The sequence below is a fragment of the Xenopus laevis genome, chromosome 3S, assembly GCF_017654675.1.
Source record: "Xenopus laevis strain J_2021 chromosome 3S, Xenopus_laevis_v10.1, whole genome shotgun sequence".
Taxonomy (NCBI): Eukaryota; Metazoa; Chordata; class Amphibia; order Anura; family Pipidae; genus Xenopus; species Xenopus laevis.
Genome location: NC_054376.1, coordinates 128,787,522 through 128,892,749, shown reverse-complemented (window position 1 = coordinate 128,892,749; position 105,228 = coordinate 128,787,522). Strand labels below are relative to the sequence as shown.

Here is a 105,228-nt window from a genome sequence, read left to right as displayed (position 1 = left end):
AGTCTTTCCTCATAGCTAAGATTTTCCCTTTACCAGCTTAGTTGCCCTTCTCTGTCCCCTCTCTAATACAATAATGTCCTGTTTGAGTGATGGAGACCAAAACTCTACGGCATATTCTAGATGGGGCCTTACCAGTGCTCTATACAGTGGGACCCCCTCCTCCCGTGACTCTCTGCCCCATTTAATACAAGTCAAGACCTTATTTGCCCTTGATGCTGCTGACTGGCATTGCTTGCTACAGACAAGTTTATTATCTACAAGGACTCCAAGCTCCGTCTCCATTATGGATTTGCCTAGTGCAGTCCCATTAAGGGTATAAGTGGATATTGTTACATCCCAGGTGCATGACTTTACATTTATCAACATTGAATCTCATTTGCCACTTAGCTGCCCAGATTGCCAGTTAGTCAAGATCCTGTTGCAAGTGCCACATCCTGGATGGAATTAATTGGGCTGATAATTTTGTGTCATCTGCAAACACTGATACATTACTTACAATACCCTCCCCTAAGTCATTAATGAACAAGTTAAATAAAAGTGGCCCCAATACTGAGCCCTGGGGGAGCCCACTAAGAACCTTACTCCAAGTAGAGAATGTCCCATTAACAACCACCCTCTGTACCCGATCCTGTAGCCAGTTTCCTATCCATGTGCAAACGACTTCATTAAGCCCAACAGACCTTAGTTTAGAAAGCAGTCGTTTGTGGGGCACGGTATCAAACACTTTGGCAAAATCCACATAGATCATCTACTGCCCCCCCCCTGTCCAGCATCTTACTTACCTCATCATAAAAAGCAATCAAATTTGTCTGACATGACCTATCCTTCATAAAGCCATGCTGATTGCTGCTCATAATGACATTCACTAGGACAACATTTTGAATGTGATCCCTTAACAAGCCTTCAAGTAATTTGCCCACCACTGATGTCAGACTTACTGGCCTATAATTGCCAGGCTGAGATCGTAATACCTTTTTAAATATTGGAATGGCATCATCTTTTTTCCAATCCATAGGCACCATACCAGATGAAAGCGAATCTGAGAAAATCAAAAATTGGAGCTGGTCTAAAACTGAACTAAGCTCTCTTAGAACCTGGGGAGCCACTGATATATAAGATGCCCCAGTCATGTTATTTGTGCTCTGATAAACTTCTTTACTGCTATACTGCAAGTTGGAGTGATATCACTCTCCTCCTCCCCAGCAGTCCATCAGCAGAACAATGGGAAGGTAACCAGATAGCAGCTCCCTAACACAACATAACAGTTGCCTGGTAGAACTAAGAACAGAACTCAATAGTAAAATCCAGGTCCCACTGAGACACATTCAGTTACATTGAGTAGGAGAAAGAACAGCCTGCCAGAAAGCAGTTCCATCCTAAAGTGCTGGCTCTTTCTGAAATCACATGACCAGGCAAAATGACCTGAGATGCACTTACACACCAATATTACAACTAAAAAAATATACACTTGTTGGGTAAGAAATGAAATTTTCTATTGTAGAGTGAATTATTTGCCGTGTAAACAATATAATTTAGGAATTAAAACTACACCATAAAAATCATGATAGACTCCTTTAATGACCCAGATCTTCTGCTCTTGCCAGGCCATCCTTTGTGTGTTTAAAAATCAGTAAAAAACTGGCCTTTTGCTTCTGCCATTGACTCGACTGCGCAAGCCAGGACATAATGTAGAAGATCCAGAAGAAGAAGGCTTGCATTATTACCCCATCAGCGGAGGCAGCCTCTGCGTGCCATGGGGAGAAATCCGGCCCTGCTGATTATCCTTTTCTTCTCCTTTAAGTCACCCTTAAAGGAGCCCTATACCCCCTTGCTCAACATGAGTGCAAAGAATAGGATTTAAGCTGAACATACTTTTGCCCAATGTTTTAATCACAAAAATTCTATTGAATTTGTTCTTTTTCAAGCTTAACTGGGCAAAAACAGAAGCTACTTCATGTTTGTTCCTTGCAAGGTAGTTTAATATTTTTATGATTATTATTAAAGAGCCAACATATTTCATAGAGCTCTAAAATAAATGTGTTTATACAAATAACATACAGAATTACATACATAGCAACCAGTAATTTATATAAAAGTTGAAAAAGGCAAAAGAGCTTACAGTCTAAGGGTGAAGGGAATGAGACACAAGGTGTGAGAGTGGGCAAGATCAGAAATAAGCAGGTGAGAGGTGTAACATATGGTATTGCCTATGCTAGCTAAACAGAGTGAGGGTAAACTTCTCTAATTAAGTGTGTATAAGAGATCTTTTGAAAGCAGAAAGGTTGGTAGAAAGTGGGATGAACTATGGGAGAGAATTCCAGAGGAGGGGTGCAGCCCTTGCAAAGTCTTGAATGGGAGCGTTTGAGGAGGTAATGGGAGAGGAGTTGAGGAGCAGGTCAGTAGAGAAGCGTAGTAATCGGTTGGGCGAGTATATAGAGATGGGTTCAGAGATATAGGGAGGGGTAAGGTCAGGGTCATTAGTTTGAATTTTATTCTGAAAGGTAGAGGAAGCCAGTGCAGGGATTTGCAGAGTGACAGAGGAGGAGCGGTTGCTGAGGTGTATAAGCCTGGTGGCAGTGTTCATTATGGACTGGGGAAGGCCAATAAGTAGAGAGTTACAGTAGTCTAGATGTCATATGATGAGAGAGTAAATAGGAATTGGGTGATAAATGGTCATATTTTGTATATGTTCCTTAGGTGAAAGTGACTGGATATGAGGAGTGAAGGACAGGGTAGAATCTAGGATAATCCCAAGGCAACTGGCCTGGGCATACGAGGTGATAGTGGAATTATTAACTATGATAGATACTTCTGAGATTTTATGGGTGTTAACATTGTTTATAGGTATAGCAAAGTCACCTTATATAAAAAGATACTGGTACCTTCCCAGTACAAGAACAACCTCTTGGCATAATGGACTTCTGTCTGTAAAACAGTCACAACAAAGGGCAAAGGGAAGGGATTGTATACTGGGGGTAAGACCATATTTTTGAACTGAATGAAATCATATTTGTTGGGAAGATTTAAGATATCCTATATATCAAAATTGGGAATCCGCCTCTGATTTACATTTGGTGAAGCCTTAGGTACTTGCCCCAGTTCACAGGCGACACATATATCAAAATTCCTTGTATCCAAAAGATAGCTGTCCCAAAGGCTTGCTTTTCCGTAAAAAATTCCTTTATTTAAATTATCATTAAAAATATTTGGTTACATTCAGTCCCCCCAGGCCCACCTTACGCGTTTCGCACCTTCCGGCGCTTAGTCATAGGTGTATCTCAATTTAAGGAAGATTTAAGAGTCAGAATGAGGATGACTGTTATACGCACAGATACTTGTATATCCATATTTGTAGTCATGAATTAGATCTGGTGCTGTCCCCTTATAATACAAACAGCTCCTGGGAGCAGCATTTCTCATGTTCATCTATTACATTAAATATTGCTACTCAGCCAGCCCAATTTTGTTCCCCCCACCAAAGAAGTGTGGGAGCCCACAGCATGTGGCACTGGTTATCTATCCTTGGCTCAAGTAGGACATGAGAAGAGTCGGGCTGTGGGAGGTCATGGGCACAGACCAGATAGATCTGCAGCACTTGCTCTGCTGCCTCTTCTCGTTCTGATGTGGTGTGAGGAAGAAAGAGTTCATTTGTTATATAAATGATAAAAGTGTAGAATTCACAGAAAATGAACATTCTCAAAAAAAATGTATTGGTGGAATCCTCCTGTGAAAATGCTTCTCCTGTGCAAGAAAAGGTACAAAAGACTGTGTTCTGAGGCTGAAGAATGAGCCATAGGTGAGGCTAATTGAGCAATTAGGGGGCAGAGGAGGGTTTCCTTGCCAACTCAGCATCTGCCTCGTCTTTCCATGCCAGGATCTCTTGGCTGTGGTATCAACGGATAGAGGCTGAAAGCAAACTGAATTTGAATTAGCTCTGTCCCTCCCAGCCTTGCCATATATATTGTGTGTGTAGATAGAGAGATATGTGTGTAGATAGAGAGAAATATGTGTAAATACAAAGATATGTGTGTAGATACAGAGATACGTGTGTAGATACAGAGATATGTGTGTAGATACAGAGATACGTGTGTAGATACAGAGATATGTGTGTAGATACAGAGATACGTGTGTAGATACAGAGATACGTGTGTAGATAGAGAGATATGTGTGTAGATACAGAGATACGTGTGAAGATACAGAGATACGAGTGTAGCTAGAGAGATATGTGTGTGTAGATACAGAGATATGTGTGTGTAGATACAGAGATGTGTGTGTAGATACAGAGATATGTGTGAAGATACAGAGATATGTGTGTAGATACAGAGATACGTGTGTAGATACAGAGATACGTGTGTAGATACAGAGATATGTCTGTAGATACAGAGATATGTGTGAAGATACAGAGATACGAGTGTAGCTAGAGAGATATGTCTGTAGATACAGAGATATGTGTGAAGATACAGAGATATGTGTGTAGATACAGAGATACGTGTGTAGATACAGAGATATGTGTGTAGATACAGAGATATGTGTGTAGATACAGAGATACGTATGTGTGTAGATACAGAGATATGTGTGTAGATACAGAGATATGTGTGTAGATACAGAGATATGTGTGTAGATACAGAGATATGTGTGTAGATACAGAGACATGTGTGTAGATACAGAGAGATATGTGTGTAGATACAGAGATTGGTATATGCAGAATAGTTCCCATCTGGTGCATTTACCCCTGGTAGGTGTTCAGCAATGGCCCCACAGGGGTCTGTCCAGTAACAAGCTTTTTTGGTGATCAATATTTTATTTCAGCGCTGGTTGGCCTATTGCTATCCCTGAATTATATTTTGAATATACCTATGAGTTTCCCTCAGGCTGGGCTATGGGTGTAATGGAAATGCCCTTCCTGCCCAAACCAAAAACCAGCCCTGTTTATGTGGAATGGAAGGCAGAGCAAAGTTCCACCTATGAGTAATCAGAGAATCTATAGGCAACGTGAAGTAGAACGAGGTGGGTGCAAAACTTATCACTGGAAAGCTGAGCTGGTTCAATGTACTGGGAGCAGGATTACAGGGTGGGGTACTGTATTGGCATGCCCACTAGAGATTTGGGGTATGTAGTGTTGGTTGGTGGGATGCAGTTGGGGAGTAGTAAAATGTAAAGGGCCAGGGCAATAGGCAATAAGTAAGTCTAAAAGGTCATAAAGGGGCAGAAGTGACCCAAGTGTGTTGCTTTATAACCCAATCCCCCTAATTACACTGTCAGGAGATGAGTACTGCTGCCATTCATTTAGGGGTATCAGAGTCAATATATCTCCACCGAAATTAACTGCCTTTATTTTCTTCTTCTGAGCAAATAAGCAACACCCCCCCCCCCCCCCCGATCCTTCATCTCTGTAAATGTATTGTCTGGAATTTGTCAGTACAGAGCATTGCCATGGTTTGTCTAATTGCCTATAATTAACTAGATGCTAGTGCTAGAGCTCCATCTTCTGGGTGACAGGTACACTGCATAAAAATGATGGAAATTTCATCATTAACTTCACTGCTATGGACTTTGGGATTTAGTGCCCATCATAGTCCTAAACATAGTAATGTACATTTTGGGAATATCCTGAGCTTCACCCCTCTTTTCAATGAATGGACTGAGTGCTAATCATTGGGTCTTTATTTCTTTTTAATGATATGTTACGTTTGGTTTTTTTACCCAATAACACCTTTACACTTTAGTTGGGACCAATTAACTAAGGTGTAAGTGACAATACAGCAAAACATATGAAGGTGCTCCCTTATAGCTATATTTCTACCTCTCCGCGTTGGCTCCTCACACCATGTACAAGAGCATAGATTGGCCACTCTGGGTCCAATATTAACAAAAAGAGCAGAGGAAGAAGAGGAGCTCTCAAGATTACAAGAGCAGGAGCATTTGGAACTCTGGTTCATGGAGTCCATAGGACCATTGAGCATTGTAGTTCTGGGAATTTGTATCTGTAAGGCCAAAAGGCCTTAGAGGTAGTGAGGACCAAGGGAGGAGATAGCAAAAGTCCAAGTTCGCGGTACAGATTGGGATGAGACGAAAGAATGGTCAAACAGGCAACAATATCAGTCCAGGCAGAAGAGGTTCAATGTCGAAGAATCCAGGCAAGAGGTCGGTACACAATAAGCAAGAATATCACAAGAACACACCCAGGAATAGCAAGCTAAAACCTATAATTGGGCACTGATGACTTTCCAGAGTTCCTTCTTATAGGCCCAGATTTGGCACCAATTTTGGACGCATCGGCGTCATGACGTGTGCGCGGACGCGCTGACGTCAGCGACCGACGCACTGACGTATGCGACCGACGCCGGCGCCAATTATTGACGCCGACGCCCATTCCGTCGCCGGCGACCAATCCGAGTGCGGGAAGAGGTCGGCGTCATCCGGCTGCGTCCGTGAGGAACCAGGGAGCCACCATCTTGGACGCCATCTTGGTCACCATTTTGGGATCCCAGCTCAGACTCCATTACAGTACCCCCCTCCCTAGGGGGGGCCTCAGGACCACCTGGGTTAGAAGGAAACTGCCGATGAAATTTTTGGACCAGGAGAGGAGCATGTACATCTGCACTTCTTACCCAGGAGCACTCCTCAGGGCCGAAACCCTTCCACTCAATGAGGTATTGTAGGGTGCCCCTCGAAATTCGAGAGTCCAGGATTCTTTTCACCTCGAATTCTTGATGACCGTCCACCATGACAGGAGCTGAGGAGGAAGAAGAAGAAGAAGTACCTGCAGGTTTGAGCAAGGAGACATGGAAGGCGTTTGGAATCCGCATTTCCGAGGGAAGTTGTAAACGGACAGCCACCGGATTGATGATCTCAGAGATGGAGAAGGGACCAATAAACTTGGGACCAAGTTTAGGAGAGGGGACTTTGAGACGAATGTTCCAAGTAGTGCCCACCTGGCCTGACGAGGGTTAAGGCATTTGAGTGTCTGGATATACTCTAGATTTTTATGGTCCGTATAGATGGTCACAGGGACGGAAGAGCCTTCCAACAAATGTCTCCATTCCTCCAGGGCAAGTTTTACGGCCAGTAACTCACGATTTCCAACATCATAATTTTGTTCAGAAGAGGTGAATTTTTTCGAAAAGAAAGCGCAAGGATGTAGTTTTCCATCAGTAGACGCCCTTTGGGACAAAATTGCTCCAGCACCGACATCTGAAGCATCAACTTCAATGAAGAATGGCTGGAAAGGTTCAGGGTGTCTGAGAATGGGAGCAGAAGAAAAAGAAGTTTTAAGACTCTTGAATGCTTCCAAAGCTAAAGGTGGCCAATGCTGAGGCTTACCCCCTTTTCGGATAAGAGAAAGAATGGGAGCAATTTTGGATGAAAACCCCTTGATGAATTGTCTATAATAGTTAGCGAAGCCAATAAATCTTTTGATAGCTTTAACACTGGTGGGGAGAGGCCAGTCCTGGATAGCGGAGATCTTGGCAGGATCCATACTGAAACCCTGTTGAGAAATGATGTAACCAAGGAAGGAGATGGACGATACTTCAAAAGAACACTTCTCCAACTTGGCAAATAAGTTATTTCTCCGCAGACGGGAAAGGACTTCTTGAACTTGAAGACGGTGCTCAGCAAGGTTCCTGGAAAAAATAAGGATATCGTCCAAGTACACCACCACGTATTGGCCCAGTAAATCCCTGAAAATGTCATTTACAAATTCTTGGAAGACCGCAGGGGCGTTACAGAGGCCGAATGGCATTACTAGATACTCATAATGCCCGTCACGGGTGTTGAATGCGTTCTTCCATTCATCTCCCTCTCTGACCCGGATTAAATTATAAGCCCCACGAAGATCCAACTTGGTGAAAAGACAAGCCCCTTTGAGTTGGTCGAACAGTTCAGAGATGAGGGGAAGGGGATAACGGTTTTTAATTGTAATTTTGTTTAAACCTCTATAGTCAATGCAGGGCCGCAAACCTCCATCTTTTTTTCTACAAAGAAGAAGCCGGCTCCAGCCGGGGAAGAAGAAGGACGAATAAAGCCTCTTTGCAGATTCTCTTGAATGTACTCCTTCATGGCACAGGTTTCAGAAGGAGAAAGCGGATAGGTGCGACCCCTGGGAGGCATGGTTCCAGGAAGAAGTTCGATGGGGCAATCATAAGGACGATGGGGAGGCAGGACTTCGGCAGACTTTTTATTGAAGACATCAGAAAAGGCTTGATAAACAGAGGGCAAAGAAGAATTTGAAGACACAGATGAAACTTTAATGATGGATTTGGTGGGTAAACAATTTTGTTGGCAGAAAGAACTCCATCGGGAGATCTGAGACGAAGCCCAGTCTATTACTGGGTTATGAATATTCAACCAGGGCAAACCAAGCACAATGGGAGTAGAAGGACAATCAATTAAAAGGAAGGACAATCTTTCAAGATGCATGGTTCCCACAATAACAGAAAGTTCATCGGTGGAGTGGGAAATTGTAGCAGAAGACAATGGACGATCATCAATCGCCAATGCACGAAGGGGAACAGCCAGAGATCGCAGGGGAATGGAGTGGTTTTCAGCGAAGACTTTATCCATGAAATTCCCAGCTGCGCCGGAGTCAAGGAAAGCTTCAGAAGAAATCGTCTGGGTTCCAAAACGAATCTGCACAGGAAGGAGGAAGCGTTGAGCAGAAGAATGGGGAGAAGGACCAATTCCACCCAGGTAAGTCTCCCCAGTCTTACCTAGGTGTTGGCGTTTCCCGGCTTCACTGGGCACTCATAGGCGAAGTGGGATTTTCCACCACAGTAGAGGCAAAGTCCAGCAGCCCTTCTCCGAAGCTTTTCCTGTTCGGTCAGACGGGCCCGTCCGATCTGCATAGGTTCTTCCGAAGGCAGGGAAGAAGAAGCAGAAGCCGCAGGAGTTGGAGAAGGCAAGGTGGAAACCGGATTGGGAAGGAAGGGTCTTTGAAATCGAGGAGCCAGAGTAGGTTGGAACCTGTGGAATCTCTTGGTTGGGGAGCGCTCTCTGTCGAGCTCAGCTTGAAACTCCCTCTGCCGAGTATCTACCTTTATGGCCAAGGCGACTAGATTTTCCCAACGGGATGGAATTTCCCTGGACACCAGATCCTTCTTGATGCGCATCGCCAGGCCGTTGTAAAAGGCAGCGTGATACCCGTCATTGTTCCACGAAGTCTCAGCAACCAGGGTGCGAAACTCAATGGCATACTCCGAGACAGGGCGAGTTCCCCTGATGAAGTTGAAATAGGCGTGCAGAAGAAGCAGTGGCACGACCCGGAGCATCAAACACCGTACGGAGTTCGCGAATGAAGGACCTGGCATTGTCAATGATAGGATTTTCCTTCTCCCATAGAGGTGAAGCCCACTCCAATGCCTTCCCTTGCAGGCGGGAGAATATGAAGCCCACCTTGGCACGTTCAGAGACAAATTGGCTGGGTAAAAGTGCAAACTGGACCTCGCACTGGTTGACAAACCCGCGGCAAGCTTCGGGGTCACCACTGTAGAGTGGGGGAGCCGGAATGCGGGGCTCGGAAACCTGGAGTGGAGACACAGGTACCGGTACAGGAACAGGGTCAGCAGGTGTTAGGGCCGACAACTTTGCCAATATTGTTTCCAGGGCTTGACCAAAATGAGATTGCTGTACCTCATAGGACTGCATCCGAGAAGCCAGTCCCCGAAGCGCTCCACCGACATCAGGCGGCGCAGGGTTTTCCTCCGAAGGGTCCATGGCCCAATTATAATGTAAGGCCAAAAGGCCTTAGAGGTAGTGAGGACCAAGGGAGGAGATAGCAAAAGTCCAAGTTCGCGGTACAGATTGGGATGAGACGAAAGAATGGTCAAACAGGCAACAATATCAGTCCAGGCAGAAGAGGTTCAATGTCGAAGAATCCAGGCAAGAGGTCGGTACACAATAAGCAAGAATATCACAAGAACACACCCAGGAATAGCAAGCTAAAACCTATAATTGGGCACTGATGACTTTCCAGAGTTCCTTCTTATAGGCCCAGATTTGGCGCCAATTTTGGACGCATCGGCGTCATGACGTGTGCGCGGACGCGCTGACGTATGCGACCGACGCTGGTGCCAATTATTGACGCCGACGCCCATTCCGTCGCCGGCGACCAATCCGAGTGCGGGAAGAGGTCGGCGTCATCCGGCTGCGTCCGTGAGGAACCAGGGAGCCACCATCTTGGACGCCATCTTGGTCACCATTTTGGGATCCCAGCTCAGACTCCATTACAGTATCACAAAGATGTGTGAGCTTCTATTTTAGAGCCCTGTGAGAAGCAATCAACCATAGCCATAGGGCAGTGGTCCCCAACCTTTTTTACCTGCGAGCCACATTCAAATGTAAAAAGAGTTGGGGAGCAACACAAACATGAAAAAGTCCCTTGGGGTGCCAAATAAGTGCTGTGATTGGCTATTTGGTAGCCCCTATGTTGACAGGCAGCCAACAAGGGGCTCTACTTGGCACTATACTTAGTTTTTATGCAATTAAAACTTGCTTTCAAGCTTGAAATTCAAAAATAATCACCTGCTTTTAGGACCCTGAGAGCAACATCCAAGGGGTTGGAGAGCAACATGTTGCTCGCGAGCTACTGGTTGGGGACCACTGCCATAGGGTATGTATGTCTTTTTTATTATTTATTTTAAGGAGCTTCCTCAAAAGGAACGTGTGACTCCTTCTGATCAATGCTGCCTTCAAGGATGATTTATCTTGTCTAGCAATCAATGACCTTCTAGTGTCCCCTCTAGCTCGTTAATCTTCTGGGCTTTAGCAGAGATGGATGGATAGATAGATGATAGATATATAATAGATAGATAGATAGATAGATAGATAGATAGATAGATAGATAGATAGATAGATGATAGATATATAATAGATAGATAGATAAATAGATAGATAGATAGATAGATAGATGATAGATAGATAGATAGATAGATAGATAGATAGATAGATGATAGATAGATAGATAGATGATAGATAGATAGATAGATAGATAGATAGATAGATAGATAGATAGACAGGGACCACTGCGTTATTATATAATGGAGGAAAATATAAGTATTCTAAATATAACATGTTAAATGTGATATATTTTAACAGAAACCTGAAATATTCTGGTGTATAAGTTTGACTTTTCTTTGAAACTATCAGGTATTGCCACAGGTGTGTGGCTGGCAGGGAAGAGCCTATGTGCTGTATAACGGGGGTAATGCAGGAATGGAGCATGATAATAGGCAGATGATATGGTCATTTATTGAAGAAGCAGAAAACAGAGTAGCAATATAATGTAAGGCAACAAAATAACAAGTCCTTTTACCAGGCCAGTAGTCAGAGGCAGACGGCTAGTAAGCAAAGTCCGTTAACATACCGGAAGTCTGGAGAGGCAGCAAACAAGGGAAGTCAGGTAGACAGGCTGCGGTCAGGGGCAGGTTGCAGACAAAGGATATAACAGAGAACAAGCCAAAGTCAGTACCATCAGATCAATGGAAAACAGGCAGGGATCAGAAACAAGGGCACAGGAACAAGGCAAGGACTCAGAGATCAGGAACCAGGAATCAAAGGAAGGAACAAAACAGGAACCAGGCAGGGAACAAGCAAGAACAACAGAGTAATGGGCTGGATCAGAAACAGTAGCCGCTCCAGACTCACCCCTCACGAGTTTTTCTCGTCCACTCAGTTCCACTGAAATCCCAGGTGCTCAGCCACAAGTGCCCCAACTGTGCATATAGCAATACAAAACAGATAGGTGGCACTTCAGGTAAAGAGAGTATTTATTACAACAGTAGATGGATCCACATCGCCTTATGCGTTTCAGGGGAAAAAATAAGCCTATGATTAAAAATCGTACTAAAAATTGTATCGTACAATTTTTCCTGGCTTTTTTCCCGAATTTTGCTATTTTTTCATATTTTTGCCCAAAAAGCCAGACATGATCGGATTTTCAGGGCTAAACCTAGCGCAGACCGCAATAACTTCTAATTAGGATAGAGACCTCTCCCATTGACTTATAGTCAACCTCAGCAGGAAAGGTTGGCACCTGGCCGGTAAAAATGATGGTTGATCCCAATTTTTTTAATAGGGAATAAAGATAAATATATAGGAAGGTCAGTGATCCCAATGTTATTAATAGGGAATAAAGATAAATATATAGGAAGGTCAGTGATCCAATGTTATTAATAGGGAATAAAGATAAATATATAGGAAGGTCAGTGATCCCAATGTTATTAATAGGGAATAAAGAGAAATATATAGGAAGGCCAGTGATGTGATATGATCCCAATGTTATTAATAGGGAAAAAAGATAAATGTATAGGAAGCCCGGTATTTTTTTTCCAGAAAAGGTGGCAACCCTATCAGTAGGTCTGAGATCAGGTCTGGATTTTCGGATTTGGACTTTTTGCAGCTTCGGGGTATAATACATTTTGAAAAATGTAAGGGTTTTTTCCCCACTAAAAATTTTGATTTTTTATTAAAAAAAAACTAAATTTTTTTAAGTTTTTAACATTCGGGCTTCAATAAATAACCCTCTCAATGGTACATCTGTGGTTTCTGAAAGCATCTCCACTTTACAGTATATGTTTTGACTAATCCCTAATTGCGTGTTTGTGAGTGTAAAATGTCTCTAATCTGCAGGAAAGGAGCAGCGGTGGATCAATACCGGTGAGTAATTCAGAAGGTTCCGACTGTTTGTATCCTCCATGGCTGCCATCATTCTAAACATTAAACCTGCACATTAAGCTTTTAGTGAAGCCCAGCAGCTACTCGCTGAGATTAAGAAGCACTTTCAGAGAGTGCCTGCTGTCATACGGGAAGAGTTGGAAGCAGTGCAAAACCGCTCTATACACGTGCCCAAATCTCATTGCTTAATAACAAGGGGATCCATCATTTGATGACTGTGCAGAACCGTTAAAACCCATCAGTGCTTATATCAAATGTATCTGTTCAGCCCCTCAATGATTCCAAAGCCGGTGGCAAGAGTCCGCTCTCTCTAACAACAGTCTGTCTTTAGCAGAATAATTATCAATACTCTGTAAATGCTGAGTATCAGAAATAATCACATTTTCTCTCTACTGGGGGCTTCCTGCAGCTTTCATTGTTCATACAATTATTCTGCTCAAGGCATGCTCCTGTGAGTCCAAATTGACTTATATAACCTGGAACTGTTGTGGTTCCTACAGTCACTGTCCACACTGTAACACAAAGTAATTGACTCACAAATGCTAAAAGAATAATGTAATTTAGCAAAATACATAAAAATAAACCATGATGCCATCATTAAATTCTCTGAATTAAAAACAACTATAGTTTTAAAATTTAGTATTGCTTCCAGTTAGCCCATCTAGTCCCAAGGCCAAATACCCTTTTATTTTTACTGTATTCAAATATTTATAACGGGAGAGAGAATAAAATTTAAAAAAAAAAACAGAATTGGATTGATTCTGTCCTGAATCTAGCCTTGCTCACTAATACCCTGGCCTTGAGGGCAGAGCCATCTGTTTGGCTGTTAGAGCAGTTCTTTGTTTTTCTGTGCTATGGAGTGGAATCTCCCTATTAACAATTCTATAAAAACTCTGTGATTCCTTTTTTCAGGGTTCTTACTTCTTGTGAGTTCAGAATCCACACAGCTCGTGTCAAATTAAAGTTGTTTTTCAACTCAAGTGATCTCCGGTTCCTGAAATTTCATGACATAGATTAAAAGAAAAACAACATTTTGCATAATTTATTTTCAATCTTCGTTTTTATCCACATCCAAATATAAAATGTAGGACTATAAAGACAAAATAAGGACAATAAAGGTGGCAATGACCTTGCAATTATCTAACCTGGTCGAACCAGGGAATAGAATATGTTCTACCAAGAGGTTGGACAGTACAAGGTAGGAGCTCAACAGCACAATCATAGTCTCTGACATTAGGATAGTTACTAGCACTGAAGGCTGTTTTTCTTTTATAAAAGTCATCACATTGTTCCTTTTACATGGTGGAGCAGAAACTCTATAAAGAGAAGTAACAGAAGACAGAAGTAGAGGTAGAGTTAGGTAGGTAGCTGATCCAATATAACAGTAACCAGAAAATCAGTTGAAAGCCCCATGATGACTGGATTGGTCGAACTAAATATCACCAGATGGGTATTAGTCTCTTAATGCGCTGCACCTACAGAGGACCACCATCAACAGCCTGTCCTGTTCCAGTTCTAATTCTGCCTCTACGCCCACACTTTCCTGTCCTGCTCTGTCTAGTCCACTGCCCTGACTGTTTGCCCTCATCACCCTTTCCTACCTCTGCCTCCTCAGCACCCCCTACCCATCCCTAACAGAATGCTCAAGGCTGGTGGTGAGGAGGGCTGCTTTGTACAGGGCAAGGTCAGTCCTGATTGGCTGACCCCAACCCACCAACAAAGAAGCTGGGGTGAAACAACTAACCCTGAGACCCAGCATAAAAGCAAATAAGAACTTGCTGGCTGCTCTCCTGGCCCAGTGGTTAGGGCAAGCAGCCAATGATCAAGAGGTCCCAAGATCAAACCCCAGTCTGACAGAACATGAGTCTGACACAACATGAGTCTGACACAACATGAGATACCATGAATAACAACACATTTACAGAAAGATATTTCAAGGGTTAAAATCAAAGCCATGTCAATAAATCTGCCTAGTGCTGCAGAATAGGATAAAGCAGAGGTCTCTTTGATGGCATGGAATATATGACGATGAGTCATGACGAGAAGCTTGAGTCATGTTGGAGATGCTCATTGTCACTGGAGTTTCCCGCTGGTTCCCCTTAGAAAGAGAAGATTCAAAGTGAATGGCCAGCGACAGAACTGGTTTAAAGAGTCTCATGCCCTAAACAGAGAGGAGAATATACTGTTTTGCATATGTATATATGGCAATTAAACAGCTACCACTGGGATCTCTCTACTCGTGAGCCTCCATTAGCCAGTCTGTGGGTCTGTGTCTCTGTTCTTATATGCCCCACTGCTGCTAATATAACACTAATGGCAGAGACATTGTGGAGATTCAGGGAGATTTAGTCGCCCGGCGGCAAATCGCCTCTTCTTCTGGCGACTAATCTCTCCGAACTGCCTTCCCGCCGGCTAGAATCTAAATCGGGGGCGGGTTGGCACTTGGAGCGATTCGTTTTTGCCTCACGAGGAAAGTTTGGGCTACTTCAGAAAACGAGGGCCATCCTGCCGGTGATTTAGCTTCAGTCAGTCAGTTCAGGGAAATAAGTCGCCCAAAGAAGAGCTGATTTGTCGCCGGGCATCTAATCTCCCTGAATCTCCACGTGTGTCTCTGCCCTAAAGGAAACAAGAAAAACAGGATAAAAAGAACATAAACAACCAAGCAATAAATCCTATCAATACCCCAGTAAATTTCTCATGGATTTGGAAAATGGTTTCCTGCTGCTCAATTCCTGGTCATTGTGACTGTCTGTCCTCACTTGGCCCCTCTCTATACACATACACAACAATTCAAGCACTTCATTTGAAAGACACGGGAGGCTGTTTGTAGTCTCCTTTAATCAGAAGTTAATCTTTAATCAGAGACTTTGAAGTAGCTCTTAACCTATGAGATTGAATTCTAGTATTATATTCATTTAAATGCATTTGATAGCCTACCCAGAAAAAAAGAGGAAAATAAACTGATAGCATCGTTCTAGCATATTCCCATCTGCTCCTCTGCTGTGATTCACAGCAGGGATTAAAGGAGAAGTAAAAGCTAAAATTAAGAAAGCTTTATCAGAAAGGTCTATATAAAAACACCAGTAAACCCTCAAAGTAATGCTGCTCTGAGTCCTCTGTCAAAAGAAACATCACATTTCTTTCCTTCTATTGTGTACTCATGGGCTTCTGTATCAGACTTCCTGTTTTCAGCTTAAACCTCCAGGGCTAGGGCTTGAGCATGCTCAGTTTGCTCCTCTCTCCCCTCCCTCCAGGGGAATCGGATTGCAGTGGGTGCAAGAAGTGCATGGCGGGGTATAGGGGGGTTTACAATGGAGCGGGGGTCTAAACAGTTCAAAGTAGCAACTTCCTTTTAATATATAACTTGCCTTATGGAAACAGTAGTATTTCAGCAGTGACATAAAGTTTATTGGATTAACAGAAAATATACAATATGCATCATAACAAAATTAGACAGGTGCAAAAATTTGGGCACCCCAACAGAGATATTACATCAATACTTAGTTGAGCTCCTTTTGCAAATGTAACAGCCTCTAGACGCCTCCTATAGACTTTGATGAGTGTCTGGATTCTGGATGTGGCTATTTCTGACCATTCGTCCATACAAAATCTCTCCAGTTCAGTTAAATGTGATGGCTGCCGAGCATGGACAGTCTGCTTCAAATCATCCCATAGATTTTCCATGATATTCACGTCTGGGGGACTCCAGAATATTGTACTTGTCCCTCTGCATAAATGTCTTTGTAGATTTCCAAGTGTGTTAAGGGTCATTGTCTTGTTGGAATATCCAATCCCTGCAGCGGAACTTCAACTTTGTGACTGATGCTTGAACATTATCCTTAAGAATTTATTGATATTGGGTTAAATTCCCTGAACTGTAGTCCCTGAACTAGCCACACAGCCCCACAGCATGATGGGACCTCCACCAAATGTGACAGTCGGTAGCAGGTGTTTTTCTTGGAATGCCGTGTTCTTCTTCCGCCATGCAAAGTGCTTTTTGTTATGACCAAATAACTACATTTTTGTCTCATCAGTCCAAAGCACTTTGTTCCAAAATGACTGTCTTGTCTAAATGAGCTTTTCCATACAACAGGCGACTGTGTTTGTGTGAGTGCAGAAAGGGCTTCTTTCTCATCCCCCTGCCATCAGGGCAGCCATCAGGGGGTGACAGGGGGGAGAGTTGTAGGTGGGGCCGAGGGTAAGGGGGGCCAGGCCATGCCACACTTACTTGATTAGTCGGGCCCCTCTGCTTTCTGAGAGCTGAGGGCAGGAGCACAGGTGGAGGCATCTTCTGTCCATTACTTTTCCTTATTGGTCACAGAGTTTAAGTCCCGGTTGAGCTGCTCAGGGATTGGATAGCTGAGGTTTGAACTTCCCCTCCAGCTCATCCAATCACCATGCAGCTTTACCGGGACTTAAAATGCTGTGACCAATAAGGGAGCAAAATGCTGTCAATGGAAGAAGATGCAGCCACCAGTGCTCCCCTCCTCCCTTCTGTAGTTGGCAGCTCACTGACAGCAGGTGGGCCACACTAATGAAGTAAGTGTAACATGGCAGGGCCCCCCCTAAAGTTAACCCTTTGTGGTCCCTGTTGTGTGGTGGGGCCCTGGGCACCAATTTATTTTTTCAAACTTCTTACATTTTTTTACATGGATGTTTAAGGGGGGTTCTTGCCACCAATGTTCTTATAAAGTGGGGGGGGGGGCTGGCCACCAATTTTTTTTTTTTTTTTTACCATGTGGGGTCCTAGCCACCAATATTTTTAATGGGGGGCCCTGACCACAAATGTTTTTTTTATGGGGGGCCCTGACCACCAATATTTTTTTATCAAAATGTGGGAATCCTAGCCACCAATGTTTTTTTTTTTTTATTACTGTGTGGTAGGGGGTGGACCTGTGGGGTGGGGGCAGACCTCTAGGTGGGGGTTGCGATGGGCGCAGTCCAGGGGTCCCAGGAAATTTTGTCGTATGGGGCCCTGCAATGTAGAACGATGTACAGATACACCTGCATCTGCAGCAAGATGTTCTTGTAGGTCTTTGGAGATGATCTTTGGCTTGTCTGTAACATTCTCACAATCCTCCGCATATGTCGCTCCTGTATTTTTCTTGGCCTGCCAGACCTGGGTTTTACAGCAACTGTGCCTGTGGCTGCCATTTCCTCATTACATTCCTTACAGTTGAACTGACAGTTTAAACCTCTGAGATAGCTTTTTGTAGCCTTCCCCTAAACCATGACACTGAACAATCTTTGTTTTCAGATCTTTTGAGAGTTGCTTTGAGGAAGGATCCCATGCTGTCACTCTTCAGAGGAGAGTCAACTGTTAGTATGATGTAGAGAGGGATATTCTGAGACAATTTGCAATTGGTTTTCATTTTTTATTATTTTTGGTTTTTGACTTATTTAGCTTTTTATTCAGCAGCTCTTCAGTTTGTAATTTCAGCCATCTTTGCCAGGATCCAAATTCCCCTAGCAATCAGGTATTAATATGAAAAAGAGACTGGAATATGAATAGGAGAGGCCTGAATAGAAAGATGAGTAATAAAAAGCATACCTCCCAACTGTCCCTTTTTCGGAGGGACAGTCCCTCTTTTGACAGCTCAACCCGCAGTCCCTCATTTGTACTGGAAAGTCCCTCTTTTCTCTGCACTGAACAGCCAGAAAAAGAAACAAAGTTTCTCACTTAATTGGCTTTTAGCAGAGAGCCCAGAACAGCTAACAGGTGCAAATAAGATACTTTGTAACAATTTTAAAAAACAAAAACACAGTTTAGATAAGGAGAAATATTTTCAAACTTTCATAACCTGCCTAATTTTGTAAAACAAACATGGTAATTATGGGGTGTGGCCAAAAAATTACTGCACTACGTGCAGAAAATTTTTTTTTGTCCCTCTTTTTACTTTCAAAATGTTGGGAGGTATGTAAAAAGTAACAATAACAATACATTTGTAGCCTTACAGAGCATTTGTTTTTTAGATGGGGTCAGTGACCCCCATTTGCAGGGCTGATCCTATCAAATGTGGGGCCCAATTGGGACCATGTTGGCGGGGCCCCTAGACAAAGTGTTGCTGGCTACTGACACACCAAGTATTTAGGAAAATAAGGGCATACAGGCACAAAATAGAAAGGAAAGGGGCAGAGAAGGTAAGAGAGTGAGAGGGATGAAATAGGGGCACATAATAGGGGCACACAGGGTAAGAGAGAGAGGGAGGAAATAGGAGAGTGGACTGGGCCAATTAGTTTGGGGCTGGGCCGATTCAGCTTGGGAGCAGGCTTGGTTGGATTGGGGGCAGGCAGGGCCTATCAAGGTTGGAGGAAAGCTGGGCCTCAGGGCCAGAACTAGGGGTAGGCAGAGTAGGCACGTGCCTAGGGCGCAAAGCTTGGAGGGCGTACCTTTCTCCGCTTCCTACCCCTAGTCCGGCTGAGTGCGCTCCTCTCCTCTGCAGTCCTGCGTGCTGTTTGTGCGCGTGGTCATGCATGCGCGTACAGGAGAGCATACCGGAAGGGGGTGACGGGTCAGTCAGCGCGCATGCGTGCGTACTTCCTGCACGCGCGGTGGAAGGGGTGCCACGGCTGGCTGGGTTACTGGGGCGCCTGGCCGGCGTGGCCCTATGAGAGTTGGGGGATAGGCTGGCTTCAGAGTTGGGGGTGGGCTGGACCTATGGATTTGGGAATGGGCTGAACTCTCAAAGTTGGGGGCAGGCCAGGCAGCATCATGTGCTGAGGGAAATATTATCTGTGCTGCCCTGAGGCCTAAGGCCGGCCCTGCCCATTTGAAAGCTGGAAAGAGACAGACAAGAAATGCAAATCATTTAAAAACTATAAAAAATAAACAAAGAAGACCAATAGAAAAGTTGCTCAGGCTTGGACCTACTGAAAGTGAACTTTTATCTATAAATACAGTTGAAATGGGAGGTTGGGACATATATTTCTTTTTTGGAAGGAGATTTATGACACGAGAAGAAAGTTTCTGGGATTCAGTAATCGTATAAAGGAACAGAAAGCATTAGAGGCGGGTCACAACTCTATACAGATCATTTTTATTCGCAAAACACACTTTCCTCAAGAAACATTTTTGCCATCTTCCAATATGGCCGCTGTTCAACTCTCAAGAACATTGCCACGCCTTCTCTGTCTCTGTCACAGTCTCACGCTCTGGGAATCTCCACCCAACCTTCAGAAGACGCATAAACCACGCCCAGGTGTCTTTAGCCACCCCCCTTTTTTTTTAAACCACAGCTTTCCTTCTATGCCTCAGGTGCTGCCTCAGTATTCTCAATGCGGTTGACAGTCACGTGACTTCGTTTCCCACCAATCGCTGGGGTTGAGCTGTTGCGCGGGATCCTCCCAGGTGCAGCGCGCGGACCCTGGTGCGCGTGACACGTCCCAGGTGCGGCCTCGCGCGTTAATCGGATTATACGGGTAAAGGGAGAGAGGAGAAACGTGGGAGGAAGGCTCGTCATTAGTGGACGGACCCGTGGACGGAAGTGTATCCGTGAGGAGAAGAGGGATATCGCTACCTCACAGGGAGCAACCCCACCCCCAGGACAGGATTGAACTTGACCTGGATCTGTAGACTTTCACTGCTGAAGGGAGATACCAAATGTTTATACGGGGGGAGCATTGAGATTACCCAAAGCCGTTTTTTTTTTTTTTTTTACACTGCGCTTGGAACTCGGGCCTGCTCGCTCCCCCTCTACCTGTGACACCTGCTCTGGAGGGAACATTACAGGCTGCCAGTGGCTGTGTCTTTTTTGAGTGGGCGTGGCTGTGGGCACCTGAGGTGGGCGTGTCTGTGTGTGGGATTAGTGTAGGAGTGGGAGTTTGTGAGTGCTGCTAGTTCTTGTCAGTGGGGGAGTTGTGTGCTGCTCCTGGGAGTTGTGTACATACAAGTGCTTGGCCAGGCCTGTGGTGTTGTGTGTGTGTGACCCCTGTGTGCATGGGAGCTGACAGGTGGTGTGTGTGTGAGTGTGCAGGCCGTGAGTGTGTGGGTGTTGTGTAAGTGCTGCAGCTGGTGGGTAGGTACAGACAGAGGGCTGTGTGATTGTGTGCGGCCGCTGCAGCTCTATAGTGTGGGTGTGTTACTTTTGTGTGGCTGTGGGAGGTTGCATTTGCTTTGCTCTGCAGCATGTGACTCACTGCAGTTTGTGTGTGTTTCACTGTCGCCTCGGGGCGCCCGGTATGCCTTGTAGCGTGCGACACTGAGCATCTCGTCTGACTGGGGAGCTGCAGTGTGTGTGTGTCTCATGAGTCTGTCTTAGTGTTGCTGCAGTGGATGCACACGTAGATCATCCCTCTGATTGTGTATCTGTAGTGTGTGTGTGTGTATCACTGTTTCTGGACTAAAATGTGCCACTAGCACAAGCAATCGTGTGTGAATCTGTCTGTTGGCAACGACCCATGTGACCCCATTAACCCGTGTGCACTGTGACGTCACACACACAAGCTTGAGATCATGGCATCGGACCCCCCAGCTCGGAGTTTGGATGACATCGACTTGTCTGCGCTGCGGGTAAGGAGGGGGATTGACTCAGGGGGGCTTCATGTATGTTTGTTTATGGGAGAAAAGGCGTTGAATCGGTTACGTATACGCGATATCCGCTGATCTCATAGGCCTTCTTGTGAATTTACTTGGGCTGTAACTGGTGGAATGAGCAGGTTTTTCAGATCTTGCAAAACTACAGCTCCCTGCGTTAGGACGGCCGTGTCGTTGATTAAAGTGTTCTCAACATCTTTGCAATTGGTCTCGTGTTGTTTGAAGTGACCCCCCCCGGCAACAGAAGAAGCTGGTTTATACGTTTGTTTACTTCTGTTTCTTTGCAAGCGTTTCATTGAGATGTTCGACAGGTGTCTCAAACCGGATGGTGTTTTAAAGGGCAAGAAAAGGTGCCCTTAACATTTTATAATGGCATAGGGTTCATATGTTACTTCCCCAGGTCTGTAGATCTATTACGTCCACCATTCAATCCCTCTGTTGACCAGGTTCCTCTGTTTCTTTACAAGTTGGGCTTTAACACCCATATTGTATAGTTCTGGATATTTCCTGATTGTGTGCACTTGAGTAATGTTCATAAAGAAACAACTGAGAGTCACACCCAGCTCCAATTTGATAAAAGGCAATTCCCCAGGGTGAACTGGGATGGAGGGAGGGGACACAACCAGTCCTTACAACCGCACTAACCTTTGGCCAATGGATCATGTGGTGGTTACTATTCTTCATACTCACCTGCAGCTCTAATACTTCTGCCAAATGTGAACAAGAAATGCTTGAATGAGCTGGTACCACCAGATATTGTTCAGGTCATGGTGATTTGAACGTTTTGCACCAAAACCAAACAATCGGATGATCTTCATGGTGGGGATATTGGGGGTAAAATCCACTTGTTTGCTGACCTCGCCAAACAAGTGGATCTTTCAGTGTCTGGCCGCCTTTAGGTCAAGAAAAGGCACTTGGGTTCGCTTTTATGTCAATGTCGTTTGGGAAAGGGGTCTGGGAAGGTGGAAACACCACCATTCAAAACATGAGTCCAAGTGCCTGAAGCTGCCCCTATTAACTTGTGAAAGAAATGAGTGGTTCAGATATTTCTCAGTCTAAAGGTAGCCATACACAGAGAGATCCCAGATATGCCCACTTTGAGGTGGGCGATATCGGACTGATCCGATCGTGGGCCCCTAGGGCGTCGGATTGCGGGACTACATCAACGAAAGATACGGTCCACGATCCGACTGTATTTTTAACCCAATCGACATCTGCCCGACTTTTGGCCAGATATTGATTGGGGAAGCCCGTCGGGTGGCCCCATACATGTGCCAATAAGCTGCCGTCTCGGTCTGTTGGCAGCTTTTATTGGCCTGTATATGGCCACCTTAAAGGAGGCCACAGACGTACCAATAATATTGTACGTAAATAATTTTCCTATGATATTCTTTGTGTGTATCGAAGACTTGGATATCAGTCGGCTCATCGATCAGGCTGGCTGGAAAATTTTGATCTTTCCTGGAAACTTCTTTTGTAATTGTTACATATATGGCCACCTTGAACCCAGCCCAAAGCCCTCATCTACTTGATGACCTGTACCTGCATATATGGGTGGGATGAGCCATCATAAGAGAGGAGTCAGAACTGTAACATCACGAAAGAGGAGGGCCCCTGGTTGCACCTGGTGCTCACCTCCTTGGCTCAAATCCACCACAACTTTTGGGTTTTGGGTCAACCCACTCATAAGGGCTTGTACAGACTAGCATTAAACCTGCTCTCAGGTACAGGGGAGATAAGGAAGGAACAGTACGCATTTTATTTATGTAAAGGGACCCGTACTAACACAGATGCAAGAAGCAATGGACCCAACATGTTGCGTTCCACCTGCGTTTAGCATTACTAACATAAGTATATTTTGGATTGTGGGGGACTATCATAGAGCGGATTTAAATGGGTAGCTTGCATGGTATCCAGCAGGGTTCTCCATCATTCAGAGTCTGCCCTTGAGTATGGCTACCTTATTAGATCTATGTTAGAGCTCAGCATTTTACTACAATGACAAATGTCAAAATAAAGCCCTGATGGCACCTAATTGCTGCCCCAGCAAGGGATTCTCACTTCAACCCTTGCCTAAACTGCTTCTGGGTGGCACCAATAAGATCTTTTCTCTGGGTGCAGCACTGGGCACAGCAGATGATCCCATTAGGGACTTGGTGTTTTGACTTGTTGTGAGACACCCAGTGCTTTGTCACTCGCCTGTAACAGGGCACCTTTAACCGTAAAATTGGTTCCACGGATGAAGGTAGGGCCTAACAGAGCCCGCAATCCTACTGGAGGTTTGAACCAGACAATGCCGCTAGCAATCGATGCTGCATGGACCGAGGAGAAGCTTCTTTTGTGTGCAACCATGCTTATAGTCCAACATAGCTCTTGAGCTCTAAGCTTGACAATACCTTCCCCACTTTTATGGCTTTGTACTCTCTGGCTTGTCTACATGTTCCTTGAGCCTCAGGGCAATGGACTTTGTGGTCTTCATGAAATAGTGGGTGACAAAACATAGGAAAATGGGCTTCCATTGCAGTTCATTCATATTTCTACCATTGTGTCCGTAAAAGTATATAAAACCCGCTGCCGTTTTCCCTACCGACAAGGGTAGGCGATTTTTGGTTGTATGGTCAACAAAGCCCTCGTCATTATCTTAAGAGACAGTTGTTTCCTGGTTTGTAGACCTCCAGCTAGATGTCACGCTATTCATTTCAAGGCCCCCATAGACGCAAAGACTCTTCTTTGATGAACAACCGATTTTAGTGCCATCCAACCAATCCGTCAAATTATTGTGAGGTAAGTGGGAATTGAACGATCGTGCATCTAACGATTTTTCGTCCGACATCGGGCAGGAAATTTTCATCGAAAATCTATCTATTGTCCAATTGTTTTCAGGGCCAAGCAGGCAGCTGCCCTCAGTTTTCCTGGCTAGACTGGTTCGCTTGAAACGTTCTTTTTAGTTGATGGACAAATCGTACATACAAACGATCGTTTCAATATAAGCTTGGTCTAATGATAGCGAAAAGATCTTTTAAAAATCTTTATCTATGGCCAGCTTGACTAGTGGCTGTTGCTAAGCAACAGTGCCAGCCAGGTCCACAGGAGAGTGCATCAGTTGCTACCCAAATATTTGATGACTTTTAGTTTTATTTTTTAACCTCCGTTTTGCTGTTTTTTTTTTTTTTTTGTTTTTTTTTTAAGCTCTTGATTATGTTTGTATCCATATACAGTATGTATCGCCAGATCTAATCACGATTGCCATATGTAAGCTAATGCCCATGAAGTGGCCAAGCTGAGGCCTAGAGCGGGGGTACCCACAGACACAAGTGATACTTTCATAGCGGGGATAATGCTCGCTTTTACCGGAGTATTAAACCCGAGAGTGAAAAGATGAAATTGCCCAATTAAGCTTGTGAATGAGCCATGTTTGTGTTCTACTTGCAACAAGCACAATCTCCCCCGGCATCCATATGCCACATGAATAGCGCTGGTGGTTCTTTAGAAAAACTTCCGTTTCCATAGTGAGCCATTTATAGTCAATTTTCAGCCCATCTCGACTGCTGTTTTATCCTGCCTTTTTGTCTTTATTGTTTCTACCTTACCTCCGCCTTACAGATGGTGTTATTCTGGTGGCGGTGTAATATGAGACCACCTAAGGTGGAGGGCAGGGGCCGGAGGTTGGGGAAGTTTGGAGCAGAAGGCTGATATGGGAGCGCCTCCATTCACTAAATAGTGTACGTTATGTATGACCAAACAATTCGAGTTGTACTCGGTTTATGCTGGGTCGAACTTTCTCAGCATTCTCCACCTGTGCGGCAGTTTTTACTAGATTCCCAATTTCAGGTGCATTGCTGAGGCAATGGCAAAAGTTCCCAATACTGTTGCCTGTGCTGTTATCATGCCATGGAGTTGGACCTAAATGGCCGCCATGCTTTAAATGCTTTATTACAAGAGGGAAAGGTACTATTGGTGTGAGGGTCGATAAATTCTCGACCCGCACTTGACCTACTGTTCCCCTCTAGTTATAGACTAGCACCCGCTCTGCAGTGACTTCATAAAAGGGGCGCTGTGGGTGCAAGTCTATAAATGTGGGTTTCGACAGTGCTAGGGTCGCGGATGCGGAAGACCTGGAAGATTTTGTGCAGTAGCCAACTTGAACGTGCCAGACCCGCAAAAGGTTACCTAGAATAATTTGAGCAGCAGCCAATAGCAGCCAATATACAATATAAATTGGCACATATAGTGCATTGGCAGAGGATATTTTCCATCATGGTACAATTACGGGATCTGTTATCCGGAATTACAGGAAAGCCATCTCCCATAGACTTCAATTTAGCCAAATAATTAAAAATTTCAAGGATGCTCCTCATCCAGAATTCGGATTGTGATTTGGCCTTTTTCAGCAGGATTCGGACGACTTTTTGTGACTTTTTGTCACAAAACAAGAAAGTAAAAAATGTTTTCTGTTTCCCACCCCTAATTTGCATATGCAAATCAGCGGAATACCATTCCGAATCCTAATTCGCATAGGGTTTGGTATTCAGCCAAATCTTTCGCGAAGGATTTGGGGGCTTGGCCGAATCAAAAATAGTGGATTGGAGGCAAACCTGCCTATTGAAATTAATTAATGTTTACATTATTTTTTAGTAGACTTAAGGCATGAAGATCCAAAGTACACATAGATCTATTATCCAGAAAAGCCCAGGTCCTGAGTGTTTCTGCATAATGGGTCCCATACCTATATAAAGATGTTGCTGAAAATGGTTTAGTCTCAGTTGGGGTTGACAGGACTGTGGTCTTTTATCTAGAGTGTAAAGGGTTTACCTTATTATAGGGGCAAGTATTTTTCTGGCAGGATTCTTGCTTTAAAGGCCAAGTAAAGCCCTTAAATATTCCAGCCCAGTTACAATAGGACTGTAGTACAAAACCTATGAATAGTTAAAGATATTTCCTCTCATAAGTATAACTAGGTTGGTGCCGACATTGAGGATCTGCAGCCCCAGTTGCTTCCCTAGGCATGAGAAAGGAACAGGATGGGGGGCCTGCAGTAGTTCAGACATGGGACCCGTTATCCAGAAAGCTCTGGCAAGGGCCATCTCCCGTAGATTCCATTTGAATCAAACCATTCAAATTTTTAAAAATGATTTCCTTTTCCTCTGTAATAATAAAACCGTAGTAGTACTTCATCCAAATCCTAATTGGAGACAATCCAAATAATGGAAAGATCCCTTATACGGAAGACCCCAGGTGCCAAGCATTCTGGATAACGGCTACCTATTTTGTTGGACGGTATGTTAGCCAGTAGCACTGTGACGTCTCCGGGATCTTACTGCTCAGAGATCCAAAAAGGTGCTTGAAATAAGAGGGGCGCTATTGCCCCAAATCACTACTAGAGCAGTGAAGTCATCAAGCTTTTTGGGTTTGGCAACATTACCCAATATTTTGTTTCTGTTCTTTAATTTTGGTGTCTGTATAATTTCCCCATTTATGTTACTCGTAGGAACTGTATGAATAACTCTGCAGTGATACCGTCTAGATTTTCCAGACCAGAGTCAGCAGATTGTTGGGGTTTTTCTTACAGAATCTCTGTTTATTATACTGTTTTTTTTTTGGCCTGAGTTCTGCCTTCTTTTCAGAACAGGACTGATTGATTTTACCTGAATGGAACCAACTACATGAGCTTGATATATATATATATATATATACATATAGTGAATAAAGTACCCCCTCTTGTAAAATATAAGGATATTATAAGTTACTGAGGAGTTTCATGACCATATAAAAGTACGAGGCCAAGGTCATGGAACTCCGAGGTAACTTCTAATATCCTCATATTTTGCAACAGGGGGTACTTTATTTATTATAATACACACTTTTCAGTGAGTCGTGTAACAGAAATGACATCATTACTCACCATTTATATCTGATGACATCACTAGTCACCGTTTAAAAGTATCTAATTTACAAGTTATTTATGGCTTTTGTCTTATATCATAATACACAAAAATCATGACTATCCTGTAAATAATATCCTTATAAATGGTGACTAGTGATGTAATTAGTTAAAAACGGTGAGTAGTGATCGTCATTTCTGTCACATGACTCACTAAAACTTGTGTATTCTAATAAAGTACCCCTTGTTGGAAAATATAAGAATATTACAAGTAACCTCGGAGTTCCATGACCTGTATAAAAGCACTCGGCCTTCGGAACTCCTCTGTGACTATAATATCCTTATAATACACAAAAGCCATGAATATCTTGTAAATTATATCCTTATAAATAGTGAGTTCTGATGTCACCAGTTATAAATGGTGAGTTCTGATGTCATTTCTGTCACACTACTCACTGAAATTTGTGTATTATAATAAATAAAGTATCCCCAATTGTAAAATATGAGGATATTAGAAGTTACCTGGGAGTACCATGACCTGTATAGCTCGGCCTTCGGCCTCGTGTTTTTATATGGTCATGAAACTCCTCGGTAACTTATAATATCCTTATATTTTACAAGAGGGGGTACTTTATTCACTATATATTTTACAATAAGGGTTACTTTATTCACTATGCAAACAGTGCTTAGTGATGTCATCCGTTATTAACGGAGCTAAGTGATGTCATTTTTGTCACATGACTCCCTAAATTATTATAATAAATAAAGTGCCCCTTGTTGGAAATATGAGGATATTAGAAGTAACCTCGGTCATGGAACTCCTCTCTGACTTATAATATCCTTATATTTTACAATAGGGGGTACTTTATACTGTTCATGTGTGGGAAGAGATCCCTGCAAAACCTAAAAACTGTGTGCAGCAACATTGAATTTGCCTTTCCTTGTCCTTTATGGTGTATAACAATGCATTGTGGGCCTGCACTGAGCGTTGTATGGTTGCAGGGATTTGGGAAACTCTGTCAGACTGAAGATTAGAAGTAGTTGATGGGACAGGGAAGGAAAACTGCAGTTACAGGAGATTTCCTGGACTCTCATTGAGAGAGGGACTTAATGTGAAGGGCGTGCGAGAGGGCTTGTTCTTGCCCTGCTCAGGAAGGAAAGAGAAAATGACTGTTCTCTGCTCATGAGAGTAGTACACAATAAAAGGAGCAAAGGAAAGCATTTGGGTTCAACTTTGCTGTGCAGGTACCAGTGCAGTCTGCAACAATCAGCTAATTTAAAGGGAATCTGTCACGGGAAAACTTTTTTTTTTTTTCAAAACACATCAGTTAATAGTGTTGATCCAGCAGACTCTGCACTGAAATCTGTTTTTTCAAAAGAGCAAAGAGATTTTTTTTTTTTTTAATGTTTAATTTTGAAATCTGACATGTGGCTAGAAATATTGTCAGTTTCCCAGGTGCCCCCAGTCATTTGACTCGTGCTCTGATAAACTTCAGTCACTCTTTACTGCTGTACTGCAAGTTGGACTGATATCAACCCCCCCCCCCCAGCAGTCAAGTCAACCCTACTCTCCATGAGTTGGCCACTCGGAAAGGTTTTGTCTATGTAAAACAGGCACAACCTCACGTAGACTTCCTATTATAAAGTAGATTATAAATTAAATCAGAAAATGTCAAATATAGAATACTCAAGGTTTTGAATTAGCAGGAGCAATACAATAAAACTATATCAGCTTGATATTCCTCTGAAATAAGCACAATTCAGCAGGTACAGCCACTAAGTTTGCTCATAGTCTGTACAGAGAGACCCCATAAAACTATGGCAGCATAGGCATTCCATGTACTAAGCACAATTCAGCAGGAACAGTCCCCTAAGTTTGCTCATAGTCTGTACAGAGAGATCCCATAAAACTATGGCAGCATAGGTATTCCCTGTACTAAGCACAATTCAGCAGGAACAGTCCCCTAAGTTTGCTCATAGTCTGTACAGAGAGATCCCATAAAACTATGGCAGCATAGGTATTCCCTGTACTAAGCACAATTCAGCAGGAACAGTCCCCTAAATTTGCTCATAGTCTGTACAGAGAGATCCCATAAAACTATGGCAGCATAGGTATTCCATGTACTAAGCACAATTCAGCAGGAACAGTCCCCTAAGTTTGCTCATAGTCTGTACAGAGAGATCCCATAAAACTATGGCAGCATAGGTATTCCCTGTACTAAGCACAATTCAGCAGGAACAGTCCCCTAAATTTGCTCATAGTCTGTACAGAGAGATCCCATAAAACTATGGCAGCATAGGTATTCCCTGTACTAAGCACAATTCAGAAGGAACAGTCCCTTAAGTTTGCTCATAGTCTGTACAGAGAGATCCCATAAAACTATGGTACATAGGTATTCCCTGTACTAAGCACAATTCAGCAGGAACAGTCCCCTAAATTTGCTCATAGTCTGTACAGAGAGATCCCATAAAACTATGGCAGCATAGGTATTCCCTGTACTAAGCACAATTCAGCAGGAACAGTCCCTAAGTTTGCTCATAGTCTGTACAGAGAGATCCCATAAAACTATGGCAGCATAGGTATCCCCTGTACTAAGCACAATTCAGCCAGGCAGTGTAAGGTAATACTCCAAACATAGTATGGTAATGTCTGAAAGCATCATGTGGTACTTTTGAATATTGATACGTTTGGGATAAAAATGAATGTATTTTACTTATTAATTAGCAATTTTTAAGTTTTCTTGGGAAGGTATGTTCTTTGGTGCCTCTTTTCTCTCATCAAAAAAAATTATCCAGAAAATGAAAACAACCTTGCTGACTTTAATTTATGGCATTCATTCTAGACAACATCACAGGATTACATCACAACATGGCAGGATTAATATCCATTTATTGGAAAGGGTCATTTACATTTGTTACGTTGCTGCCTGAAGAGGCCTTTTGACCATTGAGCTAACTGTTAGTATGATGTAGAGTGTGATATTCAGTGATGGGTTCCAATTGGTTATTGAGTTATTTAGCTTCTTAAGCAGCAGCTCTCCAGTTTGCAGTTTCAGCCATCTGGTTGCCGTGGTCAAATTCCTCTAGCAACCGTGCATTGATTTGAATAAGAGACTGGAATAAGATGGGAGAAATAGAAGAGAAAGCTGTAATGAAGAGCAAGAGTGATAAAAAGTAGCAATAACAATAAATGTGTAGCCTAACAGAGCATTTGTTTTTTAATAGGGGTCAGTGACTCCCATTTGAAAGCTGTAAAGAGTTGGAAGAAAAAAGGCAAATAATTGTAAAAAAAAAAAACTATATAAATGAAATAATGAAGATCAATTGAAAAGTTGCTTAGAATTGGCCACTCTATAATACTAAAAGTTATCTTAAAGATGAACCACCCCTTTAAGTTGTTGCCCCACAAGTATTGATATTGGCACAGTGCAGAGTATCTTCCTCTGTACATGGAACATTGCAGGTGGTCCTGTGATTAAGTTCTTTGTGCAGAAACATAAACACAAGCTGAAGGCCTGTGGGAGGTAGTGAATACAGTGATACAGTGCGGTATACTTTGCCTTGCCATTCCTTCTGCTGCCAGTTAGCAAGGTGGCACGAAGAATAAAGGCTGATGTGGTCTTTAGTCCTGTTGCCATCACAGGGTTAATGAGGATTTTCTTAAAGGGGAACTATCGCGAAAATGAAAACTTGAAGGAAAACTATACCCCCCAAAATGAACACTTAAGCAACAGTTTATATCATATTAAGTGGTGTATTAAATAATCTTACCAAACTGGTATATATATTTAAGTAAATATTGCCCTTTTACATCTCTTGCCTTGGGCCACCATTTCGTGATGGTCTGTGTGCTGCCTCAGAGATCACCTGACCATAAATACTGCAGCTCTAACTGTAACAGGAAGAGATCACCTGACCAGAAATACTGCAGCTCTAACTGTAACAGGAAGAGATCACCTGACCAGAAAACTGCAGCTCTAACTGTAACAGGAAGAGATCACCTGACCAGAAAACTGCAGCTCTAACTGTAACAGGAAGAGATCACCTGACCAGAAATACTGCAGCTCTAACTGTAACAGGAAGAGATCACCTGACCAGAAATACTACAGCTCTAACTGTAACAGGAAGAGATCACCTGACCAGAAATACTGCAGCTCTAACTGTAACAGGAAGAGATCACCTGACCAGAAATACTGCAGCTCTAACTGTAACAGGAAGAGATCACCTGACCAGAAATACTGCAGCTCTAACTGTAACAGGAAGAGATCACCTGACCAGAAATACTGCAGCTCTAACTGTAACAGGAAGAGATCACTTGACCAGAAATACTGCAGCTCTAACTGTAACAGGAAGAGATCGCCTGACCAGAAATACTGCAGCTCTAACTGTAACAGGAAGAGATCGCCTGACCAGAAATACTGCAGCTCGAACTGGAACAGGAAGAGATCAACTGACCAGAAATACTGCAGTTCTAACTGACAGGAAGAGATCACCTAGTACTGCAGCTGTAAAAGGAAGAGATGCCGTGACCAGAAATACTGCAGGTCCAACTGTAACCAGAAGAAGTGTTGAAGCAAACGACAGAGCTCTGTCTGTTAATTGGCTCATGTGACCTAACAAGTATGTTTTGTTGGTATGTTTGTGTGCACAGCGAATCCTACGATCCCAGGGGGAGGTCCCTATTTTTTAAAATGGCAATTTTCTATTTATGATTACCCAGTGGCACAAACTACTAGAAAAGTATATTATTATGAAAATGGTTTCTTTCCATGAAGCAGGGTTTTACATATGAGCTGTTTTATGCAATATCTTTTTATAGAGACCTACATTGTTTGGGGCGTATAGTTTTCCTTTAATGTTAGTTTCAGAATACTAAAATAAGAAATTTTCTAAATGCAATCATATCTTATAGGAGGCTCCTTTTGCCTAAAAGATGTATAAGAGCTCACTCTATTAAATTCACCAGACATCATGTCTCTCTACTTGCAGAATTTGTGCAAAAGGCAGTTATTTTGTTAGATTTTGTTTGTACTGGAATCCGTTATTTGAGTGAGCTCTAATTCATCTGCTAGGAAAGGAGCCCCCCTATATATTGGATCTGAAGGTGGCCATACATGTACAGATAAAGTCGTGCAGTGACGAATGATCGGCGATCGATCGTTCGTTAAGTACGGGCGATCCATCATTAACACAGAGTACTATCTGAAAGGATATCTTCGTTTGGCAGAGAATGGTCGGTCGAAAGTAAATATTAACATAAAGACTATGGTCATAAGATTACGAAAACAAAATTCAGGAAGTGACATAACGTCTGTGGGCGGGTTGGCGTGCATTTAAACGAATGATTATAGTCTTTATTTATTAGAGGTCACTCTATTAAACTCACCAGACATCATGTCTCTCTACATGCAGGATTTGTGCAAAAGGCAGTTATTTTGTTTGTACTGGAATCAGTTATTTGAGTGAGTTCTAATTTATCTGCTAGGAAAGGAACCCCCATAAGATATTTTGGATCTAACTGTCAATGAATATCTGACACCCAACTGCTGCATGAAGAGAGTATGATGAGAAACAGATGCCGAGAGAGGGATAGTGATATGGGATTGGGATATTTCAGAAACAGTACAGAATATTTAATTGATTGTATTTAGAAAGTTTCTTATTTCAGCATGATGAAGCTTATATTATTTTTTTTTGCGATAGTTCCCCTTTAACTGAGACAAATGTCAGTCTGCTTGAGAAGGATTTCTTGCATCAACTGAAACCGAGCTATTTAATGGTCTCCATGATATCTCCAGGGAAGGAAAACTAGAGCAGCGATGGGCTTGTCTCAGCTGATCGCCTCCTGCAGATTCAAGCAGTGCTGCTATTTCCAGTGCAGAGTGATCTGTACAATATAAAGGTCATTTTGTTAAAGGAGAACTAAGCCTCAGTTAAGCAAAAGCCCCCTTCCCTGCTTTCTCCCTCCATAGTACCTTTCTTGAAGTGTCCCTGGCATTAGTGTTGGCATATTTGTGCAGAGTAGCCCATGGGCACTCTCTTTGTTATCTTTAGATCCTCTTGGAGATCTCCGGAGTACGAATATCAGCCTGCCCCGACTTACGCGAGGAATCCGAAGGTACTGACAATGGAGCCCATGAGGTTTGCTGCGTTGAATATGTCAACGTTGATGCAAGGGAAATTTACTATGGAGGGAAGGTGATGGGGTACTATCTTAAAGGAAAACGATACCCCCCCCCCAAACAATGTAGGTTTCTATAAAAATAAATTGCATAAAATATCCCGCTTCATGGAAATAAACCATTTTCATAATATACTTTATAAGTAGTATGTGCCATTGGGTAATCATGAATAAAAAATAAGGGCCGTCCCTTGGGATTGTAGAATTCATGGTGCACACAAACAAAGCATACATGTTAGGTCACATGATCCAATTAACAGACCGAGTTCCGTCTTTTGCTTCAACACTTCTTCCTGTTACAGTTAGAGCTGCAGCATTTCTGGTCAGGTGATCTCTTCCTGTTACAGTTAGAGCTGCAGTATTTCTGGTCAGGTGATCTCTTCCTGTTACAGTTAGAGCTGCAGTATTTCTGGTCAGGTGATCTCTTCCTGTTACAGTTAGAGCTGCAGTATTTCTGGTCAGGTGATCTCTTCCTATTACAGTTAGAGCTGCAGTATTTTTGGTCAGATGATCTCTTCCTGTTACAGTTAGAGCTGCAGTATTTCTGGTCAGGTGATCTCTTCCTGTTACAGTTAGAGCTGCAGTATTTCTGGTCAGGTGATCTCTTCCTGTTACAGTTAGAGCTGCAGTATTTCTGGTCAGGTGATCTCTTCCTGTTACAGTTAGAGCTGCAGTATTTCTGGTCAGGTGATCTCTTCCTGTTGGAGTTGCAGTATTTCTGGTCAGGTGATCTCTGAGGCAGCACACAGACCATCACAAAATGGCGGTTAAAGGCAAGAGATGTAAAAGGACAATATTTACTGATATATTTACCAGTTTGGTAAGATTCTTTAATATGCCACTTAGTTTATATCAAATGATCTGTTGCTTAAGTATTAATTTAGGGGGGTACAGTTTTCCTTCAAGGGGGTTTAGTTCTTCTTAAGTGATATACTGCCATGCCTTTTCAGAAATTGTTGCTCTGGGGGTCTTCATAAACCCCGGGCAGATTTGCATCTGAGCAGTAACCCATGGCAACCAATCAGTTGTATATTGTATGTTCGGGTTGTTGACCCAAACTGGTCCGGAAAAAGGGTGAATATAATGCAGTGATGCCTGGGATTCAGTTTGGGACTGATCCTGAAGCTCATTGTTTACGTAGCTGCCATATTTGTTAGAGAATGATAAAGCTTGGCATGAAGCAAGAGGTTTAATTAGGATATTTATTGGAAACTGGATAGATTTGGTAACACAAAACTGGCGTTTCATACAAGTGCATAGGAATTAAAGTAGCAATATATTTAAACTAGGGATGCACTGAATCCAGGATTCGGCCTTTTTCAGCAGGATTCGGATTTGGGGGGGTTGCCAGAGTTTGTGTGGGATAAGGCCAGTATATGAAGTTGTATGGCTTTGCCAGTATATGTGCCATGCTGTGAGTAATTAGTAGCTGAACATTACACACCGCACTCTATTAGACTGCACTCTAGCAAAGGCCGATCTTCTCAATGGTGCCATTGTCTAGCCCAGAGTAGCAGCTGACTGTCGGTCATGTATTCTGGCCTTGCTTTAGCTGTTCCTCCCCTCCCAGCCTATACAAAACAAATGCTGCGTGTGCACATGGAGTTTGGCCAGTTTTCCTACAAGGAGTGCCATCCTAACGGAACATACGAGGGAATTTGCCAGGCCCATCTCTGAGTTCAGCAATGAGATTCCAGCTGGTCCCTTGTGTGCTGGCCTTTTCTGCAGCAATCCCAGCCTTAATGAAGGGAAACCTGTCACTGTTTTGCTTGTTTAGTGCAGTAATGAGAACTGACATTTAGCCTGGCCTGTCGGCATCATTGTGTCAACTGTCACATACAGACACAGATTCACTTGCTGCTGCTGCTCCAGGAATCCTTAACCCATTTATACACAGTCATGAGATTGTTTGCTTGATTCACTCACTCATCTGTTCTACTGCTAACTATAATTGTAACTTAACTACATTAAATAGCTTTTTAATTAGTTTCCCTCAGACTATTATCCACTGTTACTATAGACACCATCTCTCCCTACTATACCTGCTATCCCACAGTCACACTCCCTTCCCAGAGACTATTATCCCACTGTTACTATAGACACATCTCTCCCTACTATACCTGCTATCCCACAGTCACACTCCCTTCCCAGAGACTATTATCCACTGTTACTATAGGCACCATCTCTCCCTACTATACCTGCTATCCCACAGTCACACTCCCTTCCCAGAGACTATTATCCACTGTTACTATAGACACCATCTCTCCCTACTATACCTGCTATCCCACAGTCACACTCCCTTCCCAGAGACTATTATCCACTGTTACTATAGGCACCATCTCTCCCTACTATACCTGCTATCCCTCAGCTATGTACTTAAATTTATCATATCCTATAATTTGAGGAAACATGAGGGAAGAGATTTAGGGCTGGTACAGACACGCAGTAGTGATCCTCCTAAATTCAGCCCCTTTGTCATTAAACAGATGGCAGTGCTAGGAAAAGAGGGATTAAGGATCCCTATGCACATACATGATACAAGCAGCTGCATGAAAGCAGATTGTTGGCATGCATCTCTTCACACCAACATGCCCTACATCTGAATATCAAGGCTATGAGCTAAGCCTTGAGGTGGACAATATTATGCTGATCCAATTGTTTGGCCAACAATCCAATAATAATTCCAGCTGTCGGACTGAGGACCGCATCAACACACATACAACGCTCTTGATGCAAAGTAAAAGTGAAAGCTCCACATATTGGGCTTCCAGGCCTGTCTTAAGCTTCTCTGGTTATACTCAAAAGTGTCACTGGCTGGTGATATGGCAGTTCTTGCTCATGTCCAGGTTGAAATACAGATTTAAGGTGGCTGTATACAGGCTGATTCTGTATAGTATATAACATATAGAGGGCCATACAAGGCGGGACCAACTTTCTGTTCCATTTGTTTGAATTGACATTGCCAATGATTGCAACAGGAGAAAGTGAAGAGCTGTTGAGGCTTTCACTTGACAAAACAACTAGATTCCATGGTTTATCCAACATTAGATATTTCAGTGCAGGAAATTAAAATTACCTACTGTATATGACTGATCCCTAAAGTTTACTTATGCCTTCTCACAATATGTTGCTGGAATTCCTGCCTTTCCTCCTGTCACAACTGGGGTAAACCCATTACGTTTGTGGGCCTCCTTGGTCTGATGAGCATTTTCAGTTCAGTGAACAAATTTTCAGTTCGATTCAGTCTGGCTTTTGTGATGGCCACTTTCGTACTTTCACTTTGTTGTTTTTCCTCATGATGCCATTTAATTTCTCAAGTGCACCAATATTTTTTTCAACAAAAAAGCAACCCTTGCATGCATCAGTTAGGATGGTGTTCTTTGACTTGACTTCCCTCTTCTTCAATACATAGCAATGATAATTGTGGCCAAACAGTCCTTTTTTCGGTTCCTCTGACTCTCTTCCAAAAGGTTAGCGCTTTGTCCTGGTAATCATATGCTGGATTCACTCAGGCTTTCTTTTTATTGGGCTAAAAGTTGGCGATAATGTCTTGTACTGTAGCCTTTCAGGCCATGATGATTATGGACTGGTGGATGTTTAGACTTTGGTACCTAATGCCTTCATCTTCATTGGTTCCTTTGTTGTTGTCCTATGGTTCAGTTGAACCTTTTGTTCATCTCTTAATTTGAGCCTCCTTCTGAACAATGGAGTGTCTGTGAGGTCCCAAGATTTCAGATGTTTGGAAATTGTTCCTAAAGTGGAAACCAAACTTGTGGAGGTGCACATGATGATGATGATGATGATGATGGACTGGTGGATGTTTAGACTTTGGTACCTAATGCCTTCATCTTCACTGGTTCCTTTGTTGTCCTATGGTTCAGTTGAACCTCCTTCTAAACAATGTTTGGAAATTGTTCATAAGGAGGAACCAAACTTGTGGAGGTGCACATGATGATGATGATGATGATGGGCTGGTGGATGTTTAGACTTTGGTACCTAATGCCTTCATCTTCACTGGTTCCTTTGTTGTTGTCCTATGGTTCAGTTGAACCTTTTGTTCATCTCTTAATTTGAGCCTCCTTCTAAACAATGTTTGGAAATTGTTCCTAAGGAGGAACCAAACTTGTGGAGGTGCACATGATGATGATGATGATGATGATGGGCTGGTGGATGTTTAGACTTTGGTATCTAATGCCTTCATCTTCACTGGTTCCTTTGTTGTTGTCCTGTGGTTCAGTTGAACCTTTTGTTCATCTCTTAATTTGAGTCTCCTTCTGAACAATGGAGTGTCTGTGAGGTCCCAAGATTTCAGATGTTTGGAAATTGTTCCTAAAGTGGAAACCAAACTTGTGGAGGTGCACATGATGATGATGATGATGGACTGGTGGATGTTTAGACTTTGGTACCTGACGCCTTCATCTTCTTCACTGGTTCCTGTGGTTCAGTTGAACCTTTTGTTCATCTGTTAATTTGAGCCTCCTCCTGAACAATGGAGTCTCTGTGAGGTCCCACGTTTGGTTCCTAAGGAGGAACCAAATGTGTAGAGTCCCACAGTTTTGTTTCTGAGGTCTTAAGCTGGCCATAGATGTTGAGATTTTTTAAAGATCAGATCCTGATCGTGAGACCACGATCTTCTCAGAACGATCGTACGAATTTACCATCAACTAAAAAGACCAATTTGGCAGGAAAACAAAGGGAGCTGCCTGCTTGGCCCTGCAAACATAGAAAGATTGCACTGGGACCGACAAAGATTTTTTGACCTGGCCGATCAATTTCCCGACAGATGTCGGCCGAAAAATCGTAAGATGTACGATCGTTCGAATACCACTAACCGCACGATAATTTCGAAGGATTGGTCGGACTTCCCTAAAATCGGTCATTCGGCAAGAAGAATCGTCGCGTCTATGGGGACCTTTAGGCTGAGTTTCATGCGCTTTAGCTTGGTATTAAGGACAAACTGTAACGTTGGACCATTTTTAGACTACTGAGACCAGGTTTTTGGCTTAAAAAAAGTGCTCTGGGTCTTCAAAGAAAGCCGTGCCTGTAGTATAAAACTGAAAATATATGAAATTACTTAAAATACAATGTACATGATATTTTTATGAGTGCTCCAAGGGTGCAACTAATACAGTTGGGCAGTTAAGAGCTTATACAATTCATTACATCACATTCTGGAATTTTGCTGACTTTTTTTTTTTATTTTTTTATTTGGATAGGAATTCAGATATCGGTAAATAGTCTTTGGGCTGTCTGAATTGACCTCCTATAGCAATAAAGTATACCCTCTATTTGCCTTAACACAGGCAATGGATGGTCACATGATAACGGTGAGCTTGTAAATAAAAGAATTTACAGCTACAGGATCCATTATCTGAAAACCCATTATCCAGAAAGCTCAGAACTATGGGAAGTCAGTCTCCCATAGATTGAATTAAAATTGCACGAAAGATCTTTAGTATGATACTGATGCATCTTGGCAACTTTAAGATATAATTAATCCTTCCTTGAAGCAAAATAATCCTGTTGGGTTTATTTACTTTTTAGAATAATTTTGAGAAGACTTAATGTATGGAGATCTAAATTACAGAAAGATCCCTTGTCTGGGAAAACCCCAGGTCCCAAGCATTCTGGATAATAGGTACTATTCTTGTATTATTTAAACACTATGGACTCCTGGTTTCTACATTGAGGAAATCTGTCATCCAGAAAGTGCCGAATTACAGAAAGGCCATGTCCCATGGACTCCATTTTATCCAAATAATCCAAATTTACACAGTCTCCTAAGGGTTAAAATAAAAAGGTGCATTTCCCTTTAAACGTCAAGTAAACTTCCCCAAGAGACCTGCTCATCTTAAATTTACAATTGTTTCTTTGCTTATTTTAAATTCTTAAAAATGTATCCAAATGCAGCTGCCACATATTCTGGGCTCTCTGCCAAAAGCCAATTAAGTCAGAGACGTATCTTTTTCTGGCTGTTCAGTGCAGGATATCAAAGAGAAACTCTGGACATTTCAGTAACAAATCCGGGACTGCGGGTTGAGCTCTCAAAATTGGGACTGTCCCGTTAAAATCAGGACAGTTAGGAAAGATGCTGTGTGCCTTACCATGGTGAAAATAGTTCTCCAGCTTCTTGTAAAGTTTTTCAATAAACCCCCTTTATGCATTATAAACACTGTCCCTAATGTTGGTTTATGTGATTGTAGGTGCTGCTGTGTGTGTGTGAATGAACCACTGAGACCAGTTCCATCCTCCTATTATAAATACCTTTCCCACGTCTTTTTCACTCCCCCCCCCCGTATATCTCTAATGCTTAGAGTTAGCCTGTGCCACTGACCTTAGAAAACCCCGACTACATAAGTAGAAGAAAAGGATAGATTGTGCCTGTAACTCTCACAACTTGGCATCATTTCTCCCTAAATGCTTTGCGTGGCCCTATAAAAACTCCGATTATCATGCTGATCTCCCTCAGGTGACATCCAGGCAGCCCAGCTCGGGAGCCGTCCTAGAACAGGCTGATTAATGTGAGCGTGGCATGATTTATTAACACAATTAACATCCTTGCAAATAAACAAAGGGAGCCTTACGGTGTGCTTGATGCTAAGGATACAGCTTCAGTTTGCCGTAGAACAATATTAATCTTCTTGCCCCCTGTCTTGCCATGTCTTGGTCTTGCGGAATGATCTTGTGCCCTTACACTATGCCACTGTTAATTGGGACGTGGCCTTGTGTCGTTGCTCTCATCCACTGTCCATTGGAGAATGATCAAGTGTCGTTACTCTGTTTCACTGTCCATTGGAGAATGACCAAGTGTCGTTACTCTGTGCCACTGTCCATTGGAGAATGACCAAGTGTCGTTACTCTGTGCCACTGTCCATTGGAGAATGACCAAGTTTCGTTACTCTGTGCCACTGTCCATTGGAGAATGACCAAGTGTCGTTACTCTGTGCCACTGTCCATTGGAGAATGACCAAGTGTCGTTACTCTGTGCCCCTGTCCATTGGAGAATGACCAAGTGTCGTTACTCTGTTCTACTGTCCATTGGAGAATGACCAAGTGTCGTTACTCTGTGCCACTGTCCATTGGAGAATGACCAAGTGTCGTTACTCTGTGCCCCTGTCCATTGGAGAATGACCAAGTGTCGTTACTCTGTTCTACTGTCCATTGGAGAATGACCAAGTGTCGTTACTCTGTTCCACTGTCCCTTGGAGAATGACCAAGGGTCGTTACTCTGTGCCACTGTCCCTTGGAGAATGACCAAGTGTCGTTACTCTGTGCCACTGTCCATTGGAGAATGACCAAGTGTCGTTACTCTGTTCCACTGTCCCTTGGAGAATGACCAAGTGTCGTTACTCTGTTCCACTGTCCATTGGAGAATGACCAAGTGTCGTTACTCTGTTCCGCTGTCCAATGGAGAATGACCAAGTGTCGTTACTCTGTGCCACTGTCCCTTGGAGAATGACCAAGTGTCGTTACTCTGTGCCACTGTCCATTGGAGAATGACCAAGTGTCGTTACTCTGTGCCACTGTCCATTGGAGAATGACCAAGTGTCGTTACTCTGTGCCACTGTCCATTGGAGAATGACCAAGTGTCGTTACTCTGTGCCACTGTCCCTTGGAGAATGACCAAGTGTCGTTACTCTGTTCCACTGTCCATTGGAGAATGACCAAGTGTCGTTACTCTGTGCCACTGTCCATTGGAGAATGACCAAGTGTCGTTACTCTGTGCCACTGTCCATTGGAGAATGACCAAGTGTCGTTACTCTGTGCCACTGTCCATTGGAGAATGACCAAGTGTCGTTACTCTGTTCTACTGTCCATTGGAGAATGACCAAGTGTCGTTACTCTGTTCCACTGTCCCTTGGAGAATGACCAAGGGTCGTTACTCTGTTCCACTGTCCCTTGGAGAATGACCAAGTGTCGTTACTCTGTGCCACTGTCCATTGGAGAATGACCAAGTGTCGTTACTCTGTGCTACTGTCCATTGGAGAATGACCAAGTGTCGTTACTCTGTTCTACTGTCCATTGGAGAATGACCAAGTGTCGTTACTCTGTTCTACTGTCCATTGGAGAATGACCAAGTGTCGTTACTCTGTTCCACTGTCCATTGGAGAATGACCAAGTGTCGTTCTTCTGACAGTGGCTGTACTCTTGGCAATCCATACTCTCCAACTGCACATTTCTCCTGGAGGAAAATCACCATAAAGCACCAATTGAAGGGGAAATACGGGACAGTGTAGGTCTTGCTTGAAAATGCCCTTGTGCCGTAAGCCTTGGGAAATCTTGGCAAAATGCAGGATTCTGGTAATACACCGTACAGTCATATACCGGACAACATTCAGTTGACTCTTCACCAATGACTCCAGTTTTTGATCAAGTTTCCATGATCGGTGTTGGGAAGCAATTGCCTTGGGGAGAAAACTGCAATGGCCGACAATTAACCAATCCCCGTTTCATCATATCGGCACCAATTGGATAACCAGACTGGGAATGATGTGTTTGTTTGGCAATGGGCTTCGCCATATTATTCTTTTCTGGCATGTCGGCATATATGGAATGTTTGTAGCTTTTCTTAACCTTCTTCCACTCCTCTAACAAACCTCTTAGCCCTTTGCTAAGAGAGGAGGCGGTTGCCCTGCAGATTACGATTATACTGCTATTCCAGAAAAGCTTTTCATTCCCTTGGAGAGGAGACATGTTTTGCATAAACTGTAGGGTGCTGAATGTGTTAACTTTTATTGTTTCTGCACATGAACAGTCTACATTAACCCCTACATGTCTTTCTTATGCCTCCTCCTGTCTCTCTTGGTTAGAACAAGTGTCTTTCTTGGCAGAAACTGCTTCTACGTTACCTCTAAGTCTTTGTTTCCTTTCCAGCTGCACCGCTGCATATCTAGACTTGTTCAATGTAACATGTTATTGTAGCAAAACTGCTGTCTTTGTATTTCTCTCTAATCTCTCTGTTTGCTGGCATAACAATGTGTTCCTGTTCCACCACCAAGAGAGCACATTCTGATACAGTTTCCAGACCTGAAGACTCAGAACCCCTCCGTGACTTCTAATATCCTTATCATTTACAGTAGGGGGTACATTATCCCTTATAATACATGAGTGATACTCAGAGTTCCCTGTATAACTCAGCCTGCAGCCTTGTGCCTTTATATGGTCACAGAACAACCCCTCAGTGACTTCTAATATCCTTATCATTTACAGTAGGGGGTACATTATCCCTTATAATACATGAGTGATACTCAGAGTTCCCTGTATAACTCAGCCTGCAGCCTTGTGTCTTTATATGGTCACAGAACAACCCCTCAGTGACTTCTAATATCCTTATCATTTACAGTAGGGGGTACATTATCCCTTATAATACATGAGTGATACTTAGAGTTCCCTGTATAACTCAGCCTGTAGCCTTGTGCCTTTATATGGTCACAGAACAACCCCTCAGTGACTTCTAATATCCTTATCATTTACAGTAGGGGGTACATTATCCCTTATAATACATGAGTGATACTCAGAGTTCCCTGTATAACTCAGCCTGCAGCCTTGTGTCTTTATATGGTCACAGAACAACCCCTCAGTGACTTCTAATATCCTTATCATTTACAGTAGGGGGTACATTATCCCTTATAATACATGAGTGATACTCAGTTGCCTGTATAACTCAGCCTGCAGCCTTGTGCCTTTATATGGTCACAGAACAACCCCTCAGTGACTTCTAATATCCTTATCATTTACAGTAGGGGGTACATTATCCCTTATAATACATGAGTGATACTCAGAGTTCCCTGTATAACTCAGCCTGCAGCCTTGTGTCTTTATATGGTCACAGAACAACCCCTCAGTGACTTCTAATATCCTTATCATTTACAGTAGGGGGTATATTATCCCTTATAATACATAAGTGATACTCAGAGTTCCCTGTATAACTGAGCCGTACTAAGCACAATTCAGCAGGAACAGTCCCCTAAGTTTGCTCATAGTCTGTACCGAGAGAAAACAATGGCAGTATAGTTATTCCCCTATATTCAGTAGATTGAATAGTAGTTTGATTTTTCTTTAGTGGGGCCCTATATTTTCAATGAGCTGATGAAAGCTGAAGCCATATTTACAGTTAGGATTTTCACCCCCAGTGCGACGCATTACAGGAAGTGAATGTGCTTACGTGAAAGCTTTCCCCACTTGTGTAGAGGAAAATATTGTGAGCTCCTAATGTGCATTTAGTTAGTTGGCACCATGACAACAAAGAATTAAAAATATCAGTCTGGCTATTAGCTAATCCCCTGGTGGGTGTATGTATCTGGTGCTGGGGCTTTGCTAACCTTTGCCCGTGAGCTTTATGGCTTTCTCCAGAATTGGCATGTTGGTTGTGAGATTGTTTACAAATGTGTCATGGGAAAATGTTTTTTTTTTCAAAACCCATCAGTTAATCGTGCTGCTCCAGCAGAATTCTGCACTGAAACCGGTCTTTCAAAAGAGCAAATGGATTTTTTATATTTAATTTTGAAATCTGACGTGGGGCTAGACATATTGTCTGTTTCCCAGCTGCCCCCAGTCATGTGACTTGTGCTCTGATAAACTTCAGTCACTCTTTACTGCTGTACTGCAATGGAAATGTAACCAGATAGCAGCTCCCTAACACAAGATAACAGCTGCCTGGTAGATCTAAGAACAACACTCAATAGTAAAATCCAGGTCCCACTGAAACACATTCAGTTACATTGAGTAGGAGAAACAACAGGCTGCCAGAAAGCATTTCTCTCCTAAAGTGCTGGCTCTTTCTGAAAGTACATGACCAGGCAAATTTACCTTAAATGGAGCCTGCACACGTTGGATTCGTTTTTTTTCCGAAAAAACTCGATTGGCAGGAAGGCTGCAAACAACTCCAAATTGATCCCTGGACCTCTCCCATTGACTTAAACAGCAATTTGGGAATGCGAATAGTCTAATTTGAGTTCTTAAAGGGCCAGTGTATGATAAATTTCAAAAATTGAATTAGAATTTTTTCTTTTTTTTAAAAAACTCGAATCGAATTTCTATAACTCCCTAGTCGGATTTGACGGTTTTGACCATAAAAAAATTTTAAAATTCAAATTTTGAATTCGACCCTTGATAACTCTGTCCCTTAAAGTTATGATAGTATTGTGATATTTAAATGAGATATATATATATATCCATTCATTCTATTGAAAATGTGAGGAAATTGATTAAATGTAACACTGTACAGTGATTACAAATGCATGAGACATTGTAATGAAGTGAATGAAAGTGTTTCCCCTATATCATAATGCAGATATGGAACCTGTTATACAGAATGCTCGGGACCTGGGGTTTTCAGCATAACAGATCTTTCCATAATTTAGATCTTCATACCTTGTCTACTAGAAAATCATGTAAATATTAAATAAACCGTATAGGTGCTGGTTTTGGTCCATTGGGGTAACAGTCACTCTGCTATAGTTCCAGGGGTACCCAGGGCACAAATAAGCACTCACCCCAAATCTCCCCCTAACTGACCTTCAGACTGGGCCCCCTTAGCTCATAACAAGGGTACAGATATATAGAAACATTGGGGTGTCACCCTGCTATAGTTCCAGGGGTACCCAGGGCACAAATAAACACTCACCCCAAATCTCCCCCTAACTGACCTTCAGACTGGGCCCCCTTAGCTCATAACAAGGTTACATATATATATAGAAACATTGGGGTAACAGTCACCCTGCTATAGTTCCAGTGGTACCCAGGGTACAAATAAGCACTCACCCCAAATCTCCCCCTAACTGGCCTTCAGACTGGGCCCCCTTAGCTCATAACAAGGTTACAGATATATAGAAACATTGGGGTGTCACCCTGCTATAGTTCCAGGGGTACCCAGGGTACAAATAAGCACTCACCCCAAATCTCCCCCTTACTGACCTTCAGGCTGGGCCCCCTTAGCTCATAACAAGGTTACAGATATATAGAAACATTGGGGTGTCACCCTGCTATAGTTCCAGGGGTACCCAGGGTACAAATAAGCACTCACCCCAAATCTCCCCCTAACTGACCTTCAGACTGGCCCCCTTAGCTCATAACAAGGTTACAGATATATAGAAACATTGGGGTAACAGTCACCCTGCTATAGTTCCAGGGGTACCCAGGACACAAATAAACACTCCCCCCAACTCTCCCCCTAACTGACCTTCAGACTGGGCCCCCTTAGCTCATAACAAGGTTACAGATATATAGAAACATTGGGGTGTCACCCTGCTATAGTTCCAGGGGTACCCAGGGTACAAATAAACACTCACCCCAAATCTCCCCCTAACTGACCTTCAGACTGGGCCCCCTTAGCTCATAACAAGGTTACAGATATATAGAAACATTGGGGTGTCACCCTGCTATAGTTCCAGGGGTACCCAGGGTGCAAATACACTCACCCCAAATCTCCCCATAACTGACTTTCAGACTGGGCCCCCTTAGCTCATAACAAGGTTACATATATATAGAAACATTGGGGTGTCACCCTGCTATAGTTCCAGGGGTACCCAGGGTGCAAATACACTCACCCCAAATCTCCCCCTAACTGACTTTCAGACTGGGCCCCCTTAGCTCATAACAAGGTTACAGATTTATAAAAACATTGGGGTGTCACCCTGCTATAGTTCCAGGGGTACCCAGGGCACAAATCTTCCCCTAACTGAGCAATTGTATTTATTACAAGCAGAAGAACATGGGACCGGCCAAAGCTGCAGTAATGAGCACCCTGTTAGTCTGACTAATATTGAGGGGCTGCCATTACTGCAATACAATCCTTGTCCATGTAATATAAAATGACACCCCCTCTTATAGAGGTTAAAGAAGTCTGAAGTTATTGAAGTGTGTGTGTGGAGTTGGTGGGTTGGATTTCTTCCAGTTGGCATAGGAAGGATCATTTCATTATTCTCTATGAGAAAGTCGTTTGGCGATGCTGTAGGTAAGTTCATATCCGGTTACATAGGGTTGAGCAATCGCTCCGGGATGCTTGTGTAAAGAAGCCTCTGTGCTGCAGGCATGCTGTGGGCCGCTCCCCTGTTAGCAGGTTAAATAGTGACCTGAGATATGAAAGGGGCCACACCTTGTCTTTATTTAGTAGCTCCTCTCTGGCCATACACTGAAAGATCTGCTCGTTTGATGGCTCTTTCCCCAATATGTCCACCTTGATGTGGCCAATATCCGGCTGATCCGTGAAGGTCAGGGTATCCATGTGCCCGAGCAGAAGAAGGCTCTTCTTAAAATAATGTTTTATCTTCAAGCAATTAAAATACCGTCTGAACTTGTTTGACACATAAATATCCAGTTAATGTGGTTCAGAAAACCTTTGTAGCCACCATAAGTGAATGAGATCTGGTGTAGCTCCTCAATACAGCTGGAAATAGAGACGCTCCATGATGTTATTCCTGGTCTGTTTGTGATCAAAGTGCTTTAATTAGCCATCCGGGAGATACCTCCATTATAACCACACTAATAACCTCCCTATATTACTAATAAATTAGTTATTTATTAGGGATGCACCGAATCCAGGATTTATCAAAGGTCAAAGTTATGTGAATTTTTTTTTAACTCTAATAAATTTGAATATAATCTCAACTCAAATGGGAGGTTATGGAAAAACTCAAACAAATAGGAACGACCTGAAATTTTGAATTCAATTCGAATAAAAATTATAACACGAATGTCAGGAAGGCAATTTAAATCTTCTAATGGTTCAACGGACCTCGGCTGCATATAGAAACACGGAGCGCCACAGGATAAAGAAGTAAATATTATAGTAAAAGTTCCAAATTTATTACCGTATATACTCGAGTATTAGCCGTCCCGAATATAAGCCGAGGTACCTAATTTTACCTCCAAATACTGGGAAAGCTTATTGACTCGAGTATAAGCCGAGGGTGAGAAATGCAGTAGCTTCTGTTAAGTTTCAATCAAAAAATTGAGGGTTTCTGCTACCATTGGAGGTGCCGGCGTCTCGTTTTTGGATGCCGGCGACCATTCTTGGACGCCGGCAAATATTCTTGGAGACTATTCTTGGACGCCGGCGACTATTCTTGGACGCCGGCGACTATTCTTGGACGCCGGCGACTATTCTTGGACGCCGGCGACTATTCTTGGACGCCGGCGACTATTCTTGGACGCCGGCGACTATTCTTGGACGCCGGCGACCGTTTTTGCGCTTGACCCGAGTATAAGCCGAGGTAGAGTTTTTCAGCATATTTTGGGGGCTGAAAAACTCGGCTTATACTCGAGTATATACGGTAATCCATTAAAATCGGCACAGAATTATTGAAACATTAGACAACCATAGGCGTGTTTCGTCCCACTTTCTATAGTAAAAAAACATCAAATTTTTCAAGTAACCCCCTAAATCATAGGCACACTTAATCATTGAAATACTCTATATCCGTGCAGTCCTAAGATTTCTTTCATTCTTACCCTGCCGTATTACCCCATAGATCTCAAATTTGTGAATCCATTCACTCCGTTTACTCACACACTCTCGCACACTCACTCACACACTCTCGCACACACTCTGACACACAAACTCACTCACAAATAATAAAACTGCAAAAAGTTTTGTTTTGTCTTACATTTATCAAGCCACAAACTGTATACAGGTATGGATCCCTTATACGTAAACCCACTATCCAGGAAGTTCCGAATGACAGGAAGGCCTTCACCCATAGATTCCATGTTATCCAAATGATTCATATTGGAAAAAAACAATTTTCTCAGTAATAATAAATCAGTAGCTTGTACTGGATTCATATAATTAGAGACAAAACCAGCCTATTTGGTTTGATTTTTAGTAGACTTAAAGGGATACTGTCATGGTAAAAAAATTTTTTTTCAAAATGAATCAGTTAATAGTGCTGCTCCAGCAGAATTCTGCACTGAAATCCGTTTCTCAAAAGAGCAAACAGATTTTTTTATATTCAATTTTGAAATCCGACATGGGGCTAGACATATTGTCAATTTCCCAGCTGTCCCAAGTCATGTGATTTGTGCTCTGATAAACTTCAGTCACTCTTTACTGCAAGTTGGAGTGATATCACCACCTCCCTTTTTTTCCCCCAGAAGCCAAACAAAAGAACAATGGGAAGGTAACCAGATAACGGCTCCCTAACACAAGATAACAGCTGCCTGGTAGATCTAAGAACAACACTAAACCCAGGTCCCACTGAGACACATTCAGTTACATTGAAAAGGAAAAACAGCAGCCTGCCAGAAAGCATTTCTCTCCTAAAGTGCAGGCACAAGTCACATGACTGGGGGCAGCTGGGAAATTGACAATTTATCTAGCCCCATGTCAGATTTCAAAATTGAATATAAAAAAATCTGTTTGCTCTTTTGAGAAATGGATTTCAGTGCAGAATTCTGCTGGAGCAGCACTATTAACTGATGTGTTTTGTAAAAAAAACATGTTTTCCGATGACAGGATCCCTTTAAGGTATGACGATCCATTATTCCCAGGTTCCAAGCATTCTGGATAACAGGTCCCATACCTGTATATGGATTTATGGGGATATTTTTTCCACCGTTTATTTAAAATTTTAGCTGGGAAATGTGTAGGGATGCAACGAATCCACTATTTTGGATTTGGCCGAATCTTTTGCGAAAGATTCGCCCGAATCCTGATTTGCATATTCAAAAAAGAAAAAACTGTTTTTAGTTCCTTGTTTTGTGACCAAAAGTCACGCAATTTCCCTCCCCGCCCCTAATTTACATATGCAAATTTGGATTCAGTTCGTTCGGTCAGAAGGATTAGGCTGAATCCGAATCCTGCTGAAAAAGGCCGAATCCTGGATTTGGTGCATCCCTAGAAATGTGTCCTCTAATGTGTCAGTATTGGGTTTTTCGCTGACATTCAGAGCTCGTATGGGTTGGAAGTAAGACATTTTTTTATAATCTAAAAATTGATAAAAAAACTCAAAATTGATGGCAAAATTTGAATCTCTAGACTGATAAAGGGGGTGTAGTTGACTTCTACTTGGCAGCACTTATCTGTAGCTTTGTATTGGTGCGGCACACCCCAGCCTTCAGTTTATTGCCCTCCAGAAATATGTAAACACGGATCTTACCCTTGGCTGCTGATTTGTTTTTTCTCCACTGGCTGAATAATAGAAACTGAAACATTTTTGATGTGTAGTTTTATTATCCATGTTACTGACTTTTTTTTTTTGTCATTTAAGGATCCTGCTGGAATATTTGAACTGGTTGAAGTTGTTGGAAATGGAACTTATGGACAAGTGTATAAGGTAAAGGAGAACCCACCACAGATGCAGTTGAATGTACAGTCCAACATACTGTATACTTACAGTATATATGTGTACTTATCCTGAACCTCCCATCATCATCCTCGTATCATTATCCCTGCAATAACCTTAAATACACCTCTAGTGCTGCTTTGTTCTTGTTGCACTACTCTCCAGTATCCTGATCCCAACCTTTTAGGGTAAGTAAACCTTTAATATAAGTGAATGTAAAATTGATGAGGGGGATATTTTAACCTTTTTTTCTATGTAGATTCATTATTTATTTTCTTTTGATTCCAAGATATTAAGGGATACATGTACTGTTAATATGAATGAATTTTGTTACAACAGCGCCACCTGCTGGTCAGTTTCCCACCAGTCTGACCAGCAAGTAGTCAAGGAAGTTGTCAGGAGAAAGAAAGAGGCTGATGTTCTTCTGCTTAGGAATAAAATTAGAAATCTTTCTCACATCTTTCCTAAGCAGAAGAACATCAGCCTCTTTCTTTCTCCTGACAACTTCCTTGACTACTTGGTGGTCAGACTGGTGGGAAACTGACCAGCAGGTGGCGCTGTTGTAACAAAATTCATTCATATTAACAGGACATGTATCCCTTAATATCTTGGAATCAAAATAAATAATGAATGTAAATGACAAAAGTGCTTAGAATAGCCCCCTCATCAATTTTACATTCACTTATTTTAAAGGTTTACTTATCCTTTATACACCTCCCATCCTGCTAGGTGCCTGCAGTACTCGCCAGTATCCCCACGCAGTTGCAAATCTGGGGGGGCATTTAAAGTAATTGCTTGTAGTTGGCTTGGACGTAGGATGTCGGCTGTAATGTTTTTTGGGGGGAAGAGGGTTCTTATTTTCTACCACCCCTTAGACTTGAATCCAGCCTCAGGATCGGCTATTTGTAGTAACATGTTAGAATGGACTGTCCCATGTTGCCCTGGCTTTAGAGGGGAGTTCAGTTCTTGGCAGATAAGCTCAGCAACCTCCCAGTGCCCCAGCTTGGTGTGTGAGTCTCCATGGCTCTACCCTGGGGCAAATAGGAACCTGCTGCTCTATATAAATATAAATACACTGGGCAAACCCCAGCACAAGATCGTAGTTTAGCCAGACTCTCTCTGTGCCTGATCCCGAGTGCAAGCAGTTAATTTGCTGCTGCGAGAGCTCCGAGCTGAGACTGCTTTGTCTCAGGAAACTGCCGGATAAGCAAACTGCACAGTCACAATGGAAAACAAAAAGTAGGGAGGAAGCGGAGGATTGGGGGTCGGATATTTCTGGAGAGGGGGATGGCGGGGGAGAAGGAGTGCGTATTTGCTTAGCAACAGAGAGTGCCTGCAAGTCTGTCCTTTATATCCTGCTCTATGATCCGAATATACTCTTGTCTCTGACACCCCAAACAGGGAAGAGACCACTTCAGCTGCTTCTGTCTGTCCCACCCACAAACACAAAATCATTCTTGCTAAACTCTCATTGCACCTTTAAGTGCCAACCTTCTAGCTGTGCCAACTTAAAGGGGTGCTTCACATTTAAGTAAACTTTTAGTATGTAATAGTAGGGCTGATTATAAGCAATTTTTCCATTATTTTTTTTTTTTATCGCTTTATAATTATTTGCGTTTTTCTTCTGACTCTTTCCAGCTTTCAAATGGGCGTCGCTGACCCCATGTAAAAGTAAATGCTCTGGAAGGCTACACATTGATTGTTATTGCTAGTTTTTATTTTTTATCTTTCTATTCGGGCCCTCGCCTATTTATATTCCAGTCTCTTATTTAAATCAATGCACGGTTGCTAGGCGGAATTTGGACCCTAGCAAAGATGGCTGACATTGCAAACGGGAGAGCTGCTGAATAAAAGCTAAATAAGTAAAAATCATTCAATAATAAAAAATGAAAACCAATTGCAAATAGTCTCGGAATATCTCTCTCTACATCATACTAACCGTTAACTCAAAGGTGAACAACCCCTTTAAGCCTACACATAGGTAACATATACTTTATGGCAGTCAGACACCTGGTTATAGGTACTCCAGCCTCGGAGCCCCCAAAAGACACAACAATTCTATTTACAGGAGGCAGTGGGGATGTTGACAAGGTTTCAGTAGATCATGGGTAGTCTTTGGCATCATTGGGCTTGGCCAACCAATGTTTTTTTCCATTGGGCCCCCATTTTCCTTTTTACTAGGGCCCATCACTCAGGTGACTGAAGAGCTAATATTGTGGCACCTGGGAGAAAGGGCCCTGCTTAATGGATGTTGTATGGGGCCCCAATGATACAGTCCTGGCTATGAGTGCTATAAGGAGAAATAAACCCTAAAAAATAATGGGGCTTAAAGGAGAACTAAACCCTAAAACTCAATATATGGCTAAAAATGGCCTATTTGATATAGTGAACTTATTGCACGAGGCTAAAGTTTGAGCTTGTCAATAGCAGCAATGATCCAGGACTTCAAACTTGTCACAGGGGGTCACCATCTTGGAAAGTGTCTGTGACACTCACATGCTCAGTGGGCTCTGATTGGCTGTTGAGAAGCTAAGCTTAGGGCTCGTCACTAATTATCCAGCAGCAGAAAATGAGCTTCCCTGGCTGTAATATAAGCTGATGCTACAGGTTTGCTGATGATTCAATTCTGATGCTAATTGCACTGGTTTCTGTGCTGCCATGTAGTAATTATGTGTATTAATTACTAATCAGCCTTATATTGTGACATTTCTATTCTATGTGTACTGTATATTGTGAGTGGCTCCCTAAGCTCAGTAAGTGACAACAGCACAGAGCATGTGAATCAGTGAATCAGCAGAAAAGAAGATGGGGAGCTACTGGGGCATCTTTGGAGACACAGATCTTACTGCTAAAGGGCTGTGGTTGCCTTGGGCTGGTACAGAAGCACAATTTTAGTAAGACTTTAGTTCTCCTTTAATAATCTTGCAGTCAGGGGGTTCAGTCCAGACATTTACTGGCCATGATTCCCCCTCCTTTAGTTACATATGGACACGGGTCCCCCGGGAGACCATTTTGACTTTGTCAGGCCTTTATAAAAGTAATGTTATTTTTCTGTTGTCCTTCTTCAGGGCCGCCATGTGAAGACTGGCCAGCTGGCTGCTATTAAAGTCATGGATGTGACAGAGGTAAGAAAGCCCTTTGCTTTAGGCCCCTTGCTGGTCGGTGGGCTACTAATTTGTCATCTTTTCCATGGTTTTTACCATAAAGCAACATGCTCACTCGTCTGAGCACAAGAAGTAAAACATAGCCCACTAAGTTTGCCCAGGAGCAGTAACCCATAGCAACCAATAAGATGGTAAGTAAATTCTACCTGCTGATTGGTTGCTATTGGTTACTGCTCCTGGTCAAACTTAGTGAACTAAGCTATATAATATATATGTATGTATGTATGTATGTATGTATGTACCTGCCTCTGTTCCCTAGTGTGAGAATGCATCATGGGGAGTCTCTGTATATTACATAATGCTATTCGTATGTGTGTTCCCCAAATGGATTGGACTAGGGATGCACTGAATACATTATTTGGGATTCGGCCAAATCCCTTTCAAAAGATTCGGCCGAATACCGAATCCTAATTTGGATATGCAAATTAGGAGACGGAAAGGAAAACATTGTTCAGTGATGAAAAGTCACGTGATTTCCTTCCTGCCCCTAATTTACATATACAAATTCCGATTCAGCCAGGCACAAGGATTCGGCTGAACCCGAAAAAGGCCCAATCCTGGATTCAGTGCATCCCGAAATGGGACTGAGTGTGCTGCTAAGGAGGAATAAGGAACTGATGTACTACTTAGCTATTCACCTAGTCGCTGCCTGGCATCCTCTTTTTAAAGGATAAGTAAACCTTTAAAATCAGTGAATGTAAAGTTGATGAAGGGGCTATTCTAAGCAATTTTGTATTTTACATTCATTATTTATTTTCTTTTGATATTAAGGGATACATGTGCTGTTAATATGAATGAATTTTGTTACAACTCTCTTGGAATCAAGAGAAAATAACTAATGAATGTAAATGACAAGAGTGCTTAGGGAGCTGCCATGTTACTGCCATACAAAGCCTCACTACATGGACTCTGAGCGAATACACTTGCCCAAACACTGCCTCTGGCTAATGCTCTGATGTTTCTGGCAGGACGAGGAAGAGGAGATAAAGCAGGAAATTAATATGCTGAAGAAGTATTCTCATCATCGCAACATTGCAACCTACTATGGAGCCTTCATCAAGAAGAGCCCACCGGGCAATGATGACCAGCTGTGGGTGAGTGATTGTAAGCTCTGTGCACAAGACTGCTAGACTTGGATATGAGCAGGCAGGATGCTGATATGTTTGTTTGTGTGCCCCCCTTGCAGCTGGTCATGGAGTTCTGCGGAGCCGGTTCAGTGACTGATCTGGTCAAAAACACCAAAGGAAATGCCCTGAAGGAAGACTGCATTGCCTATATCTGCCGGGAGATTCTGCGGGTGAGTGGGTGCAGACCTGCCCTCCTTGTGCTCACAGCCTTAATAATCTTGTTTAGTCCTTATTGACACTAGGGATGCATCGCTTCCAGGATTCAGTTCCAGATTCTGCCTTTTTCAGCAGGATTCAGATTCAGCCCAATCCTTCTGCCTGGCCAAACCAAATCCTAATTTTCATATGCAAATTAGGGAAAGGGAGGGAAATTGCGTGACTTTTTGTCACAAAACAAGGTAGTAAAAAATGTTTTCCCCTTCCCACCGTAATTTGCATATGCAAATTAGCATTCGGTTCGTTATTCACCCGAAACTTTCATAAAGTATTCGGGGGTTCGGCCGAATCCAAAATAGTGGATTTGGTGCATCCCTTGACACACAGTCACTTATTAAAGGGGTGGTTCACCATTTAGTTAACTTTTAGTATGTTATAAAATAGCTAATTCTAAGCAACTTCTCAATTGGTCTTCGTTATATATTTTTTTAAAGTTTTTGAATGATTTGCTTCTGATGCTTTCCAGCTTTCAAATGGGGGGTCACTGACCCCATCTGAAAAACAAATGCTCTGTAAGGCTACAAATGTATTGTTATTGCTTCTTTTTATTACTCATCTTTCTATTCAGGCCTTTTCCTATTCATATTCCAGTCTCTTATTTGCATCAGTGTATGGTTGCTAGGGGAATTTGGACCCTAGCAACAGATTGCTGAAATGGCAGAAGAGCTGCCAAAAAAAACCCACCAAATAACTCAAACTACAAACCATGAAAAACAATGGCAAATGGTTTCTTTTTAAAAATATTTTCCTGTGTAATAATAAAACCGTACCCTGCGCGTGACTGGATGTCTAACATAATACACAACACGTTTCTTGGATAAGGAGCACTCGCGGCACTAAAATCTACGATTTCGTGAAAATTCTTTAAAAACATGGAGCGCGCAAAACGGTACACGCTTGACGCGTTTCGTGTGTTTCAAAGCCACTTCCTTCTGTCCACATGAGCATTTAAATGGCTAGAAGACACACCTCTTAAAAACATTAACCCTTGCAATACTGAACACATATATTCCACTAAAAGGCACATAAATGCATAAGGAATAGAAGGCTTATGGCACTAACTTATCTATATAGTAATATATAAGTATAAATAAAAAACTTGATGGGATATATATATATATATATATATATATATATATATATATATATATATATATATATATATATATATATATATATATATATATATATATATATATATATATATATATATATATATATATATATATACACATACACATACAGTGGTGTGAAAAACTATTTGCCCCCTTCCTGATTTCTTATTCTTTTGCATGTTTGTCACACTTAAATGTTTCTGCTCATCAAAAACCGTTAACTATTAGTCAAAGATAACATAATTGAACACAAAATGCAGTTTTTAAATGAAGGTTTATGTTATTAAGGGATAAAAAAAACTCCAAATCTACATGGGCCTGTGTGAAAAAGTGATTGCCCCCCTTGTTAAAAAATAACTTAACTGTGGTTTATCACACCTGAGTTCAATTTCAAAGGTTATAAAGAAATTTCTACACATATATATATATATATATAACACTCATCGTTTAGTTCAATATTGACCAAAGATCTTAATTAATATAACAATACATGAAATAAGATAGTGGAGGAGACTAGAAAAAAATAAAATAAATATATATATATATATATATATATATATATATATATATATATATATATATATATATATATATATATATATATATATATATATATATACACTAAATATTAATTCCTACTAGGGATGCACCGAATTCGGGATTTGGCCTTTTTCAGCAGGATTCCGAATCCTAGTTTACATATGCAAATTAGGGGCTGGGAGGGAAATAGTGTGACTTTTTGTGACAAAACAAGGAAGTAAGAAATGTTTTCCACTTCCCACCCCTAATTTGAATATGCAAATTAGGGTTCGGTATTCGGCCCAATCTTTCCCTAAGTATTCGGGGGTTCGGCCGAATCCAAAATAGTCTATTCGGTTCATCCCTAATTCCTACAATAAATAAGAAAGTTAATAAATCAATGCTTTAGGAAAATGAATTATGTGAGGAATGAAATGAACAAAGAATCAGTTACATAGAGAAAATTGCATAGAAAAGATTACATAGGAAAAATCATCCAAGCAAATCCAACACTTTCATGAGCCAGAACACTACTTCCTGCTTTTCAGCTTCCTTGGTTTCCACTGATTGGTTAGCAGGCAATAACCAATCAGTGACTTGAGGGGATTCTGTGCATCTCTAATCTATAATATAGTTAGTTAGGCAAAAATGTAATGTATAAAGGCTGGAGTGAGTGGATGTGTAACATAATAGCCAGAACACTACTTCCTGCTTTTCAGCTATCTTGGTTTCCATTGATTGGTTACCAGGCAGTAACCAATCAGTGACTTGAGGGGGCCTCATGGAACATATCTGTTGCTTTTGAATCTGAGCTGAATGCTGAGGATCAATTACAAACTCACTGAACAGTTATGTCCCATGTGGCCCCCCTTATAGTCACTGACTAACTCAGAGTTAGAGAGCTGAAAAGCAGAAAGTAGTAGAACGGAATACGCATCCTAATTTGCATATGCAAATTAGGGGCGGAGAGGGAAATCTCGTGACTTTTTGTCACAAAACAAGGAAGTAAAAAATGTTTCCCCTTCCTACCCCTTATTTGCATATGCAAATTAGGATTCAGTTCGGTATTCGGCCGAATCCTTTGTGAAGGATTTGGGGGTTTGGCTGAATCCAAAATAGTGGATTCCCTACTGAAAACAATTGAACTGAAAAAAGCGTTTGGTAGGTGAATTGAGGAGTGGCAGGAGATTTAGTGTGTGGGGCTGCAGTGTAATATGAAGTATACAGCACCCACAACTAGTGTCGGCAGCACCCACAACTAGTGTCGGCAGCACCCAAACCAGTGAAGCAGGATTCAGTTGTTGTTAAATGCAAGCAGTAAGTGCCATCAAGCAACGCTGTCCTGGTGTAATGCATATTACAGAGCACTCTAACTGTCTTGCTTTCTGTACAGGGGCTGTCTCACCTCCACGCTCACAAAGTGATACACCGAGACATCAAAGGGCAGAATGTGCTCCTCACAGAGAATGCCGAGGTGAAACTGGGTGAGTCACAGCTGGGCTACCATGTGACCTTTCAGCTAGCCTTACACAGCAACCTCGTTGCCCAGTTTGCTCAACTAAATTGGGCTGATCTAGTTCCTTGGCCCTAGAGCTTGTGATCAGATATCAGTGGGTTCCTATGGGGATAGTCATTAGGCTACTGATAGACCTCGGACCCTCTACGTGTGTATATGTCATTAGTATTAGACCCCCCTGATTCATCTTTCTCTGCCTTGAATTGTTCCCTCCTCTTCATGGCGCCTCTCAGTGGACTTTGGGGTGAGTGCTCAGCTTGACCGCACAGTGGGGAGAAGAAATACCTTTATAGGGACCCCATACTGGATGGCCCCCGAAGTGATTGCCTGTGATGAGAACCCAGATGCCACCTATGATTACAGGGTAAGTTGCCCCTCCTCATTGCTTCTTGCCCCTATTAACTCACTCACTCCTGTCTCACTGACTCCCCTTCTCTGCAGAGTGACATCTGGTCCCTGGGAATCACTGCTATAGAAATGGCCGAGGGAGCTCCACGTAAGTTTCTTATGTTTGGTCTGTCACTGCACTCGCTGTCACTTAAAGGATAAGTAAACATTACAAATAAGTGAATGTAAAACTGATGAGGGAGCTATAATAAGCACTTTTGTCATTTACATTAATAATTTATTTTCTTTTGATTCCAAGATATTAAGGGATACATGTACTGTTAATATGAATGAATTGTGTTACAACAGCGCCACCTGCTGGTCAGTTTCCCACCAGTCTGACCAGCAAGTAGTCAAGGAAGTTGTCAGGAGAAAGAAAGGGGCTGCTCTGATGTTCTTCTGCTTAGGAATAAAATTAGAAACCTTTCTAACATCTTTCCTAAGCAGAAGAACATCAGCCTCTTTCTTTCTCCTGACAACTTCCTTGACTACTTGCTGGTCAGACTGGTGGGAAACTGACCAGCAGGTGGCGCTGTTGTAACAAAATTCATTCATATTAACAGTACATGTATCCCTTAATATCTTGGAATTAAATGAAAATAAACAATGAATGTAAATTACAAAAGTGTTTACATTCACTTATTTTTAAGGTTTACTTATCCTTTAAGTATGATTGGCTACTTATACTACTGGAGTAACATAGTAAGTTAGGTTGAAAAAAGCCACACGTCCATCAAGTTCAACCCTTTAACTTTTTTTAACCTGCCCAACTGCCAGCTCGTGGGTGATGTTGCCACGGGAGAAGGGCAACCGAACTGAAGAGCTTGCTCGGCTGAATATGAACTTTTGTTATGATGTATAGACCATTATATTCTGGGGCAATTGGTCTTTGGAATAATTAAGCTTATTGTTTAGCAGCTGTCTGGTTGCTAGAGTCCAGTTTACCCTAGCAACCAGGTAGTGAGGAACTAAAAGATGAACAGGAAAGGGACTGATCTAAATAATAATATAATAAATAATAGGGATGCAATCCAGGATTCGATTCAGGATTCGGCCTTTTTCAGCAGGATTTGGATTCGGCCGAATCCTTCTGCCCGGCCGAACCAAATCCTAATTTCCCCCTTCCCACCTCTAATTTGCATATGCAAATTAGGATTTGGTTCGGTATTCTGCCGAATCTTTCGCAAAGGATTAGGGGATTCGGCCGAATCCAAAATAGTCCCTAATAATTAACAATGAAGGGGTTATTTATTAAAGCTCGAATGCCAAACACTAGAAAAATTCGAGTAAATGCAGATTTTTAGGGAAATTTTTTTTCGTGATTTATTATACCCTGAGGATGGAAAGTCTGAATCTGAAAATCCGGCATCTGAAACCTGGCAAGGTTGTATATGAGCCAATTGGAGAAGTCCCACAGATATCCTGATTTGCGCCGGGTTTCGTGGAAAAATCTGCAGATTTTCAAAAAAATCCGAAAAAATTTGATTTTTCTGGCTGAAAATCCAAAAAATTTGTACGTTTCAAATTTTCTGACAATTTTTTTTTTAGCGTTTTTTCCCGAACTGGAATTTTTCAGGAGAATGTACTGATAAATAAGGGGAAATAAATTCGGATTTTGATAAATAACCCCCTAAATGTGTAGTCTCACCGCTCAATCTTTTTTGGCTGCCGGGGTCGGTGACCTCCATTTGAAATCTGGAAAGTTGACAGAAGAGGAAGGCAGATAATGGAAAAAAAAAACAACAAAAAAAAAGACTAATTAAAAAGTAGGCCATGCAAAAAATAATGCATTCAGCTGAGGGAACGATGCATATCCTACATCAACTACTCGGGTTTTTGATTTGCAGCAGGTGCCCAGTAAATCCTAATTTCTGATTGGTTGTTAAGGGGTTGTCTTAAAGGGAAAGTATACCCCTCTTTTGATATATCAAGAAAAGGTGAATAAATGCAGCCCGAACCTCTAAGTATAAATATCAATGTATTTTATTGTACACAGACATACCTGATGCCACAGAGTGAAAGAAGTAGTCCCTGTGCTTGCTGGGAACAGTTTTCCACCCCCTTTGGCTCACAGTGTCGTTCAGCCCCTCCCTCACCTCGTTCCATTGTGAAGTGATGGATTACTTCCCGTAGTAGGTGGAGCAAGGACTCTCTGGAAAGCAGTGGGAGTTGAACTCCCAGAATCCTTCACTTGACAGTGGAACAAGGCGAGGGAGGGGCTACATTACACTGTGAGGCTAAGGGATGTTGGGAAATGGTTTGACTTATCACTATGGAGTTTTCTCATCTGTGGCATTGGTTATGTCTGTGAAAATAAATATATCCGGCAGGTCAAGAAGGGGAGTATATTTTCCAAGTGAGATAACCCTTAGCATTTACTGGTCACCCACTGCAAAGCAGACATTTTGTTTAGCTAGATTACTACAGCTGGGTGTAATGTAATAGGCACAGTGCTTGCCTAGGTCTTGTATCCCATAGCAACTGAGTATGACCAGGAATTGCAACATGCTGCTACGGGCTCAGCCATGTTTTCTTTACCCTCTTAAAGGGATGGGTCATCTTTAAGTTAACTTTTAATATGTTGTAGAATCGCTCATTGTAAGCAACTTTTCAATTGGTCTTCATTGTTTATTTTTTTTAATAGTTTTTGAATAATTTGCCTTCTTATGACTCTTACCAGCTTTCAAATGGGGTCGCTGACTCCTTCTAAAAACCAAATGCTCTGTAAGGCTACACATTTAATTTTATAGCTCTTTCTATTCAGGCTGGTTTCTCTAACAATAATTAAATATATACAAAGCATGTTAAAGGGGTGGTTCACCTTTAAGGTAACCTTTGCTATGTTATAGAACGGCCAATTCGAAGCAATTTTTCAATTGGTTTTCATTGTTTATTTTTTATAGTTTTATAGTTATTTGCCTTTTTCCTCTGACTCTTTGCAGCTTTCAAATGGGGTCGCTGACCCCTTCTAAAAAGCAAATGCTCTGTAAGGCTACACATTAATTGTTATTGCTACTTTTTATTACTCATCTTTCTATTCTGGCCTCTCCTATTCATATTCCAGTCTATTATTCAAATCAGTGCATGGTTGCTAGGGGAATTTGGACCCTACCCACAAGATGGCTGACATTGCAAACTGGAGAACTGCTAAATAAAAAGCTAAGTAAAAAACCACAAATAATAAAAAATGAAAACCAATTACAAATTGTCTCAGAATATCCCTCTCTACATCATACTAACAGTTAACTCAAAGGTGACCAACCCCTTTAAGGTGCGGAAACATAATCTGACCTGCTGATATTAAATATTAATTTATGTTTTTACACAGACATACCTGACTCTAGAGAGAGTGTTCTGTCTGTGTTCCTGGGGCCAATTCCCCTCCTTTGCCTTAGGCTCACAGTGTCATTCAGCCCCTATCATGGTTTTCATGCTGAAGTTATGGATTCTAGGACTTGAAATCTCTCTGCTTTCTGTAGTGAGTGGTGCAATGAGTCCGTGGAAAAAAGAGGGACTTAAAGTCCCAGAATCCATCACTTCAACATGAAGCAAGGTAAGATTGGGGTTGAATGATGCTGTGAGCCTTAGGACAGACGGTCATGGAGTCTGTGGAATTGTCAAGGTACTAAAAAGCGATGTGAATACTCAGTTTTGAGTGGACTAAGACTCTGCTGATTCCCTCCAACCCAGCCATTAAAGGAGAAGGAAAGCGACAGAGGCATTTTATTCCCAATAGATTAGCTGCAATAGTGCAAGTTAGAATGTTATATTTATTCTGCAGAATGCTTTACCATACCTGAGTATAAAGCTCTAGACGCTCTTTGTTTGTTTAGGCTATCAGCTGCCATATTAGCTTGGTGTGACATCACTTCCTGCCTGAGTTTCTCCCTGCTCACTCATAGCTCTGGGCTCAGATTACAAAAGGGAGGGGGGAGGGAACCAAACTGAGCATGCTCAAGCCCTAGCCCTGGAGGTTTAAGCTGAAAACAGTTAGTCTGATACAGAAGCCCATGAGTACACAATAGAAGGAAAGAAATGTGCTGTTTCATTTGACAGAGGACTCAGAGCAGCATTACTTTGAGGGTTTGCTGGTGTATTTATATAGACCTTTCTGATAAAGCTTGCTTCATTTTAGCCTTTCCTTTCCCTTTAAACACCTTTTCAGCTTTACATGTTGCTTTTACATCTGTGACCCTGCTCTCTAGTCTCCAGCTTGGAATGTACAAATGCTTTTTGTCAGGCAGGGTGAGTGATAGAGGGGACATGAAGGACTCTACTTATTATCCTATTAATCTTCCACTTGTCCTCCGGGTCCCATGTGAGCAGCAGACTAGTGGGTAGCAATTTGGGCAGAGCTCGTATACAGAAACACAAATAAAAAGCACTTTGCTGGCTTCATGTAACGGGGCTCAGTCTCTCAAGTGAAAAAGCAAAAGGCACAAACAGATTGAAGTGCAGCACTTTCCCTTTCAGCCATAAAATCCCATAAAAACAAGTATTGTCTCCTGTATTTAATGCAGCCGCTGCACAGCAACGAGGAGTGGGCTATTAAAGGAGACATGTAGGATACATGAAAAAAAGCCTCATTTTATAGGCAATTATAAGTAATATATGGTGTTGTTTTTACATGGTGCTAAAAATTCATATCTATAAAAATAGCCGCTCCCTATAGATGTTCTCTGGTCCCTGTTTCGAATAAGGGGTGGGCGTCTCCTAACAGTCCCTGCCAGAAGCACAGTAGGAGGAGGACAGCCAATCACAGCCCTGCAGTCACACAAGCACAGACAGGCTTCAGTTCCCTATCAGGTCCTGCTAGCTGCTGATTGGTTCCTGTTCTACAGTGCAGTGAGACTGTAGGCACAGCCTGGGAATTCAGGGAGCAGGAAGTGGGTTTTTGCAGAAATATTCAATAAATCAGCCTGAAACATTACTTTTTTAAGCACAATTCTTCTATATCTAAATGAGTATAATGCGCTGGTACGTTCTTATTTTTTACACAATATGTCTCCTTTAATATCTACTCGTGCTGATAGAGTTTAGCGCAACTCATAGGAATCAATATTGAGTGTCTCATACCTACTGCTTCACATCACACAATTCACCATACAGCACCATACTGGCTTCCTATTGGTTATTGCTGACGGTAACCGATTTTCTGGTGATTCTGCAGGCTTCACTAGTCACCGTGGGCCTCACATTTTGGTTTTCTTGGGTTGACGTGGGTTAAAAGTGCCGTTCATCAGGACAAGATATTTGTTTTTAATGTAAATAATGTCTCATCTTTCCTACTGGCAGCACTCTGTGACATGCACCCCATGAGGGCTCTGTTCCTTATCCCCAGGAATCCACCCCCGAAACTTAAATCCAAAAAGTGGTAAGTGTCTCCATCCCTCCCCTCCTCTGTGGTCTCCATGCGGAGTCTCCATGATTCTCAATGTCTACAATTTAACTTAAGGTGGCCATAGACGTAGATCGTGGATCTCTCCCCAGTATGCGCACATTGAGGTGGGTGATATCAAGCTGATCCGATTGTGGGGAAAACAGATCAGAGTCAGCTCGAATTACCCAACTTTACGTTTAAATAGGAGCACGTACCATCAATGGTCCATCCTCCACCGAGATCAGCAAAATAGAAATTCTTAGTACACCACCACTTTGTTTAAAAAATGCCTTTATTCAAACTTCCATGGCAGAACCCGGTCAGCAACGTTTCAGGCCTCAATATGGCCTTTTACTTGACACTGGCCATTTTGGCCTTTTTATAGACCGCATTTGGCCACCTACTGGCTACAAATTGACATAGAGAAACATCTTGTCCATACCAATCATTACTAATGTCAATAATACAATATTGTTACAATGTCATTAAGGGCAGTAGGAACTTTTTAACTCTGTATAGGTTACAGGCCCAATCATTTGTTTAAAAACATCTGAAAGACATAATGTTAAAAACCAATTAAAAACTTAGACCTTGTGGGGCAAGTGTCTCCAATTTCCTTATCCATTTGCCTCTTTCCTCAGCCGTGCTTTCACTCGATCTCCCCCTCGTCTAGGACTATGCACATGATCCACCACCTGGTATTTAAGTTGATGTACGCCGTGGCTCGCTTCCAAAAAACGGGAAGCAACTGCTTGTTCCTTTTTGCCAGTCCTAATTGCCGATTTTATGTTCTCTCATCCGTTCTTTAACGGGACGTGACGTCTGTCCCACATACAATAAGCCACAAGGACATTTTATAATGTATATGACAAAACTGGAACACGTCACCCTTCTGGCAATTGGAACAGCAGTTGCATCCCAAACACGGGAACGTCCCATTCCTAGCTGGCCGCAACACACTTTGTGTCTCCTTCTGACATCCTATGTCTGATCTCACCGGCATAGAAGCCACCGTTCTATCCTTTAAACTAGTCCCATTAGGGTGGCCATAGACGTACAGATCTGCTCATTTGGCGATGTCGCAAAACGAGCAGATCTCTCCCTAATATGCCCACATTCAGGTGGCCCTAGGGGCAATTTAAGGTGGCCACATGCGTAGAGATCCGCTTGAACGGTGATGTCGCCCAACGAGCGTATCTCTCCCCGATATGCCCACGTTCAGGTGACCCTAGGGGCAACTTAAGGTGGACATAGGAGTAGAGATCCGCTCGTTTGTCAATGTCACCAAAAGAGCGGATCTCGCCCCGATATGCCCACATCGAGGAGGACGGTATCGGGCTGATCCAATGGTGGGCCATAATGCATCCAATATGGGCAATCGGATTGCGTGACCGCATTGACGCACAGATGTGGCCGCAATCCGCCGGGATTTTTTTACCTGCTCGATCGAGATGTGGCCGACTTTTCGGCAGATATTGATCGGGGAAGCCCGTCGGATGGCCCCGCACACGGGCCAATAAGCTGCCGGCTCAGTCTGGGGGCCTTAAGGGTAACAGTCTGATAAATGCTGCTTTGTGTTCACCCAAGCTGCGGGACATACTGGGTCGATCCAATCATTTAGCCGGATAAAGTACATTTCCCTGGTGCCTGATGAACCTCTGTCCAACCCCAATAAGACATTATTAGTCTGGGAGGCTACATTTATACACTACTAACCAGTATTTATTACCAAGTTAGACACATGAGGATTTCCCAGAACCCTAATGGTGGTATTGGCCAACGTATCTCTTATCTGTTTGTAGATGAGATTCCATAAAGTGGGAATGTGTTGGCTCCAGGATAGATGTTCCTGACATCCTACTACTTTTATGTGGGAATCGCACAATTCTCTCTCTTACTGGGGTCTCTAATCTCTAATACTTGTCCTTGTGTCTCATCACTCCCCACTCTCAGGTCCAAAAAGTTCATTGATTTCATCGACACGTGTCTGATCAAGAACTACATGAGCAGGCCGCCCACCGAGCAGCTGCTGAAGCACCCCTTTATCAGGGACCAGCCGACAGAGAGGCAGGTCAGGATCCAGCTGAAGGATCACATAGACAGATCCAGGAAAAAGCGAGGTGAGAAAGGTAGGAATTCCGTGGGATTTTCAGTGGTTGACCTTTACGTCAACTTTTAGCATGTATTTATAGAACAGCCAACTTTCCAGTTGGTCTTCATTATTTATTTGTTTTTTTTAAATATTTGCCTGACTCCTTCCAGCTTTCAAATGGGGGTCACCGACCCCATCTAAGAAACAAATGCTTTTTAAGGCTACAAATGTATTGTCATTGCTACTTTTTATTACTGATCCTTCTATTCAGGCCTCTCCTATTCATATTCCAGTCTCTTATTAAAAGCAATGCCTGGTTGCTAGGGGAATTCGGGCCCTAGCAACCAGACTGCTGAAATTACAAACTGGAGAGCTGCTGAATAAAAAAATGGAAACTAATTGCATATTGTCTCAGAATATCACTTTCTACAGCATACTAACAGTTCATTTAAAGGAATTGTTCAGTATAAAAATAAAATCTGGATAAATAAATAAGCTGTGCAAAATAAATAATGTATCTATAATAAAGATGCACTAAATACAGGATTCGGCCTTTTCCAGCAGGATTCAGCCTAATCCTTCTGCGGGCTGATCCAAATCCTAATTTGCATATGCAAATTAGGGGCAGGGAGGGAAATTGTGACTTTTTGGCACAAAACAAGGAAGTAAAAAATGTTGTCCCCCTCTCATCCCTAATCTGCATATGCAAATGATGATTCGGTTCAGTATTCAGCCGAATCTTTCGCAAAGTATTCGGGGGTTTGGCCGCATCCAAAATTATAATGTATAAAGGCTGGAGTGAGTGGATGTGTAACATAATAGCCAGAACACTACTTCCTGCTTTTCAGCTCTCTTGCTTTCCACTGATTGGTTACCAGGCAGTAACCAATGAGTGACTTGGGGGGGCACATGGGACATATCTGTTGCTTTTGAATCTGAGCTGAATGCTGAGGATCAATTACAAACTCACTGAACAGTTATGTCCCATGTGGCCCCCCTTATAGTCACTGACTAACTCAGAGTTAGAGATCTGAAAAGCAGGAAGTAGTGTTCTGGCTATTATGTTACACATCCACTCACTCCAGCCTTTATACATTACATTTTTGCCTAACTAACTATATTCGATACATTTTTTATTTTGCACAACCTATTTATTTACCCAGTTTTTATGTTTACACTGAACTGTTCCTTTAATGGATTTTTTAACCTGCCCGATCGAGATGTGGCCAACTTTCAGCTAGATATCGATGGGGGAAGCCTGTCGGATGGCCCCACACACGGGCCAATAAACTGCTGACTCAGCTTTTATCAGCCCATGTATGGGGCCTTAATTCCTAGAAGGGGATCATATATATTGGCACTAAAGCCGTCCTGGTCCTGGTTGTCTACTCCCATGTCCTGTTCCAGTATCGCCACCATAGACAGAGAAGATGTGAGCCAACCCTGTGGTACAGCTCTGTATTTGGTGCTCAGATAGAGTGGAATGTAGTTGGACTGATGCAGTCGGGGAGATAACAGTGGTTAAAAAACCCACAAGAGTTTCTACCCTTTAAGTTTTATTCCATGTGCCAAAATGTGTATATTTTTATTACATACTGTAGTATAGGCCAGCTGAAGAGGTGAGCTCTGCTCCTGTATACTGCACCTATACAACATAACAATGGCAGTTTGTGCGGAATGAGCCTGTTCCTAACACACTTCCACTGAGTCAGTGCTGCTGTTCCCCTAATCCCCTTCACACACAGGAGTCGTCCCTAATTGCAGGAGCTCTGTCTGCTATAGTTCTCACAGAATTTGGGGCACTTGAGTTACTTCTATTCCTACTTCACACAGATGAGACCGAATATGAATACAGTGGCAGCGAGGATGAGGAGGAGAACCATGGAGAGGAGGGAGAACCAAGGTAAGGCACTCGACTCTTGTAACGGAACCCTAAAGCTTGGGTAATACAATCAATGAAATAGCCCCACCCCTGCAGTGGCACACACAGTTGCATAGTGACCCTGCCCCGCCCCTGCAGAGCACAAATTATTTCACACACTAAATATGACCATGTTGAATATTTTTAAGAGTTTCTTGTGCCCCTTTCAGTTCAATAATGAACGTGCCGGGGGAATCCACTTTGAGACGGGAGTTCCTGAGGCTTCAGCAGGAGAACAAAAGTAACTCTGAGGCCCTGAAGCAGCAGCAGGTAGGAGCTCAGCACCGGGACTCTGAGGCGCACATCAAGCAGCTGCTCCATGAGAGGCAGAGACGCATAGAGGAGCAAAAGGAAGAGCGCCGCCGAGTGGAAGAGGTAAGAACTGTTTGCAGGGAGCTGCTGTGCTGATCATGGACATTTGGCACTTCATTTCCTTCATACTTTATAACCACACTGTCTCTATGACAGACCTATAGTAAATATTAGGGATGCACCAAATCCACTATTTTGGTTTCGGCGAACCTTCATGAGAGATTCGGCCAAATACCGAACCGAATCTGAATCTAATCTAATTTGCATATGCATAAACTATTTTACTTCCTTGTTTTGTGACAACATGTCACGCGATTTCCCTCCCCGCCCCTAATTTGCATATGTAAATTTGGATTCCGTTCGGCCAGGCAGAAGGATTCGCCCAAATCCTGCTGAAAAAGGCCGAATCCTGGACGAATCCCGAACCTAATCCTGGATTAGGATGTGTAAATATATACAGTATATATATTTTTTTGTTAGAGGTATTCTGTCATGATATTTATTTCTAAATTACACTGTTTACACTACAAATAATTCACTCTACAATATAAAATTTAATTCCTGAACCAGCTAGTGTATTTTTTTTAGTTGTAATATTGGTGTGTAGGTGCATCTCAGGTCATTTTGCCTGGTCATGTGATTTCAGAAAGAGCCAGCACTTTAGGATGGAACTGCTTTCTGGCAGCCTGTTGTTTCTCCTACTCAATGTAACTGAATGTGTCTCAGTGGGACCTGGATTTTTACTACCGAGTGCTGTTCTTAGATCTACCAGGCAGCTGTTATCTGTTACCTTTCCATTGTTCTGTTGTTAGGCTGCTGGGAGAAAGGGAGGGGGAGATATCATTCCAACTTGCAGTACAGCAGTAAAGAGTGACCGAAGTTTATCAGAGCACAAGTCATGTGACTGGGGGCAGCTGGGAAACTGACAATATGTCTAGCCCCATGTCATATTTCAAAATTAAATATAAAAAAAGTCAGTTTGCTCTTTTGAGAAATGGATTTCACTGCAGACTTCTGTTGGAGCAGCACTATTAACTGATGTGTTTTGTTTGTTTTTTTTAAACATTTTTTCCCATGACAGTATCCCTTTAAGGTAGAGGGAGTGCAAGTAATAGGTTGCCTATCCCTGCTGTAATACAAAAGGATTCTCTGGTTTGCCAGCACTTGCTGATGAATACTAGGAGTGCTGAATCTTCAAGGAAACCCTTGCACATCTTTTGCACAATCCACACACCTCATATTGTCCCACTGTAAGGTTAGCCGACCCACATTTATGCAGCAGTAGCTATTTAGTATTCCACGCAGTTGGGTGTCAGATAGTCACTGACAGTTAGATCCCATATATCTTAAAGGGGGGCTCCTTTCCTAGCAGATGTATTAGAGCTCACTCAAATAACTGATTCCAGTACAAACACAATCTAACAAAATAACTGCCTTTTGCACAAATTCTGCATGTAGAGAGACGTCCAGTGATCTGAATTGAGTGAGCTCTAATATATCTTCATATATAAGAGATATTGGATCTAACTGTCAGTGAATATGTGACACCCAACTGCTGCATGAAGACAGAATGAAGAGAAACAGATACTGAGAGAGGAATAGTGAACACAAACTTGATTGTATTTAGAAAGTTTCTTATTTCAGTACGAGGAAGCTTATATAAAATTTTCATTTTCGTGACGGCTCCCCTTTAAGAATGACCGGTTTAATACAAAAAAAAATACTGCATCTCAGGTGATAGACATGCTAATGCATTGACCTGCAGCTTGTGAAATGGTCCCTATCACTCACATCTGCAGGGATGTCTGTGTGCCCCATTGCTCTTCTATGTCATTATCTGCTGGTTCTGTCTTACCACTCACTTCTGTATCACACAAAGACATGTACAGGTATTACATTGTTCAGTATAAAAATAAAAACTGGGTAAATAGGCGGTGCAAAATAAAACATGTCTAATATAGTTAGTTAGCTATAAATGTAATGTATAAAGGCTGGAGTGAGTGGATGTGTAACATAATAGCCAGAACACTACTTCCTGCTTTTCAGCTCTCTTGGTTTCCACTGATTGGTTACCAGGCACAAACCAATCCATGACTGGAGGGGGGGCACATGGGACATAACTGTTGCTTTTGAATCTGAGCTGAAAGGGGAACTATCGCAAAAATGAAAATTATATATAAGCTTCCTCGTACTGAAATAAGAAACTTTCTAAATACAATCAAGTTTATGTTCACTATCCCTCTCTCAGCATCTGTTTCTCTTCATTCTCTCTTCATGCAGCAGTTGGGTGTCAGATATTCACTGACAGTTAGATCCAATATCTCTTATATATGAAGATATATTAGAGCTCTCTCTATTCAGATCACCAGACATCATGTCTCATTGACAGTTAGATCAAATATATCTTATAGGGGGGCTCCTTTTGCCTAGACCAGTGATCCCCAACCAGTAGCTCGTGAGCAACATGTTACTCTCCAACCGCTTGGATGTTGCTCTCAGTGGCCTCAATCAGGGGCTTATTTTTGAATTCCTGGCTTGGAGGCAAGTTTTGGTTGCATAAATACCAGGTGTACTGTCAAACAGAGCCTCAATGTAGGAGGACAATCCACATGGGGCTACCAAATGGGCAATTACAGACCTTATTTGCCACCCCAAGAACATTTTTCATGCTAGTGTTGCTCCCCAACTCCTTTTACTTCTGAATGTTGCTCACGGGTTCAAAAGGTTGGGGATCCCTGGCCTAGAAGATGTATTAGAGCTCACTTTATTAAAATCACCAGACATCATGTCTCTCTACATGCAGGATTTCTGCAAAAGGCAGTTATTTTATTACATTTTGTAGTGGAACCATTATTTGAGTGAGCTCGAATACATCTTCTAGGCAAAAGGAGCCCCCCTATAAGATATATTGGATCTAACTGTCAATGAATATCTGACACCCAACTGCTGCATGAAGACAGAATGAAGAGAAACAGATGCTGAGAGAGGAATAGTGAAGATCAACTTGATTATTTCAGAAACAATGCAGAACTTTTAATTGTATTAAGAAAGTTTCTTATTTCAGTATGATGCTTATGTTAATTTTCCTTTTTGCCATAGTTCCCCTTTAAATGGAAAGAAATAATACAGATGTACAGGGGTATAGCAAAAAAGGCTGAAGTTGACTGGGTTGATGGGAGTGTCCCAGCTGTGTGGAATACTAAATAGTTACTGCTGGATAAACGTGGGTCGGCTTACCTTATAGTGGGACAATATGAGGTGTGTGGATAGTTTCCCTTGAATGCTGAGAATCAATTACAAACTCACTGAACAGATATGTCCCATGTGGCTCCCCTTATAGTCACTGACTAACGCAGAGTTAGAGAGCTAAAAAGCAGGAAGTAGTGTTCTGGCTATTATGTTACACATCCACTCACTCCAGCCTTTATACATTACATTTTTGCCTAACTTACTATATTCGAAACATTGTTTATTTTGCACAGCCTATCTCTATTTACCCGGTTTTTATTTTTAAGCTGAAATTTTCCTTTAAACGCTATGGTTACAGCTTTACCCCTAAATGGGATGGACCTAATAACCAGTTCATTGTCATTAGTCTGCATATTTTTAACCCATTAAACACATGACTTAGATACAGCTTTTGGGAGTCGAGCCCCAGGCATAGAAACCAGTCTGAACCTTGACTCCTCTTGATATTTATTCTTACAGCAACAGCGGCGGGAGAGAGAGCAAAGGAAACAGCAGGAGAAGGAGCAGCAACGGAGACGTGATGATATACGCCGGGAGGAAGAGAGGAGGATGGCCGAGAGAGAGCAGGTAAATGGCAATCCCAACACAAGCCCATAATTGAGGATGTGCGCCCCCCCCCCTCAAGTCACGGATTGGTTACTGCCTGGTAACCAATCAGAGGAAAGCAAGCTGAAAAGCAGGAAGAAAGTGCTGAAAAGCAGGAAGTAGTGTTCTGGCTATTATGTTACACATCCAGTCACTCCAGCCTTTATACATTACATTTTTGGCTAATTAAGAAATTAAGACCTAACTTACCGAAACCCCCGCTTGTGCTCCTCTTCAGAACAAGTGATGCGGCGCACGATTTCTCCTACCTGCCCTGCTTATAGGAGATAGCCAGGGAGGAGAAATCGAATGCCGCATGATTCATCGCCTTTTCTGAAGAGGAGCGCAAGTGGAGTTTCGGTAAGTTATTTCTTAACAAAGACTTAGTGATTTAATTTGTCTTTGTGGGGTTTTTTTTTCGTTCTGTACTAACAAATTTTTTTTTTTTTTTTTTAAAAATTGATGTTAGTGGTCCTTTAATAAGACAAACCACCTATTCTGCAATACTGTACACAATTAATAGGTAAATGGATATACAGACTTCCTCCATTGTGCGCTTTTAGAGACTCTCCTTGCCCCTATGAATTGGAGCAGTAGATGTATCTTTCCTTTTTATTGAGCTATACACGATGGCGGCATCTGTACAGGACCCCGATTCAACTCCTAGCATAGATTGGTCAGACTAGAGTCCTGCAGCGGGTTGGGTACCCGCAAAAAAAGCGGGAACCCTGCGGAATGAGGGCAGGATTTTCAGCTGCGGGTCTCATCTAAATTTCCTATCTTATGTAATATTGTCTATATTTTACTCCTTTTAAAGTTTTACAAAACTTGTTTCTGTCCTTGTCCACTTTTGATGAAGTCACTTCCGGTTTGCAACACCATCACTTCCTGTCTGATGGTGGTTGGCGGGTTGTGGGTCGGGTTGCAGATAAGCCAGTTGCAGGTCCGGTAGCAGATCAAAGTGGGTAAATATGCGGGTCTGGGTTTTAGAAATTGGCTCTGCGCAGGACTCAAGGTCAGACCTCTATACTAATTGCTAAGAATCGTAGCTATGTATGCTTTCCCCTTATGGTCAGCTGGAAGCTCCCGAAATATGAGAGAGATTTCATTGAATGCCTTACACATTATGACTATGAAGATTTCCATTCATCCAGGTCATGGTATATCTAGTAGAAGTAAATCTAAAAACAACTGGACTTGCTGAGTAATCAATGAAGACGTTTCACTACTCATCCGAGCAGCTTCTTCAGTACAACTGACTGGTGTGGGAAATCCTCACCATATAAACTCTTCCACTAATCCAATCACAACGGCACATTGTAACTCTTCAAAGAGGTGACACCTGAAACTCACAGAGGTGTGATCACTGTGTAGTTATTGTGATTGGATTAGTGGAAGAGTTTATATGCCGAGGACTTCCCACACCAGTCAGTTGTACTGAAGAAGCTGCTCGGATGAGTAGTGAAACGTCTTCATTGATTACTCAGCAAGTCCAGTTGCTCTAGAATTCTACTAGTTAATGATCTGTGGAGTAAATCACTTGTCCATTGTTAGAAGTGACGTATAATTATCTTGTGATTGTTTCCCTGGCACAGTAGGGAACATGTCCTTCACTCTACTGAATAGGGACCAGGGTGGGACTCCTTCCATGTCACTCTTCTGGGAGTAGATTGTTGGCTTCCCTTTATCTGTCCCGAAGAATTACAGACCTTATAGCCCTCTCTCTTTATCACTCTTTTTGTTTCTGGAATTCCCTTCTGTCTTCATCTCCCACTGGGTTGGGGTCTGGCAACTACACTCTGTCTGTTACCCTGTTATTTGGGTATAACCCCTTAGATCATTGTGTCTGTTACCTTACAGGAGATGGTTCCTTGTGGGACAGACTCACAACTCTGCTCCCTAATGAACACTCCTATTAGTATTGTCTCTGACCCTTATACCCATGTCCTGCTCATAAGTAACAGTATAACACACTAAAGGTCCCCATAGACGCGACGATTCTTCTTGCCGAACGACCGATTTTAGGGAAGTCCGACCAATCCTTCGAAATTATCGTGCGGTTAGTGGTATTCGAACGATCGTACATCTTACGATTTTTCGGCCGACATCTGTCGGGAAATTGATCGGCCAGGTCAAAAAATCTTTGTCGGTCCCAGTGCAATCTCTCTATGTTTGCAGGGCCAAGCAGGCAGCTCCCCTTTGTTTTCCTGCCAAATTGGTCTTTTTAGTTGATGGTCAATTCGTACGATCGTACGATCGTTCTGAGAAGATATTGGTCTCACGATCAGGATCTGATCTTTTAAAAATCTCAACATCTATGGCCAGCTTAAGCATGGACTTAAAGGGATGGTTCACCTTTAAGTTAACTTTAAGTATGTTATAAAATTCTAAGCAACTTTTCAATTGGTCTTCATGATTTATTTATTTTATAGTTTTTTAATTTATTTTCAGATTTCAAATGGGGGTCATTGACCCCATTTAAAATCAAATGCTCTGTAAGGCTACAAATGTATTGTTATTGCTACTTTTTATTCCCCATCTTTCTATGCAGACCCTCTCCTATTCATATTCCAGTCTCATATACAAATCAGTGCATGGTTGCTAGGGGAATTTGGATCCTGGCAAAGATGGCTGACTGGAGAGCTGCTGAATAAATAACTCCAAAAAACACAAATAATAAAAAATTAAAACCAAATGCAAATTCTCTCAGAATATCCCTCTCTACGTCATACTAAAAGTTAATTTAAAGGTGAACAACCCCTTTAAGTGACTTGGTAGGGACATGGCAGGCAGATTGTCTCAGTTGAGATGCAAGGACAGACCTATATACCCAGTTAGTAGGTTCCTCATCATTACACAAATCTGCCCTTTCCATCGGTAAGATTTCTGTGATTCTCCCTGTTTTTACTGCTGCACTCCTCTTTGCTTTCTCTGTATCTCTCCTTCCTTCTCTAGGAATATATCAGGCACAAGTTAGAGGAAGAACAGAGACAGTTAGAAATCCTTCAGCAGCAGCTTCTACAGGAGCAGGCACTATTACTGGTAATCCTCTTGTACCTCCATAATGTGCCACTGCATTTGCTTCCCTCCAGCTGCCTCATTGCCTCCATGTGCAATTTATTTCTGTACTACACCATGGCATGTTACACAGCTTGATCTCCCACCATTCATTGCACATAATACAGTCAACTAAGGGCCACACAGTAACACAACCTCTCACCATCCCTATAAGAGGGAACTGTCCAACGATAGTAATAGTAACAATAGTTATTCACAGACCCTGTGACATTATATGGGGTTCAACTGGGCCTTTGATTGGATGAGAGCAGCACGCAAACGTACAGGAGTCTCCTCCTCCTCCTCTGAGACCCTCTTGTCTTTTCCCTCGTTTTATAATAACTGTTATTTAGGATTTCTCACATCTGTCTTGTTTCCAAGTCTACACCCTTGTCATGTGTTACCTTTATGTCCTGAGCACCTTCATTATCACACTTCACAATGACTGATCCCTGCAACCGAAATATTGAGGCACACAAAGGGCATAGAAATTATCATAAAGATACTGCTGTCTGTCTGTATAGAAGCCACATAGGAGCCTTAGTAGGATATCAGTGCCCTGCTTAGCAGAGACATAGGACAGATCCTTGTGAAATACAGTAGGGGGTACATTATCCCTTATAATACATGAGTGATACTCACAGTTCCCTGTATAACTCAGCCTGCAGCCTTGTGCCTTTATATGGTCACAGAACAACCCCTCAGTGACTTCTAATATCCTTATCATTTACAGTAGGGGGTACATTATCCCTTATAATACATGAGTGATACTCAAGAGTTCCCTGTATAACTCAGCCTGCAGCCTTGTGTCTTTATATGGTCACAGAACAATCCCTCAGTGACTTCTAATATCCTTATCATTTACAGTAGGGGCTACATTATCCCTTATAATACATGAGTGATACTCACAGTTCCCTGTATAACTCAGCCTGCAGCCTTGTGCCTTTATATGGTCACAGAACAACCCCTCAGTGACTTCTAATATCCTTATCATTTACAGTAGGGGGTACATTATCCCTTATAATACATGAGTGATACTCAGAGTTCCCTGTATAACTCAGCCTGCAGCCTTGTGCCTTTATATGGTCACAGAACAACCCCTCAGTGACTTCTAATATCCTTATCATTTACAGTAGGGGGTACATTATCCCTTATAATACACGAGTGATACTCAGAGTTCCCTGTATAACTCAGCCTGCAGCCTTGTGTCTTTATATGGTCACAGAACAACCCCTCAGTGACTTCTAATATCCTTATCATTTACAGTAGGGGGTACATTATCCCTTATAATACACGAGTGATACTGGGTTACCTTGTCCTGGTAGTTATTACATGGCAGGCAGGTTGGATATCTATATAAAACAAGTCTTGCTTATGCAGGAGTACAAGCGGAAGCAGCTGGAGGAGCAGAGACAGTCGGAGCGCCTGCAGAGACAGCTTCAGCAAGAACATGCTTATCTCAAGTCCCTTCAGCAGCAGCAGCAGCAGGAAAAGAAGCCTCTTTACCATTACAACCGGGGGGTTATGAACCCCAGCGAGAAACCGGCCTGGGCTAGAGAGGTGAGCACAGATATATGACTTTAATGATTTTTATTCATCCAGGTCATGGTATATCTAATATATCGGTAAGTCACTGTAAAACAACTGGACTTGCTGAGTGATCAATGAAGACGTTTCACTACTCATCCGAGCAGCTTCTTCAGTACAACTGACTGGTGTGGGAAATCCTCTGCATATAAACTCTTCTACTAATCCAATCACAATGGCACATTGTAAAGGTGGCCATACATGGGCCAATTAAAGCTGCCGAAAAGACCGATCGGCAGCTTATTGGCCCGTGTATGGGGGCCCCCGACAGGCTTCCCCGAAAGTCGGCCAGATCTCGATCGGATGGGATTAAAAATCCCGTCGGATCGCAGCCGCATCTGTTCGTTGATACGGTCCCGCGATCCGACCGCCCTTTTGCGTTCGCTAGGATCCGATCGTTGGGCCCTAGGGCCCACGATCGGATCGGCCCGATATTGCCCACCTCAAGGTGGGCATATCGGAGGGAGATCCGCTCGTTTCGCGACATCGCCAAACGAGCTGATCTCTTCATGTATGGCCACCTTAACTCTTCAGAGAGGAGACACCTGAAACTCACAGAGGTGTGAATATGTGTAGTTATTGTGATAGAATCACACCTCTGTGAGTTTCCTGTCCGGAGGTTAAGGAAACTGCAAATCCCTCTTGCCTGTGATTATCTTTCCCCACTGCCCAAAACCGAATCCAAGGGAGCCAGACTAGATCAGTGCAAAGGACAGCTATATCATTCACTGCAGCCACATAGAGCTTTTTGGGGTGCCCCTTGCTGACCAAACAAAGCTGTTTGAATTGCATATGCGTCAATAAATGCTGCTTGGCTTATAGAAGCTGATGTACCTTTAGGGCTTGTTTTTGGTACTGAAATTCCAAATCATCAGATGATAATAGTGAGCAGTTTCTCTTTGCATAATGATTGTGCAGCTATAGAAGCCTTGATTTCAAGCTTTCCACCACAACCGTACTTGCTATTCTGTTTTCAGCCTGAACTCCATCATTCTGGTGCAGAATAGCAAGCTCTAGCTCTATATGTTATTGAATGAACTGATAACCAGTGTATTGATTTCAGATGAATCCTCACAACACACATTCATGGCAGCCTCTCTTTGCTTTTTTTCCAGGTAGAGGAGCGTTCGAGGCTCAACAAGCAGAGTTCCCCACTATCTAAACTAAGCTCGGTGGAGTCTGCTGGGAACCCATCACAAACACCACCCTCACAGCGGCCTCCAGAGATACAGGAGCACAAGGTAATATTTGTATAGCTGCATTTCTAAGCAAAGATCCAAAGAGAGGGCAAGTAGCTGTCCTGTCATGCTTTATGGCAGTTGAGATACAGAGCATTCTGTCCCAGTGGCTGCACAGATCCTATCTGATCCCCATTGTAAGCAGCAGTCCTGCCCTGCTTTATGGCAGCTGAGATTCTAGCTATCTGTATAACAGAGCATTTTGTCCCAGTGGCTGCACAGATCCTATCTGATCCCCATTGTAAGCAGCAGTCCTGTCCTGCTTTATGGCAGCTGAGATTCTAGCTATCTGTATAACAGAACATTCTGTCCCAGTGGCTGCACAGATCCTATCTGATCCCCATTGTAAGCAGCAGTCCTGTCCTGCTTTATGGCAGCTGAGATTCTATCTGTATAACAGAACATTCTGTCCCAGTGGCTGCACAGATCCTATGTGATCCCCATTGTAAGCAGCAGTCCTGTCCTGCTTTATGGCAGCTGAGATTCTAGCTATCTGTATAACAGAACATTCTGTCCCAGTGGCTGCACAGATCCTATCTGATCCCCATTGTAAGCAACAGTCCTGCCCTGCTTTATGGCAGCTGAGATTCTAGCTATCTGTATAACAGAACATTCTGTCCCAGTGGCTGCACAGATCCTATCTGATCCCCATTGTAAGCAGCAGTCCTGTCCTGCTTTATGGCAGCTGAGATTCTAGCTATCTGTATAACAGAACATTCTGTCCCAGTGGCTGCACAGATCCTATCTGATCCCCATTGTAAGCAGCAGTCCTGTCCTGCTTTATGGCAGCTGAGATTCTAGCTATCTGTATAACAGAACATTCTGTCCCAGTGGCTGCACAGATCCTATATGATCCCCATTGTAAGCAGCAGTCCTGTCCTGCTTTATGGCAGCTGAGATTCTAGCTATCTGTATAACAGAACATTCTGTCCCAGTGGCTGCACAGATCCTATCTGATCCCCATTGTAAGCAGCAGTCCTGTCCTGCTTTATGGCAGCTGAGATTCTAGCTATCTGTATAACAGAACATTCTGTCCCAGTGGCTGCACAGATCCTATCTGATCCCCATTGTAAGCAACAGTCCTGCCCTGCTTTATGGCAGCTGAGATTCTAGCTATCTGTATAACAGAACATTCTGTCCCAGTGGCTGCACAGATCCTATCTGATCCCCATTGTAAGCAGCAGTCCTGTCCTGCTTTATGGCAGCTGAGATTCTATCTGTATAACAGAACATTCTGTCCCAGTGGCTGCACAGATCCTATGTGATCCCCATTGTAAGCAGCAGTCCTGTCCTGCTTTATGGCAGCTGAGATTCTAGCTATCTGTATAACAGAACATTCTGTCCCAGTGGCTGCACAGATCCTATCTGATCCCCATTGTAAGCAGCAGTCCTGTCCTGCTTTATGGCAGCTGAGATTCTAGCTATCTGTATAACAGAACATTCTGTCCCAGTGGCTGCACAGATCCTATCTGATCCCCATTGTAAGCAACAGTCCTGCCCTGCTTTATGGCAGCTGAGATTCTAGCTATCTGTATAACAGAACATTCTGTCCCAGTGGCTGCACAGATCCTATCTGATCCCCATTGTAAGCAGCAGTCCTGTCCTGCTTTATGGCAGCTGAGATTCTAGCTATCTGTATAACAGAACATTCTGTCCCAGTGGCTGCACAGATCCTATCTGATCCCCATTGTAAGCAACAGTCCTGCCCTGCTTTATGGCAGCTGAGATTCTAGCTATCTGTATAACAGAACATTCTGTCCCAGTGGCTGCACAGATCCTATCTGATCCCCATTGTAAGCAACAGTCCTGCCCTGCTTTATGGCAGCTGAGATTCTAGCTATCTGTATAACAGAACATTCTGTCCCAGTGACTGCACAGATCCTATCTGATCCCCATTGTAAGCAGCAGTCCTGTCCTGCTTTATGGCAGCTGAGATTCTAGCTATCTGTATAACAGGACCTTTACAGATAAAACTTCAGTGTTAGAAAATGTTCAGTCTCGTTTACAAGGAAAGACCCCTGAGGTGCAGGAAAGGTCAGGATCACAACATGTAACATTATTAATGAGTTCCAGTGAATGAAGAGAGTGTGTATAATGACAGAATATAACCATGGGAAGACAATGATAATGACACAGGACTGCAGCCTCCTTAATCTCATCTCCCCAATCTGCTCTGACCTTTCTCATCCCTCCAGTGTCTCCATTTCATCTCTTGATTCTTGTCCCCCTGTAAGTTTCAGTGACTGGGCAGTATAGGGGCAGATTTATCTCAATGTAAGATTAGAACTCCCCACAATAAAACTCACTCACTTTCTATTCATTCCTACGGGATTTTTAGAATCCTATTTATCAATGGAGTGAGTGAGTTTGATTGTGGTGAGTTCTAATCTCACATTGTGTCAAATCTGCCCTAATGTCATTTGGGGAAGACAATTTTTTTCGTTCCTAACCTCCTTGCTATTGTTACGAGACAAAGAAATGATATTTTGGGGTGGGAAATTTCCAAGCAAGAGCTGATGTTGGTTTGAGTGATTGGTATCCAGGTACATCAAGGTGTAATGGCAAGAATGTACTGGTAGAAATTGGGGCAGTTACTCATCATTCCATCCCTTCATCCCTTTGCATCCTCCATCAGCCACTTCGCATTACTCCTCAGAACCGTGCAGCACTCAGGCCAACTCCCCGACCCAACTCCTTGCAGGACCCGCTGGCACCCCCTGTCCGTCATGCTCCTGTTCCCCTTCCTGCCAACCGGAATCACCATTCCCGCCAGAGCTCTGACCCATCCCCTGATGAAGGGGTGCCACCCTCTTCTCGTCTAGAGAGGGGACCCTGGGTGAAACTGGAGCCCGAGGTGCACCCTCCCAAGGTAACCAGGGTGTGGCGCTAGATCTTCTGCCTGAGCAAACTCTTTCTTCTCCTTCTCTTGACTCTCAATAACTTCTCTTGGTGACTGCAGTTGCTTCCTTCAGATTCCTTCTCTGGATTGGGCTGGTCTCTGCTCATCATTGTACTGCTACTACTTCTTGTTGTCCTGAGAGCTTTCTACACCCTTACTAACACACACACACACACATATATTGGGGAATTTCCTTCACCCTAAACGCGAGGGGGAGGATGGAGGTGTTTCACCATATCAGTTTGTGAGCACCTGCACACCTGAACTATCCATGGAAATAACGATCTTGGGATCATATCATTTGGGGGATGTTGTTGTCTGTGCCTGTATGAAGACCGTGTGGCCTTCAAGCTGGTGTTCAACTGCAACCCCCCACTGCGGGGCAAGTTGGCTTCGTCTTGTAATTCTTTGTGCAAATGGCAAGTCAATAATATTCATGAACACCGTGAGGACTGACCTTTATAGAATACCAGAGTTTACAATACCCATCATTCCTTCTTTGTCTTCTTCTCTGTTGCTGAATTCTCCGTTGCTTTCCCTTCTGTGTATAGAAGAAGGACATCGGCACACGAGGCAATCAGCGTTGTAGGGAACTACCTGCTCGTTTATTATGCGGTGATGCAACGTTCCTGGGACACTCCCTTTTGTCAAGCAAAGCGGAGTGTCCCCGAAACGTTGCATCACCGCATAATAAACGAGCAGGTTGTTCCCTGCAACGCTAATTGCCTCGTGTGCCGATATCCTTCTTCTGTCTCCAATTGTGAGGTTGCTGATCCTCTGATATTGTGCACCGGGCTGATTTCTTTGAGGGTGTGCGATTTTCTAAATTGCTTGTGTGAGACTTTCCCTTCTGTGTAACCATCCATTACTCATGACTTAGACATTCAGTCTCTGTCTTGTCACATCAATCACTTTGTCTTCTGCTCACTGACCTCCATATCCTTTCCCATCAACTCATTCTTCTGTCTTACACTTGTTTACTCCATACTTCCTATTGCCTGCCTTAAACACTTAGACACTACTCCCTGATCCCTCTCCTTCCACTCCCAACTTCTTCCTACCTTATGTCCCCTTCTCTCTCTGCCTTTTCTCCTTACCATTCTTTCTTTCTTTTGAGCCCTACTAAGTCAGTCTCTTTGCCTTTTTCCCACCTATTCAGGTTCCCCAGAGAACAACGTCAATAGCCACAGCACTGAATACAAGTGGTTCAGGAGGGAGCCGGCCAGTGCAGGCCGTGAGAGCCAGGTAACCATAATTGCAAGTTTTTCCAGACAATTCGATCGTTGGGCACATAGGAGGGAATCCCTTGCTACATGAGCCTAATAATGAGATGCATTAGGGGCTTTAGATGCATTTCAGTGAGTTGCATATACACTCTCAATATTTCATTACAAGTGATTTCAGGGTTTTGTTGCTTGCTGTATTGGCCTCCATGCTCATGTGTGGGACTTGTATCAGAAGATTGCTCCAATGGTCTTCTGTATTGGCCCCATGCTCATGTGTGGGACTTGTATCAGAAGATTGCTCCAATGGTCTTCTGTATTGGCCCCATGCTCATGTGTGGGACTTTTATCAGAAGATTGCTCCAATGGTTTTCTTTATTGGCCCCATGCTCGTGTGAGGGACTTTTATCAGAAGATTGCTCCAATGGTCTTCTATATTGGCCCCATGCTCATGTGTGGGACTTGTATCAGAAGATTGCTCCAATTGTCTTCTGTATTGGCCCCATGCTCATGTGTGGGACTTGTATCAGAAGATTGCTCCAATGGTCTTCTGTATTGGCCCCATGCTCGTATGTGGGACTTTTATCAGAAGATTGCTCCAATGGTCTTCTGTATTGGCCCCATGCTCATGTGTGGGACTTGTATCAGAAGATTGCTCCAACGGTCTTCTGTATTTGCCCCATCCTCATGTGTGGGACTTGTATCAGAAGATTGCTCCAATGGTTTTCTGTATTGGTCCCATGCTCATGTGTGGGACTTGTATCAGAAGATTGCTCCAATGGTTTTCTGTATTGGCCCCATGCTCATGTGTGGGACTTGTATCAGAAGATTGCTCCAATGGTATTTTGTATTGGCCCCATTCTCATGTGTGGGACTTGTATCAGAAGATTGCTCCAATGGTCTACTGATCGTTGTCTGGTTTTTTTTTTTTCTCTCCAGTAACCCAGATTTGCGAAGAGCAGAGAGTGGCTGGGAGAGAGGAGACTCTTTGCTACAGTCCCCGCACCCTAACTTGCCACAGGCTGGCTCTCTGGAGAGGAATCGCATAGGTATGTCACTAGCCAACATGCATACAAATACTTGCCTATTGTTAATTGAACCCTTTTTCCCAATGTATGCTGTTGTAAGAGGCTGGACACTCTCTACATGTGCCACTTACATACCCCCAAAACAAAATTGTTGAACATAAAAGCTTATAAAGTTATTTTTTCAAGCCACATGTTTTTCTTTACAGCCCCCCACAAGCTGGAGGAATCCTCGATTAGTCCTCCAGGGAGCAAAACCCCAGGAGAAGAGCATCGATCGCGGCCTGGGCGCCCAGCAGTGAGTTTATGATTAGATGATTTCCTACTTTATAATATCTCCTACATTTACCACATATAAACACGTTTTCTATTGGATTGGGGGGCCTTCACGTCAATCTTGTTGGTGTGGAACCAAGATGTTGCTCAGTTACTGGTGTGTTTGGCTCGTTGTCTTGTTGAACCCTATTTCAAGGACATTTGCTCTTGGGCATAAGGCAACATGACAAGTGTTTGGATTGAAACTGATCCATGGTCCCTGGTATAAAGTGATAAATAGGCCCAACACCAGAGTATGAGAAACACCCCTATATCATGATGCTTGTGAGTCTTTGCCATTTTGGATTTTCTTCTATCCATTCCAATGGTCTTTTTTTTCCCTCCAGAGCTTTCAGGTTTTGGTGCCATTTTAAAGGGGAAGTAAAGTCTAAGACAGAATAAGGCGACAAATGCTTTATTTTGTATACTAAACATAAACATGAACTTCCAATAATAGATTTACACACATTAGCCGTACTTTTTAGTAGTCCGTTGTAGTGGTTCCCTGGAGGCTCTGTCCCTGGCCTCCTCCTTGTATTAACAATATATATCCAGAGTTTGGGAATCACACACTGTAGGCAGAATAACTGCAAGTTACATTTTTATTGTTCGTCCACACGACATGTTTCGGGCACCAAGGCCCTTTTTCAAGTGTGTAAAATGAGTGTATAACAAACAATTTTATAACACCACAACGAAAACGCCATCCACCAAATTCCTGGTGAAGCCAATTAACTCTTTAGTCCTTGTTAAGGGCTTAAAAATCTTTTTTTTTAAAGTCTGTTAAGATATAATTCATCTGTGATGAGTAATGTTCATAGTCCAATTGTGAAGTGCAAATTAATGACCATCGTGAGAGTTATCACTAGGTAAAAAAAGTATACAAAAGGTTACAAACGTTAAAAGCAACATTACATCTCTATTTTAATAACAAACAGGACTGACTCTATTAGTTTTCAGTGTGGTGTTATAAAATTGTCTATTATACACTCGTTTTACACACTTGAAAAAGGGCCTTGGTGCCCGAAACATGTCGTGTGGACGAACAATAAAAATGCCTACAGTGTGTGGATTCCCAAACTCTGGATATATATTATAAACATGAACTTACTGCACCACAAGCCTAATCAAACAAATGATTTATGCTTTCAAAGTTGGCCACAGGGGTCACCATCTTGTAACTTTGTTATACGTCTTTGCAAGACCAAGACTGTGCACATGCTCAGTGTGATCTGGGCTGCTTAGGGATCGTCATAAATGATCAAAACAGCACAAGTCAAATAATATCTGCCAGAAGCCGATACAACAAGACTGATTAATAATCAGAATATACAGACTGCACTGGGTCCTGTGTTGTCATGTAATCTAATGTGGATTTTATAGTTTTTGTATTGTTTAATACAAACTTTCTCCAACTCTGCAGAACCAGTGGCTGCAGCAAAATAATCCTCCAAATAGAATCCCAGTTTATCTGTTTAAATCTGGCTCCATGATCTTTGTCCCTGCAGCTGGAGTTGGAAACAGTAAAGGGGATGTAAAGGCAAAAATAAAATCCAATACAAATCTGTACACAGTCGCCGACTGCTCTACAGGGAAACAAACAAAGCTGCTTGAGTTCTGCATGGCTGGGAAGTAAGGTGGGGGCTCCCCCTGCTGTACATAAGTATGATTGTTTCCCTGCAGAGCAGTTAGGGACCGTCTGACAATTCCTATCCACAGCAGTAAATGAAGGGAGAATTTCACTGCATACAGTCAGGTTTCTTATAAAAACGGTACACATTTTTGAATTAAAGTATATTTTTTTGCCTTTACATGCCCTATAAAGCATTTGAGATCATTTTAGCTGAGCAGCCTCTCATTTTCTGCACTTTTTTCTGTTTCCCCTCTCCAATCAACGTTTGAATCAAAGTCGGCTGTTCTTCTGAACAATGAGTGGAAGGAGCCAATTGAGTGAGGTTTCAGAGAGAGATGCAGTATAACCAGCAGCACAACATTTGCTCATTCCTTAAATAAAGGCCCCAATTGACTCCTGTTAATTCCCAGAACGAATGAGCTCACTTATTGAACCCCACACTGCTATTATTTGGCTTCTATGACTCTACTAGTAAATTAGAAATAAATAATATCATTTAATGAACATAATTTCACACCAAGAAGGTTGTTGGCCACTTTTGTGTTAAATGTTTTGGGCAGAAGCCATATTGTGCGGGTATGAAGTCGAAGTAGGTAAGATACGAGGGTTTATTTACAAGCGCAGTCATTGGAGTAGTTCAGTAATTTAGTCTCATGAAGAGATGGGATGTTCTTCCTCACATATAGGGGCATCTTCTCCTCTCTCTTAAGTTGCCCTGAATTAGGAAAGTCCTATCACTCATGTGACTTGGGAAGCACTGGCACTTGACTTGTTTCCGCCAGTTTGCTGAGGCTTTGATCTCATGTACTGTATCCATGTTTCTTTTCATTATCCTGACGCTGTTCTCCTGTCCTCCAACCTGATTTCTTTTCCTTGTGCTCAATCCACTTACCTTTCCTTTTCTCTCCTTCTATCTGCTGCTGTCAGAGCTATAAGAGAGCCATAGGAGAGGTTAGTTCCCGCTCGAACACTTGCATGTCAATGACAACTCTCTGCTCCGTCTCCGTGTTATACTCTTCATGCACTTGGAACGGACTTGGGGGAACATATTGGGTGGGCACGATGCTGCTGCAACACAATGTGGCAGAGAGTAACTGTAGGGTGCACGGAGACTTAAGGGGTACCTGGTGTTGCTGTAGGCTCAATGTATGTATGACATTGGTGTATCCGTCAACATAGTTTTTATTTTCTATCCTTTCTTGATTTTGTTCTTTTTTTTTATTGTGTTTTTTCTGTCTGCTCCTTTTTATTACTTCTCTTCCTTTTGTTTTTCCTCTGCTTCTGCTTTGCATTTAGCTTTCCTCTGCCCCTTTTCCAACACCTCAATTTGCCTTTTTTCTCCCTTTTTTTTCTTTAATAGGATCACCTACTGGTGAAGGACCGGCCTGAAGATGTGCCGAAACCTCCCAAGAAAGCCTTGGACTACTCTTCCTCCAGCGATGAACTGGACAGTAGTGATGAAGAGGAAGAAGAGGGCGATGCTGAGAGGCAGGAGCCCAACAGGGACAGTTCAGGAGCCAGGTATAATGATATCTGATATAATATGTTAGTCAGGGTGATGACTCTCTTACCTGTATTGCTTGGGGGGGGAGAGGGTATAATGTTCATGTCACTGATCAGTGTTTCTCTTACAGCAGGAGTGGTCGAGATGCGGATACAGACAGCGTCAGTACTATGGTGGTACATGATGTGGAGGAGATGATGGGGAGCACATCTGACAGTTCCTATGGAGACGGCACCATGGTTGTTCAGAGAGTGAGATGTTATTTGTTGTGCCTGTGTATGAGACTTGTACGCCTGAAATCCCCCTCTGGGTCACACGGATTCCCCCCTTCCCTTTGTGTTCCCTGTAGGAAGAGACACGGATTTAATCCATTTCACAATTAGGAGGTGGGACAGGTTAAAGGGATGGTTCACCTTTAAAATAACTTTTAGTATGTTATAGAATGGCCATTTCGAAGCAACTTTTCAATTGGTCTTTATTATTCATTTCTTATAGTCAATTATTTGCCTCCGTCTTCTGATTATTTCCAGCTTTCAAATGGGGGGTCACTGACCCCATCTAAAAAACAAATGCTCTGTAAGGCTACAATTGTATTGTTTTTGCTACTTTCTATTCAGGCCTCTCTTATTCATATTCCAGTCTCTTATTCATATCAGTGCATGGTTGATAGGATAATTTGGATCCTAGCAACCAGATTACTGAAATTGCAAACGGGAGAGCTGCTGAATAAAAAGCTAAATAAGTCAAAAACCACAAATAATAAAAAATGAAAACCAATTGCAAATTGTCTCAGAATATCACTCTCTACGTCATACTTTAATTTAAAGGTGAACAACCCCTTTAATTGCCGCTGATTCATTTCGTGCAATGACCATTGTGTGTGTGTTAAGGGGTTTGTTAATTAATGGCCTGCTAAGATAATGGTAGCTCCTTTCCTTTGTAGACGCCGGAGGAGGAGCGTAATCTGCTTCATGCTGACAGTAATGGATATACCAACCTGCCTGATGTGGTGCAACCGAGCCATTCACCCACCGAGCCCAAGGGCACGTCTCCCAGCAAGGAGGGCAACGGCTCAGATGTAAGGGGGGAACACTAATACAATGGGATCAACTTTACACCATAAGCATCAAGAAGTGGCCAGTAGTTACAGTAGGGATGGATCAAATCCACTTTTTGGGATTCGGCCGAATCCCTAATGAAAGATTTGGCCGAATACCAAACCGAATCCTAATTTGCATATGCAAATTAGCAGCTGGAACAGAAAAGGTTTGAAAAATGGTTTTTACTTCCTTGTTTTGTGACCAAAAAGTCACGTGATTTCCCTTCCCACACCTAATTTACATATGCAAATTAGGATTCGGATTTGGTTCGGCCATGCACAAGGATTCGGCCCAATCCTGTTGAAAAAGGCTGAATCCTGAATTCGGTGCATCTCTAGTTAACAGGATTTGTATATACTGAAACATTCAATGTTGAGCATGGTAAGAGTAGGGGTTAACTCACCAAATATGATGGGGGGGGGGGGTCTAGGTTCTCAAGCCCCAGACCTTCAGCTCAGGGAGGCAAACCACATGTTAATCCGTAGTGATAGGCTGGCACAAAATAGGAGCACACTGCAGTAGTGAATCCAGTTAAAAAGTATTTATTTAAGCGAAACAAATCTAAAAAGAGCCTTACACGTTTTGTGCCTTGTTGGCAGTTAGTCATAGGTTTGTATATACCAGGCTGATTGATTGGCAGCACTGATATACTCTTATAAAACACAGTCAAACCGGTGACTTACAGAAGCAAGAGGGTCGCTGTCTGAGTAACAAGTTCTCTTCTCTTCCTTTTACCCAGTACCAGTCTCGTGGTTTGGTGAAAGCACCTCCCAAAACCTCATTTACAATGTTTGTAGACCTGGGACTGTATCAGTCATCGGGGGGAGGAGGAGACACGATTCCCGTAGCAGGTAATCAGTTGTTTCTAATTTTATTCCTAAGCAGAAGAACATCAGCCTCTTTCTTTCTCCTGACAACTTCCTTGACTACTTGCTGGTCAGACTGGTGGGAAACTGACCAGCAGGTGGCGCTGTTGTAACACAATTCATTCCTATTAACAGTACATGTATCCCTTAAAGGACCAGTAACATCAAAATTTTTTTTTACAAAATTCGTTAGTATACATCGAAAAAAAACACCAACACCAACACAAATTAAACTTTAAAATAGCAAAGCCTTTATTAAGAAATAACTTACCGAAACTCCACTTCCGGTCCTCTTCAGAAAAGGTGACACGGCGACCATCCATCCTACGGCGCTTGATTTCTTCTCCTGGCTATTGCAGTGACAGCATGTGAAGGAGTCTGATTTACAGCTTTGCTGGTCGAACTGGTGCTTTTGAATGGTCCTTTATTTGGCAACTTTCGGTGACTCAATGGACGCGCTGCCCTCCTCTCCTTTGCTACACATCATGCGGACTCGGGCAGGCGAATCGCTTCTCCCCGGTGTGGGTTTGCAGGATCCTCTGCAGCTCGTCCCAGTGTGTGAATCTGTTGCCCGCAGAAAAGCCAGTTGCAGACAAGGGTCGCTTCCCGGTGTAGCAGCGCAGGTGCACTTTAAGATGCGACTGAAGTGTCCCAGTCCTGCTGCACTATAGTCCGTATCCCAAGGCTGCTGGGACACCCAAAAAACGCTGAGAATGGCTGGCTATAGGGAGCAGCCGCTGAGCGGATGGGGGGCGCCGGGGATGGTGTGTCCCAGCATGAGGAGCGAGACAGCGGACTTTTAGGGCTTGGCCCCACTCTTGCCCCCACCACTCCCCTGTGGAACTGGCCCGTTCAGGGTTCTATTACCTGGGGCCCAGGGACAAAGTTCAGTGTTTCTTCTGTGGGGGGATCCGGAGGAGCTGGTAGCCGGGGGACAGTCCGGACACCGCAAGTTCTTTCCTCCAACAGCAATGGGGCACCAGGCCACAGGTATGGACAGGTATTGGGGCAGCTTTCTAGGGAAGAACCGGACTGCACCAGCGAGCCAGTGTACCCCGAGATGTCTGTGCAACAGGTCCGTCTGGGCTCCTTCCACACCTGGCCACGGGAGCCCTGAGGAACTGACTGGAGCCGGCTTCTTCTACACCGGTGCTCTGCAGGGCTTCCTCCACTCCCAACTGGCACGGACTACAGTGCAGCAGGACTGGGACACTTCAGTCGCATCTAAAAGTGCACCTGCGCTGCTACACCGGGAAGCGACCCTTGTCTGCAACTGGCTTTTCTGCGGGCAACAGATTCACACACTGGGACGAGTTGCAGAGGATCCTGCAAACCCACACCGGGGAGAAGCGATTCGCCTGCCCGAGTCCGCATGATGTGTAGCAAAGGAGAGGAGGGCAGCGCATCCATTGAGTCAAAAAGCACCAATTCGGCCGGCAAAGTTGTAAATCGGACTCCTTCACATGCTGTCACTACAATAGCCAGGAGAAGAAATCAAGCGCCGCAGGATGGATGGTTGCCGTGTCGCCTTTTCTGAAGAGGACCGGAAGTGGAGTTTCAGTAAGTTTATTTCTTAATAAAGGCTTTGCTATTTTAAAGTTTAATTTGTGTTGGTGTTTTTTTTCGATGTATACTAACGAATTTTGTAAAAAAAAAAATTGATGTTACTGGTCCTTTAATATCTTGGAATCAAAAGAAAATAAATAATGAATCTACATTGAAAAAATGCTTAAAATATCCCCCTCATCAATGTTACATTCACTTATTTTAAAGGTTTACTTATCCTTTACAGCTTCAGGCATCCGTACCGCTTTCATCAAGATACAATTATAGATCAGCACCACAGGCTATGGGAAAAAAAAACAAATAACAGAACCTAGTGCGATATTGTTATTATTCAGTACAAAAGTGTTACAACACTAATCTGTGTGTGTCTTGAACCATAGAAAGTCTATGCACGGATTTTTCTTGTGTGTTCTAAAGTGCAATAGCGAATACCCTGGAGTTGATATCGATATGCTGTTTTGAAATCGGGAATCGGGAATCTTGTGGAAAAGCCACATGCTGAGTTTTATTGATTGAAGAAAACACCATTGCACCTTATTTTAATTCATTTCACCTTTTGAAGTTTGGCTCCGTTATCATTTTATTTTTGGGATGTAGCACTTTAGAACACACAAGAAAAATCTGTGCATGGACTTTCTATGGTTCAAGACACACACAGATTAGTGCTGTAACAATTTGGTGGCGGCACTGAATATTAACAATATTGCACTGGGCCCTGTTTTTTCCGTAGCCTGTTGCGCTGATCTATAATTGTATCTTTATTTGATGATCCAGTGGAGGAACTGTGATAAAGAAAAAATTCTGAGGGTTCACTTTTGTTTTTGCAGTTTTAACTCTGTTATATGGTTAATAACGCTCTCATGCCTGTTCTTTTGCAGCGTCCTATGTGAGTGGAGACCCAGCCCGACTGGAGCAGCTGAAATACGAAGCCCGGAAGGGATCTGTGGTGAATGTGAATCCGACCAACACGAGGCCACACAGCGATACGCCAGAGATCAGAAAGTACAAGAAGAGATTCAACTCAGAAATCCTTTGTGCCGCTCTTTGGGGTGAGACGGGTGGAAAGAGTCAGACTTCTTGGCAGTGCTTTTAGTTTTGTTTTTTTCCTCTTATTTGTTCCTTACTTTCCCGCAGGGGTGAACCTGTTGGTCGGCACAGAAAATGGACTGATGCTATTGGACCGCAGTGGTCAGGGCAAAGTATACACCCTGATTACCCGCCGACGCTTCCAACAGATGGACGTCCTGGAGGGACTCAACTTGCTCATTACTATAAGTGGTAAGTGTGTCTATGAAGGTCTTCATTCGTCCAGGTCATGGTATCTAGTAGAAGTAAATCTTAAACAACTGCACTTGCTGAGTAATCATTGAAGATGTTTCACTACTCATCCGAGCAGCTTCTTCAGTACAACTGACTGGTGTGGGAAATCCTCTGCATATAGACTCTTCCACTAATCCAATCACAGTTCATTGGCAGAACCAAAGAACTACTGGCTAGAAATAGGTCTATGAAGGTTTTCATTCATCCAGGTCATGGTATTTCTAGTAGAAGCAAATCTAGAGCAACTGGACTTGCTGAGTAATCATTGAAGACGTTTCACTATTCATCCGAGCAGCTTCTTCAGTACAACTGACTGGTGTGGGAAATCCTCGGCATATAAACTCTTCCACTAATTGAATACACAGTAATCACACCTCTGTGAGTTTCACTTGTCACCTCTCTGAAGAGTTACAGTTGCAATTGTGATTGGATTATTAGAAGAGTTTAAATGCCAAGGAATTCCCACACCAGTCAGTTGAACTGAAGAAGCTGCTCGGATGAGTAGTAAAACGTCTTCAATGATTACTCCGCAAGTCCAGTTGCTCTAGATTTACTTCTTCTAGATATAAGTGCTAAATCAACCTGTAGCCAAGCAGAAGATTACAGTGTTCACAGGTCACTCACATCTAAGGATGCACCGAATCCAGGATTCGATTTGGGATTCGGCCTTTTTCAGGTGGATTCGTATTCGGCCGAATCCTTCTGCCCAGCTGAACCAAATCCAAAGCTTATTTTGCATGTGCAAATTAGGGGCAGGAGGGAAATCGCGGGATTATATGTCAGAAAACAAGGAAGTAAACAATGTTTTCCCCTTCCTATCCCTAATTTGCATATGCAAATTCGGGTTCGGTATTCGACAGAATCTTTTGCAAAGGATTTGGGGGTTCGGCCGCATCCAAAATAGTGCATTCAGTGCATCCCTACTCACATCTCTGTCAATTTACTGGAGTTAAAAGCATCTCTGTATGAAATGAGGTGCATCTAGTTTGCTAATGAGCTCCCTCTTTGAAACGCAGGTAAGAGGAACAAGCTGCGGGTGTATTATCTCTCTTGGCTGCGCAACAAGATCCTCCATAATGATCCTGAGGTGGAGAAGAAGCAAGGCTGGAGCACAGTGGGAGACATGGACGGCTGTGTGCATTACAAAGTTGGTAAGGGCCACCTTTCTCATAACTATGAAGAATAAAACAGAGCAGGGCCAGAATTAATTGCCCCTTGTTTTACTCCTCTCAGTAAAATACGAGCGCATCAAGTTCCTTGTGATTGCACTGAAAAACTCTGTAGAGGTTTACGCCTGGGCCCCTAAACCCTACCACAAGTTTATGGCTTTTAAGGTAAGGGACAGTAAATTGTGCAAGCCCATGTCACTGTTACTGTATCTCTATCATGGGGTCTTACTAATGTCCTCTCTCAACCAATCTAGTCGTTTACAGATATCCCCCACCGGCCCCAGCTGGTTGACCTAACAGTGGAGGAAGGCCAAAGGCTTAAGGTCATCTACGGTTCTTCATCAGGATTCCACGCTGTAGATGTTGACTCTGGCAACAACTACGATATTTACATCCCTGTCCATGTAAGTGACTTGAGCTCCAGGCTGTGGTAGGCCCTTGCCCTTTTTACTCATCATTTAGAATCATTCTAGAGAGGAGAGCAAGGCCATTGGGCACAGGTCAAGCCGAGAACTTGTTCAATGTTTCATTCTTTTATTTGCCCAGTGGACCATATATCCTATATGATACACAAAAAAAGCCTTGAATATCTTGTAAATGATATCCTTATAAATGGTGAGTACTGATGTCATCAGTTATAAACAGTGAGTAGTGATGTAATTTCTGTCACGTGACTCACTGAAACTTGTGTATTATAATAAAGTACTTTAGAAAATATAAGAAGTTACCTCGGAGTTCCATGACCTGTATAAAAGCACTCCGCCGTCTGCCTTGTGCTTTTATACGGTCATGAAACTCATAATATCCTTATATTTTACAAGAGGGGGTACTTTATTCACTATATAATACACAAAAGACATTAATATCCTGTAAATTATATCCTTATTACCTGCTCTTGGTGATGTCATCATTTATAAACAGTGAGTAGTGATGTAATTTTTGTCATATGACTCACTAAACCTTGTGTATTATAATAAATAAAGTTCCCCTTGTTGTAAAATACGAGGCTATTAGAAGTAACCTCGGAGTTCCATGACCTGTGTAAATGAATCTCCTCTGTGACTTACAGTATTCTTATATTTTACAAGAGGGGGTACTTTAGTCACTATATATTCAATCCCCTCTTCTTAATCAGCTGCTGTCCTTTTGTTTTTTAGATCCAGAGTCAGATTAATCCCCATGCCATCATCTTTCTGCCAAACACCGACGGCATGGAGATGTTACTGTGCTACGAGGATGAGGGAGTCTATGTGAACACCTACGGCCGTATCATTAAGGACGTGGTGCTGCAGTGGGGAGAGATGCCCACCTCTGTTGGTAAGTGATGGACACTTCTGAGATAAAACTAAAAGGACATGTAAAGCCTACATTTTCTACCATGTATATAAATTGGCACATCTCCCCCCCCCCCCCACCCAAATTGCATTATTTGTACTACATACATCCCCTCCGTTTGCCAGCGTCCTTACATTTCCCTAAAACAAATGGCTTTAACCCGGCGGCCATTTTCCCTCTAACACATCATCAGCGCATTTATATTAGCAAACAGCACAAATATGCGATGTAAAGTTCATACAATTAAAGAATGCAGGCTAACGAGTTTACTATAATGAATAAAGTCCTGCTTGGATTGAGCACTGTAATGGTTACTCTGAGCTCAGGAGAGGGGGATAGGATTTAAAAATAGGATCAGACAGCTAGAGCAGAGTTTCGATGGGAACCAGTAGCTGAGAAGGACTGAGCATGCTCATGAGCCAACAGCCAAAGGAAATTCCTGAGGGGAGTGGGTTAGAGGAGCAGAAAGAATCCTAAGTGATTAAAAGGATGCTGCAGCCTTGCTGTTATCTGTTTAACAGGTGGCAGGTATTTAAAGATTTCAAAGAGGCTCTTCAGTGATTACATTTTTGTGTGAGGGGTTTACATGTCCTTTAAGTGTAAGTGTATAAACTGCCGGCCTACTCTCTCTCTCCCTCCCGTGTAGCGTATATTTGCTCCAACCAGATCATGGGCTGGGGAGAAAAGGCCATTGAAATCCGCTCAGTGGAGACGGGACACCTGGATGGAGTCTTCATGCACAAGAGAGCTCAGCGGCTGAAGTTCCTGTGTGAGCGAAATGACAAGGTGATTGGAATAGAGCAAATGTCTTATTTTGGGTGTTTTCAGATACAACACCCATAAAGCGCTACTACCTACCTGTCCTATAAATAATGGTGATCAGGAAACCTCATAAGAGAAAACATAAGGGCACGTTCTTTCCTGCCCCCTATGACCATTCATTATGGGAATGTCTTCAATATCCGTGACCACAATGCACCTGTGTTTATGAATCTGAATATGTTTCCAATCAAACGGGATAGAACCCTACAAGTATGGGATCCGTTCTCTAGAAAACTGTACAAGTATGGGATCCGCTGTCTAGAAAACTCTACAAGTATGGGATCCACTGTCTAGGAAACCCTACAAGTATGGGATCTGCTCTCATGAAAACCCTACAAGTATGGGATCCACTGTCTAGAAAACCCTACAAGTAAGGGATCCACGGTCTAGAAAACCCTACAAGTAAGGGATCCACGGTCTAGAAAACCCTACAAGTAAGGGATCCACGGTCTAGAAAACCCTACAAGTAAGGGATCCACGGTCTAGAAAACCCTACAAGTAAGGGATCCACGGTCTAGAAAACCCTACAAGTAAGGGATCCACGGTCTAGAAAACCCTACAAGTAAGGACACGCAGAACCCTACAAGTATGGGATCCACTGTCTAGAAAACCCTACAAGTAAGGGATCCACTGTCTAGAAAACCCTACAAGTATGGGATCCACGGTCTAGAAAACCCTACAAGTATGGGATCCACGGTCTAGAAAACCCTACAAGTATGGGATCCATGGTCTAGAAAACCCTACAAGTATGGGATCCACGGTCTAGAAAACCCTACAAGTAAGGGATCCACGGTCTAGAAAACCCTACAAGTAAGGGATCCATGGTCTAGAAAACCCTACAAGTATGGGATCCACTGTCTAGAAAGCCCTACAAGTAAGGGATCCACAGTCTAGAAAACCCTACAGCAGTCATCCCCAACCATTGGCTCACGAGCAACATGATGCTGGCCAACCCCTTGTATGTTTCTCCCAGTGGCCTCAAATCTGGTGATTATTTTTTAACTTCTGGTTTGGATGAAAGTTTAGTTGCATAAAAAACCAGGTGTCCTGTCAAACAGAGCCTCCTGTAGGCTGTCAATCTACCAAATAGCCAATCACAGCCCTTATTTGGCACCTCCAGCATTTTTTTCATGCTTGTGTTGCTCCCCAACAATTTTTTAATGTGGCTCACGGTAAAAAAAAAAAAAAGGTTGGCCCTACAGTTATAGGATCCGTTGTCTGGAAACCTGTACAGGTATGGGATCCTTTATTTGGAAACCTGTTATCCAGAAAGCTCCAAACGTCTCACATAGATCTACATTTTATCCAAATAATCCACATTTTTAAAAGTATTTCCTTTTTCTGTGTAATAATAAAACAGTAGTTTTGTACTTGATCCCAACTAAGATATAATTAATCCTTATTGGAAGCAAAACCAGCCTATTGGGTTTAGTTCATGTTTATATGATTTTCTAGTAGACTTAAGGTATGAAGATCCAAACAGAAAGATCGTTATCTGGAAAACCCTGGGTCCCAAGCATTCTGGATAACAGGTCCCATATCTAGTACAATAATGTAGTCTTTTGTTTGGGTATCTTATATTTAAAGGGATTATGTTTGCTCTTTGATGGGGTGCAAATAAATGGGGGGTGTTGATCCTGGAGTCTCCATCTGCTATTGGTAAGAAATGACCGTGTATCTGTAATGCGCTTTCCCTCTAGACCAGCGTTGAGCTCCTTGTGGTTCTATTCCCCCTTCTAACCATTGGCATGAAGTCTCGCAGGAACGTAGTGCACCTGTAACACCTTTATTTACGTTTTCCTACTTTTCAGGTGTTTTTTGCCTCGGTGCGTTCCGGCGGGAGCAGCCAGGTGTATTTCATGACCCTGAATCGCAGCTGTATCATGAACTGGTGAGAGAGAAGAGCCTGTGAGGCTGGAAGCAAGAGAGTGCTCTCCCCATACCCTACACACTGGAGTCCCCTCGTCTTTTTTTTTCTTTTTTCAACTGCCCCTGTTCCGATGCTTCTTAACTCCAGACTACAGTGCCTCTTGTTTGCTTTTAGTTTGGCTGCAGTCTAATTTATTGAGGTGTTCTCTAACACTAGAAGCCCAGCACACCTCCAGTTTTCAATGGATAAAGGGGATAAAGAGATGGACAGTGATTTGCCCTGGGCTCAGGGAATGTGCCAACGAGCATTCTGGTTGGTCAATGAGGTCCTTCCCTGAGCTCTTTAGATAAACCCCACCAAGCTGCTAGGCACTTAGGTCTCACACAATGAGCCGCAGAGTGAAGGTTCATGGGACCTCCGATGGGAGATGACAGATTTGCACGCTCACGGATTCCTATGAACGAATAGGGTCACGGCGCTTATAAAATGCAGTTGACACTTTGATATAAAAAAAAAAAGAAGATTCCCATAATCGAGTTTAATATAAAGGCACTTTATCAGCTGTATAATTACTAGCAGTCACAATCAGGGGGCCCTGGTGTAAATGAAGAACCGAGTCGTTTTACACCGGCGCCCTCTGTCCTCCTTCAGCTTTAAGTGGCGTGTTTCTTACCTTTAGTTTGTTTGTCTAATCTGCCGGCCAGGCTCCGGGGCGTTCTCCTACCTTACTCTTTCAGCCTCACCTTCTAGGTCCGCTTGTAATTGGGGGAAAAAAGTGTGTGGGGTGTTGCCTTGTGGCGCTTTGTCGCTGTGTGTGTTTGTCGGGGTGCGGTTGCACAGCCAGACTTCCGTTAATGTGGGACGAGCAGTGAACAAGCTTTTATGGAAACGACTGGACTTTAACATGCTCAGAAGAGACGTTCCCCGCCTCAAATATTTAGCAGGGCCAAGCGCCTCTCTTCTAAGGGGACATGGAAAGCTTCTAGAGTAACGCGTCAACTTTCCTACTTCAACCCGCTCTGTGAGAGCAAAACTAGTGGCGCCTCCCTGCGGGCAAAGCCAAATTTCACAATGCCGAGACTGAACCAAAAAAAAAAAACAAACAAAAACTTTAAAAAGTGGCTTTTATTTACAAATAATCTTTTATTCCCTGGTGATTTCAACTTGGCCGGACAGAGGGTGACAATCGCGGTGTTCGATGACGTGGGACGGAATCGTTATTTTTGTAAACCGACAAGACAGATTTAGGAGGTAATACAAAAAAATACAAAAATATTTTATGTAGCAAATTGTATAAAGGTTGGATATGAAAACGGAGGAATGACGAAGAGGGTGATGTTATTGCTCTTCAAATAAAATTATGTCTGCTACTAATAGATCTGTTGTCTAATGTCATTTTAGCTGCTCCTCCCCAGTTCAGCTCCAGCAGGTAGAACAATCTGAATTCCTTGCACGTTTATCTACTTGATGCACCAGAGAAGATCCAAGGACAAAATCACACTTCTTCCTCAAGGCAAAATTGTGCGGCCAGTGTTAACCAAGTAACCGAGATTCTCTTCAGTAGAATTCATGTGACGTAAATCCGCTTCGTTTATTTCTATAGATAAATGCATTACTGGTATGAAACTCATTTAACAAAGGAGAAATGGAATCAGAGGGCCCTGCTCACAAGAGCTTACAATCAGTTGACAATAGTAATAGCTGTAATGGTGGCATAAAGGCCAATTCATGCAACATCCGTGGCAGAGCCCTCAACTGAGTATCTTAAAGGCAGTGGGGATAACGTGTTTAGACTTGCTACTCCCGGCAGATGGCAGACTTGTGCCAAAATTCAACGTAGCCTGTAAAAAAAGATCCAAAAATCCACAGTTTAAAGGAGAAAGAAAGTCGTCTTGTACTTCCCCAAGTGATTGTATTGACTTGCCTGAAACCCCACAGAGCGATCCTCTTCCGGCTTCTTCTTTCTTCAAATTACCTGGGGCAAACGCAAGCGCAGTTGAACGAAAAAGCCGACTTTTTAGTTAACGTTCGGCTTTTCCCAGCCCTGGGTTTCAGGTAAGTCAATACAATCACTTGGGGGAGCCTAACATTTAGCACCCCCAAGTGCAAGACAACTTTCCTTCTCCTTTAAATCCAATTTCCAACTCCTTCAGCTTTTTGATACACGTTCTAATTAGTATTCTGGTAGAAATAATATTTTGTAGAGAGCTTTCCCCCAATAGGGTTATGGGTACTTCATGATCTCCCAAGGTTCATGTCAAATCTGTATTTTCCTTCTTTTTTTAATTCAGCTCCCCCACTTCAGCTTTAGAGAAAGTAATGGTTGGCACTCCCCGCTTAAAGGAGAACTGAAGGTTATAGGAACAGTAACACCAAAAAATGAAAGTGTTTTTAATGTAATGAAAATAGAATATAAACTGGTGTGTTTGCTTCAGAAAGTCTACTATCGTTTTCTCGTACAGCTACTTGGGGGACACAGGAACTAGCTTCTACCACTAGGATCAAAAGTCTCCTCCCACATAGGCTATAACCTAAGGCGGAGACTCAGTTTTTCTAGTGTCCTCATGAGGTATGGACATGGCCTTAGCAGACCTACACACACACAAGATGATTGACTTCAGTCCCAGACAAGTCGGGACACCAGGGGATGTTTCTGATGCTACCCCTGTAGCCCAATCTAGACTCCCCCTTTGTTGGATCCCTTCCAGGGCTGGAGGCGCATCCAGCGCAAGTCACCTAGCGTTCCCTGCTCCTTCCTAAGCAGCAGACGGCTAGCTGGAAGGAGGGTATGCGTCACCACGGGTTACACTACCTATCATGGTAAGTGAGGCGCGGCACCATTTCCTTCCACAGCACCCTGACGCACACCTGTTGGCCTCCACACATTTGCACACCGGGGGGGGCATCCCTACCCAGGTCCCTCTGCGGTAATCACAGAACCACAGCCGCAAAGTTTGGCTTCCCTCTTCCGGTCTCTGCCTGTACCTCAGGGTGCGCTGAGCATGAACCCCTCTTCGTGCCGTTTCCCTCATTGGCTGCAGCACAGGGGGTTCCTCCCATTGCACAGGCTCGGCACAATATCTCAGCCATCCGCCCCTTCTGGTTCTCTTCTCCACAAGACTGCAGGTAGGACACAGAACCAACTGGCTCAGAACCCACAGCGGGTTCCCAAGCTCCCCCCAAACTGGATGGTCCCATTGTCTGATGGCATCCCAAGATCTTGCAGATTCCCTTAACAAACTGATAGAAAAATTAGAGGCTTCCAAACAAAAATCCCACAAGTGTCATGCACCCCCCTCATCTGAGGAGGAGAGCAACCGTCCCTCCCTACCAGGCTCTGTTGCACCGGACCACTCCATAAGTGAGGGAGAGTTATCTGAGCAATAGGAACAGTAAAGCTGCCATAGATGCAAAGATCCGATCATTCAAATCCTCCTTCTCCATCTCCCGACCTGCCACTAACCTTTCAGATTAAATAAAGTAGTAAAAGAACAGATGAGCCGATGTTCTGCCCCTGACAGTAATCGTACGATAGTTATATCAGCCTAAATTATTCTGTGAGTGTAACCATGCAGCCTATAATAAGTTGGGAGTGTGACCAATCAGGAGAGGCAACGGATACTTTCATCTCTGTGAGATCATCTGACCGTTTAGTTATGAAGGGAAATTGCAGAGGGGCTCCTGTTAGACCAATCAGAATAATGTACCCTGTTCTTGTTGGAGCGACCAGATGGGGGGAGCAGAAAGGTTTTTCTGTATATTGATGTTTAACTCCTACAGGGTCAAGCAAACGTCAATATACCAGGAAAACTGATTATGAATAGTTCAGTGAGCGAGGCAAGTGACAGAGACGCTACTGATAAATACTCAACTGTTTCCAATTGTCTCCTTTAATTCCCAATTCAGAGACACATTGCTTATAACAACACACCCACGGGTCTCCTCTAAATTTCTTATGTAATTTTGTCTATATTTAACTCCTTTTAAAGTTTTACAAAAGTTGTTTCTGCCCCACCCACTTCTGATGATGTCACTTCCGGTTTGCAGCAACATCACTTCCTGCTCGATGGAGGTCGGCGGGTTGCGACCCAGAACTAGGAGAAAGAGGCTCATACTTAGAAAGTCTGGCTCCACAACCTCACAGATAAATACACAGTAATGTGGCATAAAGGGGGAAAAAGGGTTATTACCTCTAACCAGTCCTTAATACACCTTAATCCCCAACGTCCTATTGGGGATACCAATAATGTATAATTAATTTCAAAAGGTTTAATTAAAAACCAGTTAATATTTTAGTGTAGAAATGTTATTTACCCTTAAAAGGTTCTCAATCAATCAATACAATTTCTGGGGGGAAAGGGTATAACGGGGCGTCCCCCACCCTCTTCTGATCACACGTCTCCCCAAAAAAAAGGTAATTCTACCTTTTTTGCCCCAGAATTTTTCCTATGTATTCTGGAGAACAATGATCTAGTTCACGCTATGTTGTGACTAAGTGTCTTTTTGGAGATTGGGCGTACAACCTAGTAGTAAATTGTCCCAAAGGAAGATTCATAAGGGAACTTATTTTAATATGGTGAATTGTAAATCAATAATGACCTTTTTTATGAATTTCGTACTGAATGAATTTTGGGTCCTGCCCCGGCCAGGTTTTTATTTGTATTGATTGATTGAGAACCTTTTACGGGTAAATAAAATGTCTGTACTAAAATATTAACTGGTTTTTAATAGGGATGCACCGAATCTACTAGTTTTGATTTGACCGAATCCTTCGGGAAAGATTTGGTCTAGTAACGAATCATAATTTGCATATGCAAATTAGGGGTGGGAAGGGGAAAACATATTTTACTTTTATTGTTTTGTGTCAAAAAGTCACACGATTTCCCTCCCCGCCCCTAATTTGCATATGCGGATTCGGTTCAGCCGGGCAGAAGGATTCTGCCGAATCCTGGATTCGGTGCATCCCTAGTTTTTAATTACACCTTATAAAAATTATTTACAACATAGCAGATGCCTCATTCTGTAATTATATGCCCCAAGTGAGTACAACTGAGAGAGGGAGAGAGTCGTTGTGAGACTTACAGTTCAATATCAAAGTATATCCTCTGGTTTGTGGCCACATTGCGTTTCATGAAGAGCAGGACATTGCCGGGGTAACGGATGTCCCAAACCATCTGTAAAACAGAAATGATTGGATATGGACCGCTATTCAGCTCTTTATCTTGGAATGTATCCGCTGTCTGGTTGCTAGGGTACCTCTTACCATAGTGACCAGACGGGAAGATTACAAAGGTGGAAATAAAAAGTCTGCCCATGCCAAGTCTGGGAGTTTTAAGGTCTCCCACCTTTCTTCCACCTGAGAAAATACAGTTGCCATCAGGAGAGAAAACCAGGTGGGTGATGCCTCCCTGATGCCCCTGAAGAATTGCCTTCCTGCCGGGAGTACAATCCCAAAGATTTAGAATAAGAGCCGCAGGCGTAAATATCCTGAGTGGGACGGAACACGATGCAGGAGATGATCCTGGCCTGACTCGCCTTCTTATCTAGAGAGAGAGGCAAAGGGGAAGATAAGCAGAAAATGAGTTCTCCTAAGGGCAGAGACACGTGGAGATTCTGGGAGATTTAGTTGCCCGGCGACAAATCGCTTCTTCTTCGGGCGACTAATCTCCCCAAACTGCCTTCCTGCTGGCTACAATCTAAATTGCCCGGCCGGGTGGCACTCGGAGCGAAGCCCTAAAGGAAACATTATGTACCATCTACATGCACAGCACTGCCTGGACACCCATGTACGTACGGAACGTAGGGCGACACCCGCAGTCCCTCAAACACCCGAATCATCTTCTCAAAGCCAGAGAAGAGCTGAGTGCGCCACTGTCGGTTCATCCTCTGACAGAGAGAGATGTAAGAACATGTCCGCCTCAGGGTGCATGGACATTACCAAGTGGTTGTAGGGCCGGTACGATACTTTCAGATGACCGTGGAATGCGTCCCACACGTGGATTGGCCACGCTGAAAACACAAATGGACAAAAAAAACCTCACAATTTACCAAACTCCCAGAGCCGCTGACACTGTGCCAATAATCACATTATAATGGGGTCAATGGAGATTATGAGATCCTCGTCTGATAGGATTTATGATGGGCTTTATATTAGGCCAAATATCACTACAGGGGCCAATATTCAGCCCTTTATTGCAAATTCAGAGAACTCTGAGCAGGATAGAGGTCTGTGTTACTTACAAGCAGATTGTGGGGTCAGATGAATTCGTATTGGGGTACCAACAATAGTCCTATATGGTGTCCCCTTCGGCCATACACAGAACAGGGCGCTGTGTGTGTGAGAGACAGAGGCTCATTATCCTGGAGTGAGGCAGAATGGAATAACATTATAAAGAGCACATCTCCCTCTGCTTTACAGTTCCATTTCCTCCAGTATATCCCAGTTGTCTGTATACAGCTCAGGTGGAAGGTTATATTTGCGCAGGATCTTGTCATCACTGTTGGTCAGCAGACAGGTACCATCCTGGGCTCTGGAAAGGGGAAATGTTAATGAGCACCCAGGTGCCTCTTGAGGAGAACTGATGACCTGGAAGTGGATCAGCAGACAGTATTGAGCAGGTCAGTACTGCAGCCGATCACACAACCAGGAAGTACAGCGGTAGGTGGGGCTTGAGAGGAAGTGATTACTGCTGCTGTCTCAGCACACAACCAGGAAGTGCAGCGGTAGGTGGGGCTTAAGGGGAAGTGATTACTGCACCTTACCATTTGCAGCCTTTCAGGAAGCACTGCTGAATATTCATGCCAAGCTCCTGCGAGTGCCCAGGGCTGACAGGAAAAGTCATAACTGGCAGAGCTAAGGAAGGTGAACAGAAAGACATATTTAATAAGGAGGCATCTCAGATACTTTTCAGTCATCAAGTGGTTTGGAGTTTTTTGAGAGGGTGGTGCGCTTCTACTGTTATCTATGGGAAGGATTTGCAGTGGTGAGAAGTGGTACTGCAAGTTACATCTCTGAGGTGCACTTACTTTTGCACGCAGCTTATTGGAACTGACAGCAGCTGTAGCTTTAATACAAGTGGATCAATGGGCTGCATGTGCTCACAAGACACAATAGGCCACGTTTAGTGAAGAGAGAAGTAGGGGAAAATGAAGATCCCACAACTGATATTCACTGGGATTTCCACACATTTATCAATGGCAGACTGGGTTGTTATTTTGTTTTTTGGGGAAGTGTGACTGGATTTAAGTACATTACATTCATTATTGTGCCATAAAGGAACATTATGTGAAGCAGTTACAATAAGGGTTTTCGTTAGGTACCTTTTGTGTCTGTCACAAGCTTTGTACTAATGTACTAAAGGTGTCCTCCTCCTTCTACAGAAACCTCCTATTTGCACAATAGCCTGAGCCAGAAAGTTCAGCCATTGAGCCACCATGTGCGCTCACTACTGACTCGTTCATTGAGAACATCGCAGAACTAAAAACCAACAATTACAAACTGTCACTTTTGGCTCAGCACAGAACCAGGAAGCAGAGCAGTGGGCGGGGATAGAAAGCAGGCGGGATTGCAGTTGGCTCAGCAGAGAACCAAGAAACAGAGCAGTGGGCGGGGATAGAAAGCAGGCGGGATTGCAGTTGGCTCAGCAGAGTAGTGGGTGGGGATAGAAAGCAGGTGAGAATTGCAGTTGGCTCATCAGAGAACCAGGAAGCAGAGCAGTGGGCGGGAATAAAAAGCAGGTGAGAATTGCAGTTGGCTCATCACAGAACCAGGAAGCAGAGCAGTGGGCGGGAATAAAAAGCAGGCGGGATTGCAGTTGGCTCATCACAGAACCAGGAAGCAGAGCAGTGGGCGGGGACAGAAAGCAGGCGGGATTGCATTCGGCTCAGAACAGTCGCTTGTACTTGATCCCAACTAAGATATAATTAATCCTTATTGGAGGCAAAACCAGCCTGTTGGGTTTATTTAATATTTACATGATTTTCTAGTAGACTTAGGGTATGAAGAGAAATTAATTTACAAATAATTGGACAAATCCAGAAGCGGGTAACTATCGGGGCAAGTCCAACTTGTAGGGGCCATTCATTGCCTGGTCTTGTGGCTGTTTGATGGTGACCTTTGGAGAATAACTTCCCAGTTTATAATATGTTTGACGGGAGGGATGCACTGAATCCTGAATTTGGTTGGCAATTCGGATGTACATTTCCGACTGTCTGCATGGAACGGATCTGAACCGTTTAAATCATGTGACTGTAGGAGATCCAGTGACTGCAGCACTCTGACCATTGTATTGATATTTCAGCAATGTGATTTTATTGGCTCAATTGTGCAAGTAGACAAAAAGGTGGCCACGTTTCAGGCCTCACAGGGCCCTTTATCAAGCCAAAACCATAAATCATGTGACTGTAGGAAACTGGACGACAACATCAGAATCTGAATGTCATAACAACAGGCAGATAATATCACAATCTGAATGTCCAAAATAGATTTATTGGGGTGAATACAAGGCTTGTGATGGTCATATATTTACAATACATGAAAAATAAACCAATATAATAAAGTAGAATAATATTAGTTGTGTTTCCCCCATAAAATGCACTTCTATCTCATCTTCTCTCATCCATTCTCACCACTCCCAGCCGGCTATGGTCCTTGCACATTATGATACCCTGCTTATCCCATTGGTTAGTTGAGTTGCTTCCTATTCTAGATCCAAGAGGTGTGATAAAGGAGTAGTCTGTCTCTACCGGGCTGTTGCTTTCATCCTCTTACACAGTGGGCTACAGAGGTTTCACATAATCATTGTCCTTCTCCATCCATGTGTTCTTCTAGACTGGACCTCCTGGATGCAAAGCAATTTTTCCTCAGCCATTGCAGATCTCAGCGTGGTACCACCTTTGTAATAGGAGTCGCAGGCAATACTGAATACTAAAATGGTGCACAACATGGACTTAAGTCTCTTGTGTTGATCAGTTCTGGGATTTTGCTACTGCTCAGTTTATAATGGATTGGCTTTAGGGCACAAAGAGCCGCTTGCAGAGGTACTCTCCACTCTTCTCAGGGAAATGGACAGTCAAAGTGCCAGACACTTTATACTATTTAAAGCCTGACAAGACCAAGGAAGGTGGCTTCTCCTCTGGCGTCCAGATTGGCATTTGATCTTGGTATGAGAAGGCTAATGGAATCCCCCTTTTGGAGGCGGAAAACTCCTGGTGGGTAGAAGACCAGGCATCAGCAGAATGTATAGAGAGTAAGAATACAACAGTGTTCTGGATTGGGGTCTCCATCTATCTATGTTCATGCCTTGGACGAGCATATGCAATTGCGGATTTAGTGACAGATTAAAAACCATATCAACCAATTAAATCCATGAAGTAAGGATTATATTGGCTGATGTAGACATTCTGACCATCTGAACAGGGGAAACTTCCCCCCTAAATGGAATTAACGAAGAACCAAACTTTCCCCCTATACCAAAAAAGCACCCCTTAACTGCCTGTAATTTCCCTCTCCCTCCCCGCACTTCAAATTAGTCAAATAACAACCCATTAAAAAGATCTGACCCTAA

At 42.9% G+C, this 105,228-nt stretch overlaps 2 protein-coding genes across 14 annotated transcripts in view; one reads left to right on the top strand and one right to left on the bottom strand.

Annotated features, from left to right (window-relative positions):
- The first annotated feature begins 19,929 nt into the window (after window positions 1-19,929).
- LOC108703545 (misshapen-like kinase 1) lies at window positions 19,930-97,038 on the top strand. 13 transcript variants are annotated; one of them, XM_041588968.1, is made up of 33 exons: window positions 19,930-21,181; window positions 49,476-49,541; window positions 52,619-52,675; window positions 53,683-53,808; window positions 53,901-54,011; window positions 57,085-57,175; window positions 57,441-57,571; window positions 57,649-57,703; window positions 62,890-62,968; window positions 64,928-65,103; window positions 66,900-66,969; window positions 67,158-67,362; window positions 71,008-71,115; window positions 74,089-74,175; window positions 75,571-75,750; window positions 76,893-77,018; window positions 79,651-79,884; window positions 81,074-81,159; window positions 82,077-82,186; window positions 82,372-82,460; window positions 85,038-85,061; window positions 85,471-85,631; window positions 85,748-85,853; window positions 86,558-86,692; window positions 87,454-87,565; window positions 90,025-90,195; window positions 90,281-90,424; window positions 91,483-91,617; window positions 91,700-91,800; window positions 91,890-92,039; window positions 92,793-92,952; window positions 93,617-93,756; window positions 95,604-97,038. In XM_041588968.1, the coding sequence occupies exons 1-33, from the start codon at window positions 21,125-21,127 to the stop codon at window positions 95,685-95,687; spliced, it is 3,867 nt and encodes a 1,288-aa protein (XP_041444902.1). In that variant the 5' UTR covers window positions 19,930-21,124; the 3' UTR covers window positions 95,688-97,038. The 13 variants fall into 13 exon arrangements, with proteins under 13 accessions (XP_041444902.1, XP_041444901.1, XP_041444900.1 ...); XM_041588967.1 differs by having other exon boundaries at window positions 85,745-85,853; XM_041588966.1 differs by having other exon boundaries at window positions 19,931-21,181; window positions 64,928-65,094; window positions 85,745-85,865.
- A 7,092-nt stretch (window positions 97,039-104,130) lies between these two features.
- Window positions 104,131-105,228, bottom strand: part of LOC108703544 — a 20,835-nt gene continuing 19,737 nt past the window's right edge. The window contains exon 15 of the mRNA XM_018239720.2: window positions 104,131-104,869. Within this exon, the coding sequence (XP_018095209.2) occupies window positions 104,760-104,869 (110 nt within the window). The 3' untranslated portion in view covers window positions 104,131-104,759. The remainder of the gene's footprint in view (window positions 104,870-105,228) is intronic.

Coding starts and splice junctions, on each gene's coding strand:
- LOC108703545 (XM_041588964.1), top strand. CDS start 21,125: ATGGCATCGGACCCCCCAGCTCGGAGTTTGGATGACATCGACTTGTCT. Junction 85,866..86,557: donor GCACCATGGTTGTTCAGAGA/GTGAGATGTTAT, acceptor TTTCCTTTGTAG/ACGCCGGAGGAGGAGCGTAA. Junction 87,566..90,024: donor AGACACGATTCCCGTAGCAG/GTAATCAGTTGT, acceptor GTTCTTTTGCAG/CGTCCTATGTGAGTGGAGAC.